The sequence below is a fragment of the Excalfactoria chinensis genome, chromosome 1 (genome assembly GCF_039878825.1).
Source record: "Excalfactoria chinensis isolate bCotChi1 chromosome 1, bCotChi1.hap2, whole genome shotgun sequence".
Lineage (NCBI taxonomy): Eukaryota > Metazoa > Chordata > Aves > Galliformes > Phasianidae > Excalfactoria > Excalfactoria chinensis.
Window position 1 is genome coordinate 113,868,046 of NC_092825.1, and position 126,668 is coordinate 113,994,713.

At 40.7% G+C, this 126,668-nt stretch overlaps 2 protein-coding genes across 3 annotated transcripts; one reads left to right on the top strand and one right to left on the bottom strand.

The window, feature by feature from the left end:
• The first annotated feature begins 5,774 nt into the window (after nt 1-5,774).
• MAP3K15 (mitogen-activated protein kinase kinase kinase 15) lies at nt 5,775-73,586 on the top strand. The gene is made up of 30 exons (XM_072347559.1): nt 5,775-6,093; nt 23,158-23,297; nt 26,542-26,565; nt 31,336-31,407; nt 34,975-35,168; nt 37,163-37,331; nt 39,055-39,161; nt 43,407-43,577; nt 44,342-44,454; nt 45,429-45,588; nt 46,196-46,346; nt 46,756-46,863; nt 47,831-47,880; nt 50,245-50,340; nt 51,533-51,620; nt 54,574-54,707; nt 55,407-55,534; nt 57,314-57,444; nt 57,734-57,839; nt 61,216-61,373; nt 64,514-64,697; nt 66,835-67,012; nt 67,697-67,871; nt 68,938-69,123; nt 69,641-69,746; nt 70,597-70,807; nt 71,663-71,775; nt 71,943-72,040; nt 72,163-72,239; nt 73,383-73,586. Exons 1-30 carry the CDS (start codon nt 5,775-5,777, stop codon nt 73,462-73,464), a joined length of 4,029 nt encoding a protein of 1,342 aa, XP_072203660.1. The 3' UTR covers nt 73,465-73,586.
• Nucleotides 73,587-74,704: 1,118 nt separating this feature from the next.
• Nucleotides 74,705-84,913, bottom strand: PDHA1 (pyruvate dehydrogenase E1 subunit alpha 1). 2 transcript variants are annotated; one of them, XM_072331615.1, is made up of 12 exons: nt 84,714-84,913; nt 83,183-83,197; nt 81,829-81,897; nt 81,376-81,549; nt 80,619-80,745; nt 78,572-78,663; nt 78,117-78,209; nt 77,322-77,477; nt 77,054-77,125; nt 76,098-76,165; nt 75,868-75,976; nt 74,705-75,174 (listed from the first exon to the last, which is right to left on the bottom strand). In XM_072331615.1, exons 1-12 carry the CDS (start codon nt 84,780-84,782, stop codon nt 75,004-75,006), a joined length of 1,215 nt encoding a protein of 404 aa, XP_072187716.1. In that variant the 5' UTR covers nt 84,783-84,913; the 3' UTR covers nt 74,705-75,003. The 2 variants fall into 2 exon arrangements, with proteins under 2 accessions (XP_072187716.1, XP_072187725.1); XM_072331624.1 differs by lacking the exon at nt 83,183-83,197.
• Between the last annotated feature and the right edge of the window lie 41,755 nt (nt 84,914-126,668).

The window sequence follows — 126,668 nt, forward strand, 5'->3', positions numbered from 1 at the left end:
GTGTCACTGTGCTCAGGGAATGGAAAATTTCCTATGCCCTGATGTGAAGCACCTGTTTATGTCAGAAGTGCAGCTCAGTAACCTGTGGGTGGGGAGCTCACCCACAAAAAGGATGTCACATTGCTCCCAGGGCTAGGAGCCTCAGTGTTGGACTTAGGTCAATCTGGTTATACTGAAGCTAACAAGGTTGATTAAGTCTTGGTGCTGACCCAAAGGAGAGCAGGGCAGCAGGGACATGTCAGGACTGCATCAGCATGAGCCTGTCCAGCTGGGCATAGGGCTGAGACAAGCACACGTTTTCCCATTCATGTTTTCACTCTCCCCCCCAGGCCTCATGTTTTCTCAGCCTTCTTCCACCTAATTCGAAAAGGTAGCAATCTCAGATAGCAAACCTCCCACTATCTTGAACTTGGTGGTTTCCTCCTGTAGGAGTATATGTTCCAGCACTCCTGTGATATGCAGGAGGGGATCTGCCCCCTGAGCAATGCATCCCACTGCCTTTGCCCATCTGAAGCTGCTGATGCTGCAGTTCCATTAAGATTGCTGCCTTTAGCAGGCTCTGGTTGCTGCCTCCTTGCAGGTAGGATTGGGCTGTCACTGTGTGTCTCTGGAACAGAAGGCAAATGGAGCACTCTGCAGGCTGAGTTCAGGTTGGTTTCATGGTGAATTGGTTTTTTGGTGAATGCATGCCATAATGGAATCCTGTGGGTTGTTGATCTTCTCCTGTGAAAGGGGAAAGAAAAGGTATGTGATGTTTGTCCTACATGTGTGTACACGCCAGAGTGATAACATTCTATTTTGCTTCTTTGTTGCTGTATGAACAACTGAGTACAGAGCAATGCTGAAATCATTCAGTCTCTCATTTGGGTTTGAACAATGAGATGAAACAATGCTGTCAGGCAGCACAAAGGGTTTTACCCCAGCTCTGGGTAGTCCTACTGCTTGCACAACCTTAGTGCTCATTTCTACCGAATATCAGCCACGATTTGGAATTTCCCAAGTGAAAGAGAGTAGAGATCTCTCCTACAAAAGCATTAGTGAACCCTGGATCTGTTCTTGTGAAAATGTCAGGAATGTTTTGTGCTTCTTCAGTGTCTTGGAGCTGACCAGGAACTGAGTTACTGTTAAACTGGGTGCTGTGACCCTTCCCACTGCAAAGTGCAGGAGGAAACTCTTAAATACTTTGATAGAAATGCGATTTGACACAGTGATGGGCTGCAGGTCTCACTGGTACAGTGTATTAAAACTTTGCTGGCATGATTCCTACCACGCTAGCAGGTAGAGGTCTGAAGAAGGGCTGTGTTTGAGTGACAGTGTATCTGGCTGTAACACCTTCTAATTGTATGGGGCTGACAGGTGGTTTGGCAGCGGCTGTAATAGCCCTGAGCGTGTGACACTCTTCCAGCAAAGAATAGATGTAATACAAGTTGACAATGCAGAGAAGACAAGGCATTTGGCATCATATCTTGTCTTGCTGCAAAACCAGGAGAGTTCCAGGAGCGGCTGTAGGCTGATGTGCTGTAAATGTGTTCAGATCTCATCATTAACAGCACAGAGAAGTGCCCATAGCCAAGCCCCAATGTTAACAGCAGCCCCATGCTAACAAGCTCATGCATACTGAGCAAAGCCTTCATGTAAGAAGAGAAAAGAGCTGCCAGGGCTTTTCAGAAGGATCAGTGTTGCTCTCATCCTCAATGGGAGCCTCAGCTGTGCTCTCAGTGGTTACTGCCCACTTTTCTGCTGATCCCACGCTGCTCCTTCATGGATACAAATTACTCCTTGACTGAAAAAAGCCCCTGATCTGGACATTGGTAGATTCCTTCATATGTCAAGCCACTGTTTAAGAAACATTGCCATCTCTTGGCTGCCTTAACAAGAGAAAACTGAAGTGCAGTTTAAAGGTTCTAGTTGAGGTTGTAGTGCATTTACTTAGAATCATAGAGTCCTTGGAGTTGGAAGGAACCTTTAAAGGCCATCTAGTCCAGCTCTCCTGCAATGAACAGGGATGTGCACAACTAGGTCGGGTTGCCCAGAGCCTGATCCAGCCTCACCTTGAAAAACCATGACACATGCACAGCTCGGTCAGGTCTCGTGCTTTCCAGTGAAAGAAAACCAATGCTGATTCAGTGGCTGTATGGTATTTAGAGTTCATGTCACTTTAGGGCACCCGTGCAAAGCAAAACTGCCTGAATGTCAGTGTTTTAAGCTTGTGGCATTTGTAGGCCTCTTTATGAGGTTCTCCTTCAAGGCTCATTCATGCTGTTTAGCTGCCATTGTGTAGATACAATATTTTGGATCTATTTTGAACAAAACTAAGCAGCTTTGCTGGACTTCTTAAAGGGAATTCATGGGATCGTATTTAGATTCTGGTAAAGCTTTTATTTGGTGACCTTAAAAAAGAGAACAGCTTTTATATGAATGCATACTTAACAATAAACAGATCTTATTTTCTTGTTCAATAAATACAACAGCAATTTTCTTCCTATTCATGTCAGAGCAGTATCTGTATGGTTACTTGGATACCTGTTCACTGTAAATGAATGTAAGTGGAGAGCACACTAGAAACAGTACTACCAAGCAGTTAATTAACGTTTACCATTATCACTGGTTAACATCTTTGTCAGAAGCAAGGAGAGTGGGACTGAGTGCACCCTCAGCAAGTTTGTGGATGACACCGAGCTGAATGGTGCAGTCAACACACTTGAGGGGAAGGGATGCCATCCAGAAGGGCATTGGCAGGTTTGAGTGGTGGGCCTGTGCAAACCTTGTGAAATTTAGGAAGTCCAAGTGCAAGATCTGGGTAAGGGCAGACACAGGCTGGGCAGAGAACATACTGAGAGTAGTTCTGTGGAAAAGGATTTGGGAGTGTTGGTTGATGAGAGAGAAGCTCAACAGGAGCTTGTGTGAGCTTGTCAGGACCAGTGTGAGCTTGCAGCCCAGTAAGCCACTGCATCCTGGGCTGCATCAAAAGAGGAGTGGCAGCAGGGAGAGGGAAGAGATTATCCTCCTCTGCTCTGCTCTCATGAGGACTCAGTCTGACTGAGTCCAAGTCCAAGCAGAAGAAGGATATGGATCTGTTGGAGCAGGTCCAGAGGAGGCCATGGAGATGCTTAGAAGGCTGGAGCACCTCTCTTCACAAGAAAGGTTGAGAGAGTTAGGCTTGTTCAGCCTGGAGAAAAGGATGCTCTTAGGTAATGATTCAACTTTTTACTTGCAAAGAAACACTAAAACACCCCTCCCCCCTGACTCCAAAGTGAATCTCCCTCTTGTTGTCACTTGGGTAACTTGCAAGACCTGAAGATACAGGTATTCAGTGGAAATATCTGTCCCACATCACACACACAGCTGCGATATACAAAATGAAGCTTCTTCCTTTAAAAATGCTCCTTGTTCCCAGCTATAAAGAAAGTCTACAAGCATGACAAATGGCACCATGTTGAACTACTGAAAATGAATCTTCAGAATGTGTCAGCTTGTTAGGGAAAATGCCAGAGGAACGGTAAGGATATTGCTTGGAAGAAGAGTGAGTATAATCAAGAGACGAGGAAAAGACTTGTTGTACATGAAATATCTATGAAGAGAGACTGTTGCTCTGTTCCAAGATGAAGAGACAGACCCCTCAGCATGCAATGTGAAATGGTACTGAATGTTAATGACTGCAGAATGAAACACAAAGACACATCTTCTCTCTGCAAGGAAACAGGATTGTGATAATCTCTAGAAGGCAGAAAAGGCTTTTTTACTATGTCTCAGCAGCACCCTTCTAAGCAATTCCAGCCCACATACTTGCTCCAAATCAACACTTCAACAATTTTCATGACTACAGGGAGCACCGCAGCACGCTTCCATTGTTCTGAACCCATGCAGCTGCAGTTTGTTTTTGCATGTTAGCTGTTGAGAGCCTAAGAACGCATTTGAGTATGATTTCCTGTATAAATAATCCCCTCAATTTTGTAATATTGTATTTCTCATTCCAGTACCAGCTCTTCAGCCAAACTTTCTTATACTGCAAAAAATGCAAAGTAGGGTTTGTGCTGAGGAGGACCATAGAAGCGTATGCTAGCAGTATTTGTCAGTTGAGGGCTGCCATATGCACACTGAGGTACTTCCACACATGAATTTAGATTTTCCTCCTGTTACATCAGAAAATTGTTGCCTTGATGGTTCAATGCTAATAAAGTTAGAGGCATCAAACTGAAAGGCTTACCTAGAGAGGAAAACTTCCAGGAAGGAGTAGGAGCTCCAGTTGCCAAAGTAGATATTTTCTCCAAGGTTTTTCATACCTGTGCTTTTGTCAAAAAACACAGCAACCTCTGCACTAAATCCAACAGCTTACTTGCCCCAAATGCTCCAAAATGAGAGGCAGATTTGCCTCTTATGTGGTTTTTGTGCATCCATGTTGAGCCACCATGCACAATGCTATCCCCACCTTGGAGCACCGCTCAGAACAACTGGCTACTGGAACCCCTCTTTTGGTCACAAGGCCATAGTGCCAGACACCTACAGAAGAAAATAATGTGTGGTAAATTGCTTTTATTGCATTATGGCACGTAGTAAAAATATTAACCTCAGGTAGCAGTAGGGAGCAAGGCTGCATCAGAAGACAAAGATGCTGTTCTCTTAAAACTTGTTTGTAGCCCTAAGTGAAAAGTGAGGTGAACAGGATTTCCAGCCAGGCTTCCACATTCTAATCCAAACTTCACTCAATGACTTGTGGTTTCTGCAGTTTTTTTGGTCCCTGGTTACCCTGATTTCAATGCTTGGTGACCTTCTGACAGCCAAGATACAAAGCTGAGAGAAGGACCTGGCTGTCCTGGTGAACAGTAGGGTGGACATGAGCCAGCAGTGTGCCCTCATGGCCAAGAAGGCCAATAGTGTCCTGGGGTGCATGAAAAAAGTGTGGCCAGCAGGTCGAAGGATGTGATCCTCCCCCTCTACTCTGCCCCGGTGAGGCCACATCGGCAGTGCTGTGTCCAGTTCTGGGCTCCTCAGTTCAAGAAACACAGAACTGTGGGCCACAGAGATGATGAGGTGCCTGGAGCACCTCCTGTATGGGGGAAGGATGAGACCTGGGGCTGTTCAGCCTGGAGAAGGCTGAGAGGGCATCCTATCCAGTACTTACAGGATGGGTGTCAAGTGGATAGGGCCGGGTTCATTTTGCTGGTGCCATGAAGCTGGGTCATGGAATCACTATCAGGGGAGATTTTAAAGAAAATAGGAAGAACTGAAGGATGCCTTTTTCCTCAAGCACAGTTGATCTATCTATGGTCAAGATCATTTCAACGACAAGTGGAAAGATAAAGTATTAAGGAAAGGGCGAGATACACCGAGCTGAGGGAAGAACAAGCCGCAACGGTGGTTTTTGCTGCGTCAGGAATAGCCCGGAGATCGGGGCTTTGCACGGGCACAGGGTGCCGCTCAACCCCTCCGAACAGCCGAGCTGGGCCGCCACTTCAAGTACCAGCGGTAACCCCGGGGAGCGGGCGGTGCGCGGAGGCGGATTGTCCCGTGAGGGGCGGAGAAGGAAAGTGAGGTGCGAGTCGCGGTCGCCCCGACGGTGCCGCCTCCCCTCAGTCCCGCTCTGGTGGCGGCGGGACGCGGTGCGCCGGGGGCTGTGCCTGCGCCGGCACACAGTGTTGCCCGTCCGGGAGGGCGGCGCAGAGCTCGGCCTTCGCCTCGGCGCCTAAACGTACCGCCCGGCCGGGCGCGGCTGGAGTTCGCCCTCGGGCTGGCGATGGGGCGCGGTCCCGCCTGAGCACCTGCCGGCAGCCGCCATGGAGAGCCCCGCGGGCGGCGCGGCGGCGGAGTCCGCGCACCCCGGCCCGGAGCCGGAGTTGCCGACCCCCGGCCCGGCCGAGGGCGGCGGAGAGGCGGCGGAGGGAGGCGCGGCGGCCCCACGGTCCCGCTGCCTAAGGGCAGTGTACGTGCTGAACGACCCGCCCAAGGCGGGGGCTGGGGCGCGCAGCCCCGAAGCTGGAGCGAGGCAGTGCCTGCTGCGGGCATGCGAGGCGGAGGGTGCGCAGCTCGGCACGGTCAACTTCGGGGAGTTGGACTTCGGGGAGACGGCGGTGCTGGACGCCTTCTACGATGCGGGTGAGCCGGCGGGGCGGGGGACTGCGAGGTGGGTGCTGAGGCTCACCTACAGCGCCCGTCAAGCCTTGAGACAGCGGCACTCTTGCTAGTGTAACTTGCTGAGAAGCCTTGTCGGGCTCTCGGTCTGTCTGGGAGCTCAGAGTTGGAGGCAGTCCCTCAGCTGGTGCTCCCACTTGTTGCTCTGAATAGTAGTGGTGCCAGCAGGACAGAGCGATCAGTCGGCTCTCTGTGCTCAGCTCTGGTGAGTTCTGTATTCAGTTTTGCCCCTCTTACTACAAGAAAGACATTGAAGCCCTTGGAGCATGTCCTGAGAAGGGTAATGAAGCTGTAAGAGGTCTGGAGATCAAGTCCTATGGGGATCAGCTGAGGGAACTGGGATTGTTCAGACTGGAGAAGAGGAGGCTCAGAGGAGACTTTACTGCTCTCTACTACTGCCTGAAGTGAGGTTGGGTGAAGTAGGAGTTGGCCTCTTCTCCCAGGTAACAGCAATAGGACAGGAGGAATGGCCTCAAGTTGAGCCAAAGGAGGTTCAGGTTGGATATTAGGAAACATCTCTTTTCAGAAGGAGTGGTGATGCAGTGGCACAGGCTGCCCAGGGAGGTGGTGGAGTCACTGTTCCTGGAGGTGTTCAGGAATTGTGGGGATATGGCACTGAGAGACATGGTTAGTGGGCATGCTGTAATGGGTTTGTGGTTGGACAAGGTGATCCTAGTGTTTTGTTCCAACCTTAATGATTCTGTGATTCTAACGAAGTGTAGAAGCACACCCTAAAGAAGTTGACCTGTTGGTGTTGCTTGCTGTCCAGGTTCCAGCTGATTACAGGTCTTTGGTTCTAAAGGATCCTGCTCTCTCTTCTCCAGTCAAGCCACTTGAATGGTTGGGCAGCATGAGAAAGAGTCATATCTTTCTGAACAAGCAGAGAGAGGAAGCCCCAAAGTCAATAGATACTATTCTAAGTAATTAAAATTGGCATGCACACAGCTTCCAGACTGATTTTTCTCATATCCTTATGGGCAGACTTCAGGAAACTGGGGGATCCAGTGCCTCCAAAGAGGAAAGTACCACAAAGTCCACATTTATGCTCATCTTGCTTAAGAATATGCTTTGTTTTGCTCTTGGGATGTGTTAAGGGAGACTTTTTAAGACTTTGTTCACATTTAAAATGCTTGTATGATGAGTCCATTTCATCCTTCATTAAGTCATCCACTTCTTGAGAAACAGCACATCTTTTTGGTTGTTTAATAACTTCTCAGCTGGGATTCTGTTACAACTCTCTCAGCAGGGTTGGAAGGTGTTCTCTGTGCATAACAGATGCACTCTCGATGTCTCTTAGGACACAACCACAAGCAGCAGCTTCTGTGTATTTCCCTTGTATTTCTTTGTGTTATCCTCCTGAAGGGAAATGTGATACCGTACTGCTGGCCTCATCAATGCCAAATGTTTTCTAACAGTCCTGTTAATGTATAGGTACATACTTGCTCTGCACTGAGAGCTTGTTTTGAGACAGTTATTCATTTTCTTAAATCCCTGCATTATTAAATAGGTATCTCTTGTCTAGGGTTGTGCCTGACTTTGCTAACTTCTTTGGTATTCAGGGCATCTTGGAGAACTGAGATCACCTTATGCGTGATTAACATAACTCTGTAATACTGAACTGCCTTTCCACTGGATACTACTGTGACACTGTTATCTCTACACTTAGGTAGCAAATATTCTATAATATCACTTTTAACATCTATTAAAAACTAATTAAAGTCCTCAACTAAGAACTGTTCCAAAGGAGACTGTTCAAAACAGGCCCCGCGCTCGCACCTTTTCAGTAGCAATGTTTTAAGATCAGCCAGGGTTACAGCTCTGTAATTGACACCCTAATTTAGCAGACTTCTAGGTCAAAACATCCTGTCATATTTTTATCTGTATTAAGAGAAACCCCTATCCTGAGTCACCATTCTCAGTCAGCCCTGCAAGCTGTCCAAAAGTAGAGGGGTTAATTTGCCCCCATGTACTTTTTGGAGAACCACGCAGAATGTTACTGCTATGTTAGAATCCCAGATTAACTGCCATCAGCTACAATGTAACCCAGAAAATGCAAGCGTCCTTAAATAAAAATGAATGCATTTTTGACTATGTATGTATCGTCTATTACCCAAAAATGCTGAAGCTGATCATCTACTCATTCTCGTTCAGCTATTTCACGATTTCTTTAGCCTCTGAGAAATAAGTCATTTTTAATTTCTCTGTTTTTGTATATATGATTTATTGCTGTCATATTCTTTTTGTAGCATATGTGTTGGATTGGGGCTGTTGGCCCTATTCAGTTCTTAACAAAGACCATCACTGATGTTGCATGATTAACTTTGTGTTCAGAAATGGTGCGCTCCTATTGCTCTGTTATGATAGTAGGGCTTCTCTAACAGTTGCTTACTTGCTTTTTGGTTTGCTGGCTGGAATCCTGACCAGCACGTATCTACTGACACTTAATGACTGAGCAGTGGTGTCTTCACATTCTGAATGGTATCAGTGGGATCTTTGATTGAAGCACTATCTGCTACCCCACTTTTCCCACTCTGCCTGAAGTTGTGGCCATTTATTTTAGTCAGAAACATCCTCCTGAAGCAAGTTGATGTATTATTTAGAATCTATGGTACTGTGATTATTGGAGCTGGTGCCTTTTTGAGGACAAAACTGGAAATCATTAAGGATGGAGTGCAAAGAGAAAGAACAGGAAGCTCTTTTTCCTGTCTGCAGGCAGAATTTCTGGTAGACGATTTCTCAGTAGATATTGAGAAGAGTGCTCAAAAACACTTCTATGCTGTAATGAGAGTATGATGTCCTTCTTTTCTCCTTGAGTGTACTCATTATCAGCTTCCCACCATCAGAAATCTTATCATGTGTGTTATGTGTATCTTATCATGTTATTGCAGACCAGCAGGTAATGCAGAATGATTCTCATCTTCAGAAGTCACTGAACTTTCTATGGCGCTTTGATAAAAGAGAGCTTGTAAATTCTACAGCTCCTCTGAGATCAAACTTACAATAGATGGTGAAATTAGGGCTTGTTAACAGGAAGATGAGCTCTCTTTGCTCAGGTTATGTGACACAGAAGTGAGTGGTGGTGCCTACACAACAAAGAAGCAATAAGGGGAAGGCTTGGAAGTTTGGGATATTTCTTGGATCATTCAGCCATAATGTTTTGAAATGATGGCAGTAATTGAAGTCAGCAGCATGAAAGTCTACTGAAAGGAAGACAGATCAGACAGAGACTGAACTACTAAGGAATAAAGCTAGAATTTGCCCAAGAAAAAGGTTATTCCTGTGACAATCCAGGAAACAGCGTGTCAGATCATTTAGCAGTGTAATGGAATATTTTGAAGTCCGTTTCTGTTGTTTTGCTACGTATTAACTTTTCTTAGCAGCACCCTGCTGGTAAGACAGCCCCAAATGCACTGTTGGATATCCTGACACCTGTTCAGCTGCCCTCCCTTCACTCAGAGCCAGTGTTAGACTGTAGAGGGCTTCCAGACAGAGCCTGAAAGGTGGGTCCTCCTTACTCTAACATAGTTGAATCACTCTTAACATAACCCTGATTTCTTGTCCCTGAAACTATTTTTCTTCCAGCCATGAAAGAGAAAGGCAGCCTGTGTGTTCTGGGTCCTGATTTTCAGACTGGCAATGACTGAAGCCACATTGTTGCCCATAGCCAGCTACCACCCTGAAGCCCTCTTCCCTCTGAAGGCTGGTGTTCTCACTGCAGAATTGGCAGGAGTGCTTCAGCTCCTTCAGCCAGAGGTGAGGATGTCAGGGTAAAGTAAACATTTATCTTCAGGCTAACATACAGCATGGTAACTGGTATTGCTGAGCTGGAGGCACATGTTTGCCATGACTGCTGCAAGAATTGTGATCTCTGACAGGAAGCTGAGGATGACTGCTGAGGGCAATAATCTTAAATAAATGTCAACAAACCTTGCCACTGCAGTTTATCTTTGCTCTTGGGTGTGACAGCGAGTGGTGGGAAGGGGTTAAAGGTTGGCTGTCTGATGCTTGCTTCAGGAGGCAGAGGTAGGAGTTTTACTGAGGAATACTTAGTATTTCTCTTTTCATTTCCTGGCCCAGTGGCTGAGGGTGTATCTTCTTTTTAAATCTGAGGAGATGTATGCACAGTGTGATATGGTAATGTGAAGAGAAACAGTAAAACCATCTTCAGAGCAGGAAGGTGGTAGCTAAGAGGCTGACTAGATTGGATGTTGTGCTGCTTTAATACAACAGCAGAGCTGTCAGGACCTGATCTTTTATCTCTGTGTGATACTGAACATACAGAACAACTCTGGGAGGCTCCAGCCAAGCACTTCATTGTGCTGTCAAAGTAAAATATTCTGCTAACACTACAGTAATGTAGTAGCATTACAGCCCTTTTATATCCAAGGACATGAGGTAAATTTTAAATGACAGTGGCAAGCTTGATGCAGTCCATCAAGTGTTTATGTTACTGTGTTCTGATGCATCCTAGGTGCTGTGATGTACCCATTACATTCAAAATGTGCATTTTGCTTTAATGATATTGGGTTCAATTTCCAGTAGGAAGTCATCTTACAGGAATGCTTACTTGCATTCAGGGATTTGCATGCTTCACTCAACATTATGTTCACTGTCAACATGAAACATAGCTGTATATTAGCCTTATTGCTCTTTCAATGTGTAGCTTGAAAGGATCCACTTTGGTTCAGCTTGCCTATAGGATTATGAAATAGCTCACTTCATGTCAGCTGGACAATATTAGAAACATGTAAGCAAGTAACTGTAAATAGGTTGTGCTGAGTTCATTCATGTTCCTATGGTGTGAATATCTATAGGATGGATGTCAGGTGGATAGGGACCAGGCTCTGTTTAGCAATGCCTAGTGATGGAACAAGGGACTGTTGGTATGAAATGGAACATAGCAAGTTCCATATGAACACAAGGCATGTGAGGGCAACAGAGCCCTGGTGCAGGTTTGCATGTTCCTGCTGTGCAGGTGTAGAAGTTTGAGGTAAGACTCTTCTAGTAAGGAGTTGATGCAGAACTGGGGCAAGAACTCCAGATTTTGGATTCTGTACTCTGCTCAAGCAATGGCTCCAAGTTGTAACTCACTGGCTGTCTGTGCTGGCTGCAAATCCATAACCAGCTAACCTGTGGCTTGTGCTGCTGCTCTGGCACAGGCAAAGTAGTGCCTGCTTGGGCTGCTGCCTCCTTTCATGCTCCAGTGATATTATTTGCATGGAATTAGGCAGTCAGTGGTATAGGGTCACTTTTTAGGAGGACTTCCAGTTGGTTTATAGCTTGCCAATGAAACTTGTGAACGTGGTAGGCTCTTTCCCTCGTGCTTCAGTGTGAATGTGAGTTGCTTTAGCCTCGTGTTACCTTTGAACTGCAGTGCGTGTGCTTGAAACTGAGCCAAGAGGGAGCACAGCTGTTGTTTTATCCTGCTCCCAGGCACAGGCTTGCTGTAAACAGCATATCTCCAGTCTCTGCTGAGGTCAGTGTGGTTCAGATGGCAGCTGCTGGTGGGTCAAGAATGCACAATTCCGCCTAGCTCGTTGTCTTTCAGGGGTGCTGCAACTACCTTTGCTTTTTCCTTGGAGGTTGGGGTGGCTATGGAGCTGTGCCAGGAGCAAAAGCTGCATTGCTGTGGTCTGTGAGGAGAGAGCATGAATTCTGACTCTTAAGATTATTGGATCGCTGTGCCATCATAAACTACACTTGCTTTTCTACCTTTCAGAGTAGTTAGCCTCACAGAAGTAAATAGTTCTGCTGTAGTGTTAATGCTGAAACTTTTCACTGGTACAAAACCCAGTGCACTCCCTGCCACAGGCCTGCAGATCCTTACAGTCAGTTGCTGTGGACTTTTCTCTGCCAGACTGAAGTTGTAAACTAATTTTCAGAGTAAGTAATACAAATATTAGTGCGGTTTTTTGTTTGGTTGGTTTTGGCTTTTATTTCTGCCAAGTTTTGGTCGGTGATCTCTACTCTCCTACACTGTGATAACTGTGAAAAAGCAATCCTAGGAGGAGCTGGCATGAACTTGGGGTAAAGCAGTCTGCCTTAGCACTACAGCTAAACGCCTATCCAGTCTACAGAAAGAGGCGATACACAGTTCAGAAGTCTTTAAAAGATCTTTAAAATGGGAAATTTACTTAGGAGAAAAACTTGCATGCGTTAATGATGACCTTCATAGTATCTGCAGCCTTTTCTTTTTTTAAGCAGTTTTTATTTTTAGTTACTCATCGTCCCCACATCTGTAGAAACGAAGGTCTTTTCACAGCATACAAAGACAAGCATGCTTCTGCAAGGAGTGCCACAGTCTTCGCAAAGTCTGCTTGGTTGATTTGAAGTGAAAACTTTGTTAGCAGATTCAGATGTGTGACAAATAGAACAGTCTGACAAATCATCCTCAAAACGCAGTTAACAGTAGTCGAACAATTGAAAAAAAACATTATGTCTTGGGACTTATTAAATATTTGGTGCTTTTTTTCTTCTTTTAAGCAGAGATATTGTCAGTATACACGCTGGGCTTCATCTTCTGACAGTTCATATATATTTTGAGATGAACCATCCTGAAGTCTAATAAAAAATGGAGGCTACGTTTAGAGGCTTGTCATAAAATCACAGTTTAATGTAACTGTGTCTGGATTGCAACATGGAAGTAACTAGTATTCCTCGTTCTGTGGAGATCCTATGATAAGTAGCTTGGAGTTACATTGTTTATTTACTTTTAGTTATGCTCTGTGTTAAAATAGGGAAATTTTGTATGGATGTGCTGTGTTAATTAACAGGCTGTGCTCATGTTTAATGTTTCCTATTTGCAAGCTGGAAGTAATAACTTGTACTTATAGAATAGTTAAAGTAGATAATGTTGGTAATTCACTTTGAAAATAGGGCCTTCTACTGAAATCCTAGGTTTTATTGATGACTACTCAGTACTTGGAAGGAGAGCTTTCTCATTTATTAACAGATGTTGCACATTTTTGAGATTACAATATTTAGTGGCAGATAAGGATTTTTACAGTAATACATGCAGCATTTAGGCAGGCATATAACCCTTGTGCTGTTTACAGGCAAAGTAAAAATAGCAGATTGGATCCACATCTGCCCAGCATCCAGAATACTGAATCAAGAGCTGCCTGTACGTGAGTGGAAGCTTTTTGGCTCACAGACAGTGTTGTGGTTTTATGTAAACTTCATTTGCATTTCCACTTCAACAATGCTGCCTGTTTTCAATTAACTATTTATCCACACATACTGTACTCATATGTGGGACCTAGGTGGAAGTCTAAGGCTCTATAAGGAGGAAATCTGTGATATAGTTATAAGACCAACGCCACGGTTTGGTATGGACAAGTACAGATTTCTAGTGATAGAGATGTTTCTTGATCACAGAATTGTAGGGGTTGGAAGGGACCTCTAGAGATCATCGAGTCCAACCCCCCTGCCAAAGCAGGCTCCCTACACCACGTCACACAGGTAGGCGTCCAGGCGGGTCTTGAATATCTCCAGAGAAGGAGACTCCACCACCTCCCTGGGCAGCCTGTTCCAGTGCTCCATCCCCCTCACTGTAAAGAAGTTCTTGCGCACATTCGTGCGGAACTTCCTATGCTGAAGTTTCAGCCCATTGCCCCTAGTCCTGTCCCCACGCACTACTGAAAAGAGACCAGCCTCGCCACTATGGCTCCCACACCTCAGGTATTTATAAACCTGGATCAAGTCCCCTCTCAGCCTTCTTTTCTCAAGGCTAAACAGACCCAGTTCCCTAAGTCTCTCCTCATAGGAGAGATGCTCCAGGCCCTTCACCATCTTTGTGGCCCTCCGCTGGACTCTTTCCAAGAGATCCCTGTCTTTTTTGTACTGGGGAGCCCAGAACTGGACACAGTATTCCAGATGAGGCCTCACCAGGGCAGAGTAGAGGGGGAGGATCACCTCCCTCGACCTGCTGGCTACGCTCTTTTTAATGCACCCCAGGATGCCATTGGCCTTTTTGGCTACAAGGGCACACTGCTGGCTCATGGCCAGCCTGTTGTCCACCAGGACGCCCAGGTCCCTCTCAGCAGAGCTCCTCTCCAGCAGGTCTTCCCCCAGCCTGTACTGGTGTATGCAATTATTATTATTGATCTTTGGTTTTAAATGATTTGGAATAAAATAAGGGATTTAGAGCTGGTCAGTCTCGTTTATTTTTGTATGTTAAATTTTTCATTCTTAAAAAAAAAAAAAAAGCAAAAAAAAAAAAAAAAAAAAGCTTTTAATTAGCTTTGCACAAACCTATAAGCTTTGGTGTACCAAAATATTTCTATATCTTTCCATGATATAGCCTTGTATTTTGATTAGTCCTATCTCGAACATTTCTTTGGGCAGAAGATAAAATGAAGCATAGTTTTCTTTTTTCAAATGTTTTTGAGATATGCGTTTGGCCAACGTGCAGCGTGTTCAGGATGTGCACATTGGGCAGGTTTGTGCTGCTTCCTAGCCAAGGCAATCAACCTTAAAGGATGAGTGACTGAAGTCATTTAGGTTGGATAAGTGTTCAAAGGTTTGGAGCTTATCTGAACCTTCATGGCCTAGAAATTGATTAGCTTGCTGTTGGGAAGGAAGGGACAGCCTTTCTAGTTGTATTTCATACTCTTCTTAATTGCACTCAGGCCAGGCTATTCCATTAAGAATTTTGTTGTTTTTTTTTTTCTTTTAAAGTTGTGCTTCAATCCCTTTCGTTGCCTCTCATGACCCCGTTGCTTCTCGTGACTCAGCGTAGGGAGTGCCAAGGTGTATAAGAAGTTACATAAAGTTCAACTTTCTTATTTTGCCCTCAAACTACAGGTGAGGTTCAAATTAGGTTCAGGGCTGGGTGCCTTTTTCTGTATGCTCTCTCCACTGGCAGGCTCTGCTCTAGTAAACATTGCAGTGGAAACAATCTCATGTGACGCTTGGCACACGGCTAGTGTTTGTGTGAAATGCCTGTTTTTAATCTACTCCACTGTTTGTTAAACAAGCTGGCAAAATGGCTGATTATGCAGAAATAGCGGGCTCCTTGCCTTGCTGGGGAAATATGGGAAATGATGTTATCTTCACCTCAGGCACTGTGCAGTTTAGGACACCACAATGTAAGAAGGACATAAAACTATTAGCATACAAAGGAGGGCTATAAGGATGGTAAAGAGTCTGGAGGGCAGGATGTATGAGGAGAGGCTGAGGTCCCTGTGTTTGCTCAGCACAGAGCAGCGGAGCTGAGGGGAGGCCTGATGGCGGCTGCAGCTCCTGACAGGGAGCGGAGGGGCAGCGCTGAGCTCTGCTGTGTGTGACAGCGACAGGGCCCGAGGGAACGGCATGGAGCTGTGCCAGGGGAGGGGCAGCTGGGGGGCAGGGAAAGGGGCTGCACCACAGGGCGGTGGGCATGGAACGGGATGCACAGGGCTGTGGGCACGGCCCCCAGTGCCGGAGTTCAAGGAGCGTCTGGACAGCGCCCTCAGACATAGGGTTTGGTTTGGGTGGTGCTGTTTGGACTCCATGATCCTTGTGTGTCCCTTGCATTTTGGGATATTTTGTTGGTCTATGAAAAGTATGCATAATATGAGATATCAGCTCCTTATGTCTATCTAACACCTATATCACCTATATATAAAGTGTATTATATACACTAAAAGTATACAAGCTGAGAAAAACAGAGCAAGTTTCTTTCTCAAGTAATCTGTGGTGGGTAGATATTTCTGTAGGATATATCCATTTGAAACCCTTCATTAATCACTGTTAATGGCTTCAGGAAAAGTGAGAAATAAGTGACTTCTGGAAATTTCATTTGCTTAATGTCTGAGAATAACAAGAAGGGAAACAGATACGTGTTCTTTAAATACACTGACAATTTTTGAATGCTGCTTTGTTAGTGTACATTTGGATATCAAGGTTGAATGAGCATGTGGGAAGTGTAAGTAGCTGTCTGTTTCAAGTCAGTTTTCAGGCATATTGATTGCCTTGTGGATGATCAGCTGCTTTGCTGATGGACAACTACAGTTTGAGCTGTAACTTGTGCCTAGGCTCAGTTGGATGATAGAAGGGAATGGTTTAGGCAAAATACAAGGAATTTTCTTCTCTCTGAAGGCATTGGGTTTGCTGCAAGCTACCTTCAGAATGAGGGCTCTGTTTTTCAAAGTCAGTTTTTCGGTTGTGGAGGCATTTGAGATTTTTTTTTCTTCCCCTCAAAACCCATCAAAATAACTGTATGGTTGCTGGGTCCATCTCTGAGACCTGACTGTCTGTTTAGGCTAGTGTCACATAGCAGTTATGGTATACAGAGAAGCAGGGATGCGATTTGGTTGTGCAGGGAAACATTTATTTGCTCAAGCCGTAATACTGCCCTGTCTCTTCCTGCAACCCTATCAGCCTTCATCATGGTATGTCTGCTAATCTTCTGCAGCTACTGAGGCAGGAGTGGACTGCTTTTCTTCACCATGTACCTCACAGCTGCATGCCTGCTATGGTTGTATCACACTGAAGACTGTGCAGTTAGATGCTGGTTATTTTGCTTCTGAGGAAGCTTGGGTTCTCTCTCTACTTGGACTAAGCGATGAGTTCGGCTTCAGAGGGATGTTTTGTCCAGCTTTCACTTTCTTAAGAGGGGTTGAGAGGGAGGGAGGAAAAAACAAGATAAAAAGTATCCAAAATCTAGGGGGATGATGGGATGGAAAGGGAGGAAAGTAGAGACCATGTGTCACATGAAAGAGATAAGAGTGACAGGCAGGCATAAGCATTCATCTGCCTGGGACATGAAACTGCTCAAAAGCTGAGATCCAAGAGATGAGGTCTCTCCCTCAGTTTTCAACCCAGAAACATGAAGGAAATTGTGTAAATAGTGATCTTTTGTGGATGTCCCAACTTTCAGAAACCATTTATTAGCAGCATGAATACTTTGTCTGTACTCACCTGATTTGATTGTGGTTGGTGACTAAAGGTCTATGGCTTGGAGTGGGCAAACTTTTCAGCACTTCCTCAAAGAGGGATGAGTATGCAAAGGACTGAGTACTGTAAAAGTTTCCAGTGAATGTGTGTGCAGACTTTTTGTTCTAACTATGATTTCTCACAACATTGAGTTACCTGCTTCAAACGTGAGGCCGCACTGTTCTTAGGACATTGCAGACTGCAGTATGAAACCATAGAATATTAGAATGACTTGGGTTGGACGGGACATCAAGGATCTTCAAGTTCCAGCCCCATTGCCATAGGCAGAGCCACCAACCTCTAGATCTAGTACTTGACCAGGTTGTCCAGGGCCTCATCCAACCTGGTCTTTAAACACCTACAGAGCATCCACAGCCTCTTGGATAAAACATAGTGTGGTAAAACTAGCCTTAGTGTGAATGCCATTAGCTTTCAAGGAAATGCAACACTTAAATTTGTCTTGAAAGGTATGTTTTGTGAGAATTTATTGAGTATAAACTTCATCATAGACTAGGAGTATGCAATTTCTGGAAAATTCAAACAAGAGTTAGGTGTTTAGAGACCCCTGGAAATCTTAGTTGTGGGTCTAACTTGTGACAATCCTTCTGTTCCTCCTTCAAAGGCAGAATGCCAGCAGGTCTAATATTGATGAGGAAGAAGCATAGTTGTTTTCCAGTGGCCAGTTCACTAGTTAGCCAGTGGGAATATCTGCAGGGAAATACCTGCTGAGATGATATAATTCTTGACTGAAATGCTTTACAAGTTGAATGCGGTTCTTTGAAGCAGGACTGCTAGGCTCTATAGAGCAAGGTCATAGCACAAAACACCTTGCATGCCATTATCTTTGGCTTCCTTCATAGCTGGTGGAGAGAAATGGGCACTTCTAAGCTGCTGTTCTTCTCACAGAATCATGGAATCCTTAAAGTTGGAATGGACATCTAAAGGCCATCTAGTCCAACTCCCCTGCAATGAACAGGGACATGCACATCTTGGTCAGGTTGCCCAGGGCCTGATCCAGCCTTGCCTTGAAAATCTCCAGGGATGGGGCATCCACTACATCTCTGGGCAACCTCTGCCAGTGCCTCACCATCCTTACTGTTGAAGACGTTTTCTGTATTTCTAATCCAAATCTTCCTGCTTTGAGCTTGAAGCCATTTCCCCTTGTTCTATCACCACAGACCCTGAGAAAGAGTCTGTCCCTTTCTTTCTTGTAGCTCCCCTTTAGATACAGAAAGGCTGCTATCACTTCAGCTAAAGAGGGGCCACAGGAAAGAAGGGGACAGACTAAGGCAGACTTCTGACAGATCAGACAAACAGTATTCCTAAAGTGCTTTATCTCTATATTGACAATGAGGGGTGTGAAGATGACCTTGTGAGATCAGACACCTGTATTGTGACAGACCAAATTACTTCTGAATCTTAGTTATGGAATGAATAACATTAATTATTTCTGGTCAGCCTGACTATTCAGACTCTGTTTTGGTACATGAGAGCACTAAGCCTTCTTAATTTGGCATGGGAGGATGTTTAGCACTGCCAAAAGAATAAGTTCCCCAACACAGTCTCATAAATGATTGGATTGTTTTTAATTAAATCTTTTATAAGAAAAAAACAGAAACATACACAAGCTCACAACCTCAGGCAAATACTGGCAAAATTGTGGGGGAAAAAAGAAGACTGAGAACAAAGCTTAGTGTTGTGGAAATCACTGAGCAGTTTCTGAGCTTAGGCATATACTGTGTAGAGTAAATTACATATTTTCTAACTGCTGCAGTTCAATAATGCTAGGAAAGTTCATCGAGGCTTAGTTCTTTTCATGCAGTTAACATCTTAGGAAAAGAAGAAAAAGAAATTTTCCTACCCCTTCTGAGTGATGGGTTCTTTTCAAGTGTTTCACTGTTCCAGTGTTTTCTGATCAGGCAATGTTTTCATATTCGTGCTTGTAGAGAACATTAAAAGTGCATTCTTCGGTTGGATTTGCCATGTGTTTTATTAACTATATTAATTTTCTTCGTGTACCAGTTCTTGAAGTTGCACAGTTGTATTCTCTCTGGCAAAGTCTGAGAAACACTCTTAGAAGATCAGTTAAATGTAAGCACAGACATTCTTTGGGCACAAGTTTTGCTTTTCTGGATCAGTAGAACTGCTTTCCTGTTTTAGAACAGTGCTTTGCCTTCTTTGAATTATACAGTTTTACTGTGAATTTAGTTCTTTTTAGGAAACATCTAATAATGTTTCATAAAACTTTTGCTTTTCATTTCCAAGGACTTCGGAAGAACCTTTCCTTTCATTCAACGACAAACAAAATCCTTGATATGCAATTGAGAGGGGAGTATGGCAAGATTAGGGTGCTGTATCTGATAAGTAGGAAAGCCTCAGGACATAAAAGTAAATGAGCATGTAGTTCTATGTCAATCCCTAGAAGTGACCATATTGCTCACCTACTGTCATTTGTTTTGCTGCTTTTAACTGAATTGTAGTTTCTTATGTGATTTAATTGTTGGAACAAGTGGGTTCTTTCAGTAATAATGAGTATGTATTGGTTATAAATGCCATGAATACTCCATCATGGTTTAAAAAATTAGTAGTTTTAAATACTCTTTTCTCCTGAATTGCAGTAAACGCCACTGGAACACTAAAAATATCTTCTATTTCTATTTTTAATGTGTGTCCTCTGTACCAGAGGACAGATGAAAGAGGCCGTGTCTGAGTACAGCTGTAAAGTAACACCACAGAGCTGACATGATTAGTGGCTGTAATGTTTGGGTCTGAATGTAACCCTGTTTTAGATCGCTCTGGATGAAAAGGGTGCTCGTGCGGAAAGGTCAAGGTGAACTTTGGCCCCTCAGTCTGTCCATGATGCATTTTGGCTGGTTGTCTGGTGTTCACCCTTGTATCCCAAAGGACAGTTTTTGCTGGATGAGAATTGGTGGTGCTGAAGCTGCTATTTGAATTCCAAAGCATAAAAGGTTGCGGGTGAGACCTGAACTCAAGAACAAGAAATTTCTGCTTGTGACTAAACAAGATATTTAAAATAAATACAGTTTTTGTGTTCTCTGTTTATGTTAAAATGCTTTCAGGCTTTTTGAGTGTGTCGTGCTGGTCAATTTTATTACCTGTTTCCCTCCAACTACATGTGCCACTGTTGCTTCCAAGCTGATTGCTTCTGCTGACTTCTACTCTGAACTTCAGTTATTACCATCTACAACCTGGCTATCCAAAAAGTTGGCATTAACTCTTGATTGACACTTGTCTGTGAGGAAGGAAGCTGAACCTAAATGTGGAAGGAGAAGCCTGGAAAGCATTATGTTGAATTGGCTCTCCTGCTATGGAGATGAGAGTAGAGGATGAAGTGTGATTGACTTGTTTCTGTTCATTAATCATGCTTTGCTAAGCAGGTACTTGTGCTGTAGTGTTAATTTTATGTATCTCACAGACCTTATAAATACAGAAATTATTCTCTCTTTGTAACCATTCTATATATGTCCTTGTTATTCAGGGCCCTTAATTTATGTTTCAAGAATTGTAGATGAAAGATATTGCCGTCAATTGCAAGCAAAGCATAAGGCAACTGAAACTATAGTGTTTGCTAATCATTGAGTGCCCAGTGCACTGAATATGTCCCAGGGTGCTACTTCTTTAATTAGGATTGATTATTCATCATTTGTTCTCCACTCGTATTCATTTCCTGACCTCACCAGACTCAAGATATGCTTCCTTAGCACCTGCATAAAGCTGCTATGTAGACAGATGCATGCTCTCTCTTTCCTGCTCCCAGTGTACTACTGTTCCTGCTGGAGCAGTCGTGGAGACCTCCCTGGGAACACAGGGTCTTATCACTGCTCTGCTCCAAAGCCACTGGCACTTCTGATGCTCTGCTTCAGACAGATGGTGCTTGGTTCCTGTGGTCAGACTGGATCTATTCAGTCATCTTCCTGAGCCAATTTTTTTTCCTTGTGCATGGATATTTTTGTGATACCCCCGTCATCTTCTCTGCTAGTCTTCTATTTATTCTACCTTATGTGCACTTGTGTTCATGAGGTATGAATAAACAAGAAAAACACATCCTCTTTTATCAGTGTTAACTGCTGAATAACTCTCCTTTTTGATGTGGACATTTCTGTGGTTATACCCATTTAATGTGATTCTGATGCAACTTACGTTGTTACTGAGCAGCAGTCAAGAGAATGCCAATTTCAGATGTGGGTTGCGTGTAGCCTTATTGCAATAAACTGTTACAGATCATTGCTCACATGGTATTAGAAAATGCAATATCTGTGTGCTATGTGAACACATTGTCTAAGTTCTCTCAGCAGGAAGGAGATTTTGATTCCACAGCGCAGTTCCACAAAATGAGTTTTTACAGGCACTAAAAGCAGTCCAACCTCTTTGACTTCGTCTTTTTCCTTGAGCTAATGTGATTCTAGGTGTGCTTGTTATTTTGTCTAAATGTTTATTTTATAGATCACTTATGTTTTCTCAGTTGATTTTGTAATGTTGGAGGTGAGGATAATCTGGATTCGGATTTGTGGATGAAGCTGGGGTTTACTGCTTCAAGCCTGCTCAGTTTGTATGACCCTGTAATGTGCAGTACACTAAGAATTAACTCTGCTGTAGAAAGCTCACTAAGCAGGAACTGGAAAGGCAGTCAGTAGGTGGTGCAGGATTTGAGGTTGCTCAGGGATAGGAGAATTCTCTCACTTTGCCATGATTTTATTTTACATTAATTATTTTTAAGATTATTATGTTTTAAATAGCGATACCTTGGTGTTTAGGAAGGTCATTTCTGTGGACTCAAAAGCCCGTCCTTGTGCTTTAATAGGATAATAAAAAGGTTTGGCTAGCCCAGGGTGTGGTGCTTTAGCACAGCCTTTAAAATACCCAAGTGGAATTGTACAGAAATGTACATTCACGTATGGATTTACTAAGAACTTGCATACTGAGTATGGGGCATTGATTCTTCTGGTAGGTAACCTCAGTGAAGCCCAGGTGAACTGACTGCTTTGTTTGGATTTCACACACCAGGCCTGGCCTGCTCAGGGGTTTCTTGTTTATTAGTGGCTTCATTCCTCTCCGTCATTCCCTGTAGATACAGGAGCTGCCTGTTAGCAGCGTCAGAGGTGCAGGATTTACTGCCCTGCTGAACTGAGACTCTGGAATCTGTTTTGTACCTCAGATTGCCCTGTGGTTTGAATGCCCAATACTTTGAATGTACATTTAGCCATCTATCCTGCAGCAGTGAAAGCAGACAGTCATGCAAATAAAGACCTTCAAAAAGCTTTAGACCACAGTTTTCTTAGGTAGCACAGAATATACAAGGATCAAGGGAAAAACAGCTTGAGTGTCTTTATTCCAGTTTACTTCTTCTGTCTGTGCTGATCTTTAGGCTCACATAAAAAACAGACAGCGAGTTCCAAATCTTTAGACTATATCTTAACTGTTCTGCATAGTGTAGGGTATTTCTATTTACCTCTCTGTATAGGTCGTCTTCACTGATGATGTTTCTTACTTCCATTTCTGACTAGAGTGCTACCCAGGAGCACTGGAAGGCTTGCTCAAGCTGCTTGTGGTTGCGTCCTTTATTCCATCCTGCCCTGCACCTCAAACTGCATCATGCATGTAGCTTTTAAGAGTCAATTTCACAAATTATTTCTTTTCCCACTGTGTAGGAATTTCTCGTACTTCAAAATTCAGCTAATGTAAGCATGGTCTTATGGTTTTCCTTCATTTTCAGCTGCTCTGTTCTCAGAGGTTTCACCTGGAGGTTTCTCCATCTTAGTGGGCATTCAGACCATCAGGCCTGGCTCGGGGAGAAAATGTAGAACTCCTTGACCTGCAGTATGTCTGATGCAGTGATTTCAAAACTGTGAATTCATAGACCATGCCTCACAGTTATGGTAATACTGTGATCATTTTCTGAATGTAGTATCTTTCAAGTCCATGGTAATATTTACCTGTACCATGAGAAAATGATCCTTAATTGAGTATGTTGATTTTGTCCTTACAAATGTATGTGTAATTTCAGAATTTATTTAAAATTCTTTGTAATAATAAAATGAGTTTTAAGAGTTCCTTTTTTTAGCACTTTCCCCTCTCCCTCTCTCATTTCAGATGTTGCAGTTGTGGATATGAGTGATATTTCCAAGCAGCCATCACTGTTCTACCACCTTGGTGTGCGTGAAAGCTTTGACATGGCAAATAATGTTATACTCTACCACGGCACTGATGCTGATACTGCTCAGTCTCTCAAAGTAAGGTTCTCACTTCAAAATCTTGCTTCATTTCAGAAATACCTTTAACTACCTGATCCTGCAAACATGTGTGTTGTTTTTTTTCTTAAATTTTTATCGAGTGTGATTTCCTAATGGCTATTTAGCAAAATCTTGTTAAGAATAATAGCTACTACCAAGAATAGCAGTGGTTAGAGTAATGTAAAAGCTCGTTCCTATGAAAAGATCCATACTGTAGTAGTGGATTTGCTTCATACGGTTAGACTTGGAAGTGAAAGTGCAGATTTTGTACAATAATGATGCTCAAAGAAGTAATATATTGCAACCTACTCTGAACATTCAAGTACTTCTCTCAGCTGAGGTTAGTATCTCCTAGTTTCTGAGAAGCTAAGATTACAGGAATCTTTATTTCTCTTTGATGAAGATAAGGAAGAGATCCTCATCAAATCATTTTACAGGCCTGCTGTTCTCTACTACAGTAGGGTAATGTGCTGTACATTGAAGTCTTTTAATGCTGTTCTGGCTGCAAATCCTATTGTGAGATAGTGTAGGTTCTCTTTGGTTTGGCTCATGTTCAGATTACTGTTTTGAACTATCATTTACTATTTCTTACAATATCATCTTTTTTCTTGCTATGTTCACTTGAGAACAGTGTTGTTCATGCTTTGTGAGGTTGCTTGTTTTGTTTTTTTTTCTTCTTTTTCTTTATGGTCCCTTATGATTATAACATCTGTCTTGGAATTCTCCAACCTCTCCCAATGTAATAAGAATATTTAGTTGAGTGTTAATTTTGTGTGAGACGCCTTTTCTCTTCCCAGGAGAGCTGGGTCCTGTCACAGCTTCTTTTTCTTTCAGTGTCTTCAGTGTTACTCTGAGTCTAGAATCCCATACTCCTTTCTGCAATTGCGGTCTACATATACATTCACATTTTGTGCAATCTGGAGTCACAAGAACTCCCAGATGGAGCCACTCACACCCTTTGCTCAAAGAGATACAACAAATGTATGTGTCAAGGCATACTTGCATCCCCTTCATTGCTCTAATAATTGTAGTGGGCTGGCATACAACTTTTCATCTTGCAGTGACAATATACCTGACTGCAATTTTTGTTTTTTCATTAACACATTTTTTTAATATCTTTGTCTTATGTTGTCTCTCAGGTATTCTGATCATCTTGGTTCTTCCCAGCAGGTGCCGAAGTCTGGGAAGCCCAAGCTAGTCATCTTTTATGTGTTTCCAGCTAATGAGGAGACTTGTGAATGGCTTTGATTTCTGCACTTTGTGCCGAGCACATATGCAAGCATATGCTCCATGACTGGAAGGATGAATGACTTCCAGAGTCAGATCTATCTGTGGGCCAGGCCTTCAGACAGTTCATTGCCAGAGCTTGCAGATCTTTGCAGTGTCAGTTCTGGGTCTTTTTGTTAAAGAGTGTGAAGTTCATGTACAAGTCTGGGGGCCTGGCAACACTAGAGTAGGACTGGATCACATAGGGCTAGAAAAACTGTTCTCTCTCTTAATTTTTCTTCTTATGGGGGCTCTGTTAGTGACACTGGGCCCCGCTGTATCTCTTATTTCAGAGCTGTTTGTTTAATCTCTTTGGTCAACAGCCCCCTGGCGTATCTTACAATGTGATCAAAATTACTTGATTAATTGATTTGAGTTGTTGGAAACAAGTTGAAGAGATCACCTGGGTTGAACACTAGGGTAGTTTTAGCAGGGTACTGGGATGTGGTTCTGTCCTACCCTGATGTTCTTGATACTTCTTTTGCAACCAAGCTCCAGTTCCCTGTTTGATACCATTCAAATATACAAATACACTTTTTGTTTTAGGAATACTTCATAAGGTAGGGATTATTCTTGGGATCCCTCAGGGAAGAACATTTCATGATTTCTTGACACATTTCATGGATTAGGTGCTAGATAGTTTTCAGAAGAGTTCATTCTTTTACTTAGAGAGAAAAGTATCAACAGGATAAAGCTTTATTGAAGATATTTGTTTAGCTAAATGGACATGTTTACTTTTGGCTTTTATTTCAGCTGTTTATTTCAGATGACTAAACTTTCAATCATTTCTTTGAAAAATTATTTCTGAAGTATTTTATTGCCCTAAAGAGTTTGCATTGATCAGTAATTCTATTAGGTATACATACCTTGATATGAATAGCTGACTATCTATTGGTGGCTTGTTATTTCTTGGCTAATTTAGCCAGTTTTTTTCCCTTTGCTTTTAGGAATATATTACTCCACTTGGATTTGGGTTGTTTTACATACCCATTTAGAGTTGCCAGCCTAGCTGTTATGAAGGCAGTATTCTTACTGTTACTCCTGCTGGAGTAGCTGTGATGTTCGGGAAGCCTGGCTTTATTTAGTTTGCTTCATAGAACACATCCTTGAAATTCTCCCAAGAGTTGTATCTTTAGTTTCATTAATGTTCTTTCCAAAACAACCTATTTCTAGGTGCATAATAAACAGGCTGGATTTCAAGAAGCTCACAGTTGTGGAACTAAACCTCTTAGATTATTCCTAATATTCAGTCTTATGGTATATACGTGGGCACCATCATTTCTGTGCAAGTTGCTGAGTAAGAGTGATCTTAGATTGCCAGAGCACATACTGTTAAATTACTTCAGTAACCTTGCTTAGAAACAAGTCTGCTTCTAACATTTGTAGAGTAGCTTATCTGGAGATCTGTTTACTTCAGCAAGCAGTGTTCACTGGACACGCATGCCATCACAAGAAGGAGAAGAAAGTTACTTACCAACAGCTCGAGATCTTTGAGGTTTGGTTTACATTAAATTATCATCCTCCTCATGGTTTCAGTCTCAGTCTCTCTCTTTGGATTTCAGAGTCAGAAGAACTAGGGTGCAGGAGTGTTTTGGGCTGTGCCCATCCAGGTAGGAAAGGAGCCTAGGTGTCTTAGGGATATTCTTTGAGAGTAAAAGTCTCCAGCTTTGAATGCCTTTAATTCACAAGTGTCCAGTGGGCTTATGGAGTGCCCAGCTTGAGAAACTCCATTTACTGGCAAGTATGAGTTTTCTTCTGAACACAAAGAATAAACTATTTAGAGTCATTGCTTCTTTCTAAAACTGAACTATAGAGTTGCTTGTTTGTTTGTTTTTTGACATTGTCCCTTGCTTGGAATTTAGTATGGCAGGAAAAGCAGATTATGCATTGAAGAACACATTTTCATGTATGCCATTTAGTTTAATTGGATGTAATAATAATTCTCACAATGACCATCTTGATTCTTTTTTTCTTCCAGGATATGGTATCTCAGAAAAATACAGTAAGTATTAAATCTACATTCATTTTAAAACACAGAATGAATACTAGTTGAAGAAACTCTAACAACAAAGTTACGAAGTGTGTATGCTCTTTATGGTATTAGGGAGTCTGTTTTCCCCACATACAATACTGACTAGTGAAATCTTATTGGCTGCCTTTCAAAAGAAAAGATAGATGAAAAAAACTACTTTTCATTAGGATTTCCTTTTAGTTTTTTAGAGAAGTGCCATTAGATATGTTATATATGTATGTTCATCAGTAAAAAACGTAGACTTGGAATTTCAAAATCTGTTCCTACCTCTGCCACTTTCACTCACTTGTATAAATACGTATGTGTGTGTGATACCTTATTAAAGCTGTACATCAAGCAGATTTGGCTACTGTGTTCCCATCCTCTTCACAAGTTCACAGGTTTTGCTGAGGTTTTCCTTCCCAAATTAAAAACATTTTTAACTTGAATGCAAGGAAAACCAAGCCAGTAAGTAAACCTCAACAAAGATACAATTCAGTTATTGTAGGTTTACTGTAATATTCCACAATATCTTGCACAGTTATGCATTTTTTGATACTTTACATTAGTGGCTATTTTCATTCAAAGCTGTTATACTGAGAGCTATTGAATTCATATTGAACTTACACCTTTATATGTCTCCCATATACTTTTATTCTTTTCTGAAGAGTATAGAGCAGGATTAAAACAATACAATGGCTTTTGATTTTGCTAAATTGATCATTTAGAAGAGAACTAAAATAGAGAATGTATTAGTTACAGCTGTTTATTTGGAGTTAGAATTTATACTTGGTTGCAGCACTGCATATAGGCAAATAGATCGTGTTGAGTAAGTCCAAGTCCTTTTCTTGTCTATTGTGGTGATCTTTGATATCTTTGATCTGGTTTCACCGTGCAGTGGGGACTGCATTTCTTAGTCTGCAGCTCTGTGAAAGAGGCCTCAGAACAGCTTGAGGTTTGCTTGTGAATAATGCTATTTCCATCTTCAGGCCACAACTGGTGGATGTCACAGGCGTATGCTTTCCCCTCCAGAGCCAGAGGGAGAACTGTGACAAAAGCCGTTTAGTGGTTACTCCTGAGGTGGTGCAAAAGTGGAGTTCAACCTGGTGCCATGAGATTAGCAGCCTGCAGTATCTTCTTTTGGCTGATTCTCTCTCCCCACAGAGGAAGTTCATGTGCTTCATGTGGAAGAGAAGAAAAAGTGGATTTGGTAACGTTTCCTGCATCAGACCTGGAAACACCAGGTTAGCAAAAAGGGCAGGGATGGATGGATCTTGAAACCAGCATCCTGATTGCTCCTCTAGAAAGGTGGGGGGAGGTTTGTGTAGCCTACTTCCTTCAAGTGCTTAGATTACAAAGACCATTGTGAGTAAAATACAGAAGAAAAAATAACTGACTTAAAATATCAAGTATGAATTCTTGACCTTGCATGTTATTCAAAGTTATTTGTATTCTCTTAGATAGTAAATTTATTGTAACATGCTCCCATGTTGCATTTTTTATCATTTTTTTAATTTGAAATAGCAATAAACTGATTAGCAAGCTAAATAATAAGTTAAAACTTTATCTTTTTTGAAGTTGGAATTGACTTCAAATGAACAATTGCCCTCCTTGCAAGCTACATGATGTGTCTGGAGAGGCATGTAGTTTGCTGCAGTCCAGTGTTGTGCCACTGCTTCAATGCTTGGTAAAATATATCATGTAAGAACAGGAGAACTGGGAAGGTAGTTTCCTTCCACTGTCCAGAAATGAGGATTTCCAGAGTAGGAAAAGAGGGGGAATGTCATTCAGATTGACTCCTGAAACAAATGAAAGTTCTGAATCAGTTTTTTTTGGAGGGCTATTGCTAATTAGGGTTGCTGTACTAGATATCTAGTTACAGAATTGATGTGAATTTACTACATCCAGTGAGGTAAATAGTCACATAACCACTGCAGTTTCAGTTCTAACTATTGCATATAGCACTTAATATACTGTGCTATGGGTCTGTACTTTCCTTTCACATGTCCTGGTTGAACCAGTCTTTCTATTGGTATGCCTCTGTCACAGCTGTGATGTAGCAGAAGGAGCTTACGTGCACTCTTCACTGGTGTGTGGAGATATGTTGGAAGAAGGATAGACATTTCATTTGCTATGCCTTCCTTGAGCCCAAAGTAGCCACAGGAATATCATTACTGGTTTTATGAAGAGAAGTCCACTCTGCTGCTTTGGTACTCTGTGTCTGTGCTCATGTAACGGAAGAAGGTAATTGAGATTGCTGCCAGACACGTTGCGCCATTTTTACAGCAGCAAGAGTGAAAATTTCTGCATGCAGTTCTGCAGTTAGGGTCTTTCAGGTTTTCTTGTCCTCACCTTTGCTACTTATCCTGCAAATCTCAAATAACGTACAAAAGTGCAAAAGAAAACAGCATAGAATGGATGTGGAACCACGCTAAAGATGCTGAAAAGATGAATGTGTTGTGTGTCCTTATGGTGATTTTTCTCTGAGCATGAAGAAAGTTGATATTTTCTTTGTAAGGAAAATATGCTAACTCTGCATCAGGGAGGAGGCAAAAGTGAGGAAACTAGACATGAAGATGAAAACAATGCTTAGAAGAAGTTACAACATTCATTTGAGAGTTGACTTGAGCTGATCTAAAAGTGAAAATTATACAGTGGCATGCTTTGGTGGTGTATGCTTGAGGTATTCAGCTTAGTGTCTGAAAAAAGAGCATAGGTGTAGAAGTGGGATTATAGCTTCCTTCCACTGCCCAGGAACAAAGATTTCCAGGATAAAAAAAGCTGAGGGATGTGATACTTGACTCCCGGAGACAATTAATGGAAGTTTTGAATGAACAATTTATTGTGTACTTAGATTTTAGAGTTATGAAAGAATTATTGGCTATGGGAGTTCAGTTCCCAGAACAGGGCTGCACTTGTGTGACATTCAAGGTCAATATTGTTAGTGCCCCATCAGTTAGTCTTCCTTCCGTAGAGCTCCCTGGAGGTCTGAGGACAACCTTCTGCTAATTTTACTTCTAGTTTAGGCACAGCTCCCTTTCTTCTGTCAAAATTGGCAGTGATAAAACAAATTGCAGATGTCTGTTTGGACAGAACAATGTGTTTCCTGTACTGTTATGGATAAATTAAGGTCTGAGACTGCTACCTGATTGTAGGGTGCAGGAAAATGCATTTCTCTCTGGAAAACTGGCTTGTGCATTGGAGTTTCTTTAGATGTCAAGTTGCTACTGGTTTACTGGAAGACATAAAATTCCAAGGATTTTCTAAAGCCTGAATTGCTTAAAAAATCTTCCCCCAGTTTAGCATTACACAAAATCCATGGGAAAATTATTATGTTTTGGTACAATATGTTGTTGATATCCTTGATTTTTTGTTTTTGATCTCTGTAGAGGGAAACAAAATTTCCCTACTGAATTTTAAGGAATAGTGTGTAAAGTTGTCCAAAATGGAGAGAAGAAAAGATTGCACAAGAAGTGTTTCAAAAACTGCTAGAGTCAGGAGGCAAAATGTTCAGCCCTTCTCACACTGATTGCTTTGATCCATTTAGTTTATTTGAGTATGAAGCTGAGAATATAAGCCAGAACTTTTCTTGTGGAAAAATTATTAGGTTAAAATATAAAGAGAATTTTACTTTAGTTGATAGTAGACCTGAAGAAGTTTGGATAACTGTTAATCTGAAGGGTGTCAGGGAGAGATAAGGTATTTAAAGGGAAGTAGGATTGCTATTAAACCAAGAAGTTTATTATTAGTTAGATCTGTGTATCTGAATAATTTTTTTAAGAGATTATTTATTTATTTTTGTTTAGTTAAATTATAGAGGTTAGTAATGCCTTGGCTATGGAGGAGCTGTTAGCGAAAGATTTTGTTCTAAACGAAACAGGATTGAAATTTATCCTTGCCAAAAGAATTTTTATGTTAAAATATCACATTCTATTGTGATTGGTGCCGAGTATCTTCAAAGCTTCGGTAGTTGTGTAAATTACTTTATCTAATTCTTCAAGTCAGTGAACATATAAGACTAAATAAAAAGATTTTGACACCTGGACTCATCCTCCACTTTAGTAGACCCAAGGATTGAATAAAGCATGATTACCCTACATGAATTTGATTATATGAAGATGTAGTATTATAGAATGGCTTTATATATATATATTTTACTGCTTTTATAATTTATAAAAGATTGTATAGTGGTTGTCTAATAATTTATTACTAAAAAGTTGGAGGCAGCAGAAATAATAAGTTTCAAAAGGGCACAGAATGAAAGAGAAGAGTAGCTTAGAGTCATTCATCCCTTTTTGAGAGGAAATATTAAAAATATTTTTAATATTTATAATCACTACATATAACGCTGTTAGTATTTGCATTATGGAAACTAAGGCTTTTGAAATTAATTTGTGATAGTCATTATGGAAATGCTCCTGTCCCAAGGGGGGCACATTTGTAGCAATTGGCTTATAGCTAACTGATCAGGTAATGTATCTGACACTGTCAAGAAGTCGGACTTTTAATGCAAGTTAATGGTGACACAAGGAGATGTATAGAAAAATAAAGAAACCTTACATTCTACTTTTTTGCTGACAATGTGTTGCACTATTTTTCTTGGTTATGTTAATATGGATTTACTATAGATATCTATATTCCTTCTCCATTGTTCCTTTCTTTAATCATTTCTCTATTCATGTGTCATGTCTGTTGTTTTGATTCTCATGCTGTGTCGTGGTGGTGTTTTCCTCTTTGTTGTTTTACTTCAATTTGGAGTAGGCTGCCAACTGCAAAACTTTTCTTCGGGTTCAAGTACCTCCTGAATACCACAATGGTAACCTGATAGGCAAAGTATGTATCATTTTAAATCTGTTTTCTCTTAATAAATATGCCATCTTCTTACTGTGTTCCTAGCATATTTACATAAGAGTGCTTTAAAAATTATGCTTTCTTTCACACCAGTAGTAATCTCAGAGTACATGTTACTTGCAACATAGATCTTGTGTGTGGATTGTTTTGTTTTATGATAATCTTTCTCACATTATTTACATAAAGTCATCACATATGTTCAAATTGTCAACTGGAAGCTTCTTTAATATTAATTATTAATATTAATTTAATATTCTTTAATATGTTAATATTTTAGAGTCACCTATATTGTTAGATAGATAGGAATGTGATGGCATAGAAATCTACTGCTCTGGAAACTTCAGTTCTTAAGATATGAGTGGATTCTTATGATGAATTCTTAAGATAAAAGTCCATTAATCTCCCTGAATACTCAAAGGATGTGACTTCTTTGAGTCATTTTCTGTCATCTGGCATGTTGTTTTTCCAACTGCTTGGTAAGTGAGGGTGAGCACTCTTAATGCTCATTGAGTGACTGGCAAAAAGGACTACATGGCTGGAGTGGAATAGCCGAGCTGTTAGCTGTGAAGGCAAAATTCCCTCTCTGAAGATGCAGAGATTTTACTCAACATTCAAAATAACAGCCCTTAAATTCTAGTGTGGTGTCTCTGTCACAAAGTGGTAGTTTGGCCAGAATAACTGTAGCAGGATGATTTAAAAAACAACAAGCCACAACTGTTTCCATTATTAAGGTCAAATGTTCACTTTTAACAGCCTTAACAAAATGCTTAGAGGAGTATTTTAAGAAAAAAGCACTACATTTGGCCCATCATGCCAAGATCTTAAAATGGCTTCTGCAGGCCTAACTACTTCAGCAAAGACCCAACTCTGTCCTTAATTCCTTCCACCCTTTTCCTATAAGAAGCATGTCCCTTTCTCAACTTACTTGCAGCTATTTTCTGTAATTTTTTAAATGTTCCTACTTTGGGCTTTTTTCTGCTGGATGAAAATGTTGTGATGGAATACAAAAGTGTCGCTGCTAGGACATATGTTATTTGCTGAGAGTTTTTCCTTTTTCCTTTCTTTATTCAGTCTGTCTGTCTTTTATTTTGAAACTTATACATTTCTTAAACCTAAAAATTTCTCTTAGTAAGATGTTTAAGATAGCTACTAATCCTGAAATAAACCAATCCATGTATAATGCATGTATAAACCACAAAGATACAAATTTATCACAGTTGGATTATACATAGGTTGAATGGGAACAAATTGGAAAGTAGTGTCTATAGGGGCATGCAGTGTGTATGGGAGATTGGTAATCACAGCCTGAACCTCTGATTAATCAGCTGAGGCAAGTGTGGGGTCAGCTGTGGGAGCACAGGTGAGAGTGATGTAGCTGTGCTCCCGGAAGGGGTGGAGCTCGACTCCATCCCCTCTGAGACCTCATTTAAGGGCTGACTCCCACCGAGGCAGCATCTCTTGGAGATTGCTCACCAGTGAGGACTGCCCCAGCTTCTTCAGCCAAGGCACCACCACTGGTGAGTTTTCCTTTACTTATTCCTTCTGTACATTTGCTACCATCTGTATATTAACAACCAATACACAGTGTTTTGATTCCTTGGTGCTGTACTCAGTGGTATTTCTGCCAGGAGGCAGAATATCTTTTCCTTTGCATGTAGTACTAAAGACATCTGTTGTCACCTGACTGAACTCCTAAACACAGCAAACAAATGTTTAGAATGACAGCTGTGCTGGTTGCTCTTCAAACAATGTCACATACCAAAATATGTGTAGTTTTTCTGATTTCTGCATGTAGAAATGTTTATGGTATGGGGAAAATGTGTTTTTAAATGCACAGACCTTGCTATCCAGAAAGAGGCAAAAGCCTCAATCAAATAGATGAACTTGATAAATACGATGCTTCATCCATGCCATTTAATATTTTCTGAAAATTGCTTTGCCATTTCAGGAGATAACTGCACTTCTCTTTGCATCACAAGCTGTATTTTGCTTTCAGCTGATATTGTTGCTGTTGTTCCCATTGCAGGAACACCTAATTCATTGTTATGGGCTTAAAAATAGAATCAATACTCAAGCAGCTCTTGCATTGTTCCTAACTTAGTGGATGTTTGAATAAAGCTTGGACTAAATCAATTTAACGTACTGGTTGCTTAAATTGCTACTTTTTTTTTTTCATAGAAAGTAAGGGTAACATTGCAGCAGATAATGATATTACAACAGAGGTACAGTACTGAAAGGTTTGTGAAGAACAAATGTGACTTTATCCACTAGAAATTAAAGTTCTAAATCCTTCCAAATCCAGATCAGCAACAGGCTTTTGCTGTCTGTATTTTCAGTAGGTGAATACTATAAAATTTTTTTATTTTCTGTGAACAGTTTATTTTTGTCTTGTAGTTTCTTAATGTATATTAAAAACATGCCATTCTCATATTCCTTATTTCATTCCTCTCAGCACTCTCCCTGTGTCCATAGTGACTTTAAATGGCTGTTGCTTCACTGCAGTCTTAGATGATCTGAAGTAAAATAAGTTATGCTTTTGTACACATTTGATGTCTCGGTATCCCCAAGGTGACAATAGATAGTCAGTGGTAGTTGACTGCATTAACTGTATTATACTGTCCCATGCTTTGGAGCTCATATCTAATGACCCTGAATGCTTTGTTTGGCTGAGTTTTTATTTTTCTTTAAACAGTGGACAATGGTTGTAGTTCGAAAGAGGATATCAGTCCTTCTAGTCTTAGTTATCTGCTTTTAGGGTCTTGCTCAGGACCTGAAGAGTTGAGTCTGAACTTAACTGTATTTTCTGAAAGGCATTTCCTGTTTCCTCACCCCCTTCAGCATCTTGATCATGTTTACACTGTCTATAGCCTATTAAGGATTTTTTTGTGTGTGTGTGTGTGTGTGTGTGTTAAAAGTCTTAAATATTTCAAGGTGTGGAGTTTTTCAATTATTTATTTATTTATATGTGCTTAATGGCAGCATGCAGTAGTGGCTCTTCTGATGATCAGAGGCTTGGAGCACCTGTCCTGCAAAAAAAGGCTGAGACAGTTGGGCTTGTTCAGCATGGAGAAGGCTCTGGAGAGACCTCATTGCAGCCTTATATATAAAGGGAGTTTATATAAACAGGAAAGGGAGTGACTTTTTACCCAGTTTTATAGTGATAGGACAGAGGAGAATGTCTTTAAACCAAGAGAGGGGAGATTTAGGTGAGATGTTTGTTAGGAGGAGATTTTTTGCTCAGAGGGCAGAGAGGTGCTGGCACAGATGCTCAGAGAAGCTGTGGTGCCCCATCTTTGGGCTGAGCAGTTTTATTGTACTGTTTCTGAACAGATCCAGACACTTTTTCATTACTTGCTAATATTTGTAACTCTTCCATACAAAATCCATTGATTCTAATGCTTGCAAATCCTGTGTTAAACACTGAACTAAAACTTCCTTTTGTGCCAACCCAAATCCAGCTGTTTTTTCTGACTGTAAATGGTTCCTGTATTGGCACAAATCTATTTCCACTTAAAATGTTTTTCTAAACTGCATTTGTTTTTCTTTTAGGCTTCCAGTGGAAATTATTATTTCATTCCGTACGTTGTCACCCCTTGTGCTGACTACTTCTGCTGTGAAAGCGATGCCCAAAGAAGAGCTTCTGAGTATATGCAGCCCAGCTGGGACAGTATCCTGGGGCCACTTTGCGTCCCTCTGGTGGACAGGTTTATCAGCCTTCTCAAGGATGTCCATGTTACATCATGGTAATTTTGTAACTCATTCACCTCCAGAACCTCTGATATTCTCTTTTAAATGCTGTGGGAAAAGATACAGAATTCCTAGTAGCATTTTAAAAAAATTATTATTATTATTTAATTATTATTATTTTTCACTGCACTTAAGGTAGTAATAAAAGAGGATAGTACCTTTACTGCTTTTCCTGCAGCTGTTGCAATTAACTAACCATGTTATGCTAGGAAGTGATTTATAGTGACTTTCTAAAATAGCAGTAAGCAAAGTCAGCCCGCAGGTAAGGTAGAGTGCTTAAGTATGAGTTACAGTGTATGGGGTTGTAATAGGAGATAAAGTCATGGCCTTTTCATAGAACTCAAAGCCACAGACCATTATTTCATGTCACTAAAGAGATGTTTGTGTATATATATATGTGTGTGTGTGGTATATATATATATATATCCTGTTATACATATATATATATATATACATATACAAATCCTGTTTCTCTAAAGAAGTGCTGGAGGGGAAGCTACAGATAGGCAACATGAGTTCACTTTAAGGAAAGGGACAAGAGGGGTGGAATGTTACTTCAGCTTGTTAGCATAAGGGTAATACTGAATTAAGGCCCTGCAGTCAAACCAGTTTTCTCTCTTCAGCTTTCAGGCTGTAAAGTGCTATTGTACTGATACAGAATTAGATGCTATTGTGGTAGACATCAGTGAGGAAGAAGATGTAGCTTGATGAGCCCACATTTTTTCCAAAAGCTTGAATGTTTGAAAAGGTTCCATGCAAAATCATTCTTAAGTGACACTTACATTCCTAAGTCATTTGGATACTTTCAAAAAAGTATTTCAGAAAAGATCACTGCTGTATCTTTCTTAGGTTTGGTTAACACAAAAGGGGCTAATTTTCATTAGCCTGGGGAAAGGTAGAAACTTGACATTGGTACTACATGATGAATTAGGCCTTACTTCCATTTGACAGTCTTTTGAAAGCTTTTCAGTAGTGAATACATGGATACATGGCTTTGCTGTTTTTCAGTTATAAGAGTTGTATTCATTCTGTAGAAGACAATAAGAGCATTTGATTTTCTTTGCTATGTGTATGGCTTAGTGTTTAGCAAATTAGAATATCTGCAATACTAATTTGTAAACAAAAAAAGCAGCATTGTAGGAACTTGGGTATTACCTGTCAGGCACCTGCTAACTTCCCAGCTGTTAGCTTCATAAGTTGCTCCAGATAACCTTAGCTTTAAGTAGCCTGTCCAGGTGGTTTATAACTGTCATACTGATAACAGGATACAGTTTTGTAATCTACCAAATTTCTGTGCACTGAAATATGTTGTGAAACGCCTACTCTTGGATTTTATGTTAAGTATTATGTTCATTTTAATACACATCATGCATTGTGTTCATCAAACAAACTACAGCTAGATCAGCTTTTGGTAGCTTGTTTTGTTTTTATTTTTTGTTTGGAAATTTCTTTCCTCTTTTGGTTATAAAATCCCTTATAGCCTCTTTATGTCACAATGATCTTTCGTCTTTGTCACTCCAAATAGTGTCTTTTTAAAGGGAGAGATACGAAGTTCTGTATCTGTAATGGTCAGTAATGGACCAAAAAAATGCCCCAGTTCTACTGTGGTAAAAAAAAAAATAAAAATCATGGTGTTGTTACATAGCCCAATAGACTGAGGTTAAGTAAGGTGGATGTATGAACTGGTGAAAAATTTAGGTTTAGATGAAACATTCAACATAGATTTCTCTCTGAGGAAATGGTAAATGGTACTTTTTGTTAGAAATACAACTATGTTTCATAGTTGCCCTCTGCTGCTCAGTGCAATGGTGCAGTCCCCATCACTGTATTTAAGATGTGTGGCTCCAAGGGGCATGGTTTAGTGATAGGACTTAGTAGGTCAGGTTGGTGGTTGGACTTGGTGATCTTGAAGGTATTTTTTAACCTAAATGGTTCTGTTTCATAAGAAATATCTAACAGTCTTCTTTCTGTGTCTGTCTTGCTTCTTCAGTGCCTATTATAAAGAAACACTACTAAATGATATTAGAAAGGCTAGAGAGAAGTACCAAGGAGATGAACTGGCTAAGGAGCTGGCTAGAATTAAGCTTCGTATGGATAATACTGAAGTGCTGACTTCTGACATTGTCATAAACCTACTTCTTTCTTACCGAGATATACAGGTATGTTTCTAAAGACTAACGAAGGTGATTTTACTATGGAATTTTGGAACTTGTTTGTTCTCAAGTGTTTGTTTGTTAAAGAGTGATTCAAAGCTGACCCTCAATTTCTGCACTAACAGTTTGACTTGACTACTAAGCTATGAGGGGCTGTAGGCTCTTATTTATTTTACTTGTGAACAGGAGATGCTGATTAGGAGACTTTCTTGTTTATTTACTGTTATTTTTAACCTCCTTAAAATATATAAATAATAAAAGCTCATCCAAGCAAGATGTTTGCTTTTTTCTTCCCTGTCCCTTCTTTCTCTCTCCCCAAAGTCAACTGTGGAAGCTAATAAAATTGATTTGTTTTGACCACTGTATTGACCAGAAGTATCCAAATTGTTAACTATAACTGAGTGAAACACTGATTTCTTTTTAAAAAGTAGGTACACTGTTTTTCTTGATTTTGTTTAAACACAGCTTACGCACTGGATTTCTGAACTGCAGAGTAGAGGGGCAGAATCACTTCCTTTGACCTGCTGGCCCCCCTTCTTTGGATGCAGCCCATGATATAGTTGGTTTCTGGGATGTGAGGGCAAATTGCTGGCTAATACAGCTTTCCATGCGAGGGTGTACTCCATCCTTTCATACCCCAGCTTGTACTAATAGCAAAGGTTTCCATGACCCCAGTGCAACACCCTGTTCTTGGCTTTATGCAACCTCATGAGATTCTGGTGGGCCCACTGTTTCATCCTGCCTAGGTCTCTCTGAATAGCATCCTGTACCTCAGGTGCACCAACTGCACCACACAGCTTGTTGTTGTCTGCAAACTTTCTGAAGGAACACTCAATCCCACTATCAGTCTCTTTGATGAAGATGTTAAAGAGCACCGGGTCCCAGTACTGACCCTTAAAGGATCACTGTCACTGTTCTTTAACTGGACGTTGAGCCACTGACCACCACTGTCTGGACACAAGCTTGCAACCAGTCTCCTGTGGATTGAACATTCCACCCATCAAATCCGTGTCTTTCCAATTTGGAGAAAAGAATGTAGTGGAGTACCATGTCAAAGGCCTTCCTGATGTCCAGATAGATGACATCAGTGACTTTTCTCTCAACCACTGATGCAGTTATGCCATCATCAACAGCGGCAAGGTTGATCAAGCAGCAGATTCCCTTGGTGAAGCCATTTTGGTTCTCCCATTCTCCTCTCTGTCTTTCATGTGCTTTATTGTAGCTTTCATGAAACTCCGTGATCTTCCCCAGCATGGAGGTGAGGCTGACAGGTTGGTACTTCCCTGGGTCATCATTTCTACCTGTCTTAAAACTAAGTGTGACACTGTCTTTTTTCCAGTCAGTGGGGACTTCAAATGACTGCCACGACTTTTCAAATATCATTGACAGTGGCTTGGCAACTGCATCAGCTAATTCCCACAGGACTCTGGGATGCTTTTCTTTGGGATCCAAAGACTTACAGCTGTTCAGGTTCCTCTGGAGATCATGAATCTGATGTTAGCTTACATCAGGAGGAGCGATGCTCCTCTAGTTCCCACCTTCCAAACCAGCCACTCGAGGGCTGTGTGTGAGGGAGTTGCTAGTAAAGACTGAGGCAAAGATGTTGTTGAGTATCTAAGCCTTCTCCTTGTTTGTGTTCTCAAGCTTCTGTCTTTCTGCCTGTCTTGCTTTTTTTCCCCCCCTTTTTTTTTTCTTTTTTTCTTCTTTTATTTTCTTTTATTCCTCCCAGGACTATGATGCTATGGTGAAGCTGGTAGAAACATTAGAAACGCTTCCTACCTGTGACCTGGCTGATCAACACAACATTAAGTTTCATTATGCTTTTGCTTTGAACAGGTAAGGATTGTTTTTTGAATATGTTTCATTATATTGCTGTTGTTTCAAATGGGGTTATATTTAAATCTGTAGTGCAGATGATAAGGATCTGCTCCAAAGGCCACTGGAGTAATAGTGAAAGATTTCATTGATACCAGTGTTTTTTTGATCAGGCTGAGACTGTTCTGAGTCGCTGATTCTGAACATCTCACTAAGTTCAGCATAGTAGAGTTGCAAGTGATTACTCGGTCTATGAGTACATATTCATGAAGTAGCTTCCTTGAAAGATTGAAAGGCAATCTGCACGTACAGTCTATTTCCTGATTTAGCTTTTCTAGTTTAGGAAACACATATGTTGTTGAACCCTTCTAGATAGCTACAGATTTCTACAGTTCGTATGTATAATATATGCTCTGTTCCTAAAGAAGGTATATTGATATTGTATCAGAAAGTGGGTTTCATTAATGCATCTAATTTGGCTTGTATGAAAGTAACTGCTTAGATGAAATGCACATTATTTATAGTTGAGACCTGCCATTAAACTAAAATATGGCACTGGGCAGAATCAGTGTGGCACATGAAGTGTCTAAGAACTTAGTAACAGATCTAGAAAAGCAGTCATGGATGGGAAAATCTTACCAGAGAAAGTATTTTTTGTGTGTGTGTGTGACATTTTATAGGTAGTGGTGATAACTGGCACCATTTGACAGATTCATCAAGCCTAGGAGTAAATCCAAAATAGTTGCTCAGCACCCAATTTGGGGTTGTTTCTTCATCCACTATTGTGAATTTTGATGGTTCTTCAGTTGAACTGCATTCTCAATGAAATGGGTCTTTACTCTCTAATTAGTTAGTGGGTGGTTGTTGTTGTTGTTGTTGTTTTTCCCCCTCTCTTTTCAAGTGAGAGTTTATGTGAAATAATTCTAATTGAATCAGTTATTTCAATTCTCAGAAATTCTGGCTTTTTTGAAATCTTTGCTGTAGATTTCTGCACAGGTAGGAGCAATTCATAAAATTCTTAAATCACTCGGTGTCTTATTTTTATGCAAGAGGATTGCACCCACCAGCTTGTGGCTCAGGAACTTCCTCAGACAGAGCAATAAATTTTGTGTTTAGTAAGTAAATTTGGGAATGGAAAAGGAGGATGGATTTGCAAAGAGATTCTCTTTTCTGTAAATGATAGCTGTTCGCTACTTTTGTAACCTTTCTCCCTCAGTAGAGACTCAGAAAACTTGAACAAACGAAAGTAAACCCCAACAAATTATTTTTGAGCGTCATAAGGAAGAGGCCCAGAGCATGCTGGGGATGAGAAATGGGGCAGGACTGATTTCCAGAGGAAGAATTTCTGGTGCAATTGGCTGTTTGTGAATTTTTAATCTGAATCTTAGTATCTTAGATCCCTTAAATATCAACAGCTAATAAAACGCAAGGAGAGAGCAGGAGTGCATCCCATTGCATATAGAAACTCTTCCATACCATTGATAATTATTCTCTCTCTGCTTTGTGTTTCTTTCTCATCCTACAACTTTATTTTCTTTTTCATATACTCATGTCCTCTTAATTCCTAGCTTTTATTTATGTGTCTCTGGTGGTATTTTGGTGGTATTTTATTGAATACTGGGATGTTTTCATAGTTATCCTAGTATTCTGAAACAATTCCAAGTTATTTCCCAACTGGCAGTGGCTCTTGCAGTTATCATGTTTCGAGGAGTTAAAGGACCCTTGTGGGTTCTTTCCAACTTGGAATACTTTTATGTTTCTATAATTTAGCCTGATTATGCTTTATTTGTTTTCTGTGCAAAGTTTGTACTGAGAAAACCAAGATGTGCTAATAAAGAAAAAAAAGAGCATTGTTAACAGCTCTCCCATGTTATGTGTTCTGTTTTAAAGTAGTGTCTGAATAAATGGTAGTATTAATCCATTTTCTAACTCATTTATCATTAAACCATGTTTTGGAAGGGCAAACTTTATTTTGAAAGAATTCTCAGAAAAAGTTATTTTAGGAATTGCTCAACCCTGAACCAACCAAAGCAATCAAGAAGACCAACTTGTGTTTTTACTGTATGTACATGCAGAGTTCTTAAAGCTGCATCATATCCCAGCCATGAAAAGGCTAACAAAAATAAAATGTTGAAGACTGACAATTAATAGTACCTATTTCGAATTAGTATTTATTCTCTAAACTGATTAGAGTGTGTCGTACCATGAAGAATGTACATATTTCAATGTAAGCTGGCCTGTAACCAAGGAACAGTAAAATGCTGTGAGTCCTGTCTGCAACTCATATTCAGGAGGTTTGCTTAAATGAGTCTGACTCACTTGATGAACCAATTTACTGCAATAAAGATAACGTTTTCTGTTTTCCTTCCATGACTGCCTATCATAACACACAGTGCTTCAGCTTTCCCTGCTCAAAGAGGCATCTCCATCCTTGCAGGTTTTCAGACAAAATTCACTGTTGGGCAGTGGTTCTGCTCAGGTCATGAGATTCCAGTGGCTGACCTTCACAGGCCCCTTCCAACTCACCTTTGTGTGATTCACTCTGCTATGGCTCTAAACGGGGGCTGGGAAGCATGGGGAAGCTCATGTCATTGATAGTGGGTAAGAAAAACAACAGTCAGTGCCTTGAGGACTTGAGGATATATAGTAATCTCTTCTATGTCATTGTACTGCAAGGCCAAACAGGCCTTGATAGTGTCACAGGTCTGCTTTTAGGGCACCTTAAAACAAATTCTAAACTCTCAGACATGCAGATCCTGAAGCGTGGGGTATGAAATAAGTGAAAACACATCATGGTCCAGTGCACTGGACCGTGTACTGTACTGTTCATTTAGCAACCAGTGTATTTTCATGTTGACAAGACAGGTTGCTTGTAGCCTGAAGTATGTGTTTTTCCAGTTCTGTTTGTTTGTTTCTTCTCACAGTTAGTTTTCTCTTTTTGGGATTGCTTTAGAAGGTGATACCTTTTCCTAAATTTGCAGATTATTGTAATTGATTTGCTGCTTTTTGTTGCAGAATCATCAAGTTATGCTACTGTGAGAAATAGCGTTTATACAAATGGATCTAAACTGATTTTGTTTAATAATAACTTGTGTTGGGTTAATGTATAGTTGTTTAAGAAAATTTTAGCACTGAACAATATATTTTTAATGGAGAATTGTTTCTTACCTTCTATGAACTGAATCAATCGCACATTTCCTGCTAGGAGACAGAAGCATTTAATTTTGTTTTGAGTACTTTAATGTGCTGTTTGTTTAGTTCTTGTTGTTTTGAAATGCTCCTAAGATTTTCTTCTGTGAATTCAGGTTCATGCTTTGAAATCCAGAAGATTTAACCTTTGCACTTTTCTATTTTAGGCAGTCTTGCTTTACACATTGCATTTTTTTCTTTAAGTCTGTTTCAATCAATATATAACACATGTTAATGTTATTATGTCATTAATATTTAACCTGTTTTCACACAAGACATAGATGAGTCTGTTTGACTTGGAAGCAGTCTTTTTTGTTGTTTTTTCTTGCTATTTAATATATAATGTTTAATAAATATATATTATATACATATTATATAATATATATATATTTAGTATATATTTAATATAAGATTGAGCACATGCTGAATTCTATGACTTTGTTACACATTTGCTTACTGGGAGTTGCTGGACTTAAAGTTTAAGGCCCAATTTAGTTCTGTTTACCCAACTTTCTTCCTTCACTGCTGTTTTTTGTCTTCTTTTTTGTCATTCTTTTTTAATACACACAAGATGTTGCCTCTTTCTCTTTGTCCTCTGTGTTAAAATAGCCAAGTTTAAAATCCCTACAAAATATAGTTTGATAGAAATATTATTAAATAAATGAGCACAGTCACTTTATATAGCCTCCACTTAAGGAGTTGGTTAAGTTGCAGATGGTCAACTTAAATGAGTATTTTCAGGAGTGATCACCAAACAGGCATTTGTTTCTCACTGGAGTATCTGCAGAATCTGTCTGCTTACACGAGGAGGAATTGCGTGGAATTATGGATTTTCTTTCATTGAGGAATTCTGGGCTTAAATCAGTACTTAAATGAGCTAGAAGTAGGGGTCCGTGATATGAGAGTACTTTTGTTTTTTATCAACCAACCAACATGCAAGCACCATTGTAAATGAAGTCTGTACGTAGTAATGTTGGGTGAGTTACAGGATAGGGAGAAGACACCTCTATTCCACCATCTTGCAGTTACTGTTTGAGATCTGAAGTTGTTAATTTTATTCTTTGTCTTTGATTTCAGAAGAAATAATGCAGGTGACAGGGAGAAGGCACTACAAGTCATGCTTCAGGTCCTGCAGACGTGTGATCACCCTGCTCCAGATATGTTTTGCTTGTGTGGAAGGATCTACAAGGATATGTTTCTTGACTCTGACTGTAAAGATATCAACAGTCGAGATCGTGCCATTGAATGGTAACCAAAGAAAGCACAAAATCTTTCTTTAAAAGCGTCTCCCAGCTTTTACAGTTATGAAAAGCAGAGCTGTACAATATAGAAGCTCAAATGTTCCTCATTTCCACTTTTTTAATGGTTTGATTTGACTAAGTGATTTACTGAGTGCTAGGTATTTGGATACATTTCCTTGCTTCTGTATAGAGTGAATACAATGAGTATAAGATGATTCACCTAACTCTTTTCAAAGAAAATCTGCTTCAGGGCCAAAACAGAAAGCAAGTGAGTTTGTGGGGCATATGTTGGTCCTTTGTGCAAGGATGGTGCCTACCTTGCAGCTCTAGGACATAGAAAGGTCCACTGTATTTGAGGAACAGTATTATAACTGCACTCTTTCAGTATCTCAGTAACCTCTAATGAGTGTGAAGCATTAAAACAAAGTACTTGGAGCCTATTTGTAAAACTTGCACTGAAGACTAATACTTTCATTGCTTTTCTCATATGAATAATACCATACGTGTTCTGTTGCACGTAAGAGTATAGCAGTAACCAATTTAAGTTTTATTTTCACAAAACTACAGAAAGTAGCAGGACATACAACTGAACAAGTTTTTCTTTCTCACCATAAAACACAGAGTTTCTTTGTTCCAAGTGCTCTTTGCAGTGCATCAGAGGCATGAACTAGCCCTATAGTCCTTCCAGTAAATTAATAGCTTAAAATGGCTACCCAAACTTTGCAGTATTTATTATTCAGTGAGATGTGAGCTCTTGACTCTTCTCTGCAGGTACCGCAAAGGATTTGAACTTCAGTCAACACTGTATTCAGGAATTAACCTTGCAGTTTTACTACTTGTTGAAGGACAGCAGTTTGAAAGCTCAATGGAACTGAGAAAGATAGGTAAGCATCCACTCATAGAGCCTTGGATGTGTTTTTTGCCCCTCTCCCTGTGAAGAAAAAAAAAAGTTTATTGAGGTGGGCTGTGTGGATAGAAACATGGTTCAGGCTTTTTAGTGACAGGTCCCCACTGGCAGCCTAAAACACAGGGATCTTGAGGGACCACTTAATATCTTGTTGACTTGCTGCAACTTTCTAGTAACTAGGTGCACCTAAAGGGCTGCAGCTGTAGTAGAACAAGAACTGTCTTCATCACTATCCATAAACTGCCTCTCCTACACTATAGAGATCATCCTTTTGTATAGCTGGCTAAGTAACATAGTATGTTTCATCTTTCCTTGGGGATGTCATGGAAGAATCTGCAGGATTTCTGTTGTCTGAGAGATCATGTGGAAAGATCTATCAGGACAGTAACTACTTCTATACATATCTTCCATGTAGGCCGTAGCTAAAACCCACCAATATAAGTTTATTTTAAAAATTGTACAATAGAAATAGATATGCATTTCTTAGAAGCATGATTGCATAATTTCAAAACTATATTTGAAATCAGATCCTGTCTGAAATCCCTACTTTGACCACAAAGGTGAGGAGTGCAGAAGTGGCTTTTAACCATTCCCATTTCTTTCCTCTGGGGTGGATTTGCATAAACCTCTAGCCAGTGATCTCTTTCAGTCAGCGCACAGCTCGAGGAAACAGAGGTACACAGCTTACACTAAGAATCAGGTGGCAAATGGCACAAGATTTTTTTCAGCATCATACGTGATAGGAGTTCTGGCTGCTTCAACCACGTTGGGGATGTTATTTGCAGACCTAGCCTCTGTGTTAAACAGTATCTATATTTTTTCTAGAGAACGCTTGCTTTTCTTTATTTTTATCACTCATGCTGAATTAAATCTTGTTGGACTTTTATTGATAGACTTATTAGTATATTAGTATTTTACTGCTAGAAAAATGTTTCAATTGAAATTTTTCAGGTGTACGGTTAAACAGTTTATTGGGAAGAAAAGGGAGCCTAGAAAAAATGAACAATTACTGGGACGTGGGACAGTTCTTCAGTGTGAGCATGTTGGCTAATGATGTCAGTAAAGCAGTTCAAGCAGCAGAGAAACTATTTAAGCTGAAACCTCCAGTATGGTATGTAGTAGAAGGCTGTAGTTCTGGGAAATAAACAAAGAAAAACAATCCTCTTGACTCTTGGTTAATTTAACTGGATTTTTCCATTGTAGATTGTTTGTAACACTAATGTTATACTCTGTTCTTTCACTCTGGGAAAGAAAGGACAATGAAGGGAAATGGTAAGAAAGTAACTTACCCATTATTGCTGGCTGTATGTCCCATTGCAGCAAGGTTTATAGGAAAGAACTTAGCAATCGGTGACAATTCCTTGTGAAACAATGATTTTCAGACTTTAGATTGCTGCTGATCTTGCCTCTGCCATCTTCTGCCTCGTAATATCCTGTCCAACTGTCACATAACTATTCATGTGACTACACCCTTTTGCAGTAAGATGTTTATGAATGTCTAAGTGAGTCTGTGACATAGGGTTTATGCTAAATTAGCTGTTCTTTCAGAAATGTGTAAATATCAACCATTTCCTTCATGGTAGCTTTTAAGTTACATTTGATTTTGCTTCACATTATACTTGGAGTTACTTTTTGGATGTCTAAGTTAGTTAAGTGCTTTTGGAATCTGGTTAAATTCTGTTATCTCTCTGTTAACTCACTAATTCAATACGTTCTAGGTACTTGAAATCGTTAGTTCAGAATCTGATGTTAATTCAGCGTTTCAAGAAATTCACCATAGAACATTCTCCTAAACAAGAAAGATTGAATTTCTGGCTAGATATAATTTTTGAGGCAACGAAAGAAACAACTAATGGACTGAGATTTCCAGTAAGATGTTATGTCCAAGCAAGTTTTGTTTGTCTTATGTTTCCGGTTATCACCAGAATTAGATGACTTTAAGCACAATACTTAAATGTTGAACTGCCTGTTATTTCATTGCATGAACCAAACCCCTGTATTCTGTAAAACTGTACTTTTAAAAAAACATTCGACCCACTGCCCTAAAATGATTGTAAAGAAATATTTCTGAGTCTTCTAATAGAAACCATTATCATACCATTTGATTGGCCACAGGAATGCAACATCTTCCTGCCTTGTCTTGCCCTTCTCTCTTCCCTGGAAACTTTTTAGGCCTTACTTTGTGGTTACTTACTGCCTATTCCGAAACATTAGTGTTTACTGAAGATGCTGTCATGTGCTACCTGCTGTTTTATTAAGGAAAAATATTCTCTCTTAGGTTCTGGTGATAGAACCAACTAAAATCTACCAGCCTGCGTATGTTTCAATTAACAATGAAGAAGATGAGAGATCTCTTTCTTTGTGGCATGTCTCTCCAACTGAAATGGTAAAACCGTCAGCAGATGCATCTCATTCTGATTCATAATGCTTAGATTCACTTTTTTATGCGTAGATTTGGCATGTGAAAATGTGAAAATGGACTTTTTACAAGGAAAACTATGAGATAAGGTACTGGAGATTAGGAAAGAAATATGGATGGATAAAGTTCAAGAGATTAATGAAGGAATATAGACAGTATAATCTTTTGAGAAAGAAATAACTTTGATTTTACACTGGGATATGTTTGACCAACTCTTCCTGTCAGGATGGTGTAGGTGGAGACTAAAACTCTAGACAGGTGAAGTGCAGAAAAGACATATGTTAGAGTGAGACTACATAGTTACCTGGATCTGTGAACCTTTTTTTTCAGAATGCTGTGCTACTTCACTGCTTGGAGTGAATGTGCCTGATGCATGTCTCCTTTAAGGAATAAATTCTTGGTGTATATTTACTGATGCTAAATATGACTCAGCTACTAAAGGGAGATTTGTGGGGGGCCAAGGTGCAGATTGTCCTTTTGTTTTGCCTCCACTGTGCTCTACCTGAGCTATCCTTACTGGCTCAGTACTTCTCTAGGAAGAAACATGAAGTATTCTTTCCCTTCAAGCCTTGCTAAAACTAGGGCATAGTTTGCTTTAATGTTTTATATGAAAAATTGATTGGTTAAGTCAAAACATACTGTTTGGTAAATTGTAATTAAAGTGTATTTATTTTTTTTAATTTTATTTGAGGAAATATTTCCTTTTTTCCCATCCTGCAATGTTTGCATTTGTTTTTCCTCAAGTGAGTAAAACAACAACAATTCTTATTAGAAAGTTGGAGGATAAGAAAAAAATAAAATAAAAAAGAAGGAAGGAGGAAATAATGGAAGAGAGATGTTAGAAAAACTTTTTGCTTACCATGCTGTAACTTTGTTTCTGATAGTATGGTTAAATAGTGTTTGTATTAATCTGATATAGTTCTGTTTTTCACAGAAACAGATTCATGAATGGAACTTTTCAGCTCCTTCCATAAGGGGAATAAGGTTGGTGTGTCCGAAAAAGTGTTTTGTTTTGTTTTTTTAATGAATGCTTCATGTTTCTCTCGAGTGGGAAGTCTGGATTCTGCCTTAAGTCTGTTCAGTGCATTGTCTGTCACTAAAGCTGCTTCAGTCCAACTTGGCTTGAAATGTCAAATGGGAAGAATTTTCCTTTCCACCCATGGGCAGAGCTGTATATTTCACATAGAAATACACCTTTAGAATTAGTTTATGTATTCTCTTGTAGATTTCCCTGTTTTCAATTGTATAGCTGCTTTTCTAAACTTGAGCTAAACTTCTATGTATTTTACAAGTTGGGACATTTTGCTGCTAGAGATGCAAGAAATGGGGAACCAGGAGAGAAAGCAAAATGAAGTCTACGTTTACGTCCTGACGTGTCTATGGCATTCTTGCTCTCTGCTTGTGCAGACTGTAGTTTAGGACTGGAGCAACCATAAGCACAGAGTAAAGATGTGTGATGAGTCTTTACTTTTTACCTGTGCTTGTGATTTACTACATTTGTAGATTGGGCCTTTTTAGAGACATAAGTGGCTCTTTGCTGGAGCCACTTTTACAAAGGCATAAGCTTAAGAGCTTGACAAACTTTATTTACCTAAGGTGTTCTGTAGTTCTCAATGCAGGGGCTTTCAGGGCCACAGTTATCACTATAAACATTTGAATGTTAAGTCCCAGGTTTGTCATCTATGAACTTGAATAATGTTTTAAGCAAATAAGCTCAGTGAAATAGAAATAAAATCGTGAGTAAGGTGAATGGTAGTTGCTATGAAGGCCTGTAATTGTGAGTGTGTACTTAGATCCTCCCATGTCTTTTGTAATTGCTTCCAAGAGCAGTTTTTAGTTTTAATGAATCCGATGTGTTTTCTTCTGTTACTCCAATGCAGTGTAAGTGGATGTGAAGTTATCATTACAGAAGCAAGCCTGTGGAGCTGACTGCGCATAACTAAGCAAACCATTTCTAAAACACATTAATCACCTCTGGTCAACACATCACACAAATCAGTCGTGACTGAGAAAGTTAACTTCTGATTAAAGGGAGGCAAGCTATTCATTTGCCATGATTCTTAATCACTCTGGGGATTACAAAGCTGAAGGAAGGAGTCCATTTATATTTATAGGAACTGCATGTTTGCTAGGTATATGACAGCTTCAAATTGTAATACTTTTGAAATTGCTTTTATGTCAAAGGTATAACACTATTTATAATACAGTGTTTAGTTACTCTGTTGTCTGTCTTCCATTTGCTTGTGGAAGGATCATCTTGCTTTGTCGTTTAGTTCTTGTGCTGGGTATATGTTTGCCTTCTTTGTGAGACTGCGAGAGTTTCTATATCAGAACCAAGTTACAGAATGACAAAGCATATTTTCAAATATTTCTGAAAAAAAATCTTCTGGCAGAATTTTAATATTTTGGAACATCTGTCAGTACAGCCCTAAATGATGCTACTGAAAGTTGGTCTTATAATGTCCTGCACCATTACTATAATCTACTACCACGAATTTTAACAGGCTCAGCAGTGGCCAAGTATGATCTGAAAGTTTGATTAAGGCAACCAGGCAAGAATAAAAATGCTTTTATTCATTTAAAGCATAAAAATAATGACCGTTCCTTAACCATCATAGCTTGGCACTTATGTGGAATGATACTGAAGTGTCTGAAATGATAAGAGGTTCGTTCCTGGGTTTACTTTCATATTTCAGTTGTGTTTTATGGCCTCTGCTTTTAGCTTCAGTGCATTTAGATGAGCTATTTGTAAAACTGGAAAGGCACAATATGCTATAAATAATCACTTTTTCAGAATTACTGCTACAGTTTAGAGTAAATATTGGTCATCCTAGAACTTGTTTATTAGTATTAAAGCCATAAAAATATATACTGTGAAGTATCTGCTCACCGTATCTTCCTGCTCAGTTTTATTGTGAGTGTAATGGAAGTATAAAAATATGAAATATTGGTCAAGCTTAAAAGAAAGACTTTCGTGATATCTAGATTGTTGTCAAAATAATTCACTTTTCATAGAGGTATCAACAAATACACTGAAATCTGATGAAACTATGTGAAGATGGAAGGAAAGAGGAGCAACAAACCTTAAAGCACTTGATATAGGTCAGCATTTTACCAAAATAAGCAGTAGCTTAGACATTCATCAAACTGAGGGTAGGGTTTTAGTCCCTAGGATATAAAAAAACTCAAAGCTTCTAGATGTAGTGAAGATTAATATAATTGCATATAGCTTCTAAAAATAACGTGTTTGTTAGAGATTTCAATTAAACTAAAAATTACCTCCACTTTTTTCTGCTTCTTCTAATGGTTATGTCCAAAACAGCCTTTTCTTGATTTTTCTTTTTACAGTATTTCCAAGTTTGATGAACGATGTTGTTTTCTTTACGTGCATGATAACTCAGATGATTTTCAAATCTACTTTTCTACAGAAAACCAGTGCAGTAGGTGAGTTCATTTTCTGTGGATATTACAAGCAAAATCTGTCCCAAATGTAATTAATTTAGTAAACATTGAAAGCTGACAGTTTTGCCTGACCATTTTTTCTTTCTTTCTTCATTTCTTTTTACTTGATTGAGAAGCAACGAGCTAAATCCTGTGGGATTTAAGGTGATGAGAGCAAAGTCTCATCACGTGTTGACTGATTCTGGTCAGTTAAAGTAGCTTATTCTCATGCATTCAGATATTTTGTGATAACAATTATGTTGTCTCTTAGCAGTAAACCTACTAAGTTTCAGACCTAAATATAGACCATATTCTTTCTGCGGACAGATACTGACATGTAGGTCTTCTGAATGAAGTAGGAGTAATTTGTTGATATACAGTATTTTGGGATGAACTGTATATTTTCTTGCAGTAATTATTAATTTATGTGTTAGGTAGAGTAAGCTCATGCTAAAGAGAATTATTAGCTCTATGGAGTGCAAAGCTTAGAAGAAAGGAAGCATCAAAATTTTTACCTGTTGAGCATTAATTTGGCGTTGCAGTTTCTGTTATGATGAAAGATCGCTTTTTTTATAAATGTTTTTTTTTTTTTTAATGCACAACTGGAGTCTGTTCCAGAAGAGAGTCCCTGGTAGTCAATGAAAGAGATGTTGTAAATACTTTATTATCATTTTTAATAATTTGTAACCCCATATTATGGAATTTTGAGGAGGAAAAAGAAAATGTGGCTCACACAGGAGCCTACAGGAAAACTTGGTCTTGTACGCAATGTTCTCTATCCCAGGGGACTAAATAAAATCAGTTAAAATCCTTTTTTTTCCAAAATATGTTACTTTTTCTATTTTTTGTCTTTCTGGGTGCCCAACTAGAAATGACAAAATTGGATTTTCAGAAGTAGTGGGGAATGACATTTGCAACCAAAGTCTGTGGAAACATTTAGCTTAAACTGAAAATAATAGAATTCTTGTCACTGCACGCCAAATACGAGGTTACAAATCTTGTGCCACAGGACTGAACCTTTGAAAATCAATACATAATTTTTGAATATCTCAATTTCTTCTCTAATTACGTTTGTAAATATAAGGACTACTCCATTTGTTTGCTTGTGAGCAAAGCCCATCCTGGGAAGAATTTATTTAATCTCTTTCTGAAGGGCTGTTTTTCTTTGATCTTCTGCTATTTATTGCTCTCTTAGATTCTGTGGGTTGGTGAAAGAAATTTTGTCTGATGCAGCTGGCAGTACTTTGGAACTAGAAGGAGAAATAGATGGAGAAACATTGGAGGTATGTCAGTGTTAAAAGGTCAAAGAACTGTGAATCATTTTCTCCATTTTCCTTGCACTTTCCTATCAGTACGCTGGAAAGACAATCAATAAAAATTTTAATTCCTTAATTACATATGAAGCTTCAACTCTTACACAGTTATCTGTGACCAGAACTACATTCATTTGAGAAAAGAAAAACCCTAACTATATTAAAATGCAATGATCCTGCTACTACCGTAAACTGTATAAATCCCTAAAGAAATGTGTTACTGATTTCGTATTTACACTGCAAACAATCTATAGATAAGAGTCATCTGATACCACCTGGCTCAGGAGGGTAAGAAAAAGATACTGTTGACGTAATTGATGAGCATAAAAGCCCAGATGTGGTCTGTTTGATTTGGGTGTCTTTCTGCTTCTGTCCCATTCTACCAATTCCATTATACAATTAAAAGGCATTACAACAGTGAGCCTTTGTAGTAATTAAGGTGTCAGAAGAGGATGAAGAGAATAGATGACCCTTTACTGTGCTGTTGCAAGTAATTTCATACTGTGGGGAGGAAGAATTTTTGCACTAAAATTTGCATGTGTTGGTTACAGGATTTTTTCCTCAAGTGAAGAGGACAAGATAAGAACACCTGTTAAGCCCACCTTAATTCATGCATATGTAGTCTTGGCATTTATTATAGGATTGGGGTCTGCTTTGGCAAAGGAAGTGTATAATCTATAGCTGCAGATTTTACATTGCATATTTATGAACTTAGCTCATGGCAGAAAAACCTCAAAACATCACAGTCTATTCAGATGTGTAATAGTGTCTCACAGGAAGTGAGTTCACCACAGCTTAAGTCTTTCAAAAACAGAATTGGTAAAAGCCCTTGAGAATGCACAGTGGGAAACAATCCTGCATCAGTCAACAAAGTATAGAGAAATGACCACATAAATCACTGTTATATCTTTAAGCTACATCATTCTGTAAGTGTATATCCCAATGTTTTCAGAATTATCACCTTGTACTTACTATTTTAGGTGAGAAAATTAAGAATTCGAGATACTAAGGGGAGGATAAATTTGCTTAGCTTCAGTGAAAGGCCTAATGCCTTCCTGCAATCTGAGATCTTTTTAAATGAGACCACGTGGAAAAAGCACCTTTGTATCTCCTTGACGGACTTGACAAGCATAGAGAAATCAGAAATTCTAACGATTAATAAAAGAAATATTAACACGTGGGGAAGAGGAAAAATAACTTTGAGCATAATTTCTGGAAAGATTGATCATTTCAGTTAGAGAATGATAATGTTATTCTGAGATGATGTATATTTTGAATTGCAGTGTTGCTTGAGAGCAGCTACAGTTTAGGTCTCTGCAACAGACTTAAAAGGTGTGTTTGGCAGTTCTCTCTGCCTTAGAATATTTGTTTCTGCATATTGATATTGAAGAAGTTCCTATCATTTTTTAAGTTCCTACTGTGCTCCACCTAGGATATACTGGAGATCAGACATCCCCGACCCACATTAGTACATATGGTCAGCTGTAAGCACTTGTTTCCTCCTACCTCCTGGCTGAATTGCACATGCAGGGGATCACATATTCAGACCTTTGGCAGTGAGCAGTGATTGATGCAGTCTTTCTTTGTGCCTGTTGGAAAGCAGCATTAAACACGTCTGGTCTCTTAAAATGTATACCAACTAGCAGTGAACTATAAATCTCCTCAGTTTTCTTGTTTCATAGGACACAGACTGGAGAAGACAGTGATTATAGAGCTGCCTTCAGACTAGAATGTTGCAGATGGGATTGCTGTCAATCTTAAATTCTGTAATGTGACTGCTGAATTCTTTCTGCAGTTTGATGTCATATGATAGCTGTGAAAGTTGGATGTGTTACTAGCAAAGAACTTGACAAATTTTACATATGGCATTTTAGGTCAGTTGTGCCTATCATATAACAAGATTATGTTATAATTGTAAAGTGCTGAAACATGGAAAATGAAACTGTGCTAAAGCTAGGCTAGCTCAAGTTTAGCTCCACTGAACAGAATATGCTGTTAAGATAAACGAGACAGTTTTTCTTTAGCACCTTTCATATAGTGACAGGAAACATGTCATCTTTTCTGAGAGGAGAAAGGGAGTTTCAGCAACACATGGACAGTGCAATACCAGAACTGCAAAGAAAAGTCAGATGACACTTCACAGGATGGCTGATGCTGGCAGGCGCCTCTGTGTCCATCAGGCCCAGCCCCTGTCCCAGCAGCACACCCAGAGCAGGGTGCCAGGCCCTTAGTCAGGTGGCTCTTGAAGATCTCCAAGGAGGAGACTGCACAGCCTCTGGGCGGCCTGTGCCAGTGCCCCATCACCTGCACAATAAAAGGGTTTTTCCTTCATTTCAATGTAATAGATCTCAAGTCTATATTCTGTATGAAGTAGTAGATGAAACAGAAGTAGTAATTATGGATAGAAATATCAATAGTTGTGGCTATTTGAAAAAAAACAACAACAACAAAAAAAAAACCCACTAAATTGGGTAGAGGACTCATATGAGGCTACAGAGGATATTACGCAGTTTTCCTATATGGGAAATCTGTGTTGATTTGAAAAGATGCAGAGGGAGGTCTGTGCAAATCCTGATTATATCTGAGGCTATCAAATTTCCCTGTTCCTTTCTTACATATTTGCAAAAGTGCTTTTTTAATATTCTTTTGATGGCACTGTTTCACTGAGCTTAATTTACCATTGTGTTCCTTTTTGGGGTGAATGCGTTTGGAAGTTGGTAAGGGAAGATGTTTTGTAAAGCAAATAATGTGGACATTTTGAAAGTTGTATAATGCATGAGGCTGGTGGGTAGGTACCATCTGCTCTGTAGTAGCTACTCTGCACTGACTAATCCAGTGTAGTGCAAAACTTCTGCTAAACTTCTCTGTAATCTCAAATGCTACTGATCACTATTAATGTACTGCTTTGTTTGTCTTCTTGCAGTACGAATATGATTATGATGAGAAAGGTGACAGAGTAGTTCTAGGAAAAGGTACTTATGGGGTTGTATATGCTGGAAGAGACCTTAGCAACCAGGTCCGAATAGCCATCAAAGAAATACCCGAGAGAGACAGCAGGTAAGAGTGAGCTTATTGTTGTATGTACACATTGCTATCAGAACTGCGGTTGTTTGCTGAAAACTTGGCTCTTCTTAACAAGTATTTCTATGTGGTTGGTTTATAATGTCTCAGTATACTCACATTCAATTATCGTGTCCTCCTAGTATTCCTCAGCAGCCTTTGGAGAATGAGGACTTCTAATTGTTTGGGAAAGAGTTTATATACATATGTATAGTTATGTGTACAAATATATATATATATGTGTGTGTGTATATGCATAGATATGTGTGTATGTGTAAATTTCATGAAAATGATACCATTTGACAATATATGTATATCTTAAATCCTAGAAAAATTAATTTGTTTTTAAAGTTGCAGTTGTACCTCATCTGTATTCCTTTCAAGGAAGAGAGAAAGGATAAAAGGAGTTTCCAAAGTGAGGGTACCATGCAGATCAAAGCAGATGTGTAAATGTGTAAATATGTTATCTGAGGGCATGTTTCTCCACCTCAGTTGCTCTGAGTTCTACCTCTGCTTTTTTTCAGCAGGCAGCCAGTCACTCTGCATTTTGAAGGTCATGGGCAAGATGTTTACTGAGAGTTGGATCAATATCACTATAATCCATTCTGTTTGCAAAATATCATTTAAACATAGCCTCGAGCCCTTTCCCCCATCATGAGCTACTCCTTGTTTTTTTTTCCTGTTTGTTTTTAATAGATATTCTCAACCTCTTCATGAAGAGATAGCACTGCATAAATATTTAAAACATCGGAATGTTGTCCAATATCTTGGATCTGTTTCAGAGGATGGATACATTAAGATTTTTATGGAGCAGGTGCCAGGAGGTTTGTATTATTCTGAGCTTAATCTCTCAAAGAAACCAAAAGCAGTTGGGACCCTGAACTTAGTGAAAGCCAATGGATATGCACTTAATGTGCTTGTGCACGGTATTTGGCTTTTCTGTTGAGCCATTCACTACCAGTGGCATTCTTTGCATGTGAAGAATGATTTGAAATATACAACTCCCAGTCTCCTCTCCCCTTCCTGTAATAATGATGAACCTGGAGCAAATTTACTAGAAAAAAACTATGTAATGTTTGGTGTCAGATCTTCACATGTTATAGATCAGTAGAGATAGAATTCTGATTTCCTTTTAGCCTGATCAGCTAAATAACTGGAGCTTTTAAGATAGCTTCTGTCGAGTGGTAATACAGGTTGAGCAAACCGAATATGAATTGGTACCTGCTACGTTCAAACAGTGCTTTTCCTTGGCTGATCAAAGACAGAAGGTGGTCTGCTTCTGTTGCTCATAAATAACAGTTTTGTTCCTTCAACCTTATATACATCTAAGTCCCTCTTCACCTACTCTAGGTTTCACTCCCACCTCCCTTTTGTATATGTCAATATAAGTCAGGATGAATGTAGTCAGCTTTGTAATTTGCAAAACTAAAACAGAAAGAAGAAAAAGCAGGTTTTCCATGGAAGAACCACACAAACATTCACAGAATAAATAAATGTATCTGGGGCATTCATGATTGGAAACATTTTTATTTTGAATTCTTGTGACCGTCTGACCTAAAAGCCTTCATTTTGACTTTTTGTTGTTGTTCTGTTTTAAGCTGAGACACTGACATGTATGATATGCTGATTTAATGAACTTAAATCAACACTTCCACTTGTTTTCCTACACTTGTTAAAAGTGTCAGCTGCTGCTGTTTACCTGCCTTTTTTCCTCTATTCATATTTGCACAGTGGAGTGTGCTGTGATTAGTTATTAATGCCAGGGTATTATTGAACCAATTCTGTTAATTTTAACTCTGCAACCAATGTTTAAGAGAAACCAGCTATTCAGATTATGCAAGATTCTTTGACCAAACTTTGTTTTAGAAAGCTGTTGGCAAAAGCTACAATTCCCTTTAACTGAATTTGTCTGGCATTAAATAGAATGACTGCATACTGTTTATTATGAACAGAAAAAGAAAGATTGTCTTTATTTTGGCTTGTGATTAGAGTACTTGTGTAATTAAAGAACAGATTATACCTACTGAAGGCAGGTGATTTATAGATGACTTACCTCTTGCTCTGTACATCCATTAGTTTGCTTCTTTAAGATCATTCCTTTGTCTTTTCCTTTGGAATTTCCAGGACATAGTCTCATATTTGCAAGGAAATTGATTTTTATTTCCCCCCTATTTTTCTTTTCTTTTTTTCTCTGAGGTAAATCAGCTTGTTTGCTCATGCATCTGATTCACAAAATATAGTATATTATGTAATACAGTGTCATCTGTTATTGTCTTTACTTCACTGAGAGCTGAATCGAATGAATTGAGAACTCATCCTTACCTTAACAGTTGTTAGACTGAAGTGAGTGAGATGCATATAGCCCTGTTGTAACATTTCTTCCTGTCATGGAGATGAAAAATGAGCTGGTAAAAAAGAAACAGCCAGTCAGGAGCAGTGGGAAATGAGTTGCCTTGACTGAACTAGGAATAATTTGGCTTGATTATAAGTGCTGTATTTCTCCCATGTTAAGATATTGTGCAAAAGGTTGATCTGGCCTTAAATGTTTAATATTAAACTTGGAATTTTGTTATCTTGATATGCTTTCTTCTTAAATCACCTAGGCAGCCTCTCGGCTCTCCTGAGGTCTAAGTGGGGGCCAATGAAAGAACCCACAATTAAATTTTACACCAAGCAGATTCTGGAAGGCCTTAAGTATCTCCATGAGAACCAGATTGTACACAGAGATATAAAGGTAAATGTTTCCTCTGGTGTATCTTGTGTCATTTGCTTTTCATTGCATTTACTTCAGTTAGTTTTACTCTAACCTGATGTAGAATTTTTGATAGAATTTCATGGAAGCTTAAAACATAAGGAAGGAATACAACAAATCCTTGATACTTCTGGAAAATTCCTTTGTAGAAAGGTATATTAAAAAGATAACTACAAACCTGTAAGAGTATCAAGGCTGGGATTTAGAATCTGCACTTACCTGTTTTCCAACCCCTCCATTCCACACCTTCTCTCTTTCATCAAAACTACAGGGGGATAACGTGTTGGTGAACACCTACAGTGGTGTGGTAAAGATATCTGATTTTGGTACTTCCAAACGGCTGGCTGGAATCAATCCATGCACTGAAACATTTACAGGTAAGACTGGTTGAACAGAGATTTTAAGAGTATTGTTAATATGGGTTCTTCATTGTCATCTAGGGCTAAGCCTATGATAGGTTTAGATGTAGAGCCAAGAAGCTCTTTGGATTGGTGGTGAAAGCAGAATTAGATCTCTTTTATTCTGTGCTATACAGTGCTGTAAGTTCCCTTGTAGAAAAAAGTAGTAAAAAATAGCAAAATTCAGGGAAAACAAGGCTTAATGAATAACAGCTGAAAGTTCAGACTGTAAAATGACAATATGGTCACATAATTACTCAATTATTTTATCAATTTTTTTTAAAAAAGGTATGTTTTCACTTGCTGTATGACCATATGCATAGGCTGATAGCACAGATCACAAGTCTTACATTGGCCTGCAATGTAAATATGGAAAAGAGTCATCAGTCACATGGAACGTGGAAGACACAACCTATGTTTAAAGGCTTCCCATGACCTGGTGATGACTGCATTTCCTCCTTTCTTAGAAAGGAAGCCATGAACATAAGATCATGAAGATTCTGAAGTGTTAAGTAAAAAAACTGTTCAGAAGAGTAAGTTATAAGGAAAGCTCGTGAATTAGAAACTTGTCCTGAAATTACCATCCAAATCTGAACAGAGTGTATGTTGTTTGCCTCTAGAGATCAACATCCCAGCAGGTGCAGGCATTTGAAATGAATGTTTTCTGCAAATCTTTAATGATTTTAATTACAATCCAGTTATATCGGGAGTCTTTTAAAGAGAACAAAATAAGTGCTATTAGTGCAACTTGGAATCATAAATGCAACATTTGAATGCTTAGAATGATGCGCTGCAAGAAACAATCTCTTTGGTTGCAGCAGTTAAGCTTGTACATGAAGATATGTCTGAGCAGAGTTGGTTGTATGCTGCCTTCTGAAGCATTCCTTGAATGAGTTTCACTGTGTTTTCCAAAGTATTCAATAAATAAATTTTAATGAGTTGTCTTCCTTAAGTAGCTGGATGAACGATCCTCTAATACATACAGATATTCAGAAAAGAATATTTTCAGTTTTTGCCATCAACATCTGTCCTTGTCGTTGTTAGATGAGTTGTTATTAGAGGTGATGGAGAAATAGTATCTGAAGAAATGTCCCCATACAGTAGTAAAAAAGGTAGATTTTTCCTTGTGCTCTTTTTCTTTGTTCTCTTGTATATTTGCTGTCCTGCTCGTGCCTTAGAGGTATAATTTACCATGACTAGAAATGTTTTACTTAAGTTCTCAGTTTGGATTTAAAATCAGTAGGCAGGGAGCTATTGCCTGGAAGGGCTTAACAATTCTCTTGCTATTTGTTTTGCTTCTTAACTCGGTACATAAACCGCAGATTTTAGGCATTATGCAGTACAATCAGGTGATTCAAGGGTCAGGCTTCTAGTGGTTTAAACATTACATCCATCCATTCAAGACACTCCGCCTGAGGGCAAAGCTATGGCTTGAACTGTAGTTCCACAGTAGTTTAATGAACATATTAATATCCAATGCCTTTATCTTTGCCAGGTGTTCTCTATTTTATTCTTCATAGTTTTACCACGCTGTAATTTCATCACGTTCTTAAGAATAAAAATGATTTAAAGATACTGTAAAAGACCTAGTAGAAATTTGTGCGGAAAAAAAAGTACTGTTGTTGAAACACAGAGAATGTTTATAGATTTCATTTGCTGATGTGGACTGACTTTTTGTAAAGCCCTCTTGTCGGTTTTCTGAATATACTATTAAAGACCAGCGATTCCAGGTTGAATATCCTTATTTCATTTTTGTACCGTATTTTTTCTTTCTCAGTTTTATAGCTAGTTATTGCACTCAGACTGTCTGCAAGTGAACTTCAGGGGCATCCAGTTTTATCTATTAACAGCCAGCTGCTGGATCTTGCAGGTTTTTCTTTGCATCTTTTTGGTAACCTTGGTTGTCAGCGATTCCAAACACATCAAGAAGACTTCGTTGAATTGCTACTTATGAAGAGTTCCTTGATTTTTGTAATCATAATGTAATTAGTTTATCTTGATTATAGCCTCAGTTGTCTTTGTGTAAAACTTTAGATTAAAGTGAAAAAGAAAATATCAACTTATATTTACCAAAGCACTTGTATAAACTAACTTTTTGAAATTCCCAATCACTCTAGTGTGAAGAACCAGTGCCTTTTTGATGCTGTTTTTTGGTGATACTGTCACAACTCCATTATTTTTACAGGACTTCATTCTTTGTTTAAAACAAAACAAGAACAACAAAACACGACCTTCATCTGCTTGCAGGGTTATTCTGTATAAAAATAAGTAAAACAACAACAACAAAATAACTGAGAACAATTGCTTTGACACATTGTTTATAGGGTTTTTTAACTGGGATATTACCTTATTTACATTGTGTTATTTTACCTGCTCATCACCATTAGAGATATTTCTTGCAGATGTTGGATTTTTTTGAGCTTCTGTTAAGTCCTACTTGGCTGATTCTTGATGTTTGATCTTATTAAATCTTGCTTAATATTACAGAGAAGTGTTCCTAGGAACAAACTATCTGAAAAGAAAAACAGATCACATCTGCATTGAAATAGGGATCTAAGAAATGCCAGTATGAAAAGAACTATCAAAGAACATTTTTCTAATAGTTGTTATCCTAAAGATACCAATCATTTAGTTTGTCTACTACAGTGAACCTTAGTCTGCTAATAGTGAAAGACTTACAAAAATATACAGTGAAAAAAAGTATGCTTGCCCCTGCTTCTTGCTCAGTTCTCTCGTTTTCCTACTTGTAACAGCTATACCCACCAAACCATTTCGTTTTGCGCTCTCAACACTCTTCCTCTTTGCAGTCTAAAACTGTATTTTTTTCCCCATGGACTACTTTCTTCAAGTTTTCTCCTCACTACCAGTAGACATCACTTAGAATCCTATCTTCAGATCTTCTGTCTTTATCAGCAGAGACATTTTGGCCTCTCACTTTTTTTGTTAAAGGTGCTGTCCTACACCAGTGTTCTCATTATTCAAGTAAACATAGGGAAAATTGCTCTCATGAACAATATCTGCTACTGCTGCTTTTCATCACCTCCTACCTGCATAATCTTTACAATTTAGTGCCTGCCAAGAAATATTTCATGTGATTTCATGTTCTAAGGAAGCATTTTGATTGTTGAATATATTTTTAGCAGTTTAAAGCCTTGTATTAGAAAGAGGAAAAAGTTTATAGAAAAGATCCTGACATGTAACTTTGTCTACTTCTCACTATCAATCTTGGAACTCAAATCTTTTGGCTGCATGGACTGCATTTGTCAATTCTTGGATTGCTTAGTGGTGTGTTCATTCGCTTTAATAAAAATAAAGAATATGCATGAAACTTGGCAATCCTTTTTGTCTTGACCAGGCACGCTGCAGTACATGGCTCCAGAAATTATTGACAAGGGACCACGAGGATATGGTGCACCAGCTGATATCTGGTCGCTAGGCTGTACCATGATTGAAATGGCAACGGGCAAGCCTCCATTTCATGAGCTAGGAGAGCCTCAAGCAGCAATGTTTAAAGTAAGTGCATGGATTCATCTGGTTGATGAATTTTCAAATTCTAATTTAGTTTTTAAAAGATTAATTCAGTTGGTGGTAACCTTTTGTTGTATGGATCGTTTTGAACAAAACCACAGTCCCAGCTGCATTCTTAATTCTGACTGAATTCTCTGACAGAACTCTCTGACTGACTCTTCTGCTCAAAGCTGTACCGCTCTAGTGAGCTGTAATTTATTTTTGTGCTGGTAATAGGTCATGACTCAAGAGCAGCAACCTCAGAAATGAGTTAATATATATGAAAACTAATATTCTCTGCCTTCTATCTTCTCCTGCTCTTGATTTCCCTGTTGGCAACCATAGTCTCCAGTGATGACAGTGAAGTTCTTAGTGCTCCTTTAAGGTTTTTTTTGTTTGTTTGTTTGTTTTTTGTTTTTAAGCCTTCCTCCAAGAGGATGTGTTTGCCTTTTCTTTCTAAGGCTCAGTCTTTTGCAAGATAATAGGATGTTAGGATGGTCTCCATCAGGAGAGGGGTGGCCAGCAGGGACAGAGAGGTGATTGTTCCTCTCTACTCTGCTCTTGTGAGGCCCCATCTGGAGTACTGTGTCCAGGTGTGGAGCCCCCACTACAAGAAAGACAGAGAGCTGTTGGAGAGGGTCCAGAGGAGGGCCACAAAGATGATCAGGGGGATGGAGCACCTCCCCTACGAAGACAGGCTGAGGGAGCTGGGCTTGTTCAGCCTGGAGAAGAGAAGGTTGCAGGGTGACCTAATTGCGGCCTTCAGTACCTAAAGGGAGCCTATAAACAAGAGGGGAGTCAACTCTTTGAATGGGTGGATAACAGCAGGACAAGGGGAAATGGTTTTAAGTTGAAAGAGGGAAGATTTAGGTTGGATGTTAGTGGGAATTTCCTTATTAAAAGAATGTTGAGGTGCTGGCACAGGCTGCCCAGAGAAGTGGATGCCCCATCCTTGGAGGTGTTCAAGGCCAGGTTGGATGGGGCCCTGGGCAGCCTGGTCTAGTACTAAATGTGGTGGTTGGTGGCACTGTCTGGCGGGGAGGGTTGGAGCTTCATGATCCTTGATGTCCCTTTCAACCTGGGCCATTCTGTGATTCTTTGAAGGTATTGTGGAAGAGGTAGTCCAGAATTTCTGATATGTACTGATGGACCTCTGCATCCTTAGATCCTCCTAAATTTTTATAATCCTTATAATCAAAGCTACCTCCTTGGTGAACTGTTGTCTCTACCACTTCAAGTTTTTTTGTTTGTTTTTTTTTTAAACATATCTGTATGCTGGTGATGGGTTGACAGTTGGGCTTGATCTTAGAGGCCTTTTCCAACCTTAATGATTCTGTGATTCAATGCCTATGTGAGTAAACACTTGAAAATGCTCCAGAAAGTTTTGATAATAAGTATACTTGAAAAACTCTAAAATTAATACTGTTGAGTGGCTTCTTTTGGTATGTCATTTAAAGTCGCAATGTGAACATCGGTGTAATTCTTACAGCAACCATGTCAAAAAATAATTATCAGTAAATGTAGTAATCTGGGCTGCATTTCACTGTGCTTCATACTAGGTCTGTGAGTTGTCCCATGCCCCACAGCTAAAGGGCACAGAAAAGGATGGCTATTGATACTGATGGTTTTTGATACTGTTTCATCGGTACAATGGACTGTCCTGGCTTTTGTTTGGTGTTGAAGGGTATAACCCTGCACCACAGTGCTGTCAGCTTGTGACACTGTTCCACTTGAGCCAGCTGCGAGGGCCTGTCTCCAGAGCACTTCAAGGAGTGGGCTGAGCATAAGATGGTCACAATGAGAGGAGTAGTCACAGCCCAGTGACCTGTTGGCTGTCTTCTCTCTGCCCAAAGCAAAAGTGATTGGTGATAGGATATTGCCCATTTATAAAGCACTGTCCAGAGTTACAAATCAGATAAAAATGCTTCAGCAGAAAAGGCAGGTGTTCTGATATTGTATCTTGCCAACGGGAGACAACATAAATAAATACATTGCTTTGATTTATTTATTAAATACATAATGTCATTGCAGAGGTTAGTAAACTGCAAATACTAAAATAAAGTTGCCTTCAGTTTTTGTTCGTTGCTGAGGTTTGAACATGCTTAGCATTCTGATTTGGAAGGCATAATGCATTATTAGCATTTTATCTTCTGCACCGTCATTCAATTGCAGGCACCACTGCTCAGCACTTCCAGCTTCAGCTTTTTTTTTGAAGCCTTACCATTAAGTACATAATGGTGCCAAAGTATGTTAATGCGGCTCTATAATGTTTAAATTAACGATTCATTTTATCAAGCTGCTGGCACCTGCTTAGCTGTTGGACTGCCATCATCCCTTGTGGTCACTGTCTTTCTGCTTGGTCACCAGAGCATGTTGTGTATAAAGGTGCCAAATCTACAAGTCAGACATGCATTACACAGCTCTGACGTCAAACCATTTAATGCCAGATCAGCATGAAAGAGTAAAAGGGCAGTGAATTAGCTGGAGAAATCACGAGGGAGCAACTTGGAATAGTGCATTTCTCATTGCTTAAATTTTGGGGGGGTCATCTCTATAAACCTTTGGCCATCACATGATTTTCAGTTCCCTTACACTGAAAGGCTATGGTAGATATCTGGCCCAAGTGCTGGGGGCAGTGACAAGGTCAAGGTCATCGTGAGCATTGGTGCAAGGAAATTTGGCTGCAGTGGGAGCAGAACAGGTGGAGGCCCCAGTCAGTGAGACACTTGTGTTAGAGGAGGAAGTCATTCCTGATCCTGAGCACGGATGTGCTGCAGGAGGTCAGCAGCTGAGAGAGATGGGGTGCACCACTCCAGGAGAGATTTGTGGTAGTGTGAGAAGCAGCATTTGAAGCCCTTGGGATGGACAATGTCCAGATCTCGAGACTGTCTGAGAGTATCTGTTTGGACACATCTGTACCTTGACATTTGTATAGCACAATGAGTATTCAAGCCACATTTGCAGTGCAGTAAAACAGGATCAGAGCCTCACTGTCACTTCACTGCTTTGTGTTGACACCTAGCTTGCTGCTTTTCCGCTTCAACGATATCATCAGTGAGAGTGTGCTGGGTCAAGCTAAAAAAGCTTTGACTCATGATCTCCTTGCCACTTTGTTAAAATAATTGCTGTGTGTGTTTTACTTGCAGGTCGGGATGTTTAAGATTCATCCTGAAATTCCAGAATCACTGTCTGCTGAAGCAAAAGCCTTTATTTTGCTGTGTTTTGAACCTGATCCCTGTAAGCGTGCTACAGCGTCTGATTTGCTCAGAGATTCTTTCCTGAAACAAGTCAACAAGGGCAAGAAAAGCAGAATTGCATTCAAGCCTTCAGGTACCAGCCAAATGCAGGTCAACATCATTAGTAAGGGTTATGTAAAAGAGTGGAGCTATTAAGCACTTTCTTTTACTTGTGCCAAGAAATCAGCAGGAACTCAAAAGCCGAAAGTGACTGAGATTTGTAATTAGACATATTTAAATGTAACAATTTCCTCAAAATATGATGCCTTGCTTATTTTGTGTACTGCGTAATTACCTCCCAACCAAATTCTACCTTCTCCCACAAATAAATTGCCCGTTTATAGGAAATTTAAATTAGAAAAATGATGTTCTGTAAGGACTCCAAAGCCGTTCTGCATTTTAGATTCATGGTTCTGTAAAGCTCAGAGATCTGGGCTTCACAAAGCTGGTTCTTGACACCTGGAAATGGGTCTGTCAGGTGTTTCTGTTGACGTTTGGTCAGCGTTGTCCAACTTGAATACAGAACTTGGGAATTTGGCTCTGTTTGCTGAGGGAGCTGTGCTGGGGGTTGCTTAGTTTTATCCATCTAGCGTGTTTCCCCCTGCTTCCCCACAGCCACATTCTCAGTGATAAGCAACTGTCCATATAGACTTACCAAATAAATCAGTGTCTGAAGGAACTGTCCAGTTAAAAAATAAGCAAATCCATTGATCTTACTTCTTGTGTCTGCGCACAGACACGCTCACATTCCCAGTACAAACTGAACTGCTTCTCTTTTTGATCATTTTTCCCCGTGGCAGAGAACTTTTGAAAGAAAAGGAATGGAAATCTAATGGGGGAGTGAGGGGGAACTAGCAAATAACTTATAACATCTAGCTGAGCTGTTTTCAGAAAGAAAGTGGGCATCTCTGTCCTGAGAGGCAGTGGGCAAAGACAACTGCAGTCTCTGAAGCCGGACTAGGTTATTGGGATAGATGGACTCTGATGGTGGGGCTCTTTGGGGATAACCCAAGGAGCTTCTGCTGCAGGGGAGCACTGGGAGCAGCAGGAATCAAACTCAGTGTTGGCCATAATGATGAGCAGAGCAGACAAATGATTCAAATACTGCATCCTGTTTGAGAAGAGTAAAGGCAGCAGCTGCAACTGAATGTGCATGGCTGCCCCAGAGCAAGAGAGAGCTGTGTTGGCTGCAACAGCCATCTCCATGGAGAGCTGGGGGCATGAAGCAGGCCATGGCCCTGCAGCTGCAACAGTTCATTTCATCTTCTCACCATTTCCCTCAGTACCCATTTCCTGTCTTTTCCCACATTTTTTACCCATCCTATTTCTGTTTTTTTTTGTTGTTGTTTCTTTTCTTTTCTCTCTGATCATAAAAGCAGCTCACATCAGATCTCAGCCTGTACCCTGGGCACAGCAACTTGCAATTTTCTGTGCTGCTGAGAAGCCTTTGAGCTCATTCTCACAGTGCGACATACGTTGTTTCATCTCTGTGACTGTTTAACCTCAGCCATTTGAACATCTGTAATGCACTATGGAGGATATCTGAGCTGTCTGAATAACTTTAACTTCTAGCTCCCTTCCTCCCCCCTGCCTCGTTGCTTCCCTTCAACATTTGTAGTGACAAACATCAAAAATGTTGTGATGTTTTAGCTTCATGCATGTGAGGACTCTGAGAAGGCAAAACTTCCTTGGCTTTCCTATCACACAGCTGTACAACAGCAATCAGGATTACAGCAAGCTCTTTGTAGGTTACCTTTTTTCTTCTTTCTGAACTGAAATGGGATACGAGCTTTCCTTCAGGCTGGACCTTAGAGAGGGAATCCTTACTGAGGGCAGAGGGAAATGCAGGCAAGGCTGATGCCGCAGGTACTAGAGTGAGAGCAGAGAAATGGAGTCACAGAATCATTAAGGTTGGAAAAAACCTCTCAGATCATGTAGTCCAATCACTAACCCATCCCCACTGTGTCCCTCAGTGCCACAGAGATGTCCCAGTGAGGCAGGAGGGGCTGGGCAGCAGGGTGCTCTCTGCTGAGATCTGGCTATGCTGGTGATCAGCCATGTTGGCTGAGACAGGCTCCTCAAACAGCTGTATGCCACTGGTAGTCCTTTGTGAGAAACACAGGACAGGGTGAGGTGTCTGTGTTCAAGTAAGGCATTCCTTTTTCTTCTTTTAAGCATGTTTCTCCTTCTTACCTCTGTGTCCTCCCATGTTCTGTGATGTCTGCTCGCAGATTACAATCGGAACTCATCCCTCCCGCTGCCAATCCATGGAGAACAGGCTGGCAGCAGCAGCAGCGAGCACGGCTCTGTTTCGCCAGACTTCGATGTACAGCATGACGTGTTTTTCGAAAGGCCGAAGAGATCCATTTCCGAGATTCAGACAAGACATCCTGTTGCCCATTTACTGAGGTAAAACAGTTGCTTTTCACTTGATGCCTGTGGGGGCTGTGTGGATTTAATTCGTATTTTATTCTGTTTGGGGGCATTTATTTCCCGTGATGACTAGCTAAGCAGGTGTGTTAAATGGTGAGTGAGATACCAGTTAATTTAAGTATAATTTATTTAACTAATGAACAATGATTCTTTCTCTTTAAAGTTTCTGTGCATTTATGTACTTCTTTTTTTCCAAGTGAATAACTGTTGGTCTCCCATTGGGTGATTCAGGAGTGGATGAGCTGCCCCCTTCCAAGTACTCTCAAGAGAACATGGGGAAGGGGCAGCAGACAGCTTTGGTGATCAGAGAGCACAAACCAATGCTTTCAAATGAGTATACTGAAGTATGGGACCGGAAAACATAAACAGCAGTCTCAGCCCCAAATTCTCCGCTTTCCTCCCCAAAACTGAGGCAGTGCTGGCTGATGATGGTGCCGTTTCTCAGCAGGGTGACATCAGCATTGTGCCACCACTGAGCTTTTCATCAGCTGAGGGTATGAACCCTCTTCTCTCTCAAAATCAGTGTTTAGTAGTGTGATCAAGGCCATACCATAAGGCCTAACTCACTTTTACACCTACCAATTACCCTGCTCCCTACTGACAGCACTGCCACGTGGGCAATTCTGAGGTCTCTTATTTGTGGCCCTCTTGCTGATGCAGTGTGCCTGATGAGGGCCTGGCCCTGGAGGACAGAAGTTTCTCTCCTTCCAGTGAGGATAAGGATTCTGGTCTGTTCCTGCTACGGAAGGACAGCGAACGCCGGGCAATTCTATATAAAATTCTCAAGGAAGAACAGAATAAAGTTGCTTCAAATTTACAGGACTGTATTGCACAGGTAATTTCATTTCAGCTCTCCTTTTCCTGCTTCAAAAGGAAAATGATAAGCCAAGTAGCCAGCACTACTCCTTTCCTGAAAGCTAATAAATGAAGATGCCAACAGTGGTGAATAGATAGGACTTTACATTTCTGTAGTCCAGGTTCACAGTGGCATTCACTTGATGGCTTGTGAGCTTCAGGTAGTCGAGCTGTTTCTTCTGAATACCTTTAACTGTGCTTAAGCCTTTTGCCGTAGTCTGAATCCACCGCATGGGTGCTGCTGGGCTCCTGTTCTGTGGGCAGTTGGTGGCTGTTAGAGGTCTGAGGTTGGTGAGATGTGGTTTTGGTGACTTTTCTTTTTTTGGTGTTTTCTTTAAGGACAAAACTGTGCAGTAGTTCATGGCCTTAACAGAGGCTAAAATGTGTGCGTGACATCTCAGTCAGGAGTAACCATGGTTTTAAATATTTTCCAGGATAAAGAAGGATTATTTAGTAAAGCACGTCCTACCTCAGTCCCCATCTGTTCTGTAGCGTCGCTTTAATCATCTTTCTGTTATTTCTGTAATACTTGCCCTTTTCCTTTTAATTACACAGGTGGTTGTTCTTACATGTACCGAAATGGCCTTAACTGCAGGGGTTCGGACTGCAAATCAGAGAATGAAAGTTTGAGTGCTGTCGCTGTGTAATCACGGAGCTTTTTCTGACTTACAATAGATGGGTGCATAAACATAATGCTTATATAATGTCTGCACAAGTACTTAGGAGTCCAGAGTCAGCTTAGTGTAGGGACGCCATCTACAAACGTTTGGGTCTCCTACCAACTCACTCTGCTGCTTTTATGGAGGAAAGCTGCCCTCTACAGTACATTGGGCAAATGTGTAAATATTCATCTTGAACCTCCCCCTTTGTGACAGCCACGATAGCAGTAGGTAGACTTGGCCATTCAAAGGTTCTGTGGTATCTGTGCTTAGGTGTGAAACATACACGTGCAAAGCTATAAATTGTAACCTAGATACTAATGCTACTGATTAGATACTTAATGACATTGACTTTTACTTGATAGGTGTTCATTATCTTTTCTCCAGAGCTCTGAAGAACTGCAGCTTTCAATGGCCCACATCAAGCAAATTATTGGGATTTTAAGGGACTTCATACACTCTCCTGAGCACAGAGTGATGGCTTCTACCATATCCAAGTTGAAAATGGATCTGGACTTTGACAGCACATCCATCAATCAGATTCATCTGGTGCTGTTTGGATTTCAGGATGCGGTGAGTCCCTTGCCTGGGCACGGAAGGAGAGGAAGTTTTCCTGGACAGACCTCTCAGTGCAAGGGTTTGCAGCTTCCCCACTCCTCCTCACCTCTCCCCCTGTTCCTGCTCTTGCTGAGCAGCCATCAGAAGAGCTGCAGAGGGACATGTGGAACTGAAGCCCTGACAGACTGTAACCTCAGCCTCAGTGAGATGGGTGCTCCCAGACTGGCCATGAAACTGAAGGACTGCCCATTGGCCTACCAGCAAGCTCTGAAGCTCATTCTGCATCCTGCATTTGTTCTCTGTTTACTTCCCATTGTACAGTACAGGGGTGTGAATGTCACAGTCTGATTTGAGAGCTCTAGCCTAAAACTGTCAGATTGGCTGTTTAGCCTTTCAAAAGTGGGAGGGTTTTGATTATTCTCACACTGAAAACTTCACCTTAATATTGAAAACCAAGATTTTATTTCCTTAGGTGCAAGTAAATATTGTTTGTTGCAACTTAACTTACTTTTACTTGCTCATATATCTGCAGGTGAACAAAGTGTTAAGAAATCATTTAATAAGGCCCCACTGGATGTTTGCAATGGACAATATAATTCGCCGTGCAGTCCAAGCAGCAGTCACCATTCTTATCCCAGGTAAAACAATCCAGTTGTAAACAAACTAAAAGGAAAAGCTGATTGTGCATTTGTGTAGCAAATGGAACAGGTAGATGTTTCAGCACACTCCATCAGCACGTCATGACCCGCATCCCCTGTGCTACTACGTCAAGGGCACGGGATCACAAAGAAGCATTGGTTGTGATGTGAGGATTAATGCCACAGTTACAGTACAGAAGCACACAGTGGGTACTGGTGGTTCTGCATCACCATTCTGGTCCAGTTTAAACAAAATAAAATTAAGTCAAAATTAAACTTAGTCCAATCTGGACCATTTGTAGCTGGGAAGAAAATGACTCTATGCAACATTTAGGTAATATCAGAATGGTTAATGCTGCTTGTCTGGTCTGGTTATGTGTTCTGACAAATGACTGCTCAGCTCTGGAACTGATGTAATGGCAGTACGTTTACCTGAGGAGAAATACAGTCTTGGTCTACAGATGGGTGGGTAGCAGGAACAAGCACCACCATCACCAAAAGGGGGGAGGTTAAAAGATGGTGAGCTGTCCAGGAGTAAGGCTAAGCTGGAACTCTGGCTAGTTCTGTAACTCTGAAGCGCTGAACACCGTTTCCAGTCTGAGAATGTTCTGAACTCACTTACTGACAGTGAGCCCTTTCAGACCAAACGTGCTGTGGCACTCCTTTTAGCACTGATGTTGTAACATCCGTAGTCCGGCTAATAAGGCTTTTCCTACTCCTCTGTGCATCATGAAATAAGTCCTCCACCTCAGCTGAGGCTCCTCAACTGCAGTAACAAAGAGCAAACTGCGCTACCCTATGGAGATATAAACCCACTGAAATAAAATCTTATGTTGTTTCGTTTTGTCAGAACTTCGAGCTCACTTTGAGCCAGCATCAGAAACTGAAGGTGGCGACAAAGATTGTGATGAAGTGGAAGAGAGTTTCCGTCCCTCTGAACAAAATGGGACTGAGGATGCTGCCGTCACATCAGGAGTCAGCACCCTCAGCTCCGTGGTGTCGCACAAGGCTCAGCAGCAGCTTAGCCTGGAGTTGGGCAGACTTAAACAGGAGACCATAAGGTAACCCAGACACAAACACCATGTGTTTGTTTCTGGAGCCTTTGCAAAGCCTGTAGACATGCTTCCTGCTGTGACACGTACTTACCTGCTGACAGAGCGCACCTGCCAGCAACACAGATGGATTCAGAGTGCACTGGCAGCACCAGTGTGACAGTTCAACAGCTTTCAGTACAACTTTCATTTCTGTGCCAATAGTTTTTATGCAGCAGAGTGTCCTGGTGGATTTCTGCCATTAAGTAACGATGCCTGTGTAACGCTGTCAGTTTCTTTCCTACTGCCTCAGATGCCACCTCACCAAGTGGCACCATCAGAGATGTTCTTGCAAGGGTTATGAAAATGCAGCAGGAGATACCAGGGGGGTGACGTTCCTTCCTTCTCCTGCAGGGGATGGCCAGAATAGCTCAGCACTTGCCTGAGAGATGTGGCAGGCTCACTATTGAGCATACACAGAGCACTCCAAAGCCCCTTTCCTATTCTTCGTGGGTTATATTTATACGTTGCTGCCGATGCATCTTCTGTATGGATGCAATGTAAATCACTGCAGCGTTCCACTGCCTTGTAGTAAATTAGAAAGAAAGACAGAAACTCTGCCCATGGAAACTGCTGAACAGCAGGAAAAGAATTTACAATGTATTTACTGAATTCTGCAGCAAAGATGAGAGCCTTAAAGTGCTCCCACCAAGGTGAGACTCAAACAACAACAAAATCTAGCATAATACATTACTGACGAGTGTCAGGTATCCCTTGTATCAAGTCCTGTGGCAGTTGTTATAAAATGATGGATACATGTGTTTTTTCAGTTAGATTTATTCTCAGCATGGTGGCTGTTCGTTTATCTCCCTTGTACAACAACAGGCTTTTGGAGAAACTCGTTCAGAAGGAGAAGGAGTATCAGACCCTCTTACAACGATCTTTGGAGCAAAAAACACAGGAACTGCACTTGCTTCAATTAAAACTTAAACCCAGAGGTATGAGGAGATACCGAGTGAGTACTTTGACAGTGTGTGTGTGCAAGTTCACGGGACTGGTTAAGGGGTGATTTGGATCTTCTATTTTAAGTTTAAGTAGTCTTAAACCACCACTTTCGTCCTCGTTTTGAGGTGTAATGACCTATTATTATTTTTTTCTGTTAAAGACTGGCAGTGGCCTGCATCGACTTTAAAAGAGAATGCAGACCCAGAGCTCACAAACTGGCTGAAACAACAAGGGGCAGACCTGGATACCATTAGAAGGGTAAAAATAAATAAATAGATAGATAGATAGATAGATATGCACCTTAAAAATGGCAGCCCTTGTTACCAGTTTGGCTTGAAAGGAGGAATACTTTGTTATTTAGGAACAAATTTCCCTTTCAGTTTGCTGAAGAGGATTACACACTGAGTACTGTCCTTAACGACATCACTAAAGATGATCTGCGATGCCTTCAACTGCGGTAAGGAGCTACATCTTAGGTCACAGCTGAGAGCTTAATTAATAAAAAAGGGGGGGAGGGGTAGATGTTATGATATTCTTATAGGCCTATTAACTTACTCTGATCTTCTGTTACTATATGAACAACACTGACTGCCATACTTTAACAACATAACATAAGCTATACAGTAAGTTATAACATGCCCTCTAACTTTTGTGTTTATCATGACTGAGAACTATTTCTTTGCCATTCAGCACTGAATGTTCATATAGGCATGAAGAACTGCTTATTTTCCCTCCCCATTTCATTGTTGTTCTGTTAATCTCTGGCTGACATGGAAGAAGTTGTTTGGCCCTAAACTTGAAGGGGTACAGTGTTTGGTGGTTTTTCCATGCTGCCACAACTGGTAAATGATAGGATCATAGAATTGCTCAGACCTTAAAGATCATTGAATCCAACCACAACCTAACCATACTACCCTAACAACCTTCCACTAAATCCTGTCCCTGAGCACCACATCCAGTTTTTAAACACATCCAGGGATGGTGACTCAACCACCTCCCTGGGGTACTTATTCCAATGCTTAACAACCCTTTCTGTAAAGAAGTCTTTCCTGATATCCAACCTAAACCTCCCCTGGCACAACATGAGGCCATTTCCCCTCGTCCTGTCACAGGTGAGAAGAGACCAACCCTGCTCTCTCTGCAAATACCTTTCAGGTACTTAAAGAAGACAGCAATAAGGTCTCCCCTCAGTCTTCTCTTCCCCAGACTAAACAGCCCCTGTTCCTTCAGTTGCTCCTCATAGGGTATGTTCTCCAAGCCCTTCACAAGCTCCAGCACCTTACTGTCCTTTCTCTACTGAACACAGTACTCAAGGTGAGGCCTCACCAATGCTGAGTACAGGGGCAGGATGACTGCCCTAGTCCTGCTCACCACACCATTCCTGATACAAGCCAGGATGCTGTTGGCTTTCTTGGCCACCTGGGCACACTGCTGGCTCATATTCAGCCGACTGTCCATCAGCACACCAAGGTCCCCTTCTGTCAGGCAGCTTTCCAGCCACTCTAGAGTTTACATCTTGATCGCTTTCACGTAATGAATATGATGGTTTTTCCCTAACCAGTTACTACTGTCTGTAATTGCTTTATTCTTCTCGAGACAGTGGCGGTGTTCTCTGCAGAATTTGGAATGCGATACTAATCCACCGACAAACGCCTGCTAAGTCCATGGAGGCAGAAGGTTAGCTCTTCGGAAACAGAATGTGAAATGGGAATAAGCAAGTGAAAGATAAGATAGATACATTCCTAAATTATTGGATGTATATATGTATATAGTCTCCCTGTCTTGCAGGTTTTGTACAATTGCACAGCTCATTTGACCATCAGCTTACTACACAGTAAGTAGTATAGAATCATAGAATCACAAGGTTGGGAAGGACCTACAAGGTCATCTAATCCAACCATCCTCCCGTTACCATTGCTACCACAGGCCACTTGTAGCTTCTCATCCAGATGCCTCTTGAACCCTGGCCAGGGACAGCAACTCCACTTCCCTGGGCAGCCATTCCAGCGCCTTGCTGAGTGAAAAAGTTTTTTCCTTATATCTAATCTAAACCTCCTCTGGCACAACTTTTCCTTGGGTGGCCATTTCCTGTTTGTTGCCTGGGAGAAGAGGCCAAGCCCCCCCTCATCACAACCTCCCTTCAGGAAGCTGTAGAGTGCAATGAGGTCTCCCCTGAGCCTCCTCTTCTCCAGGCTAAACAATCCCAGCTCCCTCAGCTGCTCCTCTTAAGACTTGTGCTCCAGACCCATCACCAGTTTCATTGCCTTCTCTGGACACGTTCCAGTAACAGCTTATGGAAGAGTAGCACAGAAGACAAATGCCCTAGTACTGTAAATATAAAGCCTTAGCTAAGAGAAACTTGTCTGCAAAATAGGTACTTGTCCTGCTTTCAACTGAGACAGAGTTGATTTTCTTCATAGTGTCTTATATGATATGGTTTGGCTTTAGGAGAAAAACAATGTTGATAACAGACCAACTTGTTTGTTAGTTGCTTCTGAGCAGTGCTGTATCGATATGAGGACATTTTGGCTTTTTTTTTTTTGGCTTCTTGTGCTGTCCTGACAGGAAAGGGGCTGAGGGGAACACAGGAAGCTGGGAGGGCAGAATAAAGACTGTACCACACACCTCAACTGGCTTCAGCATTGTGCACACTGAACTTTGGATGTGTGACAGGCGTGCTGGCTGATGGCTTAAGCAGGAAGGGGTACATCAGCATACGTCACCTCTTCCTCTACAACTGTACGCAGCCTTGTGTATGAAAGCTACTCTCAGCCAGCAGCTAAGCGAAAGCGAAGCCTGCAGTGATAGTTTGGATTTTGTAATTTGGCTACAGCAAAAACCCAGCAAGCCTCAAAGGTCTTTGTTTCTTTATCAGATGCCTTAAAAAATAAACATCAACAAAAAAGCAATCAGAAAACCAGATTCAATGTTGTTAAAGTTTAATGGTTTTTGGTTTTGTTTTGTTTTTCTTTAAACACTGTACATGACAAATGCAGCAATCCAAAGAACATCCGTGAAGCAAATATATAGCAATTTAAATAAACTGCCGCTTTCTCATAATTCAGCTCCTTCTGAAACAACATTCAGGCGCGTTTAAGACAATCTGTACTGTGATGGGACTGCCTTACTCAGCACCTCTTCTTTTGAAAGAGGAGGTGTTAAATAAAGGCTAACGCTTGTTTCTGAGTCATTACAGTTCTTGTAGATGCGTTCACTTATCCTTACGAATGGCTGAGAGACTTATACTTTATCCACTGGTTTGGGCCACGCACTTCAAAGGGCGGCTCATTGAAGTAGATGTGGTTTCCTAGTTCTTCCAGTGGGGGCTCTGGGTCAGTGGTAGCAAACTGAGCAGCTTCCTCTATCTCTTTTCTCACTGCCACATCGATTTCCTACAGAAAGAAGAAACTCTAATTAGAAGGCAGCTTGGAAAAGGCATCAATATATTGAATTTAAAAGCAATAATGAAATACTGAGGTGTTAAAGGTGTCAATGAAAAATTAGAAAACGGTGAGTTTCCTCCCTCCTGAAGCAAAGCATAGTACAGTTAATTATCCCAGAGGAACAAGACCGCATTGAGCGCTTTCCTTCCTGCATTCTCTTTCTGCAAAACAATGCAAGTATACAGAGAAACATGACTGCAGCCCTGTCGATTGGCCATAAACCCCACCTTTACAAGGTCTAAGGAGATCTTAGTAGTGTAAATATCCTGATTATTCTGCTATTTGCTTGGCAAGCTTCTGGCTCTGTCCCTAGGATTCTTCACTACCAATGACCATTGTCAGTGTCAGACTCAAAGCTCAGAGCCTTTTCTGCTTGATTTGATTGATTTCTTAGATGCTGACATGACAAGAGATGTCTTTGAAACACACACAGAGCCTCACACTGAGTTACAACTCAGCACCTGAAAGCAAAAAGCAGTGCCTGCACAGCACAGCTGCATTAGGTGGTGTGCAACAAATCCCTACTATCAGTCACCAAAAAAAAAACAGTAGTAAAAAAGCTCATAGAACAAGTGAATAAATATGAGATAAGTAGTATGTGAATGCACAAGAGCTTGCTTAAACACCTGCTAAAAGCCATACCTTTAATTCTTCAACACTAGCAAGGTTGTTGTTGATCATTCTGTCCTTTAGCAAAGTAATGGGATCACTTTTGCTTCTCACTTCTTGGATTTCTTCTCTAGTGCGGTAGCTAGGAGGAACACAAGCAAAGAGATGAGCTTTAATAATTCTCTTGAACTTCACACAGTTTTTGGGTTTCTGACCATCAATACTTGTTGTCAGTGAATGCTAACAAAGGGTTTCCATGGTACCTTATGCCAGGATCGCTCATACTGTGGCCATGATAACGGTATGTCTGCAACTCCATCACAATAGGACCCTTAATAAAAAGAACATATAGAGAACATTAGCACCTTAAGCAATCGACTTGTTACAGCAGTATTTGCTACAGGTGAACTGTACAAGTGACAAATGCTTTTAATTCAACTTCCTCTCTTAGTTTAATCAATTCACACAACCTTATCACAAGCAGTAAAACAAAACTCTTCTTAAATGAAAATGCATGTTGGTAACTACCAGCATTTACTTTCATGTTCTCATTGAGCACTGTTGTTAAGCAAAATGGTCCCTTCCAATGCTACTCCACCATTACCCAGACTGTTTCAAATTGCTTATCGTTTTACTTCAAGACTGTAACTCCCAGCAGCTTCTTCTGTGCATTCCAAGCACAAACATCAGACTACGTCAGAACAACGTTTCATTCTTGGGTGACAAGCACTGATGCTGAAAAACCCTGAAGGTTCCATACAATTTTGTACATATTTCTAGGCAGGTACATAGAAACCTCTCCTGTTGCCACATATCTGGTCTCACAAAAAAAATCACTTCCCTTCCATTGTAAATACAGATCTTTTTGTGCTCCTTCCCTGAACAGATTCTTTTGTAAAGAACAAAGCTGCCTAACAGTGCAAACATTGATCGCAACAGAATTTAAGTAGGGTCACTAGAAAGGAGAAAGAAGTAACAAAGAATCGAGATTCTTTTTCTCCTTAAATCTTGATTAAATACCAATTGTGTGTTAACAATTCTAACAAAATTAAAGAACGACTTCATTACTCACAGGTTCCTTACTGTGGAGAAACAAAGCAAATGTGGTCAAACTGCAATTCAACAGTGAGTACAGAAGGGTAGGCGAGATGGGGAACTTCTTACGCAGCAATTATTGCTGAAAGTTTCACCTATGGTAAAGAAATGGCTACTGACTTACCTTTCCAGCTCTGCAGTACTCAGTTGCAAACTTGGCTGCTTCTCGAACACACAGAACATCCATGCCATCCACCTGATGTACAGAACAAGTTAAGTCAAAAAGAGACTGGAAAACAGTCTTTCAAATCCAGAACTTTCCTATCATAAGTGCAATAGGATCTCAAATTTTCTATTACTAAAAATAGTTATAAACATATTTATAAATAGAAATAGATGGGCATGTATGTATTGCACACACATGCCTCAAAGCATAGTGGAGCTGTACTCACTCTAAGCCCTGGGATGTAGTCTCCTCTTTTGTAGTAGTCAGTACTGGCCGCAGCTCTTTCAACTGAGGTTCCCATTCCATACCGATTGTTCTCACAGATGAAGATACAAGGCAACTTCCACAAGGCTGCCATATTGTATGTTTCAAATATCTGGCCCTGAAAGAAAAGGAGCCAAGTTCTGTCAGGGCAGGGAGCTCACACTTCAAGCATTAGGCTCTACTGAAAAATCATTCAGTTGCAGCCAGCAAAACGTTTGATACCAGAAGTGATCTGAGATCAGCCCCTTGCTGCAGCTCAGCAGCAATAAACGAGAAGTTATATAACGTAAGGTAACTTTGATCTCCACTCATAGTTCATAGAACTTTTTAACTTTTAAACCGATTTCAGCATGTGTGTTAGAGTAGCACAAAACAGAATGGTTTGATTTGGAAGGGACCCTTAAAGGCCATGTGTTTCAAAAGAGGGAAGGTAAAATCAACAGTACACTCTAAATTATAGTTAGTTTTTTCTCCATCCAGCTTTATTTCTCTCTTTACTATCCCTGCCAGTACCATGAAGACAACTGTCTCAGTGTAAGTGGTTCAGCAAGATGCACTGATATCAGCAGACTCATTTATTTTAACCATCATCACAGCAGATTCAAAGCCAGATGCTGTCTGGGTTGCAGACACTAGACAGCCACGGGAAGGTGCTCCCCTACAGCCCAGAAAGGCAGAGCTCACAGTTCACAGAAGGAAAACTGAATGCCCACAGTCACATTTCTCCTCACAGAGCCACCTCACACAGCTTGTTTACCTGGTTGGCTGCACCATCCCCGTATAAAGTCAGGCAGACTTCATTTTTACCAAAGTATTTGCAGGCCAGCGCAATCCCAGCTCCAAGAGGAACCTATCACAGGACAGGACAAAGCAGGCTTTTAGAACAACGTTTAGAGAATGCTGGAGATAGGTTGCTTGTGAAGTGTGAAGACACTTCTGATATCGTGGATGTGCTTAACAGATAAAAGAGTAGTAACAAATGGAAACGGGTTGGTGGCAATCTGTCTAGCAGACAAAAGTATAAATAGTAACTATATTCTTGGCTTGATGCACATTGCAAAGCTGTCAGAAAGGCAGAATAACAACAGACTGAACAGCCACAAAGCAACAGTAGCTGCATGCAGGTTCATGTTGTGAAAAATGAGAAGAAACGCTAGGGTGGGACATCAGCCAAACTGAACTCATGTTTTAAAGTAGAAGTCATGTATATACCTGAGCACCAACGATACCATTACCACCATAAAAGTTTTTGGTATACATATGCATCGATCCTCCTTTGCCCTTCACACATCCTCCTTTTCGACCTGAAACATGAACGAGTGATTTCTTTATTCAGAAAAAGAAATACTATACAAATGGTAACACCTAATTCAATTCCCAAAAGTAATAATACTGAGACAGTATTACTGTTGTCATGGGATTAATCTCAGGAGAGTTAAGACACTGCTTCTCATACATCAGACATAATGGCCTTTCCCCACAGAACTTACAGTTAAATGTATCACCAAACAAATAAGCGAAGCCAGGGGGAAGAATGCTAATGAAAGCATCACTTGAGGAGTACTGAGTAAGATTTATTCATTAATTTTAGTCCCTACTTTACTATGAAGTGCTTTTGTATTTTTCAAGACATTGAAACACCTCAGGTGGTTGCCTATTTGAAACAGCCAGTATGGTTTACATTTCTCATCTATCTAACCCATACTTCTTAACAAGAAGTATATACAGTCCTTTTACTTTAGCTTCTGCAAGAAAAAACATGAACACTGTTCCAAGTTAACTGCAATAATCTACATTTGTCCTCCCCGCAACAACAGCCAGAAGTAAAAGTTACAGGTGGGACAAAGAATCAAACAAAATACCTCAGCAAAAACTTACAACTCCCTCCCCCCAGATAAACATGCAATACTAAGCCCAGCACTGTTCAAGCTGCTGTTTGCAGATAAAAACCAGCCTTATTCCTTCCTAACATACGTACCTCCTCCCGCCCACAGTCAAGGTATTCTTTGATCCGCTCCACCCACTCCACTCCCCCAAGTTAAACCTCCCAGCTTAGAAAGTTTGAGAGATGCCCATCTAGCCATCCCCTCCTCCAGTGCAGTATGAATTCTGTATTCAAGCATTTGCATTTGTTAGCTGCCTAACCAGGTATCAAAAACAGTAATAATACTGTTCTCTTGCTGAGATCCTACAGATGCTAGGCACTGGGATTGCCCTCATATAATTATAATACAATTCAATGACGTTGAGATGTCAAAAAACAATCTCTCACACCCCTAGCTCTTTTTCTGCTCAAGCAATGCTCAGCCATTAGGCATTTCACCCAGCTGCTCCCTACTTGTCAGGCCATTTCTCTCATTTTTCAGAATCACTGACCTAGGAGCGCACAGCTCACACCCAACACATACCGTACTATCTTCCAGCCCAAGTACACAATCCCTCCACACCATTCCCCTAATTATGAATGGAATCCACTGGCAGCACAAAGCTGCTTTAGCATTTTGCAGAATACACCCTTTTGTTTGACAAGAACTTTGGCAATCACACTATGTATGGTTTTCTACTTACATTTCAGTTAAATTGCAATTCAGTTATTTTTTATACAGGGTCACAACTAATAGCATCAAAAGATTTAATAACAAGTAATTAAATGGACATTACATGTTTTTTCCCCTGTCCATTAACACAGAATGGCCTGGGTTGAAAAGGACCACAATGATCATGTAGTTCCAACCCCCTGCTATGCGCAGGGTTGCCAACCAGCAGACCAGACTGCGCAGTCACATCCAGCCTGGCCTGATACCACTCTGAAAATTCAACAGGATTAATGTAACGTGCTTTGGCAAATTATCTTGGTTCCTACATTCCATCTTTTAGGAACTAAAGGCATCCTCAGCATAGTTTGTCTTTCTACCACTCCAGAACCAAACTGCAGTCAACAGGTTTATTTCCCCTTGTATTTTTTCCTCCATTCCCTTTTTTAAAATATAAATGGAAATGCAATACTTTCAGATCCAGATTCTACCTAAATCACATTTTGAGCTACAAGAAGTGCCAGCACTTAAACCTTTTTACTGGAACGATGAAGCTGCTCTTTATTACCTAACACAGATGATAAACAATGTTTATTCTGCCACGTTACTAAATCACTTCTGGATGCCCAGTATGCTTTGTGCATCAACATCATTTTGAATCTGAGCAAGACTAATCCTAAGGCTAGTGCAGTAGCATAGGAACCCTCATTTTATCCAACACAAACCTGTAAGTTCAGCGAGAATCTCTCGAACTGGGACGCCTCGGGCATAGGTAAAACCATGAGCTCTGTATGCTGTTATCACATGGTCTGTAGGCTTTATGGCAGCTTCAATCCCTACGCAGCAAGCCTCCTGTCAGCAATGGAAAGCAAGTTGAGCAATGAAAAGCAAGTTGAGCAATGTAGAGGAAGCACACCATTTCCAAATGCTGCAGTGTGGCATGGTCTTTCTGTGGTCCCCCATACAAGAAATAAAGCAAGAAACAGGAAAAGCACACATAACAGCAGAGTGCCTTAAATCCCAAGGAGAAATAGGCCTTCTGGAGCTACAATAGCCTTGGGCTCTATATTCCAACCTGTCCTGTGTTCAACCAAGAAAATTACAGAACAAGACAATAAGAAGGTGAAAAGACCTGCAGAATACTTCTACATCCTGCTCTTCAGGGCTGCTCTCAAGGGCTACTCCTTCCAATCTGTATAGATGTCTGGGATTCCTCCAGCCCAAGTGCAAAAGCTTGTACTTTGCTGAGATGAACCTCATCAGGTTCACCTGGGCCCACCTTTCAAGTCTGTTGAGGTCCCTCTGAATGGCATCCCTTACATTGTTTGTAAGGAAATAATGACCCAAACTGCAGACCTGCTATGACTTCAGACATCATGCACAGATACTCAGTTCCAGATTTATTACCTCATCTATTCAAATCCCTAAATTAAATATGGCAAGACAGCATGAAAATGTCTTGGGGGAAAATAAGAGTCTCACCTGACCATCATATAAGTGACAGAAGCCACGAATAATCTTCTGCTTGTACAGCTGGTCAGATTTCAGCTCCATGCGCCGTATGATCTGCATTGTCTTGTAGTAATGGAGGCCTTCCTCTCGTGTCAGCACAGCTGTGGTAGTAGGGCCTTCTTCCAGGCGATGGAGGTCACACGGCTGTGAAGTTGAACAAGCAGTTACTTCTTGACACTCACCAATCCTCTTTATCAATAGCACTTTTTTTTGTTTGTTTTTATTAAATGACATGCCAGTTTCAAATTCAGATCCCCAACAAACCCCAACAACATACAACATAGCTTCTTCCCCAAACCATGAGCTAGGCCAAGTTGCAAAGAGTACTTTTGTAACAGAAATGGTACGGGGTGAGATCCATCATCTCAGGATCCACAGTGCTGCTTCCACAGAATATGAGTATTAAGCATTCAGCTTCTTTACCTTAATTTCGAATGTAGCTTCATTTGCAAAGTCAGCATAGTTACGTGATGCTACCATCACTCGAGAGGCCTTAAAAAGAAAAACAAAGCATGAGCAAGGCTGACAGGTAATTACCAAGCAGTAACAGATGTAGTCTCAACTCATTTCTAACAGTACGCTGACAATGAAATACTTTGTGACCGAAACTCTCCAGTGGCATATCCTTATAATATCAGGGAACGTGGATTCTGAATGCATGCATTAGAAGTTCAAAACCCACTATTTAAATTAAGATTAGAAAAAGGGAACAGGATTTTAAATTCTTCATACCCTTCATTAACTAAATACAACAAATAAGCTTCAGAAGACTATAAAAAGGATCAACATCACAAAAAACATATATACTTTTCCCTTCACCAGACAGGTTCCTTATATGAGCAGTGCCACAGCCAATTAAGATGACTCTTCACACTGACAGAACAAAAAACTTCCCTGGGAGAAACACACAACCCAACACAGCAGGCTTCTAGAACATGAACTACTCTCTTTCCTTTTAAGGGAGGAGAAGATGGAAGAATGCAGGTGATAATAATAAAGACAGAGAGTATTATTTGAGTGGGTAGCAGCACAGGGTGCCGAAATATAGAACTACAGAATGGGTGACATAGCAGGAGAGAGGCAAGACTTCTGAAGATACATTACTGTTCTGTCTAAAAGAATGTGCACAGTCTATTAGCTAACAACTGGTTTTCTTAGGTAACTTCAGTACATGATAACTGTCCACGTGTGCCTTGTGGCCACAGTGTGAGGAATGCACTTGACCTCCAGCAGCAAAGTTGTACTGCTAATTGTCACACATATGTTTGAGAAGTTTATTCAACCATGGAATTTGCATATGTTTAGCCCAAAGTTAGCTCTTTTGAAACTTGGAGACTGCTGTCTCCAACAAAGCTATGATTGATACACGTAACATCGGGGCAAAAGCCAGGAGAAATTTCTCAATGCTTGTTGGTTATCTCCTGTTGGCCATTTAGTTTGACTGTCGTGACCTCACAAGCTCCCTTGTTATCAGATTAAATATTTGGAGTTCTTAATTTAAACCAGGTTTCTACACTCTTTACCACAATGCAACGGTATTACCGGTGATAAAAAGCTATTTTAGTTCTAGAGCTGGAAGTCGGTCACGAGTTTGGGATTCACAGAACCAACAAATGACTGAGGTTGGAAAGGACTTCTGCAGGTCAGCCTGGTCCAAGCTCCAGACCTGAACAGATGCACTGCTGGAGAATCTCTACAGAAGTTCTTCATACGTGGCCAGTACGCATCAGAAGAAACAAACGTGAAAATCCTTTGACAAAACTGGTTCAGGCCTTACCTCACTAACAGCTCCCTAGGTTAGCAGCATTTGGAAGGAGGAAAGAAAAAAACACAGAAAGAAAAAAAAGTAAGTAACTGTAACAAACAACTGGGGGAGGAGAATCAGCTAATTATTAGCTAATTGGAACGCTGTGAGAAAAGCAGTTTCCCATTAGGTTAGCTCTGAGTCACAGAAACCCATCTTTATGCTTTACAGTTAGTTAGAAAATAATACCTTGTGGGTTAAATCTGCTTCAATTTATTTGATAATTTGTCAATTCATTGTAAACGCACAGGAATAGTTAATAATTGGCAGCTTCCAGGATCCCAAAAACCATACTAACATATGGTTTGAACTTCTGGGAAACACCGTATGCCGGCCAAGTACATGGAGGAAGGAACGCATTTTTGGCACCCAAACCTGAAAATTTTAATGTGGATATTTTACTTGTAATTTACTTGTAAATTAGGAAATGCTTTTAGATCTATACTCCATGTAGTCCCAATACACACAGCAAGGCCTCCTGGTGACCCTGCTCTTTGAGGCCACCTGCATGAAGCCAGCCAGATACAGCTGTTTCACAACAAATGACTGCTAGGCAAGAGAGCTACCCCAGCACCGAAGCAGGCCAATGGGTTACAACTGGCCTTCAGCTGACAAGTGATATTTGTCAGAAAACAGTGGGTCTGGGTTGGGTATTAGGAACAATTCCTCCTCAGAAGGAATGGTGATGCAGTGGCACAGGCTGCCCAAGGAGGTGGTGGAGTCACCATCCCTGGAGGTGTTCAAGGGTAGATGTGGCACTGAGGGACATGGCTAGTGGGCATGGTGTGGTGGGCTGGGGGTTGGACGAGGTGATTTTAGAAGTCTTTTCCAATCTTTATGATTCTGTGATTCACTTCAAAAGAAGTCAGATGAACGTAGTGGGAAACAAGCTGACCAAGTTTACCCTGATTACAACGTGGCCCGTGCTGATTGTCAGAATATAACAAAATAAAAATAAATTTAAGGCAAAAGGCCTGGAAAAGGGTTTCAGAAATGGAATGACGTGCTTCAAACGTGATAAACACGGATATCTCCAAAGACTGCTGCAGAGAGCAGGAACAAGGCCTCTGAGGAGCACCCTTCTCTCCCTCTTGTGGTAGCGCCCCAGCCTGCGAGCCGCACGTTGTCCCCATATCTAAAGCCACGGAGAAGCAACAGCCGTGCCAGGCCGCCAGGCGTGGGCTCCCGCACGCAGCGACCATTTTGTTTGGTTCTTATTTATTTATTTTTTTACGCAGTATTTCATACAGCACGAGAAAAACAAACAGAGGTAACTCCAAGTAACACCGGCACCGCGTGACGTTCCCTGCTGTGTGACTGACAGAGCCAACACCGCGCAGGCCCCCGAACACCCAGCCCGCCACAGCGGCCCCACCACAGCACGGCGCGGCCCAACGGCTGCGCTGTTAACGGCCGCCCCTTCCCCTGAGGCTGCGCAGCCCTCCACACCGCGCCCGCCGTCCCCAACCCCCTCCCAACCCCGGTAGCTACCGGCCAAGCTCACCGTCCTGCCGGCGGCGGCGGCCGGGCCCTGCAGCACTCGGGAAAGAGCGGCCAGCAACATCTTGCGCATGGAGCGGGAAGGGACGGCGACTCTGGAGGGGATCCCGTCCTCGAGTCTCCTTCAACCGCCCGCCCAAGCCGCCCCGGCTGCCAACAACACAGCCCGCCCCGCGGCCAACCGGAGCGACGGAACCGGCTGACGTACACTTCCAGCGCCGGGCCGAACGACGCCTTGCCCTGCGTTCCGCCATGCGCATGCTCGGGGGGCTGCGGGCGGTGCCGACGGGTTGGAGGAGGTGTCCTCCTGCTTGGCACTGCGCGTGTGGAGCCGGCCGGGCTGTGAGCGCTGCCTCGGGGCAGGGGGGCAGGTGTGGGGTGTGCTGTTAGCGATAGTCCAGATCGCCGGCAGCGAGAGCCCTGCCTTTCTTCTGGGACCACTAAGGTGATCGGAGGGCTGGAGCATGGCTCCTGTGAGGAAAGGTTGAGGGAAATTGGCCTGTTCAGCTTGGAAAAGAGAAGGCTCTGGAGAGACCTCATTGTGATCTTCCAGTACTTGAAGGGAGCATATAAACAGGAGGGGGAACGGCTGTTTATGAGGGTGGATACTGATAAGACAAGGGAGAATGGTTTTAAACTGAGACGGGGCGGGAGGGGGAGGTTAGATATAAGGAGGAAGTTTTCAACTCTGATGCACTGGAACAAGCTGCCCAAGGAGGTTGTGGATGCCCCATTCCTGGAGGCATTCAAGGCCAGGCTGGATGTGGCTCTGGGCAGCCTGGTCTGGTGGTTGGTGACCCTGCACATATAGCAGGGGGTTGAAACTGCATGATCATTGTGGTCCTTTTCAACCCAGATCATGATTCTAGGCTGCACGACCTCTGTGTAAGCCATCTCCTTCATACCCAGCTTGTACACTTACTGATGCATATTTCTTCAGCACCTCATTTGGAAAACCAACTCCTGCTCACAGCTGGAGGGATCATAGGAACAGAAAACAGAAAACTCAGGCTGGAAAAGACCTCAAAGATCATCAAGTCCAACTGCAGCCCAACCGTGCCACATGGATGTGCCGCGTCCCTGCCGTATGTGATCAAACGAGGGCTCACAACTTTTGTCTGTAGTTTTGTCATTACTTAGATGAGGCTCATCTACTTCAGCTCAAGAGAGCCAAACGTACTGGTCTCCATATGCAAGATGGAAAGCATGTAGTTATCTCACATGCTACAACTTCAAGACGCAACCCTGTGTAGTAAAGGTTTCTGGAGACCTGTGAACAGTTGTTAACCATAGCCATGGCCCTGATCAACAAGAACAAGTACCACATTATTATTATTATTATTATTATTATTATTATTATTATTATTCAGAGGAATGCTGTCAAACTCATTCCAAGTTCGGTGTAATCCATCTATTCATATGAAATAAAAAGTGGAGCAGTTTTTGTATTTATGCACTTACAGACTGGTGTGTTATCAACATTTCTAATTATCATAAAAACTGGTTATTTTTGATGGGAAGGGATCCACTTTTGTCTCCCCTGGATAAACAGGAAAGCATTTATTATGTTCCCTTTGTGACATTTCTACTTTTCATTCTATTTCATCAACATTTGCGTGTTGTCTTCATTAAAAACTATTACAGCATCCTGAAATAATTAAACCCTCCCCTCTCCAAAAAGCAATGAATAAAACGAATTCATGAATGAGGTAAACAATGAAAAGGAAAACATCATAAAATCACAAGCAGACAATGCCAACAGAAAATTTATTTGGCGGTTATGCAATATTTCATAATGGAGCACCTTGCCATGTGTGACTCTGCTGTTACCACACCGAGGGTGTGTTGTGTGACAGGAGGCCAAAACTCAGTCCTTTCTATCATTCTGGGTGTGATCCTGAAATGTTATCATTCTTCTGGATTGCAGCTGCTGTTACAAATGTCTGCTGTCGTGTGAGAGATCTGGAGGGATGTCCAGCATTTGGGCCTTAGCCCAGCTCACCGTGTGACTAAATCCAGCAGTAATCTCTGCTTCATTTAATGAGCCTGAGGTTTGCTGCCTGGTTTTTATTCTTCGTGTGCCACCAGAGATCTAGCTCGTGGTAGGAAGCAGAACAGGGGATTGACCCGTGGCTACCAGCATGGCTGCTGCATTGAGGCTACTTCAGACTACTGTCCTCTGGGCAGACATCTGCTATTCTGACCTTCAAGTGTCCCTTCCAACACAAACAATTCTAATTCTGTGATTCTAAAAAGCTTGGTTGGAGTAAACCGAGGCCACAGCAGTCTGTCTGTGTGGCATTTAATGGCGTGAGTGATGCTGAGATGTATGCTTGGTGGTGTGGCTGATATAGCTGGCTCCATTTTGGAGGACTGGGAAGGAAGGCAGCACAGCCTCATCCACGCTGCTCATGGGGAGCAGGCACCAGAGCTGTGCCCTGGCTTCTTCCCAAGGAAAGTGGTCAGGTAGCTCCAGGAGATGACACAAATGAAATAACATATTGGAAGGTGAGAGACTGAGGACAGTCTTCGTTCATTTTCTCTCTTCAGAATCTGATCGAGCAGCTTTCACTCCAGTTGCATCCTCTAGTTTAATTACAATTGTTCCAAATTGCTCAGCAGGAACCATCCTTTTTCAGTTATTATTCCTTCTTCCAAATTTTCATTTGCTTTTGTTTTTTATCCTTCCACTTTTCTTCAGACCCTCCTCCATCTCATTTGATGCTCTTGCCCAACACCTCTTTTGTTGCTGATCCTCTCTTCCTTTTCTCAGGTCCACATTGCTCCAATGCATCCCTTACCAAAAAAATCTCTCTCTTTTATTGCTGTTTTGACTCCCACCCCTTCTGACTAATTCCCATTCTATTCTATGCTTTCTAGTAAGTCCAGCATTAGAAAGCAACACTGCTCCCAACTTTGAATACTGAAACATGCGCAATCTGATGGGGAAATAAGAGAAATTAATTACATTGTCAAAATCCTTCCGATGATTTGTTTTATTTGGAGTTGCTGGGGTTTGGAAGGGCAGCAGTTTTCCTGGATCTTCCAGATGTTTTGCTTCTGGCGGTGGCAGAAAAAAATGAATTATGAAACTATGATTTCTGTTTGCCATTCTGATTGCTTCACTGCATTCTTATTAGGAAAAGATATCATTTCACTTCTCTTCTTTGAGCTATTTATCTTTTCATGCCATTCCTCTCCATGCTTCCTATTATTTTTATGTATTCTTTTTAATCCCCAAATTAATCACTCTTAAAATGTACTGAGAAGCACTGCCATCTTCATTCCCATAGTAAACTCCTGGGAGAAAAGATATTTTACTCTAATGGGTATGCCCAACTACTATAGGATTATTTGAACATAACCTCGATCGATTTGAAAACTCTCAAAATATTATGTCCATGACGCAATTCAGTTCTTCTGCAGTTTAAAATCATACATGTCTGAAGTAAATATATCAAAGAATCACAGAATAGCTCAGGTTGGGAGGGACCTTGAAGTCCACCCATCCCATTCCCTGCAGTGGGCATTTCTGGGAGATAAGTATCTGTCCTAATATACTTATTGGTCTACCTACTGTTAATTTTTAAGGCAGCCATATTAATTAGATCATACTTTTCCATGTTTGTTGTCTGTGACACGGCAAGAGGGGACTTTGTTAATCAAGCTGCAGCTCCCCAAATCCTGGCTACTTTTTGCCTCACTGGTCTATTTGCACTTTAGCCTCCTCATTTCATTAAAACATGATGGATGAACAGAAAGGAAAAAAATGAAGAGATTTGTAGAGCAAGTGCCATAAGGTGGCACTGCAGTATAGGGGACAGAACAACCTAGCTCCCTTTCTCCTACATTCAGTAGCTAACAAAAGCCTCCTGAGAGCCACGACGACTCAAACCATTTCAGCACTAAGGAGCTGGAGGTTGCTTAGTTACTTGAGAAAGTAATATGAGGGAAATATTAAGGGAACAAACTGAAAATAAGCTTGATACATTAGAAAGGGTGTGACAGCTTGGTACTTCTGCAGTTGCATCTGGGCTGTTTGTTTCCTCTCCCAGAGCACAAGAAGTGGTGTTTTAGTACCTCGAGTCTGTTTCCACTGTCTGCGGCTCCTGGTCTTCCCCAGGGGAAGGACTCCCTGCTTTAAAATGTTGGTGTTTGTCTGGTTTTAATGAAGATCCTAAACTGGAGTGGAGCCAGATTTATACAACCCTCCCCACAGCAAAGAAACACAGCTGTACTGGCTGCAAAGCTTTCTGAACACCTGCAAAATCCAAGCTACTTCTGTAGTATACAGTAAGGGTCAACTACCACAAAAACGTTTGTTATCAGACTGGTGCGATCTGAAGACAGTTTGCACAAAGCCGTGCTGGATCTGGCAACACCCAGTTGATTCTGATTCATCCTTCTATTACTCTGGCTGAGTAAGGATACAGTGCCATTTGTTTTAGCATGCATGCATTGGGATCCATCTGCAGAAAACCTGCACATGCCTGTCATCATATAAGGAAATGCTACACTTACAAAATCAGATCAAACAAGCAATCGAATTAAGGGTGTTCTTCAATTGGGCTTCCAGAGCTTTGATAACATACACTCTTGCCCTTATGTGGAAGACTCAGGAATAAAGCCCATTCTCTCTAATCCTACATGTTCAGCTTTTTATTCCAGCTGTTACTCTCCTCTGTGTTTCACTTGTGTTTTTGAGCCATAGGAATCTTTGCTTGAACAGCCACAGGGTGCTGCAAACATCAATTTGTTTGCCATAATTTTCACTGTAAAGCTACAGGAGAGGGAGAAAGAGGGGAATACCTCTTTGGAAAGCAGCTGGTGGGATCCAGGGAGGGTTTCATGGGCATCTGCCATCTCGATGAGAACAAAATTTATCATATTGGTTCTCACATTACAGGTCTTCCCCAGACTCAACCAAAATCAATGAAAAGCCCTCCACTGATCACTGTATGTTTGCAGACAAACCCACTGCATATCAGCTTTCAAGTACATCCACGTGTGCATTTGCAGCCACACATACAAGCCTGTAACACTGACACAGTGGAGACTAATCACTGAAAGGTTGTAAAAACACGTGAAAGTCCAGAGGCGTAATTAACTTCAGCTGTTCCTAAACAGCGAGCAAACATGAAGGAGTATTGATGCTTGAATGTGAACAAACTGTTTTTAAGTGTTTGCTAATCTTACAGTCTGGCAAAGAAGACAGTATTTATTTATTTTAGCCTGAATAACTTCGGCTGCTTTAGAGTCCCAGGTACTTTATACAACAACTACCCCTTGGATCTTTCTACCACATGACACTGTGTGTATTTGCTCTTTCTCCCCCCCTCCCCCCCCTTCCACCATCTGCCTCCTATTCCACATCGTTGCCCCAGGTCCCTCAGCAGCTAGGCTGCAGTGAGTCCACTCGATTGACACACGTTAGCCAAACAAAACAAACTTGTACAATTTTGCTAGCTCATTTACCTGAAGCAAATACATTTTGATGAGGGAAGGGACTGGCTGAGCAGGGCAGAGTGGGCACAGGCAAAGAGAGTTCTTGTGTGGTATTTTTCTACAGCAGGATAACAGTAATTTTCGGCAGGGCCAAGAGTAATTTTTCTTGTTCTGCTGTGAAATGGGTTCATTATTTCTTCCGTTAATTTTTCATCATTGTTTCAGTTAAAGCAGATGAGCAGACCTGGCTAAGTACATTTCCACAGAGACTCCGCAAATGTGAGATACGCATTTTTAAGACTGTAAGGGTTGATGGATGCATCTTGCTTGCTTTTCCTGTACATTTTATGCTTTTCCCCAGCACAGAATTTAACTTCTGAAAGCATCTTAAGCTATTCCAATTGCAGCTTATAGTCTGCTTTTCAGATATAGAGCGCAATCAATGCTTTGACAGAATCTTGTGGTTAATGTCCAAAGAAATGGTTGGGTAAGTCCATTTCAGCACACATTAAGACCGTGAATCAATTTCCAATACTCAGAATCATCCTGAGAGAGTTCTAACAGAGAAAGTTCATTGATGGCAAACGCGATTATCTGTCAGAAACAGCCATGAAACCAGAAGATACACAGTTTATGAACATTTTTTTTACCTGTTTAATTTTCCATAGGAACATTGCTGAAATGGAGAAAGAAATGGCTAATGTACAAATTTGGTACATGGTGTCATGATAGAGTGAGCACCAACCATTTGAGAAGCTAATAAGGGAAGATGGACAAGTAGAGGTTGTGACAGAACACTTCTGAGTGGCTGGAGAAGTATCTGACAAGTGATCCAGCTGGCTCACCCCAATCAATGTAAATGTTGTAGATTTCCAGTGAGGGTTTTTTATGGCTCATCTAGGAAAAGTTTAGCCAAACGAACAGATCAGAAAACAGAAGCTAAGGAAATCTGAGCCAGGGTGAGTTTTCCTGTTATCTTTCCAAGCTTTTTGTAACACGTAAGTTTGGTCAGATGAAGAGCTCCCTCCTTTGTCCTGCAGAGTTATTTCCATACTTTTAGCAGAAGAAAGGCCAGAAGTGGAAATAAAACGTGGCGGTGCTGCAGTGTTCTACTGAGCTGGTTTTCATTCTCTTTTGCTTTAATCTTGTCTTGGCCTACATAGAACTGAAACTTTTATGAAGACTCACGAAGTCTGAAGGTTGTTTATTAGCTGTACATCAAAGGACATTACATTACTTCAGGAAGGGAACGGAATAAAATACACAACAGCTTGCCTCTAAATTAGCTTTCCCTGGACAGTGGATAGGAATAACTTCTTCAGTTCTCCCACCGCCTGTGGTTTTGATTTAGCCATGCCTCCGCTGCAAACTGACCATGGCTGTGAAAGACATAACATTAGGAAGACAAAACATTTTGCAGAGAACAGAATGCCTTGGATCAGCCTGAAGGCTGGGCACCAAAACCTGCAGTCCTGTCCTCCTAAGTGTCACTGATTTTCTTGTTAATTTGTTAGAATTAGTGTGAGCCCCACAGTGACACAGAAAGGACTGCTTGAGGCTGTTACCGTAGCATTTTCTATTAAAGGCTTGATTTTTAGTTTTTAAATATGGTGTAATGAAAGCCAGGGTGAGATATCGCCCCCACCCCCACCCCCCCACCCCCCCCACCCCTGAGAGATTCATTACTGTTTAGATCAGGGGTACTGAAGTTTAGTGGGACAGATGCCAGTTTGGGGCACATCTGCTGTCCATTTGTGCTGCTCTCTGAAGTCACTTAGACGAGATTACTGCTCATCAAAGAAAGGGCCCAAGCATGTGCAGCCACAATACGACGTCTGACCCGTTAGGGGCCAAGCAAAGTGATCCTCAAAGCTGCCAGCTGCCTTCTCTAGTCTAGATAATTACTCTCTGCTATAACTTCTTGCCAGATCTTTATTTCCTAAAGGCCAGTATCCTCCGTAGCTGAAAAACTACTCTAACTGAGTGGATGAACATTTTTCTTTAAAGGATAGATTTTCATGAACAAGACTAACATGGGTGGATAGTGATAAGACAAGGGGGAATGGATTTACACTAAGACAAAGGAGACTTAGGTTAGACATGAGGAGGAAGTTCTTCACACAGAAGGTGGTGACACACTGGCACAGGTTGCCCAAGGAGGTTGTGGATGCCCCATCCCTGGAGGCATTCAAGGCCAGGCTGGATGTGGCTCTGGGCAGCCTGGTCTGGTGGTTGGCGACCCTGCACATAGCAGGGGGTTGAAACTATGTGATCATTGTGGTCCTTTTCAACCCAGGCCATTCTGTGATTCTATGATTCTATGATTCTGTGACTATCACTGAGCATCAAGAAAGTCACAGTTAATTGTCACCATTTGTAATTCCAGATGACAAGTCTAGGAATATATTATGTATCTTACAAACACAAGGAATTCTGGCATCAAAATGAGAGTTTCTGACTTCTCAAGCTGTTGTTACAAGGACATTAATTCTGAAAGCAAAGGACTGAATCCTCTTCTTTCATGTACAAATATTGTTCTCAGTGAGATACTTCTATGTAAGAAAAGAAGTGGATCTTCTTGTCCTAAAGGGATCTTGAAAAATCTCCAGTACACACAAAATCAGGAAAAGGAGGTAAGAGCAGGGATGGGACCACACAGAGCATAAAGTCACAGCGAAGGCACAGGGAGAACAGGTTTGTGCATGCATGCATCTGTCATGGCAAACAAAGAGAATGCCAGTATTAGGAATACATGAACAGTGTGCCTCAAAACAAACACTGGCATGAGGATGTTTGACATGAGCAGACAGGGAGCACACTGCAGGAGGCAAAAGTGTTAACAGCAGTGGTGTGTTTTCTCTTGGGAGTCCTTCTATGACAATTGCCATCTATTGTGGATAATAAAATCAAAGGTTCATACTACAGATAGTGCTTAAATGAGAGTGAAACATAAAAGGAACTCAAAATTGCTGATAGGGAAGAATTCAACATTAGAAAGAAAAATCATGGAAATTAGCAGAACCATGAGGTCAAATGAAAGGATTAACAGGATTAGCTGAAAAATGATGGGCTCGCCTGTTGGAGCACGTCCAGAGGAGGGCCACAAAAATGATCCAGGGGATGGAACACCTCTTCTACAAAGACAGGATGAGAGAGCTGGAGCTGTTCAGCCTGGAGAAGAGAAGGCTCAGGGGTGACCTGAAGCAGCCTTTCAGTATCCAGAGGGGAGTTACAGGAAAGAAGGGGACTCTTTTGTACGGTCTGTGGTGATGGAACAAGGGGAAATGGCTTAATTTGTAAAGAGAGTAGATTCAGGTTGGATAGAAGGAAAAAGTCTTTAACAGTGAGGGTGGTGAGGCACTGAAACAGGTTACCAAGTGATGTTGTTGATGCCCAGTCCCTGGAGACTTTCACAGTGAGGCTGGATCAGGCCCTGAGCACCCTGATGTAGCTGTGGTGTCCCTGTTCATTGCAGGGGAGTTGGGCTAGATGGACTTTAAAGGTCCCTTCCAGCTCTACAGATTCTATGATTCTATGATCTTACGTAGTTTCATTTATCTGGAATCGAAGCATATTGTCTGAGCTCATTACTTAGTCCTTACAGTCCTTGAAGTGAGCTAAACAATCCTACATAATAGCTCACTTTACCCTAAAATAGGGTAGCAAAATAAATGTTAGTCTGGAAGAGAACATCTTAGAATGTGTACCTAAATGGAAACAGATGTATTTAGGTGAGAGGAAAGACATGTAACTTGGTCATGATAGAAAAGAAAGATATAAGTTAAACATCAGTATGTACAAAGGTTTTCTTGGTACATTTGCATTCACTGAAATATGAGATGCTACACATTTTTTACTGTCTTTTTTTTCTTCTTTTCATGTGGGAGAAATAGAACCACAAAAAGAATCTAGGAGTTTTGTGATGCCATTTCTGCCTCCTCCAGCCGTTCCTGAGATAGCGCTTTCATTTCCTTATTCACAGCTCCTGTTAAACAAGGAAAACCCACAGCAGTCTTTTAAATGCAATCCCAGTGAATTTCAGAGTTCTTGTTTTTCAGTTTGTTCTGAACAGTACTGAAATAAATCAGATACCTCGAGTAGATATTTTAAAAGCATACTAAAAAAGAAAGGAAATTTTGCTACCCTGTCACTCTGTGACTGCCAAATGCAACATAGGAGGAGTTTACAGAGCAGTTTGGCACAGTTGCTAGACATACGGAAATCTTGTTCTTTTTTATTACAATTAAAGATATTATTACAGCTATCCTCCACCTCCAGCCACCAATGTAAAAGAGATCTCTGGAAAGACTTTGCTACTCTATCCTTAGTTCCCTGGACTTGTGTATCTTGCTTCCCAAACAGTCTCTTCTCCAAGTAGTCAAGGGTGAGAGTCTACACTTGCCTTCCAGCTTTCATTTTGCACACTGCAGTAGAGATTCTTGGAGCACGTTGTCCAACATGCAGGTCTCCCTTCTCTAAGTGAGATTGCTGTGATTATAGTAACTTCAGTAGTTTTTAGGAACCTGGACTTGGTTTCTTAGGCTACTGCTTTGCAAAAGAAAGTCTTTCCAGTCATGGAGGTATAATAAATAAGAGAGATGGGTATGCCTTATTAATAACTTCACAATCTGACAGCCTTTTTTACCAGATTACACTGTTCCTAAAAATCTTTGCATTTCCAGCCTGTAATTGAAATCAGAGTGAAGTTCTGTACCTTGACAGCCACATTAGCCCCAGTCCTGCAAATACTTCTACAGAACCTTATCTTTACAACGAGGAACAGATCCATTATGATTCTGCTTATTTTAGTAGATTCAAGCATGTGTCTAGTGATTGCATAGGGAAGAGAGAGGCAGGATGACAGGAAATCCTAAACTGGTAAAATTTCCTCCATTGTGTAATTTATCATGTGTCACATGCTCTGATTAAGATACTAGTACAGAATGGACTCACCATCACCCTAGGCTACATTGAGCAAAACTTTGTGAATATCTCATATTTGGAAATTCTTAACAAGTTTTGAGTCCATATCTTTTAGCCACTTCTTAAAAGCAAATAAGTTGGACAAATAAGGTCAAGAACCAGAAATACCATTAATGTTATGGTGGTACTACCCTCAAACTTTAACAGAGATTTGCTAAAGCATATACCAAATACGTGCAGACCTTTGTTCATAGTCTAGTTACAAGACTTGGAATAGAAGTTTGACACAAGTCTTCCATCTTCCAGGACGGTGTTGTAACTGTAACTTAAAGCACAACTTTACCGTGTAGAAGGTGTCACACATTCACTGTATCTGTAAGCATTTATATGGAAGGAATACTCTTCAATTGTGTGGCTTAGATGCAGACAAAGGATATGTGAAAATGAAGATTAATACCTTCATTCTTTTGAAGTCCCAGCAACTTCCTTCATTTACCCTATTTAGTCTTATGTATGTTATTTGAATATATCTGCATATGTAAGTGCTAGCAGGAACTGTACTGGTCCATAAATACTAAAATTATCTATTTCAGCAGTCTAAAATTATCTTAATTACAGTTTTCATCCATTTATTAATTTTATTGTTTGCTGTTTGTAGAGAATTGCTTACTTGGCCCTGAAGGACATAACGGATTGATGACAGTGATATGAATATCCATAAATTATCTAAGTTCTCCATGACTGTAAGAAGTAAGAAAGATCAAATACATCAGGGGAGCCAGAGTCCAGCTGGAGGTAAGAGTAGCGTGGCATACTAAGAGTGTCAGGAATAGTAGGTGCAAGATGAGGTTCAGGAGGAGCACACATCCTTTAATGCATGGGGTTCAGAGCCTCCTGATGGATAGTGTAAAAAAGGCTCGAGTACTCAGCTCCTCTTTTGCTTCAGTTTTCACAAGTCTCCACCTAGACTTCTGTCCATCTGGGAAGAAGAGGAACCAGAAATAAGAACATGTTAAGAGAGGTAAATGCATATAAATACAAAGAGCCAGATGGGATTCACCTGAAGGAGCTGGAGAAGCTGATGGATGTGTGAGACGGCTGTTTATTATTTGTGAGAAACTGGCAAGTAGGGATGCTCCTGACTACCAGGGAAAGATTGACATTACATCTGTAATTTAAAGAGGCAGGTGGGATGAGTCATGGGACTACACGGCTGTCAGCTTCAGCTCTGTCCCATGGAACATGACCTCTTGGCTCTCCCAAGCATGGGAAGGGGAAGACAGGTATCAGAAACAGCGTGTTCAAAAGGGGAAATGATGCATAATCAAAGTGCTTGACCCCTGCAGAGAAATGACTGCCTCTGTGGGATAATGGGGAGTGTCAGTTGTAACATAACTTGACCCCATTATGGCTTTTGACACTACCTCCCTCAGCCCTCCCTTCTGGAAGCAGACGAAAATGTGCCAATTGATGTATGGTACAGAAAACCATGGTGATGAATGACAATGGTTTGGAAGCATGGACTGAACTATCGGACTCAGAGCAGCAGTTCAGTCCTTCGCTGAGGGTAAACTTCAGCAGTAAGCAAAGTATTGCAGGAGGTCAGTATGACGGTCTGTGTTCAACATTTCCAGCAGTTATAATTCTCAAGAAATTGCAGCTGACACCAAACTGAGGTAAGTGTCTAATTAAAGTTTCCAGAAGGTCCAGAAGGACCTTATGAAAGTTGTGGATTGAGATAGCAGAAACCTCAGTGCAAATATCCACACTTTGGGCAGAATAATCCCATGTACCAAAACAGGAAGCATCTGGCTGGGTAGCAGTCCTGCTGCCTGTGCTCAAGCCTTCTAGAAATGTAGGGCATTTGGGTTCTGTTGTTGTTATTGCTTTGTTTTTATGAAAGCAAAATTGTTTCTCCTGCAAATTCTGCTCTTTGGAGCAATAATCTTAAAAGTTTGGATAAAGTTTTATTCACTGCTGTGGGCATACAGATGCAATCAGTGCCAGGAATACTTACTATAATCCACGCTTGTGTAAAATGGGAACTAGTGTGAAGAATCAGGAAAATGATTTTATCTTTGTTCATAGCACCAATACTGGAGAACTGTGTACTGTTCTGAAACTCCTGTGGAGATAGAGAGGAAAGTAAAAAACAAGTCATAATGGTTATAATGCCTCACAGTGATAAAGGGAACCTTATTTATACACACAAAATAAGCATTTGATACTTAAAGTATCACGCTCAATACTTCTATCATGGGCAATCCAATAGAGAAAAACATAACAAGAACCAATGTTCAGAAAATTTGGGCTACATTCTTACAATGAAGAAAAATCTTGTCTTTAACAGAGTCAATAATTGCAGCCAAATACAAATTATATCCAAATAATTACACCCAGTGAAGCGTGGTTCTCCATCCTCAAACTGGAACTGCCCCGGCTGCTTTCCAGAGACAACCACAAGTAATTAGCTGCAGTATGTGAGTTCCTCTATGACATTCCTTGAATGACATTATGCAGAAAATCGCATTGACAGTATAACGACGTTACAAGACCTTTTTGGCCAAATTCTGCTGCTGATGAGGACATCCTTGCAGATTTCAATAAGATTATTAGCATTCATTAAAGTGAGACATTAAACTGCAAATTATGTTCCTCTCATCTTTACTCTGATATATGTTCTCCATATGTTGCAACAGAGAAGACAAAGCCATGTTTTCATTTCCTTTTTGAAGGAAGTGTTTTACTCAAGAGTGTCAATGAATCGCGGTTTGTTAGGGTGGTCCCTTCAAGTCTGCTTGGAAATGCTCATGGGGTGACTGTGGTTGCAATTTGCCCATTAGGGGTTGGATAAAAACAAGCTGCCCGGCTGTCAAGATTTATAAACTCACGTGTGAAAACGATTATTTTTTATCAGAAAAATGAGATCAACGAGTTACTTTAAGCTGAGAACAAAATTATGATGTTTATTGACCAATCCATTTCTAACTCTGATATCTTTCATAAGCTTTTCAGCAAGCCTTCCCTAAGTCTGAGTGTTAAGGAAGCAAATGTACTTTGTCATCTGGTTTTATTTTGAGGAAATTGTGGCTCAGTTTTAGGAGATTCATTATAAATGTCTTAGAGGAAATTCAGAGAGAAAGTAACATTAAATTACATTCCAAACAGCAATTCCAAGACAGCGTCTTTATTAAAATTCCGAATATTATTAATGCTGTGGATTTATTAAGACAATTTAGAAGTGTTACATTTGAGGATTCCAATCTGTGTCTGGAGCCATAGATTTATTTTTAAAGTAGATGACATAATATCTACAATGCAAAGTGAGCTCTCGTTCTGTTCGCAGCACATTCATCCACAGCAGCTCTGACTGCACGGAGAATTACACTGGTGCAAAAATAATTTGCCCCACAGTTACCTCTGGTTTCTGATTTATTAATTCAGGCAATGCAATGTTGCTTTAAAATATAAACCTAAAATTCATGCAGCTTATTCCACAGTCTGGTAGCAGCAAGCATGTCTTAATAAAAGCACCGTGTTAATGATTTACTTAATTTAAATCATTGCTGCAGATTGCTATTCGGAACACAACTTTGTTTGACTTTTCCTCAAATCTGCCTTTATACTGACTCAAGGCTGTGTCCTAATTCCCCACCACCAGCACCCACGTGATGTAATATATTTGATCCTTTACTCATCAGTTCCTTAAGCTTATCAAACAACATGAGCCAGATCAGTTTGCACAGGGTTTTTGCCTTCTACTTCTGCCCGGGGGATGTTCCCAGTGCAGTCAGTTTCTCCAGGCTGATGCTGGTTTCACGAGGGCAGAACGAGTCTCACTTCACACAGTGTGTATATAAATATACACACTTCACTCCATTGTGTATATAAATTAATTGCAACTTTTTTTGAGTTGCTGATCGTCAGTTTTCCAAAGGAAATGCAGATTCCTGGATACTACATTGAAATTATAGCACTTGGTTTTCATCATCCTATTCTGAAGCCCTTCTGGGAGCACTCAGCAAATTCCTGGGGGTCTGTGGGCCACGGTGTGAAAACCACCGCCCTGAAGGCTGCTCTTGGAGGAAGAGCAGGACCACCGATCCACCACCAGCACTGCATGGCTGAAGAACTCATAACTACAGATTTACAGAGGAGGAAAGAATCTGATTCCAGACAGTTCCTTATTTCCAGTCTCTGAGCAGAACACACCATTTCTGAGCCTATTTCCAGAACAGCGTGCTTCCTCCTCAGCAGAGGCATTGACTCACGCTAAGGAATGTATTCCATTACCGCCTTGCTGGCTTGCTGCAGCTGCATGTAGAACCAGTTAGTTGCTCTGGAGACAGTGGCCAACAAACAGAACAAATCACCAGCTCCTTCAGGACTGGTCAGAGCAGTTTAACGACTGCATATACACTTAAAATGTTAAAACCTTCCCGTTCTGTTCTCCTCTAAGAGTGGGCTCAACTGTTCCCTAATAACAAACTGAACTGTGGTTAATCTTGGTGAAGTTCCACTGACTGGCTGTTGGAGAAGAGAAGGGCAGAGCCTAAGCTTGTTGTTGTGGGTAATGCTCATCTAGTGTTGACATCAGTATAATCTGGAAATCAACTGCAACATCCAATGGGACTATTTGGAAAATAAGGTATGAGAAATGGAATTACATTGTTTTAAGAGAGAGACAGGCTTTGCTCCAAAAGTAATGCCTCACATTTATTTCCATGGAAACTACAATAGAGTACACAATAACACTATTTGATAGAGCAAATTCTTATCTACAAAGCACCATTTTTCAATACAGTCACCACCATGAGCTGTATATTTCCACCAGCAATGAACAAGAGCCTGCATGCCACACTCATAAAAATCCTCACCAGCAGAGGTGATCTACTGGTGCTCTCACCACTGCTGAAATGCAGCACCCACCCCTCACTATGCTCACATTCACTGGTTGGTCACCATAAATGTTCAGCATTAACTGCTGAAATGGATGTCAATGGGTGCCATTTTTCTGCATGGAGGAATTCAGTTCCACTTCTCTGCTTCATTTACACTTCCATGTTAGATGCCATCATGTCAGACTGCCCCTCTGCTGCCATCTGCCACATGACAACAACATGTAATGGAATATGGGCAGGAAGGTTCAACCTCTTTGTTATACCACAATCTGCCGCTGATACAATGAGTCAACAGAACAAAATAGGAGGCATTATTTTCGGAGCCACCCTCAAATATTCAATCTCTTCATGATTTGTAGGAGTTGCAGCTGAGGTCAGAGGATATGTGTCATGCTTGACTCAGAGAAGTATGGCTATGTTTGCATATACACAGAGATGTGGCATTGCACATCCATGCGCAATGTATGCTCATACATACAGGCTATTAATGGTCTAATAATCAAGTCCATCTGAGGTGGATCTAGATACAAATCTACTTGCAAAAAACTAGACTTGCTGTGTTATTATATGATTGGAGAGCCTGGCACAGAAGTTACGCATATGTACAGTTGTATGTAGGTATGGGTATTTGTTGGCATGTGTGGGCATATTTCATTAATTTAAGCCGTGTTATTATTATTACAGTTATGTAATTCTCATCCCATTATTTCAATTGCTGTATTAGTTAATTTACTATGTGCTCTCAAGAGACCTTATTAATGTTGGCAGGAAAAGACTAAAGGCTGTTCTGATGTCTAGACAAAAGGAATTAAAGACACAACAGAAATAATTACTTGATATTTCTCTTCTGTGGGAAGTTTCTATCTCACCCTCGCCAGCCTTTTAATGTAGCTTTATTAAGCATTTAATGTAATAACCATTGTGTGCTGTAATGGAATAACTGTTAGCATTTCACATGTTTTTACAGTTGGGCAGACTCTCCCTGCCTAATATCAAAGTGAATTTAATGCTGTGGGCCTGAAATTAAATCATGAATATTAATTCTTTAGGGCTGTCATTCCAAATAGGAAAAAAAAAACCAACAGTTTGGTGCTATGGAATTCCTGCACTACTTTGAAAAGAAGAGAAGGTAAGCTCTCCACCTCAACAACAGCCGGCAAAAGGATAAGCGAAAAAGAAGAAAACTCTTTGTGGGAAACCTAATCCAAGCAAGATCCAGGGAAGTACAACTTGTAGGGTCCAGTACGGTAAAAATCTTGAGTTTCTACCAAACCACCAGACAAAACATCCTGCTGTGTCAAAAGAATTAATGGGAGGAGGCTCTGACAGCTCTCTTCTGAAGCTCACGTCTTGATTTCTCTCACGTCTTCCAAGTTATTTATGTTACGGTGCTTTCAAGAAAAGGATTTGAGACTTATGAATGAAAGCCAGAGAATTTGGAAGATTGCCATGAGATGAAGTCAGGAGAAATGAGGAAAGGAAGATACAAGCCACCTCAGAGGAAAGGGATCTGACAGAGCAAGGAAGTGCAGCCGAATGTGAGATGGAAAAGGGATATGCAGAAGATGTATCAGATTTTGAAGTTTCCATACTTACCAAGATTGAATGGAGTGAAACCGATCTGAGTCCCCAGTAAATAACTTTGCCAACATATTCACTCTTCGTTCAGACTAACCAGACTGTCCTCCCTGAGCGTGTGTAGCAGTTGTTTTAGTAGAACACTTAATTAAAATTAAAGGCAAAAAAGAATAAACAAAACACTATTGCCACCCCTTCCCTTCTTTTGAGTGAAGCCACCTGCTCCACCTCTCTCCTTTCACTGTCCATCCCGGCCTGGAAGATTGCTCTGTGGGACAGCCTCTTCTGTCACTGCCGGGCTCTGTGCCTAAAAGCTGATAGATTTTACTAGGCAACATGCTGCTGCTTTCTCCCCACATCCTTTCTCTGCTTTTGCTATGGCCAGCTGGGTCTAACTTCGTATTGCTACACCTATTGCTACTTTAGCTGCTACAACTTCCTCCAGAGATCAATTACATATCTTAATATCTGAGAACATGGAAGGAAAAATAAATGTCATTTGGAGATGGAGATCCACTTGATTCTGTATTTTTCCAAGAGATAAAAGAAGGTAGTCAAAACCAGAAAGAGGAGGAAATCAGGAAACTGGAGAGCAGAGTTTTATAGTCCAGACCTTCTGATGTAGGAAAACACAGCCAAAAGATCTTGTGTATAAGTGCTAAGTAGGTTGCTCCAAAAGTAATGCCTCATATTTATTTCTGTGGAAACTGCAACAGATACAAGGAACACAATGACACTATCTGATAGAATAAATTCTTACCGACAAAGCACTGTTTTTCAACGCAGTCACCACCATGAGCCGTACATTTTCACCAGCAATGAACAAGAGCCTGCATGCCACATTCATAACAGTCCTTACCAGCAGAGGTGATCTACTGGTGCTCTCACCACAGAATGCATGTAATCCAAAGCAAAGCCATTAATGAATCTGCAGTCACAACTGAACACAAGACTGTTCATGTCTATGGATACTGGGACAAACTGTACTCAAAGTCTTTATCAAAGACACTGAATTCTCCAATTTTTTATCTAAATTCTTAAAACACATGCATGGCTAAATATATATATGTCATGCATGCTTTTTAAACTCTTCAAACAAGGAAAAGAATACAAAAGAAAATGACAGGTCTGAATGTTTTTGTAGCCAATCAATCTAAAGTCATTAGTCATGTTTTCTGTCTGATTTATGTAATTATGAAACTGTAGGGGCTGGAAGGAACCTCTGAAGTTCACCCAGCCAACCTCCAGCTAAAGCAGGTTCCCTACAGCAAGGGGGAACCAGATAGGTCTTGAATATCCTCAGAGAAGGAGACTCTACCTCTCTGGGCAGCCTGTTCCAGGGCTCTGTCACCTTCACAATAAAGTTGTTCTTCCTCTTATTTGTACGGCACTTCCTATGTTGAAGTTTTTGTCCATTGCCCCTTGTCCTGTTGCTGCACACTACTGAAAAGAGCCCAGCCACATCCTCTTGTCTTTTGCCCTTCAGATATTAATAAGCATGGATAATATCCCCTCTCAGCCTTCTCTTCTCCAGGCTGAACAGCCCCAGGTCTCTCAGCCTTTCTTCATAGAGGAGATGCTCCAGGCCCTTCATCATCTCTGTGGCCCTCCACTGGGCTCTATCCAGAATTTCCCTGTCTTTCTTGAACTGAGGAGCCCAGAACTGGACACAGCACTCCACGTGTCACTTCATGAGGGTAGAGTTGAGAGGGACGATCACCTCCCTCAACCTGCTGGCCACGCTCTTTTTAATGCACCCCAATGATGAAAACTGATGTAATGGAAATGATGTAGTAAATGTTGAGGGTCTGAGACAATAGCACGATAAAAGCTTCCATTAGCTATTTCCCTTGTGGTCATCTCTGTAATGCAGGTACATTTTTCAGAATCTGCAGACGCATGCAGGAAAAATATAATCTAGTGGACTTGGACATTATTTTCATGACAGCAACCAATAAACACATCTCTGTAAACATTTACTTGAATGATTACAAGAGCAACTTAGCTCTGCATGCACTTTGGGGCATCACAGTATAAGGAAATAAAACTATTAGAGAGCATCCAAAGGAGGGCTATAAGGATGGTAAAGGGTCTGAAGGACAAGATGTATGAGGAGTGGCCGAGGTCCCCGTGTTTGCTCAGTGCAGAGCAGAGGAGCTGATGGAGGCCTGATGGCGGCTGCAGCTCCTCACAGGGAGCGGAGGGGCAGCGCTGAGCTCTGCTCTGTGTGACAGCGAGTATAATAGTATTAGATCTCTGCCTCTGCTCTACAAAAAGGTAAACACTTAAACCAAAATTACAGGTGTGTAATACACCGCATGATTCATAGCTAGAACAAAATAACTCTATCCTTCTCCTCTAAGTGCTCTAGAAAAGTAGTACGGCCTTTGCATTCTGCTTGGATGGTGCTCAAATGAATATTAGGTAAACCTCAAAACTGAGCATAGCCAGTATAATCTTCAGATAAATACTGGCTAGGGGCACCTGCATATAACTGAGAGATCAGCCCAGCCTTCCCTCACATCTGAATGCTTCAGGCTTTGCCTACTAACATACTTTTGCTTTACGGATTGTTTTTCTTCTTGGCTTTCTTTGCGAAAGAGAAGTCTGGAATTTTCCTGGACTGCTCTAAGGCTGAAAAAGTTCTATTAAAAGATTTAGTACCGCTGAGGGACAAATAACTTTGTGTTGAATATGTAGTGAAGTCAGCTAAAGCTCTGTTAACATTTCCAGCAGGTCTTAAGTAACGTTTCAAAATCTTTTCTCTCTACTTTTGATTTTAAGTTCTCAAGGCAACTTCCTGTTATAACACTGAGGATGCCTGAAAGATTATTCTTCTTGACAAGCCAGCTTACTCTGATAGAAACAAGCTCACTATCAGTCTCCAGGGTTGTTCTGGAAGATGGAAACGCTCGAAAATGTGAAACATAGCGAGTGTTACAAGTGCTTGCTTTTACTGACTGATGCAGTTTCTTGATAAATACCAGGTGGATGGCATCCTATATCCATTCTCCTACAATGTTATATGATAAAGAACCCAGCAACGAACTCAAACCTTGTCCTTCTTCCCATCAAACACTGTACAGGACTGTCACTATAACCTGTGACTTTAGGGATTATTTTATTAATTACGAAGTCTGGACTGTAAATTGAACACTTAATGAATGTCAAATTGGTGTTTGATGGCACACTCAACATATGTATGTGAAGTACAGCCTGTCAGAGCCATTTACCATATTGATTTTCACTTCTGGTTTTCCACAGATGCCAGTATATGCTTCCTTGGTACCACTCGGTAATGTAGTGCTGAATAAGCATCAATATCCTGAGCTCCTTTACCTCATTCCACTATGTTTTTGAACATACCCTAAGTTGCTTACAATGTCTCTGTTTATATGGAATCAAGTATACGCATTTGTGGGTACAAGTATGAATGTACGCAGCTATCACTGACTGTTCCTCATCTGTCAGGTAGTGGTCTCTGAAGATACTGTGCTGGCACTTTGTTATACTACGTGCTAAATCACTTTATTTTGTATCTCATCCTCAGCAGAAGTTCTCTGAAACCAGACAAGTTTTTCATTGCTGGCTTTTAAAAGCTAATGACAGGTGTCATATAGTCAAAGTCCAAATATACTTTGTTCCCTGTTTGTCAGTGCTCTGAAAAGCGTGTCTGTAAATTTCAGTTTTCTCACAGTAATACAGTGCTCTGTTTACAAACCAGACATCTGCAACTGAAAAGCATAATCTGCAATGATGGGATACAGAGACAGTATGTATGTTTGCTGGAGGTGCATGAGATGGAGGTATCTGACTCTGTGGTACGCATTTTACGTGCATGACAACCTGTAACCTTCCACAAGAAATATGTGAAACGTTTTATATGCATGAATTACGATTCCAGTTGTCTGTTGTTGTATAAACCGCTGGAACACATTACGACAGTTTCTCTCATGCAATCTATTGACTTTAATGAGCCTGTCAATTTCTCAAACACATTATTCATGAATGTGCTCTTTATTTGCTACTCACTGTTGGATATACTGGTACTTCCAAGCTGTTTGCTCAGGTAGTTAGGTAAATATTTCTCTGTAAGCAGCAAATTCTGTTACAACAATCATCTATTCATCTTCTCTTCCAACTGCTTTCTTATTTTATTTTAAACTTCAGCATTTTCAAATTATAAGATACCAAGTGTTGGGCATTAAATAATTGTGAGAGTTGGTAATGCCCTGGAATAGGAAGTCTGTAGTACATCATTCTGCATTCCCACAGACATTTCTGTTTCTGTCTTTGCCTGTTCCTTAATTCTGTAGGGAAGCGAAATGTTCACAGATTTTGTTCTTTTTTCTGAAAGCAAGCTGTTATTATAGTAATATCTGATGTCTACAGATTTAACTACAATAAGGAGAGTAAGATACTTTTCCATTAGTTGTGCTCTAACATACACATAGCTTAACAGATGAGAATGGCATGACCCACAGGAAGGCACTGGCCAGTGTTATTTCTCCTGGATGCTCTAGGACAGCTTCCATGCAAAATAGGATTAAAGGAAGGAAAAGACATGATAGTCTGAAGGCAGCACTCAGCTTCCACCTGGCAGTCATTACTTTTTTTTTGTGATTGTACACAGCTGCAAATATTTGCATTCATTTGGTGTCCCATCCTACAGCCACCCTCAGCCTGATGGGAGCCTTCCTTCTCTGTCTCCCAGCCCACTAGCTACATGATGCTCGCACTGGCTCAAAATCTTTACGTTTGAAAATATCTACACGCAGGTCCACATAAACTACATAAAAGAGCACAGACATTGTATGTCTTGGGGCTATCAGAGGCAGCATTGTGTCAGTGTGGACTGTGCTCAGGTTAATTAGCTCTGCTAAGAAGAAGGGCTGATTTAGATTTAGATTTAGGAAGGCACTGCTGCAGGCTGCAGAGCTTTCTGGAGAGTCTGTTGCTACATAGCTATCGTGGGAGTTAGTTCAAATATTTTTGCTCCATACCTTGTGGCACAGCATAAGATGTTACCCTTTCTCAAAGACTGTGCAATAATACCATGAAGCAATGGGACAGTTTATTTGTACACCTTCACCTCCCTCAATCTCAGAGCTGGATTTTGTAACTATTATATTAAATGTTATTCTACAATAAAGCATTGCATCTGCCAGCAGCAAGGTGTTACTCGGCATCTTGGGAGACACTAGTCAAGGCTGCATGGTTATTTCCTTCCCAAATTTGAGACAACCCGTATTTTCAGTTTTCACAGTCTTAATATAATACACAAAAAAAGTCAAAACACTCTTCCACAACTTATAGCCTAATTTCAGGGGTAGGCCGCCATAAAAAAAAATAGGGTTTGCATGGCACAGGAAATATGTGAGACTGCTTTAAAGCTTCTACAGTGCTGTAAGGGTGATGGTGTGAGGTAAGATTTTAATGACAATGGTAAATATTTCTCCAAATAGAAAAGCTCATTGAAAAACTTGACCCTTGGGGAAGTACATTTTTTCTTCTTTTCTTTTTACCTATAGTATATGAAATATGACTTTTTCAACTGGTAGTTGAAAATGTATTTATATCACCTAATGGATGCCTACGTTTCCTTTTAGAAACAAAGAAATCAAGTTATTGATAGCCCCTCAGCAGTGTAGAGTCCCTGACCAGTTCAGAAATATATTTTACATAATTATCATAATGAAATGGTGAAACATATTTCTCTTTTGAGTAGAGAAGCGTAATTATCAAATGGATCTAATGAGATTTTGCATCATATTCTACTACTTTTTACAAACACTCATCAACCAATCTCCTTTATATGGTAACTCTCGGGGGTTTTCTTCAAAGTGGAAACTTAGAATCATAGAATAATAGAATCATAGAATCCTTACAGTTGAAAGGGACCTCCAAAGGTCATCTGGTTCAATCCTTCTGAAATGAACAGCTTGTATTGGTAGCGGATGTTTCCTCAACTCAGGTGCAAGACTTTGCACCTCTATTTGTTGATCTTCATGAAATTCTTCTGGGCCCACTGCTCAGGGCTGTCCAGGTCCCTCTAGATGGTATCCTGTCCCTTTGGTGTGTCAACTGCACCACACAGCTTGGTGTCATCAACTTGTCACACATACCAATATTTTGAAGGTATCTAGTGAATGTCTTTACACCTTATAATATGATTGTCTTTTTTTTTTATGATTGTTTATATGCTGTTATTTTTTATGCTTCTACTTCTAAAACTATCCTAAGTTGTACAACTGGACATTCAAGAGAGCAGAATGTAATGCAAATGACCTTAAAGCAGCAACTAATAGTGAAGGGAAGCAGATTACAAAACACTGTCTGTGCTCAGACTGACACAGACATATTACTGTGCAAAGGCATTCACAAGGAATCCTTTCTGAGGATGGAGTTCCAATCTGGTACCTGTAGGGTGATGCTCAGATGTTATTCCATGGCCTTGATGTGTCCCAAACCTGCACTGGAGGTGGCACTGTGTGTCTCGTTGAGATGCTGAGCTGGAGTGAGGGGCCAGGGATGAGCCATGGCAGTGTGGGGACAAGGCCACAAACAGGCTGGTGTGGAAGGAGCCTCTGCCCTACTCACATAGAGTCAGGGGAAAAAAAGCTCTGCTGCTCTTAACTGCAAAACCATGGCCATTTTAACCTTCCATGCGTTTCTTTGGATTCAGAGTACTTTCAGCTGTCCCTATACTCTGTTTCCCTCAGTCTCCATTTACACTGATGAGCAAAAGGGGTTTCCCACAGGATTGCTTTGCAATAGTTGCTCTTTGCAGGACTCATACTCACACTGGAGGAGGGGCAGGTTATTTTTTCCATGTCCTTCCACATTGCCTTAGTCTAGCTCACAAAACCAGGAACCAATCCAAGTCAGGGCTACAGACTAGACACCGTGCTGCCATTCTGTGTGACACAGCTGTGCTCCGGCCTGGTGCTCCCTGGCAGCCATTCCTGCTGGGGTGTCAGTGACCAGGCCCCTCACAGGCCGCGCCACCAGACAGCCTGCATGCAAGGTGTCTTCTTGCGAGTGGAAGATTAACCACCGACTCTGTGTACTCAGGGTTAGCTTCAAAGCCCTCTGAAACTGATGGGGATTTTTCTGCCTGCCTCAAAGGGCTCTGGATCGTGAACGTGCAGCATGGGCAGCAGCGGTTAATTTTTAAACTCTCATTATTTGAAGACTTCTTGTGAAGTGTACTGGAGCGTATGGCCGCGGCCGAGCTTGCCAAAACAATTGACAAGGCACAACTTAGTGACTGAGAGTAGAGATTTCTTTCTATTTATCCCCTTCTGCCACAAACATGCCTTTTAATCAGTCCTTGTAATCGTTTACCTGTGTTTCCAACTGTCCTGCATATTCAATACTCATTTTTTTTTCCCCCTTGTGATAGCCCATGCAAAGACTCGTGGGGCCCAGTGATATTCTGAAACACTTAAAACTTCTTTGAGCTGGCCTAAATTCCTTGGCTGGTCTGAGGTGCTCTCCATCCCCCACTTAACATCTCAGCTCCAAGCATAATTAAAAAGAAAACAGAAAGAATTTGAAAAGCAGTTTCTGAAGTAGTGAAGGTAAAGCAAAGGATATTTTATTTCGAGAGTGGGGAATAAATAAATGTAATTCTGAATTGAACTGTGGAGTAGTGTCCCAAAGGAAACAGTAGGAATCAAATTGCTTGAATAATTTAAAACTAGACTGGACAAAACACTTAATAATATATGGCAGAAATAAAGCCTGTCTTGGCAGGAGATGGAGTGGATGACTTAATAGGTCTTTTCCTTCTCCAGCCTTTATTATTTTATGGTTTATTACTGTAGATGACTCAATGTTAACAATGCTTGGTTTATTTTATTACAACTGCTTACTGCAGGACAGCGTATGCCCATGTCATTATACCATATTAATTATCTTCACAGAAAGTGAAAATTCCCTTGGGCTTCCCACAGGTTTACTCATTAAAAGAAGTGTTAACTTTCCAGAGGATTCTTGCCTAATACATTAATATATTACATTCTGTACTTTTCCTCACAAAGATACATGTGAAAACTGAAATAAGTTTTCTCATAGAGAAGTTGTTTTAAAAGCAGTTAGGGAAGCTGTAGATAATGTATAAAAATCATATCATAAGTAGACACCACTATTATAAAAGGCAGTGCAATGAGCCGTGTGGCTTTGGCACTTCTAAAGTAAAGTTGCTGACACTGCCCTACAGGAAGGACCATAAACTGGCACTTTAGCTATGTTTGGATTGCCTCAAAACAAGAGCACCAAAGCCCTGAACACTACATCTACTGGCTAAGCATCTGCCCGGAGAGTGTGCTGCCTCTGGAGAACAATGATGGACTTGTGAGACATAACCTCATTGCATTGGAGGAATGCTCATTTTGAAGGCACAGCAGCTCAGGGCTGAAGGCAGCATCCACGCAGATGTGAATGTAATGGGTACCAAGGAGAGTAAGGCTGCTCCCAACCCCATGGGCAAGAGTGTGCGCTGTATCCCCCATCACCAGAAAGGCACTGGAGGCCACTAGGCAGTGTTTATGTCTGAAATACTGTACTGCACAAGTGTCTCTGTGTTTGGGAGTGCAAATTAGAAGAATGGCAAAGCCACAGATCAGCTCTATAGATCATTCTAAAGAAGTATGATACATATATCACACATATCTGTATGGGAAATTGGTAATCACAGCCTGAACCTCTGATTAATCAGCTGAGGCAAGTTTAGGGTCAGCTGTGGGAGCGCAGGTGAGGGTAATTCAGCTGTGCTCCCTGAAAGGATGGAGCCTGACTCCACCTCCTCTAGACCTCATTGAAGGGCTGACCACCACTGAAGCAGCATCTCTTTGAGATTGCTCCTTGGTGGAGATTGCTTCAGTGTTTTCCAGCAGACTGTAAGGCCTCTATTGGGTGAGTCTTTCCTTTAAATAACTTTTTGGATGTTTATCACTGAGGCACAAAGCCAACTTTGTCTTAATTACCACAGTGAAAAATCATGGAGGTCTGTGAGGCAGAGAGAGAAATACATTTTCCATTGCTTTCAGTGTGGAGTCCAGATAAAATAGTATACATGTGGGATCTTTGGAGGTGTTTGTAAACAACATTAGCAGTAACAAGCACTTGTTCTGCCTTACTTGTTAATAAGGGGACTTCACACCTGCTAGTACTTCTCCATACTGAGAAGCACCTGGGCAGAAATACCCCACTATAGTTTTAGGAAGTGTTTATTGTACACTGGGTAAGTCAGAGGAGAACCTTCTGGGTGAAGACTGGACGCGAACCAAGAATTACACAACTATTACATTAATCATAAAATTTAAGTTGTTAAGGGCGCAGATGAACTCTGATCAGAGAAACAGAAGGGGCTTAAATACAGCTCGTGGGTCAGGGAATGTACTAGATGAACTCTGAGAGCCTTGAAAGAGATAAAAGATCCTATTTAAAGAGGGGATAAGAAGTGAGACATGGGAGAAAAGACCAACACAGTGTCTTCTACACATTTCTTCCACATAAAAGAAACAGGCTGGCAGAAAGAGAATTATAAGCTAGATGTGGAAAAAATTGCTAATGGTAGAAATTCTGGTGAACTGAAATATTAGAATATTAGCTGGAATATTCTGCATATTTGAAGCTCTTCAGTGAATGTGAGACAAGTGTACGTTTAGAATGATTTAAGTACACATGGCAGTGCCAAAGTACACCTGATAGTTTCCTAACATCCCTTTCAGCCCTGTTACTTATGGACCTATGAATCACAAGAGAAACCATGTATAGGGAGAAAAAAATCTAAGGTTCCTGACAAAAGTGCTCATGAGACAACTGTAGAAAAGCCATTCATATGCTTATGTATAATATTAAGCTTGTGCCTACTACTTGTGTCATACTACCTAAAAAAGACTGAAATCATCATTTGGGAACCATTGCAAAATGCTGCAGTTGTCATGTTGGTCTTCTAACCCAGAGCACCCAGAAGATGGGAGTTCTAGACATGTTCACTCCCAGACACACTGAGAATTCTGCAGCAGTCCTGGCTGGAAGATCCAAAAGCTCCTGGGATGTGTACTTTGCTTTCCTTGAAGAGAGAGCAGACAAGGACACGCTTAGCAGAGGAATGGAGATGCCAGCAAACACGAGCCAGTTCTGTGTCTGTTTAAATGTATACCTTCCAAATATTTCACAAGTTCTCGTCTTTGCACCACCAGCAAAAGATTTTGTTGGTGTTTTTTGACCATGTTTCTGAATACTGGCTTGTGGCAGTGGGTGCATTCCAGATACAAATGATCTAAAACATTCCATCTTAATATCTGGGTTACCAGAAGGAAAGGTCCTCTTAGCTTCTCAGTTATTTCTGCACCATAAATCCTGAATGCAGCTTTAGATTATCTGAGTTTCACATCTACATGTGGAATGTCTGAAATGGTCAGAAGAGAATCAGTGGCAGATATGCCTTCCTTGCTCATCTGATTCAACTGCGTTCTCAGAAGATCCAAATGGAAATGTAACACCTCTTACAATGGAGATGGAAAATACTGGCTGTATCTTTGGATGATAAAACTGATTTTGCCATTGCCGAAGGCTGTTTGCTGTTTCTTTTTAAAATTTATATCACATTTTTCTTAATGAAAGCTGACAATTCAGCTTGTCGTACTGAGAGCAAGCTATTTTTTTTGCTTCTATTTATTTGGGGCAGGTTGGGGGGAGCTGTTTTGTTTGCTTCCCCCCCCTTCCCCCTGCCTTGTTAATTTATTTTCTTACTTTATTGCTCTCCTCTTGGTTCCCTGTGTTCTCTCACTGGAAAGCATACCAGAAATAGCCGAACACAGCCTATTCCCTACTCAGAGCTGTCACTCTTGACCAGATACCAACAAGCATAATTTCCATAGTGATGAACTTCAAAAAATGAGGCACTAACCACCCCCCAGAATGCTGTCCGATTGCTGCTGTGCCATGTATGTCATTGTTCCCTGCAGCTCTGTGAGTATTTACTTAGCAGCTGCTTTTAAAGCTAAGAGTGAAATATTTGGAGTGCTTCTTGGTGGCACAAACCACTTGGAACAGCATCACTCTTATTTTCCATATCTCGTGTTTCTTCCTTACACCCACAAATATGATTGCAATACTAAACTCTCCTTAAAGCTGCGCTGTCCAAAAACAATTTGGCTGTTCGTATTCCAGCTTAGAGCCTACTAATAGCAACTAATTTAACTGGGATTCTCATGGAATTTCAAGTTCACACTTGTGGTTCTGTTTTGTTTTATTGTGACTCTTCTTTTTTCTTCTTCTTCTACTTTTACAGTAAGAAATTAGATTACATCAAATTCAGTAGGAAGATGTGTGAAGTAGACCTCTGGAGATGATCAGAATGGCCCTCTGCTCTGTTGTGGAAGAGAGCAGGTGATGGAAGAACTGAAACTCATCAGAGGCAGCTGACCTTTCTTAGCGATACACCAGAACTCCTCACAGGGCCAGGAACTGCATGCAGACATTCAAGGGAAACTGAATATGAGTCAATATGCCCATGGCTCCTGGGAATGGCAGTGTAGCAGCCTGGGGGAACCCAGTGAACCTGGTGGAATGGCAGTGAATCAGTGCTGGGGGACGGGTGTCTCCTTCTACTGCCTTAGCAGCTTCTGATGGTTTTCTCCTGGAGATGGGGATCGGATAATGTGGTGATGCAGGCTTAATCCATGATCTGCAGTTAAGCTGTTTGCAACAAGTTGATCAGGCTTGATTTATACAGCAACAAGATCTCTGCTCTTCAAGGTGAAGTGATAAGAAGGGTTTAACACCAAAAGTTGTCTGTGGTAAACTTTTTAATTTACAGGTCTGAGCAAATTACTTTGGCTGCTGCAGATTTGAATAAGGGACACCCAACCATAGCATTTAAAACAAAATGCAAAAACAATCCATGCTTCAACACTGTGTAAATCAAATCAGAAATGGACTAAGGCTGAAGTTGTATAATTCCAGAAGTTGGCAGACATATGCATTCGTGGAGAAGGGTGTGCATCACTTGGCAACAGGGTGAAAAAAACAACCCTTAATAACATTTAAGTAATAGTAGAAGCACAAATTATGAGAGACTGAGAATTAATCATTTCCAGGACTGCTGTAGGGGCATGTGCTAAGATTTCTAGGAGAGACTGATGGGATTCCTCTCCATGTTATCACGCATGGTGTGGTCTGGAAAAGATTTGGAGAGACGCTATAGCAAGTTAGGGGTCTTTGGCTGAAGAAATTAGTAGGATGGAGTTCAAAATTGTCTGATTGGCAAGCAACAGCCAAGTTCACAACAAAGGAAACAAAAGTCTGCAGTCCTTGTTGTAATCTGAAGGAAGAAGAGGCAAAATCCAAAAAGATGAAGCAAGAATAGAAGATGGACACAGAGACTTACAAAATAGCTTGATATGGAAGGCCTGGAAACTTAAATAGAGAACTCCGCTTGACAGTAAGTGTTCTGAAGTTAAGATGCATACTCATTTTATAATCACAATGTTCCTTATTTATTTTTATAATCTCCTGTACCTTTATATAGCTAAATACAAAATTATCACAGAATGGTTTGGGTTGGGGAAGGCCTTCAAGGTTGTCCATTTCCAACCCTCCTGTCATGGGCAGGGGCACCACTCACTGGACCAGGTTGACCAAAGCCTCATCTAACCTGCCCTTTAACACTACCAGGGATGGGGCATCCACAACAACCCTGAGCAAAAGGTTCCCATGCTTCACCACCCTCATTATAAAAATTTCTTCCTTATATACAGTCTTATTCCTGTTCCTTATATTTAGAAGTGCATAAAAGAAAGGAGCCAAGGCAAAAATTGTCTTAATATGATGATGACTGACAAAATATTTCTCCAACCGTTATATAATGATCAAACCTTCCAGTAACATAGGGTGGATCTGTATTCATTTCACATCATTACTGCATTATCTACTGCTTCCAAAGGATGCTAAATGAATATTGGAAATAGGAATTCTTTTCTGACTTATTATATCCTAAGCAGAAAATATTTCCCACAACTAATTTTGAATGTAAGCCCATTTATTGTTAACCAGATGCCTTCAGCCCATGCGTTTAATCAAAATAAAACATCAGTTTAGATAAAATTAGGATAAAATACTTATGTCAGGTTTTAATCAATTAATTATTAACAAGAAAGACACTGATCTTCCCAAATAAATTGGCACTTGTAGGCCCAACATTGATGCCAATAGTACAGCACCACAAAGAATGCCTTGGATAACTTCTATGCTGTTGGGTCATTTTAGACTAGATTGTGTGGAAGGTACTATGTTCATTCACAAGCTATAAAAACAGTTACCTACCCTGTAGAAAGAGACTGTTTTTCCAAGCATGTAGAGTGTGGTTAGAATCATAGAATGCTTAGGTCATCTAAGGATTAAAGGTCATCTAGTCCAGCTCCCCTGCAATGAATAGGGACAGCTACATCAGGTTGCTCAGAGACTGGTCCAGCCTGGCCTTGAAAGTCTCTGGAGGCAGAGTATCTACCACATCTTTGGCCAGAGAAGTGATGCTCTGGGATTAAAAGCAACAAGATGATTGCACGGGGCAAGTGAAATCAGCAGGATGGGGCCAAAGACATGAATTAGGTCAAACTCTCTGCATGCCTCCACTGTGCAACCTGCTGGCAGCCTGTGCTGTTAATCTATCGTCTCTTGCCAGTGGTGGCCCCACAGGGAAGGAAGGGCCTGGTACTTTTGACTACTGTTTTGTTTGTTCTGGAACTCAAAGTCTCTGCTGTAGTTTTGAAGGTACAAATGTTATCAGTGATGCTGTTTAGCTGTCTGCAAGGCTCTATATGATAACAAGCATTCCAGTTTTCAATGCTTTTTCTCTTATATTTTTTTTTTCTCTTATATTTCAATGCTTTTCTCTTATATCTTCAAGGTTATGCCGTCACATTTAAAACAGCATGTAAAATACATTTTCAGGCCTTAGCCAAGCATTCCAGACACTCCCAGACCAAATGATTCCTCTTCCACTTAATTTCAATCGCCTTTTACATAAATGACAGAATATGCTGAGCTGGAAAGGACTCACAAAGATCATCAGCTCCTAAATGTTACAATAAAGTTTTGTATTGCTATAATTAAATAACTTGGTCATCGTCTTTCTACGTGGAGCACAGTTGCATAACAGGAGTTCTCACGCTAGTTCCTGTGATGCGGATTTCATATAAAGACTGAAATGAGCAAGTGCTATATTCTACGGTAATCACTGATGGTGTCTGGAAGAAGAAATCACGGGGATATTCCAAAATGTGCACCATGATTAGGTGCATGCATGTTCATTTAAAATAAAACCAAAAAGTTCTACAATCTTGGAGAAAATGTAACAGCATCAAAATATCTCTTTTGAAATCATCAGGGAGCAGGGAGATTTTCACTAAGGGAGCTGATAGGAATCCTACTTGTAAAGCAACGTTCTGCTTCCTTTGGAGCAGTCTTCCTATGATTCCAAAGATGATGGCAGAACCAGATAGGCCTCTGTGAAAGATTTCACTTCCAGGAAAACAACATATTAAAACAAATTTCATCACAAATATTCTAACATGACTTATTTTCCTTACATTACTGTCCTTGGTGGCTGCTTGAACCATAATATTTAACCATAATATTAATTATGGTTCAGTATTCTAGCTAGTTAATCAAAGACTGATCTCATCTTATAGAAGCGTGAGCCTCCTTTGTATGCTCTTCTTTGTGCACTGACTTCCTTGGTTGAGCTTTTTAAGGAAAAAAAATATATATATATATATATTTTAAGCTTCCATGAAAACTGAAATCTGTGAAATTGCACAATTAATAGCTTCAGGAGAATTCAGTCTGATTAAGTGAAGCAAGGCCTGAGCTATATTGATGCTAGACCTTTCCTTTGGCATGTTTCAGGTACTGGAGCTGGCTTGCAGTTCTTCTTTCTAACACAAGCCAGAGCAATTCAAGTCAGCCTATGATGCTCAGTGCATTTCAGCTGTGAATGGGGATCTTATTCAACTTCCTAAGAAACCTCTTTGAACACTTCTTCTCAGGAAAGGTTATGACTGTTTACATGGGTGGATAGTGATAGGACAAGTGGGAATGGATTTAAACTGAGACAGAGGAGGTTTAGATTAGATATGAGGAAGAAGTTTTTCACTCAGAGGGTGGTGGTTGGTGACCCTGCACATAGCAGGGGGCTTGAAACTACGTGATCATTGTGGTCCTTTTCAACCCAGGACATTCCATGATTCTATGAATATGTGAAGATCTATTCAAGAAAGAGCCATTGAATAGCAGATTTAGCATTCAAATCTACCTTAAAATGTTGGTTAAATAGTCATGTAGCCTAGAAAGAGTATTTGTTAATTCAGTTTTGCTACTTTTATGAAGTATTACAGGTATGGCATATCTGTTTTGAAATCATTGTCCGGAATTTCTCAGTGAATAAATATTAAAAAACTTTAACAAAGTTCTCCCTCTTTAGCAAACATTTGCTAACAGATTTCACAATAACAATTCATATTTCCGGGATAAGATCACATGCAAAATGAACGTTCTATGTTCTGTGTGGAAAAACCAACAATTTTCTGTCTTCATCGAGAATGGGTTGAACCCAAATTTTTTCGGTGTAGTCGTTCAATTCTACTACATGTTATATGTATACTACATGTGTTGACAGATCTGGACTTCTCCCAACATGTTGTAGATATGGATGTCTGTGTATCTTCTGATGATGGCTTACTTCTGAACAATGCTGTTTTGTCTGTTTTTAGAGACCCAACTCTGTGACTGATTGTTTTATTTTATGGACAGGATGTATTCATTTTACTAGCTTGTATGTGTAATGTGGCAAGAGATCAAAATGACTATCTGGATAACTGAGATAAATGGGAAAAGTGAGTTGCCTGACTATTCTAACCTCTGGAAATGGTTTAAAAATTATTTCTTCTGGCTTGTCACTCTCTCATTCCATTCACTGCCTTCTTTCCTTTTGTCTGGGCAGCACCGTTTTTCCAGGCAGGAGTTAATACATGGCCCAAGAGGCTTTTTCGCCAATCAGTCTGTCTCCAAAATCCATATGCAGCCAAGTGAGGTCTCATGAGCAAATGTGAAGCTGTTTCCAGCTAGTTTTTTGACTATACCTCAGTTTAAAATAGTGATCATGTTAAAGAATCTCTTTTTGTACTTCTATGCAAAAGAATGTCTAGTTAAGCCCATTTCTTAACTGTAGGAGAAAGTTCTGTTGAATCCCATGGTCAAAGCAAAACCCATCACAATGTTGCTCATTGTTATGTTCTGATTAACTTTAGCACTCTCTTGCTGACTCACTCTCTTTCAAGCATGTGCAAATATTTAGTTTATTTCGTTTTCTGGAGCACACTCCGTAGAGCCCATTGCTGTAGTATCCAGGCAAATTTTCAACATCAACAATAATATTACCAGTACACTGAAGCTTTTGCGACATTCTTCTTTTAAGGGTCTCGGGCTGCTCAACTTCACCACCTCAGAATTCACATGAAGCATCTAAGTGCTGTTGCTTTTCCTGAGTGAGAACACTGGGACATTGTGAAATCTCTTACTGCAGGTCTGTGGCTGCAAGGTAAGTCAGAAGTAGTACAGAAAAGCTGAGAATATTCCAGGCAGAGCTGAGGTCAGCCATCCTTGTGAAGAGAGCTTCATGAGACCTATTTATGGCCACATGTTTGATGCTGCCAAAAGTAAACTAAGTGGAATAAAACTGGTTGATCTAATGGAGGTTTTCCAAAAGTTCGGTGATATCCATGAATATAGTTGAAAGAAGCACAATGCTTAACCTTTGTTAAGAAATTCTTGGTTGTGGCTGAGAATGAGAAGATTGGAACTGGCTAGTTTTGGGGATTGTGAGCCAAGAGAAAGGATAAGCCAGAACCCATCCGTCTACTGAGTATCATCCATTGCTCAAAAGTCTGTCCTCTTTGGGCTTAAGCAGTCTTTTCCTTGAAAACCCACATTTAAGGAACAAGGCTTTTCTGGGCTGGCTATACTATGGAGCTCACCTTCGATGAGAGTGTTGAAAATAGCATGTCACATTCCGGCTTGAGTAATAAAGCAAACGCCTATAATCTTTTGTTTACTTTATGCTCTTCAATAAACTTTCACTGGCTGCAAGATACTCTTTAACACAAACCTTCCTTCTAGGAGGAAGGACGAGTCTTTTAATGTCAAATTACATTCCGGGTCCCTGGGTAACCAAATTTGCACTCCATGACCACGAAGTCTCTTCCTCCAGTTTTCTGCAGCCCTTTGTTCTGTTTTTCCATTTCTTTTAGCTTCCTTGTCTCCAACACTTTTTTTTCCAGTTGTCTCAGCAAAGGGTCATTGTATTTAGGCTTCAACAGGATTTCTGATTTTTCCAGAATAGGGCTGAAATTCAGGGAATAAGTTTGCTCCTCCTGCCTGATTCTAGGAATGGGAGGTGATCGTTCCTTTCTGCCCTCCTGAGGCCCCATCTGGAGTGCTGTGTCCAGGTCTGGGGCCCCCTGTACAGGAAAGACGTGGAGCTGTTGGAGGAGGTCCAGAGGAGAGCCATGAAGATGATCAGAGGGCTGGAGCACATCCTCTACAAAGGCAGACTGAGGGAGCTGGGCTTGTTCAGCCTGGAAGAGAGAAGGCTGTGGGGGTAACCTCATTACAGCATTACAATATTTTAAAGGGGATTATAAATGGGAGGGGAATCAACTTTTTACTTGAGTAGACAGTGATAGGACAAGGGGGAATGGTTTTGAGCTCCAGGAGTGAAGGTTTACATTGGATGTCAGGGGTAAGTTTTTCACAGAGAGAGTGGTGAGGTGCTGGCACAGACTGCTCAGAAAGGCTGTGGATGCTCCATTCCTGGAGGTGTTCAAGGCCAGGTTGAATAGGGATCTGGGCAACCTGGTCTAGGACCAGATCTGGAGGTTTGTGGCCCTGCTTGTGGCAAGTGGGGTTGGAATTTGGTGATCCTTGGGGTCCCTTTTGACCCAAGTCACTCAATGATTCCACGATCCTAATGCTGAATTAATATAATTCTGCATTTCTTGAAGTTTCCCCTGGAAGATTAAATCACCAGTGTATACACTGAATTTCAAATGCAAATAGAAACAGGCAAAATAACTTTGCTCCAGAGAAAGGCTTATTATTTTCTACAATCAGAGGCTTCTACACTGATGTTTTTTTCTACGGCTTTGTAATTGCAGCCAAGCCACCAAAACTAATACTACTTGAAATTTTATGTCCCCTCATTCCCTAATTTGTGATATCCAAGTAAAAACTAAACTAATCTAAACGAAAAACAAACCAATCACCCAACCAACCAAAGAACCCCACCACTCTCCGCACCCCATAAAACAAGACATCTTCCTAACGCTTTAACCTTTATTGCGAGTGCCACAGATAAATCGTTTCAGTTAAATAGAAACAGGAACAAATCCAGTCTCAGGAGAAATCACTTGATTGCTCTCTGGGCTCAGTCATGGCTCCCACTATCTTGCCTCCTGGCAGAAAGCCTTCTTTGTTATCTAATGATTACTAGGCATTTCTTCCTGTGCTGGCCTGTATGAAGAACACGCTGTAATTCTTTGATACACAGAAGGTGTATATCATAGCACTGTTTAGGCACTGCGGTTTATATTTTCACTGAATATTTGGGTGGGGAATGCTTTGTTGTTACGCAGTCATCTTGAAATCACTCTGAATTCAAGCCAAGTCAACCAAAGATGCAAACAAAAGCGTTCATTCACAGAATCCAAGCGGATGATGCGGCTTAAAAAGTTTATGAAAGACGAAGGAAGGAAATAGAGAAAGAATTCATGTCATTATTTGAAGTACAAGACAGCTGAACTGGTCTAGCAGCTCACACTTCAACACCCCTGCTGAGGAGTGTGTTAGGTTGGCAATTTGACCACTCTCATCTCTGGCGTGCCAATGGTCTGATTACAGACGCGCAGGCAAGGTACTGCACATCTATATTCTAGTACCCAAAAATCCAGAAGGTTTTTCCTTTTCTTCATTATCTTCTCAGTCTGACATGCAGGAAACCCTTCTGAGTACTCAACCATATAAACCTAAAGTGACTGCAATAGTCCCTATTTACTACAAAGGGATGCTTTAAAAAAGTTCACATCTATGAAGGACTCAAAGTGATAAAAGCAATACAATTTTACCTATTTTTGGAAGTCTGAGAGCATGTAGTTTAAAAACATCATCACAGCGCCTTCCTGCAGGGAGGCAGGATGAAGGCTGCAAAAAGTACCATCGTCTGTTGTGCAATCTTAAAGTCTTAATACTTGCTCTTTCAATATTCCTCTGAGTATTTAATTAGCAACGGAGATGATTCCAAGTGACTGAATACTGGTCTGGATCCAATGTAGCTGAAATCTGAGGTAGCTCAGATGCAGTATTTCTTAATAAGAACAGTCAGAAGTATTGTGCTCCTTTCCATCACCATATCCGAAGTAAAAGACAACTTCAAGAATAAAAGAAGGTATCAGATGGACATGTGCTAGTGCTGAAACTAAACAGAAGAGCTAGATCTAATTTTGCTGACATCTTTGAATTAAAAGCATGAACTTTTCTGCATTTGGCCTCTTCCTTATGACTGATTCCTATTTAGAGTGAAGTGTCCCATGAGCACGAGGCAATTCAGTAATAGCAATAGCATGTCCTTTCTGCTCCTCAATGGTTCTTTTCTCAGAAATTCAGTGGCATTTGGCTAGTATCAGCCTATTGACCTACACACTTCAGCAAAACACTGTGAAACTGAGTTGTTGTTTGGATGTGTTACTTTGGTTGTTCCCTCTGATTTAGTCTGACTTGTGGAACCCTTGGCAGAAGCTGCTTTTACTCCTGTCCCTACTTATGTGGATGACTTGCACTGCTGCCTGGCTTAGTTTAGTACTGTGCCCTGCCCCAGCTCCTTGTGCACACCATAGCAGGGAATGTGAGGGGAACACTGTCATGGTGCACCCCTAACATTGACCCAGATGTGCGTATCTCTTGGCAGCTTCTGAAGACACTGCATAGCTTGTTAGTGCTAATCAGTGTAACAACATGGTATTTACTGAGAAACAAGCAATAACAGAAGAAACAGTAGACATAAATAATATTCATTTTGCAATCAGGATTCCTTAAAATGCTGTTCAGCATAACTTTGTTTAGGTCTACCACTCACCTTCACTGTCATTCTCAAGAAGTCACTACTTTACAGTTTATTTTCCCACCTGCCCAGAGAGAGAAAATATTTGTCTATATGTAGGAAGTATCTTGAGATCTCTGCATGCATACAATATAACATATATAAGGTGTAGAATGATAGAATTTGTTCCGCAGTTCCTTCCATGTCTGCATATTTATTAACTTTTGTGGGTGTCTACCTTTGGTTCTGTTTTGCAAGGTGCTTTGCTAACAGTGCTCAGTGTGTTGCCGGGCAATTACTGTGCCTCTATCAGCAGAGTCATGTATGCAGGGCTGGCTCATATCACTTTGTAGGTCAAAGTCATGACCTTCAGAGGCCTTCCCATAGAATATGTGCAACTCTGCCCTAAGCAAATAGCACCTACATTTCCTTCTGATCTGCTCAGTGCTCAGAAATCTGCCAAGTTCACATCCAGATAGGCCTGCACTGAAATAACCTTCTGGACTTCACTGGCACAGATGCAGCCCAGCATAAGGCCAATAACACGCATCAACTCCAAGTCCTGCTCTGTAGGAATCTGATTAACTTCAGCGAGAGGCACATTCAGAGAAGCTTCCAGGTGCGACTTTCAGCAGGAGAAGTTACAGAAGGATAGACCGATACTGATTTTTAAACACTATATACACTTGCATACATTTATATAAGAGGCTGATGGCAGTTGATGGAAAGACTTAACTGAAATCAATGAGCTTTGGATAGGCTCCTACTTATTTTGTAACTTTCAGCACAAGATTTTACTGGTACAAAGTAAATTGTTTCAAGTATTTCCTCTGACTCATTGAAAAGTAAATGAACTATTTAATACAACTGCCATGTTCATTTCAATGGACACAATCTAACACTGGTCTAACTACACAAGAAGGATTATGTAAATTACGATTCAGCAAGAAGAAACCGATAAGATAATTACTAGAACACCATTAACGGGAAAGCACTCTGTGTGCAAAAGCAGCACTGGATTGATGCTTATTTAACCACTGTATGCTTTCACTCCCAGATCCTTGCTCCTTATTCTTACCTGTCTAATTTCAGCGATGAGATGCTGTGTGCTTTTATTTGTCATAGAGAATATAATCGCATGCTGTTCTCAATACGCAGGTAATTGCTTGAGATGCAGATAACTGTGCAGCAACTCAGCCTCTGAAAATAAGAACCTTTAAAGATAAATTTATCTTCTGCAATTAATAAATCACCAAAAATTTCACCAGTGAATTTGGACACCTTCTACCACAGTTGCACAATAATCCTGAAATAAGAAGAAGTCCCAAATGCACTTTCAAATAAGGTTCAAAGCCACATTGGGAACCCAAATTGCCAATGACTTTTCTGGGTAATGGAAATAGAAGGTGAAAAACTGAAATTCTTTTGTTATCCTGCAGTCATGACATAATTTGATACGTAAGTAGTTGCCTCGCCTGTATCCGGCTACTACACAAAATGAGAACAGGAGAGTCCATAGCATTTTAATTTAGACTCTCATGTATTTCATATAAGAAACCACAGGATTGCTTTCTGGTGAACTAACAAAGTGCAACCAATGGTCTTAAAATGTAGGTGAATTTTATATCAACAAAAAGCTTTTTCTGTGTCAGCCAACTTAAGTGAAACCCGAGCCACTAAAACCCTGGAAAAATGTCAAGGTCATCGCCAATAGCTTTGATTAGCAATAAAAGAGAGGACACAAGAGCAGGCTAATGGTATGAGAACATTAAATATTAAAAAGAAGCTCTTGATTTAAAGGTGCTGTCTCTATAAAAGCAAGTAGCAGTAGCTATTGACCGAATGATACACTGTGTATCTGAAACTGCGTGCATCGATCTATCAGTATTTATCAGGTGTTCCCAGACGCTTTGTAAATATTACTTACTCTGTTTTGGTCGGCATTGCTTTTTTACTCAAGTTTTTAAATGTTTAATAAAACAAAAGGAAAAACACTCTGACCTTTTCACAAGTCGTGACATGCAGTATGTTTCGATGTTTAGAAATGTGTAGAAAAGACACAAATAATAATGGACACTTTTCTCATATTCCGGTTCCTAAGAAAAGGATGTGCACCAGTGAGCTGCGAATACCCATAGCTTTGTTGAACTCTGGAGAATTCTCCAGGAACACAAGCCACGGGAGAAGGAAGGTTTGCCCAAGAAACGGGATATCCCTTTATTGTTCATTATAGCGGAACTGCAGGAACAAGGGATAAATGGAGAGAGGACTCTGAGCTTACCTCTTTAACTGGTCTTCCAATGCTCCATCCTCAGACAGCTTTCAGGTTTTCAACAGAAATGCACACCAATAAGTCTTCCCTGGTGTCTTGTACAGACTCATTCCCCTCAGCTCCTCTGCTCTGCACTGAGCAAACACAGGGGGCTCAGCTGCTCCTCATATATCTTACCTTCCAGACCCATCACCATCTTTGTAGCCCTCCTTTGGAAGCTCTCTAACAGTTTTGTGTCCTTTATATACTGTGGTGCCCCAAACTGCACACGCTGTAATGTAACCTCCCAACTCAGAACTAGGAATTCTCTGTTGTTTTTATTTGTTTGTTTCTTTGTTTCTTTGCATGCTTAGTTTACATCCTAATTATGACAGGCATCTTCGTGGAGTGCTGAAATGCAAAATCAATGTAATGCACTTAAGGAAAACACATATAAATAAGTATAAATAGAAATTATTAATGTAGGAGAATGCCGTCTCACTAGCAGTGATGTGGAAGCACTGAACTATCTTTTAAGTCAGTTAACACTGTAAAAATCTAAAAATCTAGAAGAGACATTGTTGCGACTTCCTGCTTTCTTCTGGTAGCCTTTAAATTGATCTGGGTTTATATTTATCGCTTATTATTTTTAACTCTGGGTATAGTCAGAATCCTTTCACTCCTAGGAATGAGATGACAGAATAACATAGAAAACACAGAGGATGCATATACTTGCTTCACCCTCACCTCTGTCACCTCCAAGCTGTTTGCGGTCATAGCCCAGACTGCTGTGATGACAACAGATGCAGAGAGAACTCTTTAGGAATTAGATTAGCATCATATGTTAAAATGTTTGTGCATCTATAATAATAACTGAAAAATATTCTATTTTCGTAGGTTCATTAAGGTTGGAAAAGACAACCAAGACCATGAAGTCCAACTGCCAATCCACCACCCTGCCCACTAACCATGTCTATATGGTTCTTGAACACAGTGACACCAACCCCTCTCTGGGCAGTTTGTGCCACCACCTCACCAATCTTTCTGAGAAGAAATATTTCCTAATATCCAACCTGAACTGCCCCTGGCGCAACCTGAGCCCATTCCCTCTCGACCTCTCACTTTTACTCGAGAGAAGAGGCCAACTCCCACTTAACCACAGCCTCCTTTCAGGAGTTGTAGAGAGCAGTAATGTCTCCCCTGGGGCTCCTCTTTTCCAGACTGAACAGTCCCATTTCCCTCAGCCATTTAATTGGTTTTCCAAGGAAATATTCTGTGAACCATGTGATATGGTATAGTAAAGAGTTAAACGCGTATCAGTGAGTTAAGCATGCACCCATACCAAGAGATGAAGCATATGTAAGTTTAGACTTTCCCACAGACCACTACATTAAAACAATAAATACAAATAGATTTTAAAAAAGGAAATCAGTGAACAGATCATGAAGTGCCTGACACAGTGCATGGGTGTCACAGTGACACAGATGCACAGTGACAACTTCAGAGCGTGCACATCCTTAATGACTAATGAACTTCTTAGGGGGATGTGATCGGGGAAGAATTCACCAAGTTCCTTCTCTGTTGCTTCCCTTTGCTCTTGCCACCAGCATGCATCCCATCAGCATAGGGGCAGCTGGGTGCAGTTCAATCCTTGAATGCAGAAACATGATCAAGGTGGCCATTGCGGAGCACACAAGAGTCCCTGCCTGCTGGAGGTGAGTCACAGCAGGGAGGCACACCTTTCCCTTTATCAGCTATTCTTACCCTTTTGGGCCTGAAATGTTCACTACAGCTTTTGTTTGACCGGTTTGGTTCTTTTTTTTTTCCCATAGAAAATAGTGTGAATGAGCAAAGCAACTTGTGGAAAACATCTGTCGTCTTTATAATGAAATCAGATAATGTTCATGATACTGAAAGCCTCAACAGTTGATTATGTTGTCTGAAAACGGCTGGAATTTGAGACAAAGTGTTTCTGCTTTAAAAAAGATTTTTTGTTTCTGTTCTGTCACACAGGCTGCACGTTTATTTACTAAGTGCTGTAGAAAAGAAAAAAAACATGGAAAAAGTTAGCATGGAGTCAAAAGGAATTCACCCAAAAAAGAAGAAAGGTGCGTGTGCCCACCTTGATTAAACATCTGCCCTTTTGCAGAAGCCTGCACAGGATTGTCCAGGGAATTGATGTAGCCTGTAGTTAATCATTGATCATCTTCCAAAGCAAAACTGCAAGTCACGTGACTTGGTGAGTAGCGTATAGGGGAAGAATGTCATAAGTCAATATTTGGCCACTAGATTATTGTTTCCAGTTGTATGATGTAGAGCAAACAGTACGGTGTAGAAACTCCCATTTCCTTAATAAGAAAATAAGGTAGTAATGCCAATAAAAGATGACTTCTTTTACAGAACAGTACTGTCGACATAGATTTTTTTGTACTTCAGCTTCACTTATTAAACAAAGATTCTTCCATTACTGCATAGCTTAGGTATTGCCTTTGTTTGCTGTACAGATTGTGTACTTTCTTTGAAAGGTGTTGGAAATAATCTGTTAAGGAATTGCCTATGAAGAAAGAGGAGAGATACCGTAAAACAACCTTCAAGCACACAAAAAATCAGTGCTTTAAAAGTGCTCAGGGTATTTTTTGTTGAAGTGTTCCTGTTAAATGAATTTTCCAATATACAACCCATGTGCTTTAAAATGTT

Bases quoted from the DNA above. Each gene is read 5' to 3' on its own strand.
- MAP3K15 (XM_072347559.1), top strand. From the start codon at position 5,775: ATGGAGAGCCCCGCGGGCGGCGCGGCGGCGGAGTCCGCGCACCCCGGC. The intron at 23,298-26,541 runs GTAAGGTTCTCA...TTTTTCTTCCAG, and splicing joins ATACTGCTCAGTCTCTCAAA to GATATGGTATCTCAGAAAAA. The intron at 35,169-37,162 runs GTAATTTTGTAA...TTGCTTCTTCAG, and splicing joins GATGTCCATGTTACATCATG to TGCCTATTATAAAGAAACAC.
- PDHA1 (XM_072331615.1), bottom strand. From the start codon at position 84,782: ATGCGCAAGATGTTGCTGGCCGCTCTTTCCCGAGTGCTGCAGGGCCCG. The intron at 77,126-77,321 runs GTGAGTACAGCT...TCTGTACATCAG, and splicing joins ACTACATCCCAGGGCTTAGA to GTGGATGGCATGGATGTTCT. The intron at 75,175-75,867 runs GTATGGCTTTTA...TTCTTTCTGTAG, and splicing joins CTAGTGTTGAAGAATTAAAG to GAAATCGATGTGGCAGTGAG.